The sequence below is a fragment of the Lepidochelys kempii genome, chromosome 8, assembly GCF_965140285.1.
Source record: "Lepidochelys kempii isolate rLepKem1 chromosome 8, rLepKem1.hap1, whole genome shotgun sequence".
NCBI lineage: Eukaryota > Metazoa > Chordata > Testudines > Cheloniidae > Lepidochelys > Lepidochelys kempii.
In genome coordinates, this window is record NC_136387.1 from 4,541,185 (window position 1) to 4,684,034 (window position 142,850).

General features: G+C 49.2%; 3 protein-coding genes and 1 long non-coding RNA gene across 18 annotated transcripts; 2 read left to right on the top strand and 2 right to left on the bottom strand.

Moving 5' to 3' along the window:
• Positions 1 to 690: 690 nt before the first annotated feature.
• CNOT8 (CCR4-NOT transcription complex subunit 8) lies at positions 691 to 11,736 on the bottom strand. Of its 11 annotated transcripts, none has more exons than XM_073355258.2 (8): positions 11,405 to 11,735; positions 10,503 to 10,604; positions 9,457 to 9,583; positions 6,156 to 6,349; positions 4,397 to 4,558; positions 3,379 to 3,523; positions 2,372 to 2,482; positions 692 to 2,065 (listed from the first exon to the last, which is right to left on the bottom strand). In XM_073355258.2, exons 3-8 carry the CDS (start codon positions 9,571 to 9,573, stop codon positions 1,916 to 1,918), a joined length of 879 nt encoding a protein of 292 aa, XP_073211359.1. In that variant the 5' UTR covers positions 9,574 to 9,583; positions 10,503 to 10,604; positions 11,405 to 11,735; the 3' UTR covers positions 692 to 1,915. The 11 variants fall into 11 exon arrangements, with proteins under 11 accessions (XP_073211361.1, XP_073211359.1, XP_073211358.1 ...); XM_073355257.2 differs by having other exon boundaries at positions 9,457 to 9,598; positions 10,441 to 10,604; XM_073355256.2 differs by having other exon boundaries at positions 693 to 2,065; positions 9,457 to 9,598.
• Positions 11,737 to 11,739: 3 nt separating this feature from the next.
• FAXDC2 (fatty acid hydroxylase domain containing 2) lies at positions 11,740 to 39,098 on the top strand. The gene is given in 12 exon segments (XM_073355239.1): positions 11,740 to 11,802; positions 11,804 to 11,849; positions 11,852 to 11,985; positions 26,368 to 26,433; positions 27,834 to 27,881; positions 29,319 to 29,410; positions 29,532 to 29,635; positions 31,258 to 31,379; positions 33,817 to 34,022; positions 34,841 to 34,946; positions 35,597 to 35,763; positions 37,178 to 39,098. Coding segments are annotated over 12 exon segments (1,311 nt in total). The 3' UTR covers positions 37,335 to 39,098.
• On the top strand, positions 14,945 to 21,536 carry LOC140915525 (uncharacterized). Its single transcript, XR_012160187.1, has 3 exons — positions 14,945 to 17,389; positions 18,145 to 18,367; positions 21,452 to 21,536. It is a non-coding gene; the product is annotated as an uncharacterized LOC140915525 (long non-coding RNA).
• Positions 39,099 to 40,611: 1,513 nt separating the features above from the next.
• Positions 40,612 to 118,433, bottom strand: LARP1 (La ribonucleoprotein 1, translational regulator). 5 transcript variants are annotated; one of them, XM_073355235.2, is made up of 19 exons: positions 117,753 to 118,433; positions 71,101 to 71,162; positions 67,139 to 67,204; positions 63,630 to 63,798; positions 61,691 to 61,822; positions 60,981 to 61,133; positions 58,654 to 58,816; positions 57,561 to 57,705; positions 57,012 to 57,186; positions 56,263 to 56,432; positions 55,411 to 55,764; positions 51,802 to 51,925; positions 50,106 to 50,311; positions 49,827 to 49,933; positions 49,014 to 49,165; positions 47,932 to 48,076; positions 47,466 to 47,575; positions 46,536 to 46,663; positions 40,612 to 44,857 (listed from the first exon to the last, which is right to left on the bottom strand). In XM_073355235.2, the coding sequence occupies exons 1-19, from the start codon at positions 118,237 to 118,239 to the stop codon at positions 44,636 to 44,638; spliced, it is 3,270 nt and encodes a 1,089-aa protein (XP_073211336.1). In that variant the 5' UTR covers positions 118,240 to 118,433; the 3' UTR covers positions 40,612 to 44,635. The 5 variants fall into 5 exon arrangements, with proteins under 5 accessions (XP_073211336.1, XP_073211335.1, XP_073211339.1 ...); XM_073355234.2 differs by having other exon boundaries at positions 63,630 to 63,801; XM_073355238.2 differs by lacking the exons at positions 67,139 to 67,204; positions 71,101 to 71,162; positions 117,753 to 118,433 and adding an exon at positions 66,690 to 67,124.
• Positions 118,434 to 142,850: the final 24,417 nt, after the last annotated feature.

Here is a 142,850-nt window from a genome sequence, read left to right on the forward strand (position 1 = left end):
AGGTAGTCTACGGAGAAGTGGGTAACCCAAGAATCATGGTGCTTGTGTGCAAGGCAAGATACCTAGAAACCAGAAGAGGGTGCTGTTGCTCCATAAGGAAGTCCCTTCACCCTCTGCCAAGGCAGGCATAGCCATACCATGGAGGAAGCTGCTGCCATCACCATGAGACATGATATAAAAGGGAAACAGTCACCTTCCACTGCAAACCGGCCTTACATGCTGGCAAAGCTCCAAGAGAACACAGCATAAGAAAACTGTTTTGTTTTTCACCTCAACAGACCTGGGAGCCAACAGCCAAACTACTTCAGCTGCAATTAACAACCAGGCTCTTGCTTAAGTATTTAGGGGTACAGCTACCCTCTAATCATGTATTCATTCCCTTTTCTGAACCGTAGAATCCTCCCAACATAATCGGTCCTAAGATACAAACTAGCCGTCTGGAGTTGGTTAATGGGTATCCCAGAACTGGCAATGTGCAGCACATGAAGATCCATTAATTGTTGGATGAAGCACAGTTGCATTATTAGTCTGTCTGGTCAGTGCTGCCATGCTCTCATCCTGCTGCATTTACCTGTAGAGAATTTAGGAAGAGATTAAGGTAGAACTGTGAGGTGCTGCTGCAAGTTTAGTAATTTCAGTAAGTGTTAGAATGAGGTAGAAAAACCGAAACTTATAACTGGTTAAAAAAAAATCTTTATTTTACAAAATTAAAAACATCAATAGTATTTACATGCATTTTAAATACCAGCTTATAACATTTTAATCATTGCAAAAAATCAAGAATTTTTATAAGCTTGTTAAAATGCAAGACTCAGAAATAGTTTTAATTTGCTCTAGGCAAAAGTTTTGGGGGTTTTTTTTAAACATATTTCCAAGCTGTTCAAAAATATAGGTGTGTACTTTTAGACTATCTAATTTTAAAAAAAGTCAGAATTGTGAACCTCCCACCCCGGGGATATTATCTCTATAAAAGGGAAATCCAATTGCTTTGCCAGGCTGTTAAATCACTAAAATATAAAACTAGAGCCACTTTTTACACATTTATGCACCTACTAATCTTGCTCATGCTGAAATGAAAAGGGTAAAATCTTTCATGTTATCAGGTAATACCAAGTGGCTGAAGTCAGCATCAATTTTGGTCCAAACTTTTACAAATCTCTTCTAGAAAAGGCAAACTTCTAGGCCATTTTAAACTATTGCAGAACAGTTTATTGTATTAATATCTATGAGAAGATAGATTAGTCTTACAGGTGGGACACACCTCTCTGGCACAACCGTCCTAAAGAAAGTGGGAAATTGTACAAAGTTAGGAGCTATGAAGGTGGTCAACTCAGCTCCAAATACACCATGTCTGACTGTTACCAAGACACAACTATTTGAATGTTTTAGCTCCAGGGAAAGTCTCTTACATTATCCTATCCAAAACTCTGCCATGAACGAGTGGGTCACTTCTACAGAATACCAAAGATAAAAACAAACAAAGGGTGAGGAGCAGATGTCAACCTTACAGCCAACAAAAAAATTTAAAATAAGCTTCTTAAAGCACAATCTGCAAATGCGTTTGTGTGTCTGATTTCACTGGCATTTCAGAACCTCAGTTCTGCTGAATGTTCTGGAGTAAAGTCTTCCTTGCAGATTCAGTACATTTTAAAAGGAAGAAAACAGAGGTATATACGTTAATTGTCTCTCTCCTGTCCTTGGTACTAAAAAGATGGCAAGTCATCAATGCTGGCATTGTTATAAACTCCCCTCTTCTAAGTTTGAATCAAAATGAAGAGCATCTTTTGTCTTCAGCAAACCTCTAGTCCTCATGCCAAATGCATACTGTTAGACGTCATTTGCATGAGAGAGACTGCTGGAAACAGATTAGGACTGCAGCTGCCGGGACCATATCTTGCTGAGTGGTACCCAGTTATCACTGCTGCAAGTTGTTGATAATAGCCAAGATGCTCATCTTCTCTTGGGCTGTGTCCACATCCTCATTCTGTTTCTGTGCCACTCCGGTGCCAAGGCCATATAACCGCCCACAGTACTTTGCATCATCAATCGTGTCCTCAAAGAACAACTGTAGGGGAAAAATAATATTTCTCCATTTCTTATAGTGCCTTTGACCCCAAAGTTCAGCTCTGTTAAATGCCACCCTCCACCCCAGAAGTGACTGCAATCAACATACCCACGAGGAGGGGATAGGTGGAGAAGAAATGTTTGCCAACACTACCAAGTCTCACGACTGCTAGTCTAAGGCCTAAAGGGCTGACAATAAGGATTCAAAAATGAAAGTGCCAGGGAGTGCATGCAGGGATGGAAAAGTCAGGCCATAAACCATGTTCCCCCTCATCTTGCTGTTGGAAGGAGAGGGAGCCAGGGATACCTCTTTCATTCGGAAGAATGCCATTCCTGTGAGCAGAGAGTCTGATCCTGCCTGATGCTGTCGTCCAATTCGTTGCAAATCCAGCTGGTCTGCAACTTCTTGAAGGCCTCCCTACAATGAGAGAAAAAACACTGATTTAATAACCTGGAATCTCTCCCCTCCCAGTGCTACCACATACCATGCTTCCTCTAGACGTGAAGGTTAATGGCTGCCTTTAGAGTTAATCACAGCTGATGTACCAATATTGATTAAAAAAACAAAAGAGCCTGAACTGAGTGACACATGCTAGGTCATCTGAGCACCGGAATGCCCGAGTTCTCAGTTCAACAGCATAGAAAGAGTAATATTTAGCAACTAAGGGGCTATTTATCTTCCAAGCACTTTGCAAACACTAATACAACCTCAATGCAGCTGGGAAGTAGGTACATGTTCTTCCCATTTTGAAGACAAGGGAAGGAGGCAGAGAGAGGTTAAATATTTGCCTAAAGCCACATTGTCAGAGTTAGGGTGAGAACTTGGGCATGCCAGTGCTCAGATGACATACCACAGGAAACAACAACTCAGCTCTGGAGAAGGGAAAAACTCGGACTGTAATCCAAACAATGCTTGGAAGTTGATGAACAGATTTCAGCATTTAGCAGTTATCCAAGTCATGCAATAATTAATTTAAAAGGAAAATGCTGATCCACATCTTTTCAAAGACAGGAGAAGTATGCCCAGTCTAAGCAGGCTTCAGAAATAAGTACCCTATGAATCCTGTGAACTGTTCCCTAATTGATTAGTCAAAAGAGCAGAGGAGGTAGAACAAACCTTTCTGTCGTATGTACATAGTGCCATTACATGGCTACAGCCAGAGGAATTATCCCTCACCACTAAATTTTAAAATACTGTACATCTGCAACCAACCCCTGTTTTGGCTTATTACACACTTATGTATAGAATGTTATAAACAAGGCAAATTCCAATACGTTCTAAGCTCAGCACAGTTACTGACAGGAACTAAATACCTTAAGGTTTTTGCAGCTCTTCATTAGGTATTTGACATCATAGATGGATGGGAAGAAAAGGTTCAAGATATGGAAGAACTCGTGTTCCTCCTCTGGAAGCCTGGAGTCCGTTAGCAGTTTCACCATGTAGCCAAAGTCATAGCCACTGAGAGAGAATTGTGCAAAATCTGGTAAGTGAGCAGCAGCCACAACCAAAAGCAATATCCCCCTCCTCACAGTGATGGCTCTCTATGGCATATCATTCAGACCCTAACATCTCAGCTGCTTATAAAACTTCACTAACTTCCCCACATGGAAGCATAGGGCTCACCTCAACCACCAACGATAAGGTAGGACCCCCTACCACTTGCCTTGTCTACACTAGGATTGTACAATGAGAGAAACACACAAAAAAGCTATATTGTTAGAAGAAAAACACCCTTTTTCCTAGTGTAAACTTGGCCTCAGTGGCTGGAGCAACGTGCAATAGGTAAGAAGAGAAGGCATAAAGCCTAGGGTCCCATGCCTTGCATCCTCACTTCCAGGAGGGATACTTGGGTGAGTGACAGATCAGAAAGTGGCTATGCAGTTAAGTAGTTCAAGAGGCCAATTACAAGAGGGGCAATTCAGCTACACAGACCTCTTCCCCTGTCCAGTAAACATACATACTAATGATACTCATAAGAGAGAGAAAGCAGTACTGTGGTAGGGTCAGAGAAAACAAAACCTTTAGTTTACAATGCACATGAGTTTGGAGTTTAATAAACAGTTCCTTATTCTTTTATTTCAGTTTTCTGTTAATAACTCCTGCTTTCAAAGGGGAAAGTTTTAGAAGTACAGAGTTTGCCAGCACTGGCTACAATCAGGTTTACCTAGCTGAAAAACTGAAACTAGAGTGTGTTAGTTATAAATTCATCTCCTTAAAATCTGTGTTTTATTCATTAAGATCAAAGGTGGGAGTAAATCTGACAAGATTATTCATTTTGCTGCTTCAATATTCTCTGATAAGCAACGCACTTTCAATTCCTCTTGCACCAACCTGTGAAATGAGAGCCATTTCACATTCTCGCAGAGGACCACCCCTGAAGTCATGAGCAACTCTGCAAAGTGCAAGGTATCAATTCCTTCATCCTCATGCTTCTGGAACTGCAGCCCAGAGTTTGCAAGGAGGTCTATGGAATCCTGTGAGTACATGTCCTCCCTAAAAGAGAGAGGCAGCTTTGCATTAGATGTGCTGATCTGGCAGGCTCACAGCTACAGAGAAGGATTCTCCAAATACTTCAGTTCAAAACACTGACAATGGCAACACTGGACTGTTTTTTATGTCTCAGGGAACTTCGTATCAATTCAGATTACAGGTAAAAATGTTCTCTAAACTGCTGGTGCAACTGCAACCGCCACCTACGATCTTTCTGGCTTGTGCAGCCCCAACAATAAGCGATTCTGCAATTGTAACTTTGTTATTAATTCCACTGCTGATGTCCAAGCCAGAAGAACCCACTTTTACTGTGTCGGCTGACAGTTTCTGAGCATTGTTGCCTCTGCAGCTAGCAGAAGCAAAAAACAGATTTTTGTCTCAGAAGTGCGCAGATGTGGCTCAAATACAGTCAGCAGAGTTGTTATAGTAAAGGCCATTACACATCTCTGCATGTATTACTTTCCTTAATCTCCAATGCCATTTGAGAAATCAAATTGTATTTTTTTCACTCCCAATTATTGCCTATTCTGTGGCCTCTCAAACAGGACCAGGAAGGGGGAGAAGGGATGTATCACACAGAGCTCGGCAGGAACAGGATCTTCTGTTTCACAAGTTAATTTTTTTCCCCCCTTCTGAAACAGAACGAGAACAAAGTTTTTGAAGTTTCCCACAAAATGAAATCTCAAAACAAATTTGTTTTGAGTCAATCAAAATGTTTCATTCATACGGACATTTTTAATTTTAAAAAATGTTAATATTAAAGAAATATCAAAACAAAAAGCAGTTTAAAAAAAAAAATACTAAAACATTCCATTCCAAAAGTGACAAACCAGAACATTTTGACATTACTGAAAGGCTTTTTCTGTTTTGTTCAAAATTAAATTTTGTTGGAATTGATGCCATTTAGCTTTTGACAAATTGCCATTTTCTGACAGAAAAACATTCTGTCACAAAATTTCCAGCCAGTTCGACTATCGTGCACACCCACCCTTTCTTTATGGCTAGATGTGAAAGGGTCCTGAAACTTATTTCAGCTGTTACATGGAGTCATGATATGGAGAAGATTGAGAACCACTGCCCTGTTCCATTTGACAAGATCAGTGCTGCTGGATAGCTAATGGAGTTTGGTTAATATTTCTTGGCTTAGGTCACATCTAATACTCCAGCACAGCTCTGGGAAAAGGTATAGATTTTAAGTGTTGCAGAACCAGAAGAGAGAGCAGATCTGTTATTTCTGGACAATGGAGATGGAGTTTAAAGAAAATCATAACCTGGAAGAGTCCTTCAGGTTCCAAAAAGCAAATGTAACGTACCTCAAGGTCTGGACCTAAATTATCTAGTGGTACCATCAAGCAAACAACATGTTACAAAGCTCGGTTCAAGAGCAACATTTTAACAAGACTTGTAATACTCCTGAAAGTCAAATATCTTCCATGGTGTCAGAAAGGCTCACAACTTAGTCCTTTTATGCTGAGATCTGAATTTTCCTGGTGCAGCCTCAATTGCTGGCAATGGACACGCTGAAACATGCTGTCGCCTGGTCAAAGTATAATGGGAAGAGCGGGGAGTAGTGGATTGTTCTCTGACTCAGAAGACTTACGTAAGGTTGAATTTGAAGTTAAACTGCCAGGTGTTGATCCCAGAAGGATATTCCCCCTTCTCATTCGTGAAAGTTAGGCCCAGCTGGATGATTTTCAGGAGATCAACATTACACCGAAGAAGTTGATACTGATAATCTATGGAGCTGCGGAATTCACCAATTGGCCTAACTACGACTCCTGGAAACTCTGTGTCCTAGGAAAGGAGCATGAAAAGTTAAACCTTGCTATAGTAGTAAGTTGCACATTCAGTCTGACATTAGCAGCTCTCATTACTAAACTTCCCATCCTTTATTTATTTATTTAATTAATATATAATTACAGTATTTGCTTTGCCAGCTTTTTCTCAGTGCTGTTTGCTACACAACCTTAAACCTCTATACAGAAACCATGAAATCCATACTTGGCCCCCTTAGCAATACAGATGCAGTACAGTGAGCAGGAAGGAATACTAATACAGAAGATCTTACAATATTTAGAACCAAAATGTAAACTCAGACAGGATGAGAGAGTAAGGTAAAGAAAACTTCCCCATAATTCAGCCATCCTGAACCTAGAACGATAGCTCCACGTAAGAAATTTTGCCTAGCCTTAAGACATACCTGCTTTTACAAATTAGTAAGTGTTAATGATTCCTCACATTAAACAAAGGTTAAACGTTTGTATGAGGGAGGTAAAGAATACTTGAGCTGAACAGCTTTTACAGCACACTTTGGAAATTCTAGGGGAGAAGTGTGCACACACAACCCCATCAACACAAACATACATACACAGACCAAAGAACAGGGCCCTTAATCTATTCTGGGTACACATACTCAAAGTGATATTATACATCACATGATTCAAGTATTCCCATGGGATATACAAAAATGGGATATTTTTCATTGACTGTATACACCCATATTAAAATTTGGGGGATGGATGATGTAGCTGATAAATCACAGGATGCCCACAGCTGAATTGTTCATGTCTACTGCAAGCATTTCATCTCAGAATTTTACAGGCATTCCCGTCCATAACAAAACTTTCGGTATGGAATGGTAACACTCGGGCCAACGTGTACAATACACTGACAATGCAACAATCACTCCGTATTTCTGTTTCTAATCTGTCTCTTCATTAATAAGCAAAAATCACTTTTTTTTTTTTTTTTTTTTTGGTTTGGAAGTCAGGAAGCTGGGAGATAAATTCAGGAAAAACACACTCAATAGGTTTACACTCATTTCCTAATGAAGAATTTTTCTTTTCTTTGTTATGTTTTTGAAACCAGCACCACACACCACATACACTACACTGCTACTGATTTAAACACTTGTAAAGGGAAAGTACAAAAAATTAAATACCCCTCCCTGAATGGTTTTGGTGCTTCTTAGGGAGAGCTGCCATTTTACTTTTACTTCCCAGCCAGAAGGCTAGTCTGCTCACAGTTTTAAAGTCAAATCCCCCAATTATATCTAACAACTAGAACACCTGATGGACAATTTATACCCTTTGAACAACTAGAATAAAACTGGATTAAGTGAACAAAAAGTTTAGAGAATGCTAAGAGAAACTGCAATTTTAGACAATTTCTATTTCATTCACAGGCCTCCGTTAAAAAATAATCTTTCTGTGGTGATACAGTTTGTTAGCTCCTGATACTATTCACTTATCAATGGTGCCCTTTCTTTCAGTTTATAATGTTGCTGCATATATCTTGAGACTTTTTTCCCCCTCCTGGAATAAATCCTTTATCTCCCCAATATTTGCTAAAACCTATTTTATATCGGCGGACTGCGTATTGTCCTCAAAACACTTTAAAAATCAGCACAGTGGTTATTTGTTGTGTGATCTCCCATGCTGTGGCCGATAATGATTGCTTTTGAGAGACACTACTAGACAACACCCCAGGTGCCCTAAACTGATAAGAAACTTCTGTATGAACAAAATGTAAAGAAAAAGGGACATTAATAATGGAGAAAATATATATGAAAAACAGTTTATCTGGCCAGTAATGTTTTTGTGTTCTCTACTATTATTTCAGATTTGTGGGGTAAATTCCACCCACAGATACGCTCATGAATCTTCTAGAGTCTAATTTAATGGGAAACGCAAGTGTATACAAGAGAAGAATTCAACCTTATGTATTTGACAGTCTCTTCCACAGCCAAACATCTCCCTTCTGCCTGATTCTACAATGGCAATCATGCAGAGGAGACACCAGTGTGGCCATGGAATTGTCATGTAACAAACTTCAACTTAAACTTCAACTTTGAAAGCTCAAAAAGGAAGAGGTTATAGATGGGAAAGGAGGAAGCTCCTGCTTCAGCACCTTTACGATCCATCCAGACGTGTGTGCATTTCAGTGGTGATGGAACTGATTCATATTTACACACTTGCATAGTGAGGGTCATTAAAAATTGTCTCTTTTCTGTACCACCCCATATATGGAGCTCTCTACCTTCAAAAGGCAAATATGGCTACTGATGGTAATTATCCCATTTCTAAGTGGCTACTACTGTACTCAGAATTGAAGTGTGCATTCCTAAAGGAATTTGGATACCTTGGGTTTTAGAGACACTAAGTGAAGATAAGGGTTTTTTTTGTAAACACTGTAACTATGACATATGTCATGAAGTAAAACTTACAGCTGGGGGAGGAGGAAGGGGGGGGTTTAAGGGTCTGAAAGTTCCCCCTACAAAACGCCCCTCCTGAAACTGTTTCTCCACAAGATTCTTGGGCCTTTTTAAACAAATTTATCTGAACAAAAAACAACAACATGAAATTCAAGCCCAAATCATTTCCTTTCCTATAAGGCAGCAGTGCCTGGCCATTATAAAAGGTGACCAATCCTATTAGCTAACAAGTTGTGACTTGTGTGCCTATTGCCATATACCAGCATGAAGCCAATATGAACTAGCCATTCAAAAGAAAAATATGCTAGCTACATTAAACAGCTTATAACTAACTAAGCATCTTAATTATTTTTAAACTCTATAAAATGAACAAAATACCACATTCCTACTTGTTAAGCATTAACGGATCTCAGCTGCTCAACATGGCTTCAAGCCTCACTGTATACTTATGTGATTTCACAGAGAATCTACATAAATGCTAAGCAAGATATTGAAGAAAGACCATTTATTAAAAAAAAAACAAGTAAAATTTTAAATGCCAAGCAGCTTTCCAACTGTTCCTCCACTTACTACTTAGCTTAAATTGACATTAGAATACACTTATATTTATATACGAGCAATCAAGTTACCCGCATTGAAATTCCTCAGTTTAGTCAGGTAGGTGATCACTGAAGTACAGCATATTTACCATTGCGATGTAGCTGTAGCTGAGAACTATTTCTCTAATTTTCCTCATTTCTTCTTCCAGATTGTTTGCCCATACTTCACAGATCACCTGACTGTTCTCCACAATTGCTGCTGGCATCTTGCAGGAACTGGAGTAGAAACACCTGATGTCAAAGTTGGATGGTAAGTAGGGTAGTGTAGAACTGCAAGCTGTGTAACCTAATCAGCACAGTGCAGTAAGCACACACAAACATTACTTTATATTAATACATCTCGACAAATCAGATCACAACAACAAAGTTAGAATGGCATGTTCTTAGTTTGGGGTATCAGCTTCAGGTGGCATATTTGAGTTATTAAACTAAATTCTTTCCTGATTTTAGAATATTCTTGCAATACGCAGTAAGAGAAAGAAGCAAAACCTGTTTTAAATTGGCAGAAGGTATCTAGGACTACTAAGTCCAATTGATACAAGCGAGTGTCTCTCCTTTTTTAGGTCTGCACTCCAAGTGTAAGGCCTATTTCTACAAGCCTAAAAGGAACTAATACCTTAATTCTGTACAGCTTTTGCAACAGTGTTGTTCTGTTAGGGCTAGAAAGTAAGAGTAAATAGCTCCCTACTGCAGTGTTATTGAAAGATGTGTGCTGCTCTGTTTTAATTCCCCAAGGCCTGTTCTACAAAGATTTTGTAGAAGTTTAACTATTCCGGTAAGGAGTGAGCTTTTATGTGGATATAGTTACATAAGTACAACCTCTAGTGCGGACAGTTATAACAGTAAAGATTATTCTGATACATTTATGGGGCTAAACACGTGGGTATAACTGCACTCACATTAGGGGATTGTGCTGATAGTTAAAGCAGTATGAAAACCACGTGTAGACAAGCACCAAGATTATAGCAAGTTACAACATGAAAGGCATCTAGAGTTATTTACAGAAGCTGCAGTGAAACTAAACAGGCCACCAAAAACTTTATGAAAGCACGTGCTGATTAATATTGTTTTACCTGCCAAGGAATTAAACTTTTGTTAAGTTTAATATCATCAATGTAGGCCTTTTGGTTCTTACCAACTCTAGTTTTTCCAGAATGTCCTTACTGCCATGACAGATAGAAGAGGAAACACACCACCCTTGAGATTATGCTGTTACCATCTTTGGCTTTTTGGCAGCCTATAAGAGATGAGATACCATCTGTGCCTCGTTTAGGGTGCCCAGATAGCAAGAATGAAAAATCGGGACGGAGTGTGGGGGATCATAGGCACCTATATAAGAAAAAGCCCTCAATATTGGGACTGCCCTTTTAAATCAGGACATATGGACACCTTAGCCTCACTATTAGTGGGCAGGTCTCCACGTAAATGGCAAACCTATTGGCAGCCTCAGCCTCATTATTAGTGGGCAGCTCAGGAACGGGGTACACAGCCGAAGGGGAAGTTTGCACCTACTGCTTCCAGTACAATCTGCCACCAGTCAGAAACACTGTGTTTACTGTTCCCGAGAAGAGGGCAGGCCCCCTTGTGCTCTGGGACGAGGCCTCCACCAAACGACCTAGCAGCACGCAGGAGACGCTCTTCGCCTGGGACTGTCTCGTGGAGGGGCATGTAAATCCCCTTTAAGAAGGGAGGGGAGGGGGCTAAATCAGGCCACGGGAGGGCAGCGAAATAGCCCCCCGTAACCTCCCACGTTCCTTCCAAGAGAGGAGGTTACACTTCTCACAGCGGAAATAAAAAGGCACAAAAATAATCCAGAGGCTCCCGTCACCCCCCCCCCCGCGACAGCACCCATCGCTAGCCACGGGGGGCAACGGGTGGGGGGGCTCTGCTCCCCACCCAACCCCTTTCACCCTGGCAGCCCCCCCCCCCAACCTCTTCCCCAGCCCCGCCTCTTCTTCCCCCTCCCCCTCCCCCTCCGTGCCTCTCCCCGCTCAGCTCCCCTCAGGGAGCGTCTAACGGGGCCGCCCCGCACGGCACCTGCTCTCTCCGCCAGGGCCGTCTCCTCACAGGCGCGCGGGCAGGGAGCGAGCGCGGGCCGGGGAAGGGAAGCTGGGCCCTGAGCCGCCACTTCCCGCCGGCCGCTCTAGCCGCTCACTCGGCCGTGGCTTGTCTGCTCCTTCCCCTCCCTTCCCCCCGCCGCGTCCCGAGGCGGGCTGGCGGGCGGCCGGACCTCGCCAGGCCGCGTCAAAATTTCTCGCGAGAGTTGAGGCTCTGTCCGGGAGGGGAAGGGGGCACGCCGCCCAACCGCCCGCGCGCGCAGCTCGGTCCAACCGCGGCGCGAGCGACTGGTAGGGCGGCAATCGGCTGCCCGAATGCGCGTGCGCAAGGGCGTGGCGGGGAGCGGAGCGTCTTGTTCGGAGGGCGCATGCGCGACGGTGGGGGAAAAGGGCCACTGCAGCTTCCGGTCGCTGCTTTCCTCAGTGGCTCCGGCTCAGCGCTCGGGGTGGGGCAGAGCAGGGTGGCGCCTACAGCCAAACGCTTGGGGGACGCGCGCTGCTGCCGTCGCCACAGCGAGTGGGCGGCCCGGCCTGGAGGGAGGCTAGGGGGCCGGATCCCAGGTAGGTGGACCCCTGGGGGGGGCCCACTCCCCGCAGCTTCCAGCCGGGGTCCTGGGGACCCCATGCCCTGTGAAGAACATAGGAACAGCCCTGCGGGGTCACACCAAGGGGCCATCGAGCCCAGTGTCCTGTCTGCCGACAGGGGCCAGTGCCAGGAGCCCCAGAGAGAAGGAACCGAGCAGGGCATCACCCAGCGATCCGTCCCCTGTCGCCCAGTCCCAGCTTCTGGCAAACAGAGTCTAGGGACACCCTCCCTGCTCATCCTGGCTAACAGCCACGGGTGGACTTGTCCTCCATGAACTTATCTGGTTCTTTTTTGAGCCCTGTTATAGTCTTGGCCTTCACAACATCCTCTGGCAAGGAGTTCCACAGGTTGACTGTGCACTGTGTGAATAAATACTTCCTTTTCTTTGTTTTAAACCTGCTGCCTATTAATTTCATTTAGTGACCCCTTAGTTCTTATTTCAGAGTAACAGCCGTGTTAGTCTGTATTCGCAAAAAGAAAAGGAGGACTTGTGGCACCTTAGAGACTAACCAATTTATTAGAGCATAAGCTTTCGTGAGCTACAGCTCACTTCATCAGATGCATATTGTGGAAACTGCAGCAGGCTTTATATATACACAGAGAATATGAAACAATACCTCCTCCCACCCCACTGTCCTGCTGGTAATAGCTTATCTAAAGTGATCATCAGGTGGGCCATTTCCAGCACAAATCCAGGTTTTCTCACCCTCCACCCCCCCACACAAATTCACTCTCCTGCTGGTGATAGCCCATCCAAAGTGACAACTCTTTACACAATGTGCATGACAATCAAGTTGGGCTATTTCCTGCACAAATCCAGGTTTTCTCACATCCCCCCCACCCCCATACACACACAAACTCACTCTCCTGCTGGTAATAGCTCATCCAAACTGACCACTCTTCAAGTTTAAATCCAAGTTAAACCAGAACATCTGGGGGGGGGTAGGAAAAAACAAGAGGAAACAGGCTACCTTGCATAATGACTTAGCCACTCCCAGTCTCTATTTAAGCCTAAATTAATAGTATCCAATTTGCAAATGAATTCCAATTCAGCAGTTTCTCGCTGGAGTCTGGATTTGAAGTTTTTTTGTTTTAAGATAGCGACCTTCATGTCTGTGATTGCGTGACCAGAGAGATTGAAGTGTTCTCCGACTGGTTTATGAATGTTATAATTCTTGACATCTGATTTGTGTCCATTTATTAGGAGAGTGAGTTTGTGTGTGTATGGGGGTGGGGGGATGTGAGAAAACCTGGATTTGTGCAGGAAATAGCCCAACTTGATTGTCATGCACATTGTGTAAAGAGTTGTCACTTTGGATAGGCTATCACCAGCAGGAGAGTGAATTTGTGTGGGGGGGTGGAGGGTGAGAAAACCTGGATTTGTGCTGGAAATGGCCCACCTGATGATCACTTTAGATAAGCTATTACCAGCAGGACAGTGGGGTGGGAGTAGGTATTGTTTCATATTCTCTGTGTATATATAAAGCCTGCTGCAGTTTCCACGATATGCATCTGAGGAAGTGAGCTGTAGCTCACGAAAGCTTATGCTCTAATAAATTGGTTAGTCTCTAAGGTGCCACAAGTACTCCTTTTCTTAGTTCTTATGTTATGAGGAGTAAATAAGGCTTCCTTATTTACTTTCTCTACACAGGTCGTGATTTTATAGACCTCTGTCATATCCCCCTGAGTCATCTCTTCTCCAAGCTGAAAAGTCCCAGTCTTATTAGTTTCTCCTCATACGGAAGCCATTCCATACCCCTCATCATTTTTGTTGCCCTTTTCCAATTCCAGTATATCTTTTTTGAGATGAGGTGACCACATTTGCACACGGTATTCAAGGTATGGGTGTACCATGGATTTATATAGAGGCAATATGATATTTTCTGTCTTATCTATCCCTTTCTTAAAGACTCTCAACATTGTTAGCTCCCAGCTGGGGCTCTGGGGGTGACAGGACCCAGTTCTCCCCTTCCTCTGGATGTTAGCTGGGGCCCTTGGGGCAGTGGCAGCACATGAGGGTATCCACGCTATGCTCCCAGCTCGCAGCCATCACCTCTCTTGGGCACAGACCCGCGTCGCTCTCCGTCCTGACGGGTGTCCAGGCTGCGCAGTGCCCTGTCTACGCTCAATTCCTAAGCAAGCCAGGGGATGTCTGTACAGGAAAAAACCCTCATGGGTAGCGAGTCTCAAGAGCCAAGGTCAGCTCACCTGGGCTTATGCCAAAACGTCTATGTAGATGTTCCTCTAAGGAAGTACATTTATTCCTAAGGTGAAAAGTATCATGCTGAAAACATACTGAAATAAGAATATACACACATAAGCAGCTTACCAGAGAGCACCTGTAAGGGCTCTCGCAGGTGATCCGTCTTTCAAAACTTGCCACGGGGATTTTCTGTGGTCACAAGTTTTTAACTCAGAACAAACACCCCCGTGAATCTCTGAATAACTCCTTTATACAGTTTAGGCCTCTGATCTTGTTCTCATGAAACAGGTGAGCAGCAGACAAAAGTCCCCTCCAGATCCAGCTGCCAAAGCATAATTCCTGTCCGAGAGGACTGTGCTCTCCATTTTGCTTCTGGTTTTGCTGGTCTAAACTGGATTACGCTTGAGTCTGTCTCCAAAGCAGATACCTGCCTCTCTGCGTCTGGCTTTACTGAAGGAGCAGAGGCCCTTGAATGACAGGATCGATGGGTCCCACAGTTGTTACAAAACATGACAGCAGTTGCTGTTCTCTTCCCACAATTCAGGGTTAGGTGGCTTCTTTTCTCCCACTGAATCTCCGATCAGTGCCTTACTTGGACAAAAAGAAAAGGAGGACGTGTGGCACCTTAAAGACTAACAAATTTATTTGAGCATAAGCTTTCGTGAACTACACTGTGAGCTGTAGCTAACGAAAGCTTATGCTCAAATAAATTTGTTAGTCTCTAAGGTGCCACAAGTCCTCCTTTTCTTTTTGCGGATACAGACTAACACGGCTGCTACTCTGTTACTTGGACAAGTTTCTGGAATTTGTTTCCTTTCATGTCAGTTTTATTTCAATATCCCAGTCCTAACGTTGACCCCTTCATACAGATATCTCTTCAAGCATTATGAAAGTAATTTATTTAACTATCCCCTTCCAGCAAGCGACCTCTTCCATGTCACCATATTCTCATGGTGTCTATCTCTTGCAAAGAAATGGAGTTTTTCTAACTCAGTGTTTATTGAACTTGATCTTTGAGGTTGTTAGGGATTCAAACCTTATCTTCCAGATTAGTTGTTTTTCGTTCCCTTTTTGCTTTCTCAGCTGCAGCATATAGCCTTTGAATTGCATGAGTTATACATTACATGCACTATGTACTCCTGGGGGAATTCTGTGTCAAAAAAGTAAGAATTCTGCACATGATATTTTAAAATTCTGTATATTTTATTTGTCAAAATAACATAGTATGATCACACCAGTTTCAATTATTTTGGTAATTTATTTCAAAATACCTGTCAGCGAGTATGTCTGTAACAATACAGACCAAAAAAAAAAAAGATTCAGAAAATGTTTTTTGACAAATAGATTCCTTATTAGGCATATTAATACAGAACTTTGAGTAATAATTCATTTGAACTACAATACAGAACTTTATATCCTTCACCCCTCAGAAGCCGTGCAAAGGCTTGGGGGAGTCAGGGGTACTGAAGGAGAGGGAAGTAATTGCTGGGAAGGAGCCTGGGTGTGGGTGGGAAAAGTCTGGCACAGGTTTTTTTTGGGGTGGGGGGATTGTTAGGGAGTTGGAGAGCCTCTCCCATGCAGACCCTGGCTGACTCCTAGCCTCTCCTGTTCAATCTGAGACATCTGCCCCTGTCCCCATGTGTCCCTGTATCCCCCCGTCCCCATGTGTCCCTACACCCCTACTTAGCCACCCCCCCAGTCCCCAAGTGGCACTGCATCCCCACTCCCATTCAGCCATCATCCCAGTGTGTCCCCCACTAGCTCTTTTGAACCCCAGTCTATGTGACCCCCTCCCAGCAGCCCTGTGTGCCCTGTTCTGTCTATTCTCCCCCACACCCCATATCCTGTGCCTCCTCCCCTGGCCCCATGGGCAAGGTGCTGTGAAGAACACACTGTCCTCCCTATCCATGGTTGGCTGCTCTGGCCTGTGAGCTGGCTGCCTTCTGTGTTCTGGCACCACAGCAGTCCCTGGTGGGTGAAAGGCATAATTGCAGCACCTCTCCAGTAGAATGTATTTTCTGCAGAGAAAAAAAATCTGCAGGGCACATGAATTCTGTGTGTACGCAATGGCACAGAATTCCCGCAGGAATTGGCCCTGCCAAAACAGAACCGTCACAACAGTACTGAGTGTATGTAAGGCTGTATGAAACCATTGCGAGGACATAAAACAGCCAATCTTTTCATGCAAATAGTTTCCTACATGGGTCCAAAGTTTGTCAGTAGCAATGGCAGTTTTTTGTGATTTGGATACCTGTCCACTGGGAACCAAACTAATTTCAGATGGGACACTGAATAGCTAAGAAATAGGAGATGCTTTTGGTTATTGTCAGCCTGGATTGGATTCAAACTAGCAACTTAGAAAGTGAAAAGTCTTTATCTAGCCCATTACCAACCCCCTGTACTATCCAGTCCTCTGTTGGGAGAGTGATTCATTCAAAAACAATTTCTTCTTTAAGTGACAGTTAAAGGAAAACACCAGAGTCTGGAATTTGGTGAGATTCCAATGGCCTTTCACCTACTTTTTCATGCATGCAGGATAACCATCCCACTACAAGAACCAGTCATAATGAAGCTCAGCTCAGCGACTCTGTTCTCACTCAGGCTGTGTATTTCCATTCTCTGTGCTGTGCTTCTGCTTGTGAAATGCAGCATCACTTCTCCTTGAGTCTACGAGGCTACAGAAAACAACAAAAAGGAAAGAGCCCTGTCCCACCATGGAGAAGTTAGTGTCAGTCAGTCGAAAATGTTTTTGAAATGTTACAGCAGTTTAGCGCTGAAATAAAGTCACAGCAAGTGACTGAGGTACCAAGTGGCCCTCTAGGGGGAATGGAGTTTGAAGAGGTGTTATGCCCCCTCTCACCCCCCCGAACATGGCTTGGTGAAAAGTTCTGTGCGGTTATGAGCACCAGGTATTAGCCACAGACTATGGGACATTTGTGATTCTCATACTTGTGGATCTCTCTGAGCTCTAGCCATCATTAACCGAGAGGCTGTTTACTTCCTTGCAGACCTGGCAGGGCTAAGTGGACGTGTGTTGTGGTGTGTCTGTTTCTTCCTCATATAGTAAAGCCAGAAAGTGGTGATGGATAACAGCACCTCTCCTAGAGCTTGGATCAGCTGCCACACTATCTACTGGAATAAGTCGCATTTTCTGGGACCACACCTGCATACTAAAAGTGAGGGCTGCCACAAGTGACTTCTTACCAGACCTGCAGTACCCGGTGCTCTCATGTACACTACAGACTTCACTATGTGTAAATACTATTGTTAAGAACGAGGGAATGCCAATTTAATCTGTTCTACATAGATAAGACTGATATCATGCTATAACCCTTTTAAGTCATTGTTTTCTAGTCCCACTTATGCAATGTGAGCGAACAGTCATAAGAACATAAAAACAGCCATACTGGGTCAGACCAAAGGTCCATCTAGCCCGGTGTCCTGTCTTCTGACAGTGGCCAATGCCAGGTGCCCCAGAGGGAATGAACAGAACAGGTAATCATTAACTGATCCATCCTTGTCACTCATTCCCAGCTTCTGGCAAACAGAGGCTAGGGATGCCATCCCTGCCCTACAAGTCAGACTTGGGGGCCAAGACAGAGGGCCAAGGACTTAAGCAGCGTTGCCCAATAACTCTCCCTGGTCTCAATAAATACACTTTTGACCTCTTGAATTGCACTGGTTTTAAATATTTGTGCTTAGGGCACTGGGTGAGGGCAATATGCATAATCTGCAAACTTATTTATGTGTAACTAATGAAAACAAAAGTGAAAAGATTTTTAATGATGTTGCTAAATTACTTTTATAGCAAAAATAAACTCCTTGAAGAATGTGCTCCTCTCAATCACACACATACAGTCTTTCTCTCTCTCTCTTTCGGTCATACGCACACACTGTTTCTCTCTTTCTCTTTAAACTGTCTGACCAAAAGGGTGTAACAGTTGCCAGCACCAGTAATGACCTAATGCTGGCTTCACATGACGTGCCTGGGAGGAGACAATCAGCTGCTCACTTATAGACACACCTCCCTCTTCCGTTGCCTGAGGATGTGATAAAGGGACCGACAGCAGTGGTGAAGGGCAGAGAGAACTGAGTTGTGGATTGGGCTCTGGCCAGCGACCCAGGGCCCCCTTCTAGGCTGCAGCCAGCAGGAGGTGAGCAAAGAGGGAGCAACCAGCACCTTGGGGCACAGTGGTTTAAAGGTACTTGATGGACACTCTAGGGATGGCAACTCCATTAAGAGACTTACAGCCAGTTGTTAGTTCTATGAATGCATTTATTTAAAAAAATATATTTTAGGCTTTTCAGAGTGGGGACTGTGTCTGTCATTCTGTTTGGACAGTGCCTGGCACATAGCAGCACCAGAAGCACGTTAGCTAGCTCTGTGTCTACCCTTAGAGAGAGGGTGTCTACTAAGCACCTTTTAAGGTATGTGGTTCCCCAAGGTGGCCAGTGTATAGCTGCATCCTGTGGTGTCACAGATAGTCATCGTCTTTTCGCAGGTGAGATTGTTCCAGCAGCTGACTCTCAGCCTGTGTTGATGCCAGAGGGATCAGGAGAGGAGGGCTAAGGGAAAGGAGGTGTGTTACGGAGTGAATCCATTGCCACAGACATGCCCAATTATTCAGCTCCTGCACCTGCCAGCAGCAGCTGGGTCTCCAGTTGGTGTCTGCAAAGAGGGCTGAATTGCAGGCTCAGTGTAATTAGAAGAGGGCAGCTGTTCAACCTCAGGTTGGAACCTAGGTTGGTAACAGTAAGTTGGGGTGGAGGGGCGGGGATCAAACTGATAAAATAAGTTTTTAAAAAAGCATCACTGATGCTATAGCTTTTAAAAGTTTTGCTGGCCGGTGTCACTGAGCCTGTGTCTGGCCTGCCACAGCTTCCTGGCTGCCCAGCTCTTCCCCACCTGGGGAAGTGAGCATCACTCTGGCGCCAGCTGGCAACCCCAAGAGGAAACAGCAATTTTAGAGCTAGCACAGCAAGGCTAAGTGCCAGGGGGAGCATGATCCAGATGCACTGTGTGAAGAAAATCATCTAGTATTTCCTTGTGATCTTCTGGATGGAATCAGGGATCTCCGTGATGGACAATCTTGCAGCTTGTCTGCAGAGCTATACCCTGACTGCCCAGCTCGCTGAGATCATGGGGTACATGAAGGGCAAGCTGGGGAACAAGCTGATGCATCACAACACCCACCTGATGGAGGCCCTCAAACCACCACATAAATACATACCAGAGATCGTCCTTGCTGGGAAAGACATGGACTCTCTCCAGGGCTGAGCATAGGTCACTGTGTTCAAGATGGTTTGACAGATGTACAGGGAAGAAAAGCCAACTGTCTGCGAAGATAAGGGGCTGAGTCCAGCTGTCATGAGTGTCTGCCTGAATTAATCAGTGGTTGAGGGCTACTCCCTGTACACCAGAACTTGGCATTGCAGTTGGGGTGACCAGACATCCAGAGCCAGATGGGCATCTCTTTTTGCCTGGCGTGATTTCAGTGTTGGGTCTATGCCCAGAGACTAGGCAAGAGTAACATAGTCTGCAGTTAGGGGCAGTGCTGTTGTGAATGTGGGTGGGTATGATGGGAGAAAAGGCACAAGCCGGTTTGAATCTGGAGATGGGAATGCCAAGAATCCACTCCTGAAGGGTGTCCTGGGGAGAGCAGCAGCGCGTGCCCTGCCGATGGGAGGGAGCCTCAACAACTGGAGAGTTGGCTATTGGGTTAAGAGAGCCAGTTCTGCTGGATAGAGACATCTGGTCTCCCTGGCTGAGCCATCGGTGTCACTGGCTGGGAGGGGAGTCTGATCCTTTAGCCCAGCATGTAAGAGTATTAAATGCACAGCATTGACTTTCCAGGAGCGCCTTTCCACATCAAGGCAGTTCCCAGGCTGCCCTTGGTGCACTGCCACCTGGGCTCTGCAAAGCTTCTGCTAAATGAAATAAGGATGATACATTCTGTCTTGGGCTCCCTGGGAGCTGCCCTTTCCCTGGGCTGGCACCTGTATGTCTGCCTGATAGTCCAAAAGAGGGATGGGACCCCCACCCCCTCTTCTTTGCCATGGCCGCCTCCAGCTGCAGGAGTGGCTGCAGCTCTGCGAGCCCAGGCCCCAGCTTTTTCCTTATGCTGCGCAGACATGACACAGGGGGGCTGTGCCCGGGAGGGAATGAGGCTCAGATGCAGCGGGCGGGGCAGGATATGTTTAGTGAAGAACACATGCCCCGTTGCCCATAACTGATGCCGTATGCACACTAGCTCCTCCAGCCCCTCCAAGCACTGACTTCTCTGTCCCCAGCCCACCTACCCTGCCATCCGATGGATGTAAGTTGCACACAGAGATGAGGAGAGCTGATCCTGTTTTGCTCGACCCGATGCCTCTCTGCTTCGCTTTCCACCCAAACAGACTGGTCCCGCTGTCTCCCCAACCTGATGTGCGCTCACTTTTGTATTGGTGTCGCAAATCCAGCCTCATGGGACTTAGGAGCTAGGAATGTCCTGCCTAATGAATCTCATGGAATTACTTCCTGGCCTACTTATTTCTTGTCTTGGGTCTCACCTGAGTCTAGCCCCCGAGAGCAGGTGGGAGGAGCTGTGATATGCGAGGCTGGTGTGGGGACATTGGTACCTGCCTCTGGCAATATCTGCACTGGGGAAATTTACTAAAGAATTTCCCTCTGGCGCAGCTGCTGTCACTTCCACAACGGTCTCCTTGCTAACACTTATCACGAACATGGGGATTAGCTTTCAACTAAAGAGTGTCTCATGGAAGCGCCCCCGCCCCCCGGAGATGCTTTTTGCTATGGCAGTGCCAGCCAGTGGCGTATGAAGACTGGACCAAAACTGTGTGTATGGCGTGAGACGAAAGCTAGCCAGCTCTGGAGGGGCTAGGAGCTGTCTCCGTGCACTCTGTTGAGCTCAGGAAATGTGCAGTGTATTTAAGTCTTGGCTTCAGCTTACTGTGGGTTTCACTGCAGTGGGTTTGGATTTGGCTAACCAGCCTTGCAGTATCTGCTGAGCTCAGCTGACTAATAGCAGCTGCCCTTTGCCTTCTGTGGTGTTCTTTGCAAGGTCTTGCAAAATGAAGTTAAGCTGCTGATCAGGGCTGGGCCCTTGAACTGCAAATCTGAGTCTGGCTGACCCTTAGAGGACTATCATTTGGGGGCGTGGCTGTCCCTTCTCATTCCCCCGCCCCATTGAGAGGGACCCACTTTTCTCTCTTTGTTTGTTTGCTTCCTTCCACAGCCAGTGCAAGAGGAGTGGAAGCGAGATGTGTTCCAAAATGGTTGTGAGCAGAGACTTAGGGGGCTGCTGTGGGCAAGCAGGTGCTCAGATGCCCCAGAGGTGGTGCAGTATGAGAATCGAAAGCACAGACTAGAGGGCAAAGCCAAGCACGTCATTCTGCTGCCAAAAGAGCTGCTGCAATTCCAGGCCAGGAAATTCTCCTGGGTGTCCATGTGCCTGCAAAGAATCACACCCTAGTATCACCTTTAATACATAAATTGGATGCATGGGCCTCTTTCAATGGCTGGAATGGTAAATTCTGTGAATATGGACTTGTTGGTCCATAAATGGCTGTTGTAGAAATCCAGTCCCACTTTGCAGGAATAATTATTCAGATTATTGAACGTTTTATAGACTGGTTTTTTTTTAAGTTTGACATGTGATCATTAGACATGCCTGTGGCTTAAATTCTCATAGTATATTTCCCAGAGGGCCTCCCCCTGCATGCTCTGCCTAAAAGCCTGTGTGGGCGGGAGCTCAGGGCTTCTGCCCCATGGCAGGATGGTGGGGCTGGCGGCATCTGCTGCAGGGAGCGGGTCTTGAGCTTTAGCCCCATGGGGAGGGGGCATGATGGCTTCTGCTCTGCATGTCTGAAAATATTTACTGGAGCTCTGCTCCAGACAGCTGTAGCTGAATTTCAGCCCTGGCTGTGCCAGTATTTTACTTCAGGGGTTGAGGACTTGGTGCTGCTGGCTGGGATTGGCTTGGTTTTAATAACGGTCTCAAATGCTTTGTAAAAATTACTTTAAAAGGCGGATTTAAAAAAATAAACCAGCGGCAGTTCTGGTGTCTCATTTCACGTCAGACTCTGCTATGACTGCAGCCCGTTGAGAGGGCTAATGTTTGTTTGATTGACTACTGCCTGGTTTATATGCTAGTGCAAATTCAGCGGCCGGTGGCGTCATTATTTCTCTGTTTAGTGGAATAGCCCCAGCTCAGTGGCATATGTCACTGTTTAGTAGGTGCGTCCTGGGCCATCTCAGCAAAAATACTGTGTTGTATGGTGCTGGAGCAGAACAGGATCTCGCTAAATTTGGCTTTTGCCTTTAAATGTAATACTGGATCTCACAGTACCCTTAAGTCAAAGAGGAATGCTGCACTTTGATTACAGGGCAGGAGGGGACCCGGCCGTGAGGCATACCAGTGGTTCTTTTAACAGTTCCCCCAAAGCTCAAGAGATGAAATGATGTTGGGCAATCCTGCTGCCTCCTCTTAAGGACTCAAAGCCAACTTGCAATCTTCCTGGCCTTCCGACTTGTTGGAGACACAGTTTCGAGGGCATTTGAGCCACTGGATCAATATAGAAGACATGTTCTCAAGCACCAGCTACCAAGCAGGCTGTTGTGTGTCAGGTCAGAGCAGTGAGGCTCTCCCTTTTATACACCTAGCTATCTAGGACCTTATAACATTGCCCATCCCTGTAGCATCTGAGCAATCCTCAGGAAAGACTTTACTCAGTCACAAAAGGCCATTGGGCTAATACTATACTGTCCTAGTAAAACGGTTTAAGTTAATATGTTCTTCATGGAGCATCCATTTCGAAAGGGTTTGGGTTTTGACCATTTTCCTGTATGAACAGCATTGAGATGAAGTGAAGTGTCAGAAAGAAATTGCTTTTTAAGCATAAGCTATTTATTGTACAAGCTGTTTCACTAAGGCCAGTACGTGCAGCTGTACAGATAGATAACATCACAGAGATAATGGGGTTGTATTTAGATGGTGCATAACAGCACAACGTGGCTTGATAAGTACATTACAGAGGGCAAAAGGCGTTTTGCAAAATAAGATAATTTGATCGTGCGACAAAGATATTTACACTTGTTATTCTCAAGACAGCAGGATCATAGAATCATAGAATATCAGGATTGGAAGGGACCTCAGGAGGTCATCTAGTCCAACCCCCTGCTCAAAGCAGGACCGATCCCCAACTAAATCATCCCAGCCAGGGCTTTGTCAAGCCTGACCTTAAAAACTTCTAAGGAAGGAGATTCCACCACCTCCCTAGGTAACGCATTCCAATGTTTCACCACCCTCCTAGTGAAAAAGTTTTTCCTTCTGCTTGATAGTCTAAAATACCAACCATTTAGTGTGTTGATCAGAACCATTAGAATCAAAAGTCATTTCCTTTTTTCAGAAGAGCCCTAGCTAGCAAACTAGGCTGCCAGGTTGGAAACAAACAGCATGTCGAAGATTTGGAGAGCTGGCTGTATTTCAAGGAATCCCTGTTGAGGTTACAGGGACAAACCATCCCGATGAGTCGAAAGAATAGTAAATATGGCAGAGGACCAGCTTGGCTTAATGGTGAAATCCTAGCAGATCTTAAACATAAAAAAGAAGCTTACAAGAAGTGGAAGGTTGGACATATGACCAGGGAAGAGTATAAAAATATTGCTCGGGCATGTAGGAATGTTATCAGGAGGGCCAAATCGCACCTGGAGCTGCAGCTAGCCAGAGATGTCAAGAGTAACAAGAAGGGTTTCTTCAGGTATGTTGGCAACAAGAAGAAAGCCAAGGAATGTGTGGGCCCCTTACTGAATGAGGGAGGCAACCTAGTGACAGAGGATGTGGAAAAAGCTAATGTACTCAATGCTTTTTTTGCCTCTGTTTTCACTAACAAGGTCAGCTCCCAGACTGCTGCGCTGGGCATCACAAAATGCGGAAGAGATGGCCAGCCCTCTGTGGAGATAGAGGCGGTTAGGGACTATTTAGAAAAGCTGGACGTGCACAAGTCCATGGGGCCGGACGAGTTGCATCCGAGAGTGCTGAAGGAATTGGCGGCTGTGATTGCAGAGCCACTGGCCATTATCTTTGAAAACTCGTGGCGAACCGGGGAAGTCCCGGATGACTGGAAAAAGGCTAATGTAGTGCCAATCTTTAAAAAAGGGAAGAAGGAAGATCCTGGGAACTACAGGCCAGTCAGCCTCACCTCAGTCCCTGGAAAAATCATGGAGCAGGTCCTCAAAGAATCAATCCTGAAGCACTTGCATGAGAGGAAAGTGATCAGGAACAGCCAGCATGGATTCACCAAGGGAAGGTCATGCCTGACTAATCTAATCGCCTTTTATGATGAGATTACTGGTTCTGTGGATGAAGGGAAAGCAGTGGATGTATTGTTTCTTGACTTTAGCAAAGCTTTTGACACGGTCTCCCATAGTATTCTTGTCAGCAAGTTAAGGAAGTATGGGCTGGATGAATGCACTATAAGGTGGGTAGAAAGCTGGCTAGATTGTCGGGCTCAACGGGTAGTGATCAATGGCTCCATGTCTAGTTGGCAGCCGGTATCAAGTGGAGTGCCCCAAGGGTCGGTCCTGGGGCCGGTTTTATTCAATATCTTCATAAATGATCTGGAGGATGGTGTGGATTGCACTCTCGGCAAATTTGCGGATGATACTAAACTGGGAGGAGTGGTAGATACGCTGGAGGGGAGGGATAGGATACAGAAGGACCTAGACCAATTGGAAGATTGGGCCAAAAGGAATCTGATGAGGTTCAATAAGGATAAGTGCAGGGTCCTGCACTTAGGACGGAAGAACCCAATGCACAGCTACAGACTAGGGACCGAATGGCTAGGCAGCAGTTCTGCAGAAAAGGACCTAGGGGTGACAGTGGACGAGAAGCTGGATATGAGTCAGCAGTGTGCCCTTGTTGCCAAGAAGGCCAATGGCATTTTGGGATGTATAAGTAGGGGCATAGCGAGCAGATCGAGGGACGTGATCGTTCCCCTCTATTCGACATTGGTGAGGCCTCATCTGGAGTACTGTGTCCAGTTTTGGGCCCCACACTTCAAGAAGGATGTGGATAAATTGGAGAGAGTCCAGCGAAGGGCAACAAAAATGATTAGGGGACTGGAACACATGAGTTATGAGGAGAGGCTGAGGGAGCTGGGATTGTTTAGCCTGCAGAAGAGAAGAATGAGGGGGGATTTGATAGCTGCTTTCAACTACCTGAAAGGGGGTTCCAAAGAGGATGGCTCTAGACTGTTCTCAATGGTAGCAGATGACAGAACGAGGAGTAATGGTCTCAAGTTGCAGTGGGGGAGGTTTAGATTGGATATTAGGAAAAACTTTTTCACTAAGAGGGTGGTGAAACACTGGAATGCGTTACCTAGGGAGGTGGTAGAATCTCCTTCCTTAGAGGTTTTTAAGGTCAGGCTTGACAAAGCCCTGGCTGGGATGATTTAACTGGGAATTGGTCCTGCTTCGAGCAGGGGGTTGGACTAGATGACCTTCTGGGGTCCCTTCCAACCCTGATATTCTATGATTCTATGATTTTACAGATTGGAAAGAATAGCGTCCCATGGCCCAGGAGGGAGTGGGGAGTTTGAATTCAGGAGGAAGAGGCTAGCAAACGGGATGAAGACACTAGTTTAAAATCTAAACAGCTTCCTCTTATGATGCATCTTTCAATAGCTCTTTTGGGTCAGCGCGTCAGAGCTAGCTCGATCCATTTGCAATTCTGAGTTTAGAAAAGGCTGGTTCCCCACGGTTAACACTGAGCACAGCTAGCTCATGCCCTTGTGCTCCAGCTAAGAGGCGGAGAGGTAGAATTGCTGGATTCTCGTCCCACCCCCACCACAGTCACTGGGCAAGTCATTTAGGGCCGGATTTCAGTGCTGCTGAGTGCCTGTAGCTGCCGCTGAAGTCATTAGGAGCTGTGGGCTTGCAGGAGCTCTGAGAAATCAGACCTTCCCTTTTTAACCTGTCGGTAAATAACACCCCAGACAGAGAAGTGGGTCTGATTTTGGACTATAAACCTTCAGAGCTGAAACACTAACAAGCTTTAAGGGGGAGCAAAAAAAAAGGGCATTAAAGTTTTACAATTTCAAAACAGAAATGTTGTCTCCAAGCTAACTGGTTGATTTTTGTGCTTGTTGGCAGTGTGGTCCTTTGCCAGGAAACTCTACAAAAGCAGCTCCCACCAGAGGGAATATTAGCATCATAAAGGTAATGCACCATCACCTTCTGAATTATTTATTTTGTCAGCACTTTGTGCTCTGTGTAATATAGCCTGTTTGCTCCTACCATAAAGGAGTCAGCGTGTTACAGACCATTCCAGTTGCACTCCCCTCTTAAGAGCTCTCCTTGCGGATCTCGGGGGTGTGGGCATTTCTCCAGCTTATGCTAATGGACCTTGGATGGCCAGATCCAGGAACAACAGCATTGAGCTGAGGAGCTCTACAGAACCCTCTGTACTAAACCAGTGACTTCAGCTGGGCCCTGAACGCAGACTAACCCTTGCGTTGCATCTTTTACTGATGCACTGGCTGTTCTTGCCTCATAAACAGACAAAGCTATGCTGTTCTTTCTTTGTTAGTGGCTTCTGTTGGTATTCTGGAGAATGCAGTTTAGAGAGTTTACTGTGCACTCAGACCCTAATCTTGCAGGTCCAGCAAAACTCCCATGGACTTGGCTGCAGTGGGGTTCTACCACAGTAAAGAATGGAGGGTACACTAGAAGACCTAGTAAAAAATAAGGCCTTTTTCTTGGCTACATTGCTTTAGTTCTAAAAGCACAAGGAGCTCAAATTCTGCCCTTTGTTCCAGCCATGCAATCCCATTAATATCCCTGGGATGGCCAGGGTTTAACCAAGGGCAGAATCTGGCTCATGGCGTCTATGTACCGGGTGTTATATTGTCTTTTATTTGAACATTGAAGAAGATTCAGTGAAGCTGAGGTGAGATTAATCATAAGGACTATTTTGTTAAGCAAATTTGTTGCTGGGAAAGGTTGGCCATCTAGGAAATGAAAACTCCCCAGCTTAGCCCTGCTGTAGACACTGCACGTGCACCAAAAGTACAAGGTTCCTCCCGCTAGCACCTGACCTCTAGGAGTGCAAGGTAGTTCAGGCTCTCTCTCTTGATTCAATCCTTGGCTTCTCTGCTGAGCCTGTCAGCAAGGGGGCTGGTTAGAGCCATGGGCCAGGCTGGTTATGATGCTGACACCTGCCCAGCTTGTATTTGAAGAGCCAGCAGATAGTAATGATTTTCAGTCATTGCCCCCTGGGCTGGATCTGAAGCAGTGACCTAAAGGTGAAAATCTCCCTTATCATGTTACCAGTGTTTGGTGCACATGTCCTTAGGGGCTGTAATGTAAGAGCACAGGGTGATCTATCATTTTAATCCCTCGCCCCCCTGACTTACTCTGCTGTACCAGATTGTTTTGTCCCGAAGGCCTGGGACAGCCATTGAACACAGCACATTCCAGACCAGTCAGGCCACCAGGAGACAGCTGTATCCTAACATGTGAAAACTTCCTTAGGGGCTGCTTTCCCATCCTCTTTTCCTCCCCCTCCCCTTTTTCTTTTCAGCTCCCCATTCACTCACTTGCATCATTTATTATTGTAGATGAAGGGAGATGCTGCACGTTCCACGGGGGGCTCACGGCAGAAGCAGGTAAAGACTCAAAGCTGTTGTTGTCTCAACTGAAATGTTATATGGTGGCCAAGTGCCAGGGAGCTTCCTGATTGGCTCTTGGTGATGCTAAGTGAATAGTCTCTGCCCTGGCAGATGCCCTGTGGCTTCTGTCACTTACCCCTGGACAGGGCAAAGCACTAGAGAACTTAGAGGAAGGAATAACCTGGCGCGGAGATGGATTAGATGAACAAAGAAATCTTTCCCACAACAGCAGCTTCATAGATTCCGTAGCTGACGCCGCTCTACGCTTGTACTGTGGAGTGGTTCTGTTAAATTTAATTGATGTCTCCTTTGATATGCGTGAGAAAGGGACAGCCATTAAACAAGGCCCTTTCTAGTCAAAGGGCCTCTTAATACAGATATAGAATCATAGAATATCAGTGTTGGAAGGAACCTCAGGAATACACAAATTGCTGAATCTCTGTGACTGAAGCCCAGGACTAGGAGTTATACACGAAAGGTTACGTTTGTGGATCAGTCCCGTGCTTGCAGTATAACCTGGGCAAATCACACACTTTCTATGCCTCAGCTCTAAACTGGACAGTTATTGGAGGGGGTGTTGTTCCGAGCAAATAAACAAGATTGTGTCAAAGAAAATACCAGGTGCAATCATCAATTTCTACTCCCAGCCGCAACCACCTACAAGGCCTCAAACTTTGACTAGCCCCTTGGACCGAAAAGGGCTAACACCACTTCACTTGGGAGTCTTCAGTGCAAATGACCTAAATTCTATCCAGTTCCAGATAATCATTTCCTAAGCATCCTGGAGCAGGAGCATTAGAGAGGCTGATGTTGTCTATTTCTGTTGGAGCGACAGCCAGGCGCATTGCACTGAAGGCTGCTGAGGAAGGGGGACTCGGGGTTGTTACCTTACACCACATATCTGCATTGATCCTGTTGTAAGGGATTAAACTTCTCTTGTTGTTGCCTGTCTCTTAGCAATGCCACAGGACCAGATGAGTAGGGAAACTAATGTTATTTAATTATGCAAGCCCAATGAATGAAGTGGGCCATAGCTCACAAAAGCTTATGCTCAGATAAATTTGTTAGTCTCTAAGGTGCCACAAGTTCTCCTTTTCTTTTTGCTGTTTTGAGCTATTTTATCTGTTCATCATAATGACCTGTTACACAAGAGAAGGGAGGAAGTCACAGACTGATTGCTATCTGGATCCAGTTTAAACATGTATTTCTTTTACCATACAGATATAGACTGTAACATATATTCAGAAAGTCTCATCCTGACCCACCTAGCATCTGTGGACAGGGTGGATAACAACTTGTCTCTACTCACTTCTGTAGAGTGCTGGTGACAGAAAACAAGGGATCCTAGGACTGGATCATCCCTTGATCTCCTGTGATTTAAAACACAGGCTACTCCATGACATAGGTGTAATCACTTCTGTTTCCTGCTCTCAGGCGGGGAAGCTCTGGGACTCTATGAAGATAACTGGCTTCATACTGGGCACTGGCCTGCTGCTGTTTGCTGCCTTCAGGAACTCTGTCACCTGGTAAGACCACTCACCTGATAGCTTGAGAAGCAACATTTCAGTGGGTGGGGAGATAAGACAGATGTAATTTTTGCAATGAAAAGCTAAACGCTGCGTGTAATTCTTGGGCCCTTCTCCCCAGGCACTTACAGAAGTTCTGGGGGGCTTCGGGCAATTTCTGGCAGGCACAATGGGAGAAAGTTCTCCACCTGCTTGGAGGAAACCAGTGGGCAATTTTCCTTCTAGGTGAGTTGTTTTGAATGCCAAAGCTCGGCTGCAGGAAAGCCAGATTCCAGCTCTCCCAGAGCTCTGTGTATCAATGGCGTGCATTGCCGCCAAATCCATGCCATGCCTCCCCAATGGTCAGGGTCCAGCTAACATTTTGGGACCACCCTTTCCACTGCAAGTATTTGTAACTGCCAAACCATCCAGGACCAATGTAAGGTTCCCACCTCCCTCATTAGGCTAAAGTGAAATTACACCCCAGGTCTCACTGGAGTAGTTATTACCAAAAGGATAGAACTGGCTTTATTGTAAAGCTAGACACCTTAGTAATATTCTAGCTGGGTGGCACCCGTATTACGACAGGAGGAAACCTGGCTGCAGTGTCGACAGCCTGGCGATAACGACTTGGTGGTAGGGGGCAAGGTGCCTTGTCCCTAGCGCAGGCCTGTATTATTCTAATCTCATCCCCACTCTACCCTTTTATCCCATTCAGGAGCTGTGTCTTTGCTCTGAAAACCTTATGCCCGGAGACACTCATTTCTGGACAGTGCCTAGCCCCCCAGGGCCCTGGTCTCTGTTTGTGTCCTCCAGGCACCACTGCAATATCAATAATTTCTGATGGACAAAGGCTCCCCTTTTTTCAGCGGTATCAGAACCATAGGGGTAGCCTAAATTCTTCCTTACCTGTAAGGGGTTAAGAAGCTCAAGTAACCTGATTGGCACCTGACCAAAGGAACCAATGGGGACAAAAGACACTTTCAAATCTGGAAAAAGAAAAGGAGTACTTGTGGCACCTTAGAGACTAACCAATTTATTTGAGCATGAGCTTTCGTGAGCTCAAATAAATTGGTTAGTCTCTAAGGTGCCACAAGTACTCCTTTTCTTTTTGCGAATACAGACTAACACGGCTGTTCCTCTGAAACCTTTCAAATCTGGGTGGGGAGAGGTTTTGTTTTGGGTGCTTTGTTTGTGTGGCCTGTTCGCTCTTGGGACAAAGAGGGACCGGACATCAATCCATATTCTCCAAATCTTTCTGAACAAGTCTCTCATTTCAAACTTGTAAGTAACAGCCAGGCAAGGCATATTAGTTTATCTTTGTTTTCTCAACTTGTGAATTTTCCCTTTGCTAGAAGGAGATTTATCCCTGTTTTGTTGTAACTTTGAAACTAAGGCTAGAGGGGGTTCCTCTGTGCTCTTTGAATTTTCTGCTACTCTGGAAGGTTAACTACCAGCCTAAGTTTACAGAGGTGATTCTTTTACCCTTTTCTCTTTAAATAAAATCCTTCTTTTTAAGAACCTGACTGATTTTTCCATTGTTCTAAGACCCAGGGGTTTGGGTCTGTAGTCCCTTTGTAACCAATTGGTGAGGATATATGTTCAAACCTTCCCCAGGAAAGGGGGTGTAGGTTTGGGGGAATAGGACGCCAAGTGGTCCTTTCCCTGATTGATTGTTAAATCACTTGGTGACAGCAGCCATCCCAAGGCAAGAAAGGAATCTGGGCTTTGGGGAAGTTTTAACCTAAGCTGGTAAGAATAAACTTAAGGGGTCTTTCATGCGGGTCCCCACATCTGTACCCCAGAGTTCAGAGTGGGGAAGGAATCCTGACAAGCCATCTCTGCCCATCTCTCTCCTTCTACCACAGGCACGGCCTTAGTTCCAAGCCTTGTTTACTGGTGCTTCAATGGACTCCTGATGGTGGCAGATGCGACCGGAAAGCCCAATTTCATCACCCGGTACCGAATTCAGTTGGGCAAAAACGACCCTGTAGGTATTTCTCGCCGTGCCTGCCGAGCTGGACGAATACCACCTGCATTTTCTTAGAGGAAGAAGGGAGGATAGGGGGAGGTAGAGCTGTCAGTCTCCTTCACCCCACCCTCCCAAAACCTCATGCTCTTCCACACTGGGGGCTGGCGGAATAGAATCAAGGCAAGAATTCTACATGGCATGCAAATGTACAGGGGACGGATGGTTCTGTGGTTAGGGCAAGGCTTAGGATGCAGGCCAGCTGCGGTCAGTTCCCAGCCCTGGCACAGATGCCCTTCGGCAAATGTTTTAGGCCTCAGTGCCCCCCAAGCAGTTAGATGTCACACTAGCTATGTGCCGAGAAAACTCACTACGATGTCCCAAGTCTGAGTTAGGCACCTTAGTCTGTGATCCACAAAAGCTAGCTGGGGTTGGGGGAAAGGGGGCTTCCTAAGCTAGCCAAGGGGAGATGCCAGGTAGAAGCACGGCTGTATGAGCTGTAGCAGATATGCTTCCTCCAGCGACGGGAGGGGTTTTCCGGTTGATGTAGGTAATCCACGTCCCTGAGTAGCAGTACCTAGGTAGACAGAAGCACTCTTCCATTAACCTAGCTGCATGGACAGCAGGGGTTGGGGCCACATAGCTACAGTACTCAGGGGTGTGAAGTCAAGTCAACATAGCTGCAGTCAGGAGTGTGAAAAACCCAACCCCTGACAGACATCACTATGGTGACCTAGTCCCCACTGTCAACATAGCTGGGGTAACAGCAGAATGCTTCTGTCCATGTAACTTAATGTCTCTTGGCAAGGCTGTGTTCCTACCCCATTAGAAACACCCCTTGCCAGCAGTATAGGCTACAGTGACACCACGGGGCTATACTGGTGTTGCTACGCCAGCATATAGTCTCCATAGAGTAGAGACAACCTAAGCCTGTGTCTACACTACAGAGCCCACAGCAGCATAGCTCTGTTGGCAGCCTGCACTAGGTCACCGAAAGCCATGAGCGAAGGCACCAGAAGCTATGTCTACACTAGGGGTTTTGTCCACATTGCTAGGGTATGTTTCCCCCCATACACACACCTCTAACTTATGCAGTTGTGATATTAAGCATAGACCATGGCTAACTCCTCCTTTCCCCCTGCCTTTGACAGTAAGCAATCAGTTGCCCCAACGCCCCAGTATTTTTCACTACACGCAAAAAAGGCAAGCACCTATGCCAGCGTGAGTTGATTGCTAAACTGAACAGCGGTTAATAAGCGTATGTTGTCAGACTTCAGTGTTAACGCCCCAGTTTGGTAAATGGGAAAAGTTTCATACCTCGGGGCACTGCCAGGTTCAGGCAGACAGCAGCTGGCTGCAATTCATATCACATTTGGAAGGTTTCTTCATAACTGTGTGGGCTAAAGAGTTCTTTCAATGTCATTTCAAATGCTGGACTGTAGTTAGGTAGCATTTTAAAGCAATTCACAGTCACGCTGCTGCATAACTGCACTGCGCACACAGCCCTGGCCACAGTGATCAACAGGACATGGGGAACTAAGTCAGAGAAATCACCACCCGATGCAGGGAAGGGTTCTACCCCTTTCCTAGAGCCGTGGGGCTGCAGGTTAAAGCATGTTACAGCTTTTGTGCAGGTGAGCTGAGACATATTCCTGTAACACCAGACTCAGACCCCTAGCCCTGGCAGATGACCTCAAATTGTACACTAAGGTCTTTAATTAAGATTATAGAAAGGAAAATTGCAGCCACAGCCATTCAGCTGTTTGTCCATGGAGAGCAAGCAGGATCAGGAAGTCATGGGGAAAGCTGGAGGGAGACCATTCAATCGGGGACCCATCAACCCTGAGAAGGGCACTTGGCTTTTTTTATTGCTCCTCCTTGAAGCAAGGTGGAGCAATGCACCCCGGGGGCTGTGGTTGGAGACAAGAGTCGGTATCTGCCACTGCCAAAAGATGTCTTTACAGAGAGAGCGCCCTGACTCACTATAACACACCCACCTTTTTTGCATTGAAGACAAAGCCTTGAAATAATAGTGGTGTCTTACATCAGCGTGGCCATGCTGAGCCATCAACACCAGAGATGTGCTCACTTAATTCCAGCCTTGGAGCTGCTCAGGCTGGCGTAGGGAAGTATCCTGCTTAGACAGCAAAGGCTGATCAGCTGCTGGGTACCGAAAGCGTGTTTGTCAATCCTACCTCTCGCCCCTCTCTTTCAGTTCTGTGCTTTGCCAACATCAGAGCCAGGCACTCGGCTGCCAGCGACACAAAGAATGAGGGCGCTGAACTTTAGGCAGATCAGTTTCTTGGTTATTTGCCTACTTGTGAAACTTGGTCCAAAAAACCCAAAACAAACTAACTTACCAACATCCAAGGCCTGAGTCCTGGAAAGGTTCCCTCTCCCCAGAGCCCAGAGCTGTATGGCTCCATGGCTAGCATTAGCAGAGTCTCCTCTCTTGCAGGTGGATCCAGCGAAGCTGCGGCAGGCTGTTCACACAGTGCTGTTTAATCAGGTTTTCATCTCTCTCCCAATGATGATGCTCATGCTCCCCATCATGAAGTGGCGGGGACAGCCCTGCAGTGAGGAACTACCCACCTTTCACTGGTTCCTCCTGGAGTTGTCCATTTTTACCCTGATGGAAGAAATTCTCTTCTACTATTCACACCGGTGAGTTGGGCAAGAGAACTAGTCTGTCCTGCAGCTGCTTCTTCCTCCTTTAAGCTCCCCAACAAATGGGGACCGCTCTGTCCTGAATTATGACCGTTCCCTCAACAAAACACCTCCATTAACCTTGGCCAGTCAGTGGCACCAGCCTTTCCTTTGGGAGCTCTTGGTGGTTTAACACTACCAGGGGCCGTGTTTAACCAGAGATTATGAAAGTAAGAGGATTGAGATGGACTAGCCCACAGGCTGAGGGATGGAAAAGGCAAGTTGATTTTATATGTAAGCTATAATCTAAAGCAGTCGAGTTGGAGGGAGGAGGCTGTAACTGTTGCTTATAGGAAGAACTATACACCAGCCAAAGAAAATCTAGAAAGAGTGTATTGTGTATATGTAGACCAAAGAGACTGAACTCCCTGTTCAAGGACCATGACCTCCTATACACGTGTACAGCGCCGGGCACGATGGGACCCAGCTCCCAACTCTCCAGATCTCCTGAGCACTATTATTACATACACACACACAAAGATGCAGAGTAAAATCAAAGAAAAAAAATACCTACCTCATAAAAAGAGAGAGGCAGTTCAACAGCAAACAAAGCAATTGCAGGAATATACACAGGCTGGGTGAATTGCCCATGGACACCTGGGTTCTATTTCGGGTTCTGCCTTGACTCATGAGTCCTGGCGGCTAGCCCTGGTCTTTAATTCACTTGGCTGCTCTAAAAACCTATAGATTAGAAAAGTACTGAGGATGCACCCGGAGTGACATTGGTCTCCGGGTTGACTGGACTTGAAGACTTTGTTCTGGTTCTCTCCATGCAGGCTTGTTCATCACCCGCTTCTGTACAAGCGCATACACAAGAAGCACCATGAATGGACCGCTCCCATTGGTGTAGTCTCCCTCTATGCTCATCCGGTCGAGCACCTGGTAAGCAGGTCCTCTTGGGGTCACTGCCCAGCAGCCTATCAAGTAAACCCAACCCGTTGCTGTGGGCTTTGCATTTCCACTGGGTGAGGATTTGTGGGAAGGGAGGAGAGTAGCTACACTTCAGACTCTTCCTGTTGGGAGATGAAGCTGGGATTTGTGGCATCTCCATAAAGCTGCTGTAGTAGAAGTGTCTTGTGGCTCCTTGCACTGGGACTACAAGCTCTTAGGGTAGAGCCAGGTACAACAGGGTCAATCTACTGTCAAGACAAACTTTTTGGGAGCCAGGGCCTCCGGCAGGTTGGGGCTTGATGGAATGGGGCCTCCTTGAGGCTGGTGGAAGATATTACTGCATAGACTGAGTTACAGTGGGAGTTGGCCTCTGTCACCTCCTTTATCCCAGTCTCTTAGGTGCATTGGCAGAACACTCCCAGGGACTCCCACAGCAGCACTAGCTAACTTGCAACACCTCCACAAGGCGCTCAACTCCCACTATTCCACTTCAACCAAGTTCAGCAACAGCAGCACCGGGCCGCACTAGGTTCTAGGTGCTCCCATAGCACAAGCAACAAGAGGAGACGCCGGTTGCGACCTTATGAACAGAAGGTTTGGGTGTGCATGTTAACGAGGCAGGGCTTGTGTCTGAATTCCAGTTTTCCAACATGTTGCCTTTGCTGGTGGGTCCGATAATCCTGGGATCCCATGTTGCTTCCATCATGGTGTGGCTCTGCCTTGCTATTCTGACTACATCCATCTCGCACTGCGGCTACCACCTGCCTTTCCTCCCCTCGCCAGAGTTCCACGACTTCCACCACCTCAAGTAAGGTCACTGGACACTATCCATATAGCTGCTCCTCCCCCCATGCTCTGTGGACTGGGTCAGCCCATCAGTGGTGGGGATGGGCCGTAGCCCATTTGTGAGGGCCAAACAGTCTGACATGACTGCTAGTCAATCTCTACTCTGGGACTCCATCTGCCCCACCTCAGTCTGGTTCCCCTGAAGGCAGCTTGAATGTATCCAGCCTCCTCACCCTTTGTAAACAGGAAGCACTGAGAGGTCAGAGCAGAGGACTGGGCCTTGGACAGTTCCTGCTTTCTTACCTCAGCTCAGCCACTGACCTACCGTGCAACCTTCAGACAAATCACTGACATTTTCCTTTCTGTTTCGCGGTCCGAGGAGCTGGAAAACTGGCTACGAAGCAGAAACCCAAATGCTGAACCTGAGCTCAGGTTTCTTGGGTGGATTAGACAGAGAAAATAATGTGTAGGGTCCAGAGAAGCAGGCATAGCCTGGTCTTCCCTAGCAGTGATCTAGGGCATCACAGACAATGCTCCGTGGAGCATCTTTCTGGCTGCTTAATTCCTTCTCTGTCCAAAGGCAGCAATGGAAAAGCCAGACAGACATTCTCACAGCTGAAAAGCCTGACACAGCAGGAACTTGGCTTCGCCTGGTCAAAGTACTGTGACACATAATTGTTAACTCCCACCCCCCAGGGGAGGTGACGTACGAGCACCTTTTTACAAAGGTAGCAGAGCAAAGCAGTGTCAGGCCTGCAGGTAGAGTCCCGAAGGAGGTCCTGGTTCCCAGGGCTGTGCTCAGGTCCCTGACCAGGCTCCTTGGCTAGCATCGCTTCCTGAGCACTGGTTTCCCTTTCCTGCAGGAATGGGGAGGACAGTTCAGTTCCAACCTAAGGATGGGGTGATACCTGATGTATCAACCAGTGCATATCACCCCATCTCTTCAGGACACTGATCATGCTGTATGCCAGGAGCACGGATCACTGGGGACATCAGACCCTATGGCTCATAGCCAGCTCATAGCTTCCTTGGCCATAGGTGCGTGTACAGGCAGTCTGGTCTTCCTGTGGCCACAGGAGCTCATGTAGCTTGGAGTTGTGGCTGTCTGGCAGAGTCCCACTCTCTCACTCCCTGGCTGGTGATGGCTGCAAAGGCAGCCCGCAGTGCCTGGGGATGGAGAACACCCCTGGCTCAACACCTTTCCTAGATGACTAGGTAGGGGAATGGGCAGGTTCTGGGCTAAACCCCATCCAGTCCTCCACAGGCTGCAGAGCAAAAGGCTGGGAGAGACAAAGAACGTAAAGCAGGATTGGCGGGGCTCTGATAGGGACACAGGCTATGGGAGGGGGTGAAAGGGAAGAGATCTGCATGGCCTACCTTGTTTCTTGACTGTAACCTGCAGTACCCTGCGTGGTCCCTTTGTGCTTGGCTGCCAGGTTCAATCAGTGCTACGGAGTCCTGGGGGTGCTGGACCGCCTGCATGGAACAGACACGCTCTTCAAGCAAACCAAGGCCTACGAGAGGCACGTCATCCTGCTGAGCCTCACCCCTCTCACGGAGAGCATTCCCGACTCACCCAAGAAAGCCAAGTGAACCCGCCTCCCCTGCGGCTTGCACGGGGGAATCATGAGAGCTAGGAACCATGATTATGCCAAGTAATTTTCTAATGAGAAGCAGGTTATTGTTCATCCTAAGTATCAAAGACAAAGCGGAACCGTAACCCGTTGCTGGTGACATTTGAACTCGCTTCCCTTCAGTCCCCCGCAGCCTGGAGTGCAGAGCTCAGCTCCAGGCAGCAGCCCTACAGCTGGGGAGCCTCCTGAAGTGAGCGTAGCGTTTTTTTAGTCCCTTGGATCAAGCTGCCCACAGACTGCCCCGTGCAGGTTTCCTTCCAGCCCCACAGAAATGGCTGCTGTTCAGATCTCCCATTTCCTGCTTGAGGCTTTTGGACCCAGGACGAAATCTCACCTGCATTGCATGGGGAGTCACAGGGGAATTCAAGAGCACTGCACTCCAGGCATTCAGCCTGCCCTGATCTCATCCCAGCACTCTGGGCCTGGGAGAATCAACCCGAAGACTACATGGAAACACGCTTGTTGGGGCAATGTGGCCCTTCGTAACCACTTCACCAGCACCATCAGCCGAGAGCTCAACATCCCACAGTACGGTTACTCCCCATACCTATGAGATAAGGGCTTCAAGCTTCAAACCATCACTGATCACCAGCAAGGGTCAGGCAGATGCTACCCCCACACAGCACAGTGCTACATTACTGGGAGCACGACACAGGTTTTATCGTTTTAACAATTAATACAGAGGATGAAACCAAAATGCAAGTCACAAAGGGAACTTTCTAGGACGGAGGTTCTGGGGCTGAAGTCTCATTAGCATAGCTAGTAGGGGCTGACTGCTCCATCCCACCAAGACTCACCTGAATTCCAACACAGCAAAGTAGGCAAAGGGAAACCCCTAGGATTGCATAAAGTTATACGTGATGGAAGAGCTCCCCGACATCACTGTTCTCCTGAGCTGTTTGGTAGGAAGAGCTGCAAATCCCTTAAACAAAATGGTCTCCCTGTCAGAAAACCTCTACACCATTAGGACACAACTGAAAGTATCACAGAGCAGCGAGTGCTGAAAATCAGGCCTCAGGTGTGTTGGCAGAGCAGCATGGGGGCTTGGGACAGGAACAAGCAAGGGAAGAGTGCACTGGATTGAGACTGAGCAGTCCTACAAGAGCTCTTCTGCGGAGACCTTGTATAGTGCCCAGCTGCAGTGTACGTCTCAGGTGCCATCAGCGTCTCACCTTCACAAGTATTCATCCCACATGAGACGTGTCTGATCTGTAGCTCAGACCCTTAAAGACCCCAGAGCAAGGAAGGTTGCGGGGACAGGAGAGTCCATACCACACGGTCTTTTGAGGTTTTTATTTTTATACATTTTTTTGTATTAAAAAGGAAAAAGCATAATTACCACAAATTACAAAGGACTAAAGCATTACTAGAATAATGAATCACATCAGCCTAGAAAGCAGATACTCCGAATAATATTAATATTATAATACAAGCTCTCATTCAAGTATTTTACATTTTTTTTTGTTGTGGTTGTTTTTCTTTTCCTTTTAAATGGGATGATGATCCTGGCACACACGTCAAGATTATGTACTCTTAACAGAAGATGGATCACAGAGTGGGTTGTATTAACAAGATTTTCCCCCCCAGTGATGAGTGGTCTGATAAGTCATTTTAAATGTGTCTCTACAATAAAACGCAGCTGAAGAAGGTTGCAAAAAACACTTTTTCCTCTTTTGCTTTTGGGGGTAGAGGGATGAGGTTGGGACAGAGACAGAGCCTGGTTGGAAAGGGCAGCCAGATCAAACTTATATCCCCTTTTGTTCTGGCTGAGTGATGAGCATCTAGACAAAAACACTGGGAAACCCACCCTGCCCCAACCACCACCAGTTAAACTCAGTGTCAATTTCCAAGTCGGAATCCATGGGCCGGGGTTCCAACCCCAATGGTAGTACATTCCACAGGGACCCCCCAAGGCTGGGGTTGGCAAGGGAAGAGAGTTCAGCCATCCTTTCCCACAGGCACACAACACTATGCCAGGAAGACTCCAATGGATGAAATGATACCAAGCCCCCGTCTCCCAGGGATATCATTGGTACAAGCCAACCTACTGTACAAGACTGATATTCTGGAGGTGATGAGAAGTGGGAATGTACCACTGAGGAATAAAGAGGAGGGGTTGGGGTGTTAGTTGAAATACATCTAACGTTTGACATGAAAAAGTGTCTATAAAAACCGAAATGGATAGGTTTAAGCCCATGCCCTTTCACGCTCAGAGAGCTTCCAACAATAGGGTGTGCTTGTCACAGATACGTCGGTCCTATGTTCAAGTGTCTTCAGAAACTGAAGATGTAAACGACTCTTTGAAACGTTACCCCTAGAATTTTTTTTAAGTCACTCCACCCAATCCACATCAGAGATGAAACTGTTTTCAAAAACAAAACAAAACAAAAAAAACCAACCCAAAACCCACACCCACTCTCCTCTATTATAGGAATTGGAAATTAAAACTAAAAAGTCAGTGAGGCATTTAACATCAAGTGTAGCAACCCTCTCCTTATTAAAAGCCTAACGTTGATTCCAAAAGAAAGCGAGCTGACAACCCAAGGTCTCGGAGAAGAGACACACAGAGGATATAGAGTGTTGCAAACAATCTGCTACATATACAGGTTTGTGTGTGTGTTTGATAAAACAAAGTATAGATCAGAAAGGCATTAACAGCTAAAAGGCTCCCCTCCGCATTGCCCTATTGTACATGTACAGAAGTATGGCAGAGTATTGAGGTTAATATGTCATTTGTTACAGTACAGTCAACCAATCAGAAGCAGAGTGAGTGAACCTGGACAGAACCCAACAATTACAGATAACCACCGGGAGGGGGAAACAAGCCACGAGGAGCAGACAGAGCAGCAGCACCCTATACACATTTTCCTTGAAAAAAAACAAAACCCCCAAACCACCCGACCTCTGTAAAAACCCTGAACCACAGTGCTTTGGATCCTGCCACAGCTGTCTGTAAGATGGACACCAACGTGCAGGGCCCGAGAGAGGAGATGCACATGATTTAACAGACATTTCTTCCACCTGGAATGGCAAGGCCAACTGCACCCCCACCTGGGGGCCGTGGGGCAGACTTGGCTCTGCATTAACAGCTGCCTCTGACTCCCTCTGCCGCAGACATGGCAACTGCAAGCTACAGAACCCATCAGCACATGCGAGAACCATTTTTTTTGTATTTGTTTTTTTAAAAGGAGGTGGGAGAGTCAAGATGGACCATCCCTGACTAGAAGGGAGTTAAAGTTCCTCTCGGGAAAGCCGTGGTGGGGGAAGGAAATCAGGCCAATGCAGAGGTCAGACCATCTGCTCTTCTCTAGAAGGGAAACCAATTTCAACAGCCGCCACCCCTCCTCGGAGGGGCGTTCAGACACATGCAATCCTCTAGCTGTAGATATATTCTACATAGCAGAGGTGGGTCTCACTTAGCTTTGGGAAGGTGCCTCCAGAGACTCACCCCGTGTGCACCATGAGGCATGGCAGACCTCTCTGGGGTCAATTTTAGCATTCAGTCACCCCTCAGTCCTGGTCCCCACTCGGCAGGCTGTGAGGCTCTGTGCCTGTGGACACAGGCTAGAACCCTATGGGGTCAGCCCTCATCTGAGCAATGCTGCCATAGACTCGTACTCCTGGTGCCAAATACTTCATTGTCTTCCCCCCTTTGGAAAGGGGTATACATTGTACACTGCAGGGAGTAAAGAGCAAAAGTCCCCTCTCCCTCTAGAGCATAGGGTGAAACAGGACCTTGCTGCCTTGATTTATTTCAGTCTTCAGGACCACATGCATGACGCAATGCAGCTGCCTCTCTCGGGTTCATTTCCACATCTCCTCTCCCTTCCCCGGGGATCTGGGCCTGCCTCACACAGCAACATGCAAACACAGCTCACACTTGACCCTATTGTAATCTGCTACAATTCAACAGCATGTCAATCCTGGGCTGTTGCACAACTGCTGGGATCTCTCCTCTGGGCAAGCTTCTCCTGCAGAGACGTCTTTCTAGGCAGGTCCCATTCACACGGACGACAAATGACAAACCACTGACTAAAATGGGAAACAAACTGCGCTGGGCTGAAATTTGAGAGGGTGTCGCACAAACAAAGACAGAACAGCAAATCAATCAGTTTGGATCTCTGAAGCTCTCTGGGACGTTCCTGGGCACTTCTGCCATCTTCAATGGCTCCTTTAGCCTGTTGGATTTCACAAGCAACCACTCCTCAAGGCGAGCCCATTTCTCCTAATTCCTGGTTTGAGTTGTTCAGATGCAAACAACTGGTAACAAAGAGACCATGCCCCCCGCCCCAACAACAGAGACAGCGGTGTCTCCGCAGTCATTCCTCAGTGTCCTCCAGGCTCTTCCCTACCACCCCCATCTAAATCCCAGCACACCTGCAAGAGTGAGGGTTTGGCTCCAGCTCACAAGACGAGGGAAATTCAAAGTCAAGGCTGACACGCAATAGCACTGCACCTGCATGTTGGGGCTCACATGGCCAACTGGGCACTCCGTGCTATCCCAGACACGGCAGAATAAGGCAAGGATACTGGGGCAGGCCTCTGTGTTTAAAGCATTAGCAGGCTTTAGTTGCGGAATATACCAGGATCTTGATTTGAGGGAACACAAAGTACCAGCCACTCAGTTCCCTTGGCTCGGCTCTAGCTAGCGACAGCAGCCTGGCTGTAGAGTCACCCAAAGCTGCTCTGAAACAACCAGCATCTCTGCCCCCGCTCCCCACAGCAGCCTGTTTTAAGCAGTATAACTCTGAGAAGCTGGTTGCTTTCGCTGGACAGGGCCCATTAGCAGCTCACGGACCTCTCATTACCTGCCTCTGGCGATGCCGATACCCAATGGTGACAAACTCCAGGTGATCCACCCAGCTTGCTGTACTGAGCTTTGCTCTGAACTGCTGCCCTCCAGCCCCCCTCCCCCAGCACCGCTGGGCTTCCTGTAGGTACAGGGCAGGGTTCCCAGCTACTAAGCAGCATGCAAGCCCTAGAGACACCCCCCCTTGCCAGGCATGGTGCCCTAGTATGTGACAGCCCTAAATCAGCGGGATGCTCAGAAGTGACATGCCATTGCACTAAAAGCTGATGGGGCGACAATGAGCTGGGGGGAAGGTTTCCCCCCCACTACCCAGACAGCAGCGGGCCAAGGCAGCAGCATCTGCAGACAGACATTGTTTTCAATATTTGTCGAGCAAGTTCCTCCCTGGCTTGCAAGGCCAGCACACGCAGGAGATGCAGCACAGAACCCAGCAAAGCACACGCAGAAACACATGGAGGCAGAGCATATTACCAGCAAGGGAAGTACCCCTTCCCCTCCCAGGGGATCCACCTCTGCCTTCAAGCCTGAATTCTGCACTGCCTCCTGGCTGGGATGCAGAACACCTGTGAGCCACAACTTCCTTCTGCGCCATCTCAGCCCCGTCTGCTCCCCACCCCGGCCAAACCCCACCAGGCTCAGCTTGTCTTCCGGAGAGTCCGAACGCACGTGCTGGGGGATGAGGCGCCCCCCAAAGCCGGCTCCTGTAGCGCACCGCTGAGTCTGATAAATGCCCCAGCGGTGCTGTGGTCGGGCGAACAAAACCCAGGGCTTCGTGACAGCTGGAGCATGGTGCCTGCCGTGCACCCTAACGGGGGGAAAGAGGAGGTTTGAATGCACCAGTCTGTAACAGGGAAACCCGCACTGAGACCGCATTTCGCAGGCAGCCTGCTGAATTGAGAGCAACCCCACCCAGCCAGCCCCTGGGGTCAGCACTCGTCCAAGATGGGTTCTCGGTATCCGCTTTCCTCAGCTGCCATGGCGTAGCACGAACGTGCTCCGGGACCGTCACCTTACTCTTGGCTCCACGTCTCCCCTCAGCAGTGAGAAATCCGGCCACTGGGGCTGTCCCCCTTCCCTGCTAGCCTCCTACCCTCCCAGCTGGCCAATAACCAACCTCTCCCACCCCACCCCCCAGCGCTCCCCCTGCTTGTTGGGCTGGCGGAGGAAGAAAGAAAATGACAGTGCACCTCTAAGTCTGAGTGAGGCAACAGCACGGACAGTTGCTGTAGCAGGAAGGACGCTACAAGAGTATATACATCACATCGGCTTCAACTACGTAGGCTAAGTCTTAGATTAAGCTGCGTCAGCACGGCGTCCTCTCCAGAGCGGGGCCTACAGCCCACCTCCAAGGGAAGGGGATCGTCCGGCGTGGTTCCTACAGCGTCCCTCTCGGCCGCAGGGAGCAGCTCCGGTGTCTGTGTCAATGCAACCGGGTCGCCCGGGAGATCGCCAGCCGTTCCCCGCAGGAATCCCACAGGGAGGCGGTTACGAAGGGGCTCTTGCCCCACGCAGACGCCACGCCCCGAGGCCACGTGAGGAAGTCCGGCGGGGCACAGAACTCCCACTCCACAATAAGGCAACAATTATTTTCAAGGAAGAAAGCCAAGGGAGAGCAGTCTGTGGAGAGGGTTTGGGTTTTTTTTTTGTTTGTTTTTTGTGGTTTTCAAAGGGGGAGGAAGAGAAAGCTCCTGCTTCTAGTGCAGTCAGCGTTCCTGCACGAGCCTGCAGATCCCGTCGTCGCACAGAAAGGTCGAATGAGCCCACTGCGATGTCTGGTCAAGGTCCTTTGGTTGACTTCCAATTGTCCATGATGGAAGGGCTAGTTGGGTGGAGGGAGAACCCACCCTGGGAAATGGAGCTGGCGGGAGGAGGGGCAAATACAATCAAGTCTTTCTGTATCGGTTGGGTTTTTGTTTTTAAAACGCATCCTTGTATCCGGAATGGGTGAAGTCAGCCGGGTCAGGAACGTCGGTGGTTCCGCAGGCCGACTCGACGCGGAGCTTCGTAGCTTTCCGAGCAGGCTGCATAGCTGACCCGAAGGGGTGCGTGTTGGGTCGGGGGGGGTGGGGAGCTGCGTAGCGCAGAGTGATTTTGGTAAATCCAGACGAACTTCTATCAATAATTTAAAACTTGATATATATATAATAAAAAAAATATCTCCCCCTTCCCAACCCACCCAGAAAGAAGCTAAGACATGAAAGTGGGGGCGGAGGGGGTCCGGCTTCAGTCAGTGACAGACAGCAAGCAAAGGATCCCTTTTGGATTGGGATCGTCTTGTTTTCCAGCCACAAGAGAGGTTGTGTGCGTTGAAGTTTCCCCCAGCAGCCTATTCTTGGACACCCACGTTCCAACTCCATTTCGGTCCCTCCCCACCGCACTTCTCCCCTCCCCCGGTCAAATTCCCCACCAACCCACCCCTTCCCCAATAGGAAGCAGAAGCTCCAGCTTCTCTACTTCCCCAGTGTTTGAGATTCCACAGCCGCTGTGGCAAGGGCATGGTGGCTCAGGTTTTTGGCATCCTCTCTCACAGGCTGGCTGGACGAGGCATGGGCTTGGCTGGATGGGGAGTGGCTGACCGGTTTGCTGGAAGACTGGGAGGGGTAGCGCTTCCTTCCGTCTCCTCCCAGCGTTGATGGGAATCTCTTGTGACCACCTTCCTCTCCCATGGGTGGCTGAAAGAGAAAGAACCCTGGCATCAGAGCAGCTATCTCAAAGCAAGTCACCCCCACGCACGCTGCCGCGGTCTTGCCTCCACCACCCCCTCGTATCCATATTCTGCACCTGTCACCTGGGAAGCCCCATCGACAGGTACAAGAGCCCTCCCTGGATCCCAGGGAACAAGGGGGACAGGGGAGTTAACCTTAGCTCAGCCTCTCCATCTGCTCACGCAGGTGCTCAGGGGGAGGGCTGCACTCTGGCTGCATTAGGGAGCCAGAGGGAAGAATTCTTGTGGGGCGAACTGGCTTCAGGCCTAGGCCAATCCTCGGCCTGGGACAGTTTTCGGCCTCCCTTTCTTGTTATAATCCCCAATTCCTCTCCCCAGGAGGCAGCAGCTCGAGCTGCTTTTGCTTCCTGCTGAGTCATGACAGCAGGCAAATCATTCGCACTTCCTGACACGAGGTCCCACTGGGATGCGGCCTGCTCTAAATACACCGATGGTGCCAACCCTCCACCGCCAGGATTCATCCCCTAACCGCGTGCAGGTACGGCATCGGGGCCTCCAGCGAAGCTCAGCTTCGCAGGTTCCCCCTCTTTGCCAAGCCTCTCTCAGCAGAGCAGTATGGTCCAGCAGTCCGGTGCAGGACGAGGAACCAGCTCTGACTACCAAACCTGGCTCCACCAAGCAAGCCAGCTAACTGGGTGCTGGGTTTTTCTCATGGACACAATAGGGAGGAGAAATACTTACCTGTCTCCCTGGGGACGGGGGGGTTAATAGGGTAAATGTTTGTACAAACAGGCTTAACCTGGCTCCCAATATGCAAACCCAGTGGCACCCTCATGAGTGCTGGGCACGGGGGAACGGGCTGGCAGGTACAGAGGAGTAACTGATCCGACGCAAAACAACTCCTATCGGAGAGGCCTGTGATAACCCCTGAGAGCTGAGCAACATGCCAGTGGGGCAGGGTTAGCTTTCCTGGCTCCACCATACCAGGCAGGCCCCTCTCTCTCTCCTTATCTAACACTGACTGTTCTTCTGTCCTGCCCCACCTCCAACACCCATACGCTATCTGTGCAGCAGCCTCCTGCCCAGCCCCCCGCTTTATTTCAAAGTTCATCTGAAATTCTCTCTCCTATCTCCTGCCCCTGACATTCGCACGCATGTGCTGCCGGCCCCTAGGCGCTGTCGAGCTGTACATCAGCTGCTCTGAAAGTCACTGACTCCTCCTCAGAGATCTCGGGAGAAAACGAACCTTAACCCCATTCACAATGTGGGGGGGAGCGTCCTCCGGCCTCCCACACGCACCGCCTGGCTACAAAAGAGCATGTGGGATCAAAGCAAGGCCCATGCTTCTCTCCAGCAGGGAAGCAATTCACAGCTGTCCAGAGCCGGGGAAGCAAAACAAAGCTAAATATTATTCCCATGGAGACCGAGTAGCCAAGGAACAGCCCTGTATTCAGGGGGCCCTTCGACACAGAAACAAGGGGCGTGTCTTTATTCCCCCACCCAGCTGCGATGACCTGAACACCACACTAGGGGTTGCTGCTGAGTTAAACCTGGCCCCAGTTCTGACTGAATTTCCACCCACCGCCCCTGCCCTGGGAGAAGTGGTCAGGGATAGGGATGGAGATTTGGGGGGGGGGGGGGGGGGGGGGGAGTAGGAAGAGCCATCAGCTGCAGCGCCTACTCACGTCCACTCGGAAGTCCTCGAGGCGCTTGAACTTGCTGAGGTATTCTTGCAGCTTGCGATCAATGTCCAGGTTTTTGGCTTTGGAATATTTTAAGTAGGCCCAAAACTTTTCCAGCCCATAGAGCTGCCCTGTTACGAGACACAAAGCTACAGTCATCAGAGCTGTCCACGAAGGGCTCCCGAGAGCCTAACAAGCACCCTCCACCCGAACACAGACACTGTGCGAAGGGGCCTCTCAGGCTCACTGCGATAGACTGGATCTCCGCCAAGGGCGCACGGGATTGCCTGTAACCACGTGGCACCCACCCATCGGGTGCAGAGACGCCTCAATAAACCCTTTGGGTCTGGCACAATGACCGCGTGGCACCAGGAGCGTATCCTGAGATGAAGTCGCAGAGGAGGGCCTGTCTGCTTTCCACACACGGAGACCATGTTGGCCTGTCGCTCCCTAGGCCAGCAGGGGCTGTGAGCACAGCACAGACGGCATGGCTGAACCATGGGAGAGGAGAGGACCCCTCTCACTACTGGGTCACCCACGCTGGGAGACAGTGACTAGCTCTGGGTGCAGGGGGTCCTGTTCAGTCGGAGGGTTGGGTCACTGCAAGCCCTCAGAGAAACCCTGGAGGACCTGGTCCCACAAAGGGTGAATCTGGAGAACATCGACTACAGCCTATTTCCATTAGCCTTCCCAGCGCCAGGCCCCCAGCCACCTCCGTGTCCCGAACAGCCAGATGTCCCTTTCAGCCCAGAGTCGCCGAGGGTTCCCATGTGCTCTACTCCACACAGCCCTTGGACGGTTACAGCCAGGGCTGCTCCCCGGTCTCCATTCCCACAGTAAACCTGGAGCACGGCTGGACTTCCCAGAGGAAGCCCGTCACAGAGAGCAGGGCTGGGTGACAAGCTTCAAGGATCGGCCGAAGGAACCACCTACCTGCTTCGTAATCCTTGATGGTTTCTTCTTGGAAATCCTTAAATATGTCCGGCCGGAATTTCTTCTCCAGCCCGTAGCTGTAGTATCTGAAAAGGCACTCCAGGCCGTACCTGCAGAACACAGCGGCAGCCACCGGCTCGTGAGCGCCACGTGCAGACACCAGCTCAGCGCAACTGTGTGAGAAGCCTAAGCTAGCCCCGGGCTCCTGGGCCCGGCCCCGGGTCAACAGGGAATGACGCCATCTCTCAGGGCTGGGAACACTCCTGAGGGACACACCGCAGCTGATACCCTGCTTCTGTGTGAGGTGGAGCTTGAGCCTCTCCCCTGTTCCTTCCCCAGGGTGGCACTCGCTCCCTCTGCTCTAAGACCCGCCAGCGTTTACTCCCCGCCCCACTCACGCGCTCTCATCCCGAAACCTGAATGCGGCCTCCCGTCCCAACTCACAGCACAGGTGACCATTCCCTACCTGTATCCCTCCTTGCCATCTTCCAATGCCAGCTGCTTGAATTCCTCGTACATTTTCTTGTTAAAATGATCTCGGAGGAAAAACGACCAGAAGCGGAAGAGCGTGTTCATCTCCTGGGACTGACCGATGCCCAGGCGTTTGCGCTCTGTTGGGGGGGAAGGAAAGCAGTGACTCTGGGTTCCAGGCAGACGGGTAGACTACCCCTGCCAGGAGCAGCGGCACAGGGATGAAGTGGGAAGATGCCCTGGAGAAGCTTACGAGGGCATCCAGCCCTAAATGTAACCCACCACTTAGGAATAGCCATAATGGGTCAGACCAACGGTTCATCTAGCCCAGTGTCCTGTCTTCCGACAGTGGCCAGTGCCAGGTGCCCCAGAGGGAAGGAACAGAACAGGGAATCATCAAGTGATCCAGCTCCTGTCACTCACTCCCAGCTTCTGGCAAACAGAGACTAGGGACACCATCCCTGCCCATCTTGGCTAATCATAGAATATCAGGGTTGGAAGGGACCTCAGGAGGTCATCTCGTCCAACCCCCTGCTCAAAGCAGGACCAATCCCCAATTTTTGCCCCAGATCCCTAAATGGCCCCCTCAAAGATTGAACTCACAACCCTGGGTTTAGCAGGCCAATGCTCAAACCACTGAGCTATCCCTCCCCCCACAGCCACTGATGGACCTCTCCTCCATGAATTTATCAAGTTCTTTTTTGAGCCCTGTTATAGTTTTGGACTTCACAATATCCCCTGGCAAGGAGTTCCACAGGTTGACTGTGCTGCCGGTTGGTGTAAGTTCCACAAAGTCAGTTCCCTCTGCGTGCACGGAGACGCGATGCTAGCTACCAGTAACCCGGTGCCCTCTTTAGTCTACAATGCAAGGTGAAGGAGGGTTAGGTTTGGTTTGTCCGTTCCATGTCCCTGCCCTGGTTTAGGCAGCAGCAGCAGCGTCTATTATGCCAGTGCAGAGATAGGTCACCCGTGCAGCTACGGTGTGTTGCTGCACAGGGGGTGCCCCCACCCTCTGCTAGGCAGAGCGAGAGCTCCAGCAGCCCTGGGGTGAGCTCAGCGGGGCCTCCCCCAACCCACCATTAAGGCAGCGCCGACGGTACTTGTGATACACATGTTGCGTGAAGCCGTTCTCCTTGAGCAGCTCGTGGGAAGGATGCTGGAACTTGGGCAGCGACTGGGGGGTGCAGCCGTAGCTCCCGACGGCAGGGGTTCCTTCCGAGGGGCTGGAGCTGAGCACAAGACACACCACTCAAACCACCTTTTCTTCTTTCAGGCACCAGCAGGTGCAAACCCGAGCCACAGCATCACTCGTGGGATGAGAGGCTGCAGCCCAGCGAGAGAGGGAGCACCCCGGGGCCGGACAGCACAGCAGGAGGAAAGCAAGGTTCACGTGGTTTGCACAGTGGCCTGCAGCATCCTGCTACCTGATCGTACGGGGGATGGCATGGAAAGGGGCTGGTACACGAACTCCTCAGGCCAGGGCCCTCCCTTGTCTTCGGTCTATAGCCTTGTACAACCACCCAGAACACTACAGAAATCAGACACTATTCGGAGCAGGCCCCTCTGACACGAGCGCACGTTGGTTTAGCTTCCCACATGCATTTAGCTGCTCTGATGTGTCCGTCACGCAGACGGGGGACAATTCTTTTCCTTCCCTTTAAATGGAGCCCCAACCCTGTCACCAACCGTCCTGCAAAGGCAGCTCCACTGGGTGAGCGTGCTACAGAGGGAAGAGCCCTTTAACCCCGCTGACCGCCATGCTTCTCGGGCCAGAGGGCGCTGGGGCTGCACCAGGGCCAGACAGCGCCTTCCCACCGCACTGCTCCTTGGTTGTCAGCTCTACAGGTCTCTCTCTGGCCCCTTCCCATCCTCCTCGGCCCTTCTGAATACCTGATGGAGGCAGTGCGAGGCCTGTGTTCCCGGGAATCCATCACCCAGCCAACATGGCATTCCATGGGGGGGTTTGAACTGTGCCTCGTCTTCCTCTTCCGGGGGGTCTGCAAGGGACAGCGGCGTAAGTGTCTTTTCTCCTGGGTTGACCCCTTTCCCCCCCTGCCTCCCCAACTCCTGTGGCCACCCCAGACAGGAAGCAGGAGTCCCAAACACCTCCCGGGTAGCTGAAAGCATCGTCACCTGCACATGCGGCCCGAACCCCCTGGGACATCTCACCTTGGCATCTATCGTCCTGCCCTCCTTCACCACGGGGTAGAACCGGGGCGTCTGCGTTGGGTCTTTCAGCTGAGGCGTGCGAGGGGTCCGGGGGGTCCTGGCGTTGCGATAGTTGGGTGATTCTGGCACAGTGGTTGGCAGAGATCGGGCGATGGTTGAAGGCTCCGGAACTCCAAATAGCTTATTGGCCAAAGCGTCGGTAGGAACTGCAGGAAGGAGAGGGGGATGGGAACAGCCCCCAAAAACCAGCTCACACCGAGCTCTGGCTGAGGGGAAGGGGCCCCACTGGTTGTACTTGGAACCGCACGGTGGAGCTCTCTCTCTCCAAAGCCTGTTCAGGAGATGGACCAGACATGCAATCTGCTGTCCCCTGCTCCTGGAGGAGCAGCCTGCAGCTCAGACCTTTCACCGAGCGCCTCCAGAAAGACAAACACCAAGCACCAGGGAGAAGGCTGCTACAACAAAGCGGCAGCTGCCTTGGGTGGAAAGCTGGGAAGAACCATGTGGGGCTAAGAAGAGTTATGGGACTAGGGCTCTGTGGTTCTGCCAGTCTCCTACTGCAGACCAGGGAGAAACCCCTTCCTAATGAGAACCCCATCCCCCACACACACGGTGGGGGGAGGGAGAGGAGACCCCATCTACCACTTCCCCGGCCAGACCACTGGACCCAGCTGCACCTTCAACCTGGTCCTACATGCAGATCCCTTCATTTCATTCATAGGAAAGATACAGCCAGTAAGTCCGACTGTGAAAGTCACCTCTCCCTCAGTGCAACAGAGGTCACCTGGCAGCATGACCCACAGGCGAGACCCGTTAAGACCCTACATTGCCTGGGAGACCCCTGAATTTGGGCTCCTTCTCCCGGGACCCTGAGTGCTCTGCTCTGTGTTTCATGGGGCAAGCGGCGTCACTAGACCGGGGAGGCGTGCTAGGCCACGCCTCTACGGGGAGATTCCTGGAAGGATTCTGCAGCACGCACCACCTCTGTCCCAGTGGAAACAGGGAGAGGGGAGCCGGAGGGGACAGGACACTTTGCTCCTGGTTGAGGGAGCAGCTCCAGCCTGAGGAGTTAGGCGGCTGGTGACCGTGGAGGGACCCATCTTGTACTGCAGATGTGACAGGTGGGATGCCCAGTGCAGGGCAGGGTCCCCCTCTGGTTCAGAGGCTCCTGGGCAGGATGGTTGGTGAGCAACCCCCCCACCCCAAGACACACACACACACACACCCCGGGGTCACCGGAGCACTACGCTATGCCCTTATCCCGATCCCCGGTTCAGCAGCATGCCAGCCCCAGCATGACTGAGGCCCCCGTTCAAGGTGCTCCAGCTGGCCGGCCAGCAGGGGATGGGTCCCAATGAGCACAGCTCGTTACCCACAGCACCAAGACACCCTGCCTCCCCTGCCCACTTCTCATCAGCTGCTATGGAGCCTGCGACTGCTCAGCGGAGTCACTCCAGGGACAGCTGCCAGGTCAAAGACACCAGGCTCTCCGCAGCAGATCAGGCTCCAGCTCTGGTAACGCTTCCCATCATTAAGGTGTATCCGGTAACGCACATTCGGCAAACGTGCTCACGGCGGCACAACGCCACCGGCGCCCTCTCTCCAGATTTCAGGACCTGGAGCAGGACCAACCAGCTTTGTTCCCTAGAGTTAGAAGTAAGTTACACAAATACATCCTTAATACCGCATCTCTTACCTTGCTGGAATCTGGGGGGTCCAGGCGGGACTTCCTGGTTTGGATCGACGGGGGGCTCTGGGGTCAGAGTATCAAACTGCTCCCGGCTGATCATATTCACCTTCTTGAAGTTCTCAACCTCTTGCTGCATTTAAAGATGAAGAGAATGGAGTAGCCAGCACAGCTGCCCTGCCCACGACAGGACGGTTCATCCCGATTCAGCTGAGAGCCTCCTCTGGGGTTCCGCGCTGGCCCTGAGCAGACACTTCATCTGTGGCTCATCCCAAATCTACCTGTTCCCTCCCGTTGCCAGCACAGCCTGGACATGCCCTCACCACTGCCCTCTCCCGGCAGGTAACTCTGGTGAGAGGTCAGTACTGCAGCGCCAGCCCATTTAGACTAGGAGGGGGAATCCAACTTAGCCTAGGACTTGCTTTTAAAGGGGGCCCCACCCCTTTGTCCTGGTGCCAGTCACGGAAGTGCCAGCTCCGAGCGCTGAGGGGCACGGCTCACCCCTCTATGCCATGGACAGGACGAGGGAACCCTTCCATTCCCTCCCTACAGGAGCGATTTGCGGTGCATGTGACACCCAAGTCCACGTGCACCCCCCGGGCTAGAGCAGCTCCCTGGCATCTCTCGCACTTCTGCTGTCCCAGCTATGCATTTCTGGAGACGGGAAAGGGAAACCCGCCCGTGACAATGTCCTGCAGGGATGGGGCCGTCACCTGCTCTCTGTCTCATTGCTCTTAGCCAGCCCAACTCTCAATCCAACCTGGAGGAGCTCTCCCAGAGCAGCGCCATGCTCATCTCTAGGAGCGACGGCCTGGTGCCAGGGCACAAGCCGAGGCCGCAGGAGATCCAGGTTCAATTCCCAGCTCCGGTCACTTCCTGGTGACCTTGGTCAAGGCACTGAAGCCTCTCTGTGCCTCAGTACAATGGGGACCGTAACAACGCTTCCCTACCCTCTTGGGGTTGCTGTGAGGATAAATATACGAAAGCGCTAGAAGACACGGGCATTACCACCCCCTTCCTGCTCCTTTCACACTCACCCACTTCAGTTACCTCTAGAATGTCTTACAGCTCCCCTGGGTTCCAAGGCCACTCAGGGACCAGCCTCCCCAAGGCCTCCAGCGCCTTCTTCACCCCCCAGCCCCTCTCCTCTCTTGGGGTACTAATACAGGCTCAGCATGCTCCCAGCAAGGGCCCAGGTGTCCCACTGGACTGCACGCACCACCCTCTTACTATGTGACTCTGCCCAGGGCTGCCCAAACAGCACCTCCCTTGGGCCCTCTGCTCCTCACCCCGACCACTTCCGCCTCCCCATTCTCAGCTTCAATTTGCTCCCCGTGGCACAGCTCTATTTCCCCTCATGGTGTAGTACCAAGCACGGCCCCGCGTATGCCCGGGGAAGCATCACTGAAGTCCATGGCAGTCATTTCTGTGAGCATTACTCAGTAAAACTGTTCTTCTGCAACACACTGCAGACTAAGGCCTTCTCGGGGGCGAGGGAAAGCGTGTTCTTATCCTGAGTGAGGTAACCTGGGTTAAAACAGCAGCGAAGACATGGTACCTTGGCTTCTAACTCCAAGTCAAGCCCACAGGGGAGTCTGGGTTGAACTTGAATGGCTATGGCCTGGTCTCCACTACAGAGTCAGGTCAACAGAAAGCAGCTTATATCAACCTATCAGTGACTACACTCCGCCGTTGCTCCCGCCGATGTAAGTCACCCACTACACCGACCTGGTAACTCCACCTACACGAGGGGTCCTGCTTAGGGTGATGTCGTTTGGGCGAGGCAGCGTCCGTGTAGACACGGTGTTGCTTACAATCGCCTGTTGGCTGTCAGCCCCAGGGCAGGGAGGCTCCAGCTGTCAGCACCCCACACAGTTAAGTCAGTGGAAGTGGTGTCATGCACCACCACCAGAGGGGGTGTAGTGTGGACATGAATCACCGCAGTGACTGTACGGAGACCTAACTTAAGTCAACTTAATTTTGTCGTCGAGACAAGGCCTGGCTTGAGTCAAAAGCCTGTTCTGGGTCTTCCCTGCTATTTTAATCCCCGTTAGCTAACCCGAGTGAGAAACATGCCCCCTTAGTGCAGTAGCAACCCACTGACGGCATGTGCTGGCCACCTGCTTTCGCTCCCTGAACGGTTGTGCTGCTCGCTGGGTTGAAGAGAAAGTCTTGGAATCGGCTGCCCACAACGTGGCTCTTCAGAGAGAACAGAGACCACCTATAAAATGCCAGAGTCTCCGGAGATACGACAGGTCCTTGTGGCAACGAAAACAGAGCAGGGGCTACGGGTCGGGGGGAGGGGTCACTGGAAAGAATTGTGACCAGGATTGTGTTACCAGAGACGCGGTAGGATACCAAAAATAAAAGCGACCACAACACACAGGCATAAAGGGGCGCTTTAAACTGGCACCTCCTGACTTCCGAACACTGCAGCCTCCACGCAGGAACGTTTTGGGGGGTGGAATGATCCTGACCTGGCTCCCGTGTGCATGGGGAGACGAGTGTGGGGTGGTCTCGGACAGCTAACGGTACTGCACCTGCTTTCCTGCAGAGGCGTCGGCTCCTCCGACTTCACAGAGGAGCAGAAGCACTTTGCAGCTTGCTCTCCTCAGTCCCTCCCTTCCCAGCATCTAGCTGCCTCTCCCTCAGCAATGTCACCCTGACTTCCGCAGCTACAGCCGGTACTGTCGCGTCAGCTTCCAATCTGGTTTCCCACAGCCCAGAGTTCCTGGGCACCGGGCCCCTAGCCACGTCTGGAGGGCAAGCCCTAGAAAGGCTTACATACCCCCAGAGATGATGTGATGCTCTACAAGGCCTGAAACAGACTCCAAGGTGCAGGCCACTGGAGCGTGAGGAGGAAGACAGAACGGGGGGATGGGAAAGAGTGAGTTTTAAGGAGCAATTCTCAAGTACAGAATGCAGCATGAACAGAGATGCACAAGCAGACAGTGGGAGCAGCCCAAAGGAGCGAGGCCAGGACACAGTGAGAACAGAGGTGAAGTGGGGAGGAAATGAGGCAGAGTCTTGGGGGAGATGGCCAGGAGCACAGATCTGCTGTAAGTCGAGAAAGGAAGGGGGAGATATGGTCCAAGTGGCAGGAAGGGACAAGGAACTGGTGTGGCTGGCTGGTTCCTGCCCAACTGCACCCATCCCTCTAACTAAAGCCATTTCCCCTCCCAGGTGCTGTGCTAGGGCGGGATGAAAGAGAGCCTGGGAGCCCTAAGGGAGGGCTCTCTAGGGCAAACTCGGGGCCGGGGGCAAAGCTAGCCATGCTGCTACCTGTGACCCTGTTCGGCGGGTAGGAGTCCCAAATCCAGCACTGTTGGCTGGACACCTTTCATGAGCACCATGCGATGCCCTCGCCCAACCCTGTCGCAGGGCTCATCTGTGATTTTCAACCAGCGCAAGACACAGTACAGTCGCGCCTGTTTCAGTCTGAACCAGGTTTATTTCGTTTCGCATGAGCTGGTTAGGAAGAGGTTTTAAGTCCAAGTGAAATAAGCCAGCTACTCAACCTGAAATGAGCGCGCCCCCCACGTATGGTTCACACTGGATTAACTAAGCCAGGGGTAGGGTCACCCAGACACATGCTGGGACACAGGTTCTAGCTCTCACCTTGATCTGCGAATATTCAGGCTCAAACTGCTCCGTCCACAGGTCCTGCTCATAGTAATACAGCCCGTCATTGATGACCTTGGCTAGCTCAGAGCTCATTTTCGCCCTGGAGGTGTGATTGCCTGTGCGATCCCCCCCGGGATGCCGGCGCAGGTAAGGGGGCGTCTGCGTCACAATCAGGATCTTGTTCACGTCCCTGTCGTCGATTTCGTAGTCAGAATCCTCATCTGACCAGTCGGTGAAGGTGTTCTTACGGCCGTCTATCTGCTCCATTTCCTCGTCAAACAGGAAGTCCAACTCCTCAGGCTCGTCTTGGTCCTTCTGTTTCTGCGGTGCTTTCGACTCCTCCACTTTCTAAAGGCAAACGGAGGAGAGGATGAGTTGGAGGCCCTGGGGGATGCAGCTAGGGCTCCGGCAGAACAGTCACCGCGAGGCCCGCTGGGTTTTCAGGTCAGGAGCCAGGGAGAACTGCACATTTCTGCCCTGGCGAGTTAATACTGCCTCAGCAAGACCCTGGTGCTGATTCAGCACAACACATGGAGTGACCCTGCCGTCCCAAAGGCTGCTGGTTCTGTGCTGCTGAAAGAACAGGGTCACCTTCAGCTCACTGCTTTTCCCCTCTAGGCCACACGAAGCTGACAGCCCACGTTCAATCAGGAAAGCCACCCACGGGAGTCATGCCCCAGAAGCCAGTCAAGTACTAAATCTGCTCCTGCCTCATTGCTAGAGCTGGCCAGACAACTGCCAGCAAAACCCAGCCATTTCCCAGACACTGCCCAGCGCTGTTCCCACCCCGTGGCGTTTCTCAGCTCAGCCTGCTACATGGGGAGAGCCACACACGCCGCACAGTACCTTGGGTCTGGCTGGGGAAGGCCTAGGCCTCTTCTTCACTTCAATCCACGTCTCCGAATCCAAGTCCGGTAAGCTGGCAGACAGGCCTTTGGGCATCGTCTTCAGGTTACTGACCTCCTCAGTCTTAGTCGGCACAGGGCTGGCAGAGCGGGGAGAGCCGGGGGCAGATTCTAGATACATTTCGGGACAGACAAGGGTTTTATACATGGCATGTAAGTGTTTGCACATCCACCCACGCAGGTAAGGACGGCCCCAGGGCAAGTGGCATGAGTCTGTGCACATTCAAGGGTCTTATTCTCAAAAACCTGGAAGGAAAGTCCCAGAGAAAGCTGCCTCCACAGCAGCAAACACCAAGTCCAGAGAAGGGAAAGGCCTTGCAGCAAGGAGAGGGCTGCTACGGGGAACCCTCTTGCCAAAATGCAGGATTGCTCCATGTGTCGTATTCTCCACAGTTTGCCATGTCTAGATTGAAAGGCTGAGATTTGCAAAGCCACTCAGGGGATCTGGACACCCACTGAGTTTACGCAGCCCTGAGAAGTGTCAGCCCAAAGGGTCTCGGGTGCTTGGGCCCCCCTCCATCCTCAGCAGGACCCTTCCTGGGAGAGTCAGGGTCGCTACAGGACAAACTGCCCCAAAAACACCATCCACCTGCTATTAATTACATGAATTCGTGACAGCACTAGATAGCTTCGCCTCCCACACTCTCCCCGGTTACACGCACCCACTCACCCCAACGCTCCCCCTCTTACCTGTCTCCTTTTGGAAGCTCTGCCGGGGGACGAACTCGGGGCAGTTGATGAGCTGAGAGAAGTCAGTCTGTGTGTAGTCTGCCATGGGGGGGCCGGGGAGAGGCCATTTTTCTGGCTGCTCCTTTCTCCTGATCTTCTGGTCCACAATCTCCACCACCTTGCTGTCCTTCAGAGCCTGGAGACCAAGCCCCCCGAGCGGTGTTAATTCAGAGACGCCCCTCAAGGGGCAGCTATGAACCCCAGCCTGGAGGCTGGGGCTGCCTTTGCAGGGAGGTGGAGACAGAACCCTGGCATCTGCACCGGGGAGGGAGCAACGTGCTCCCATTAGCTCACGTACCCTGGGGTTCCACCAGTGGGGCAAGGCAGGAAGTCCGACTTGCTTGGCCTCACCTTGGGCAAGTCCCCCAATGGCCGCAGCATCTTCCCGGAAGTCAGCGGGAAAGTCAGGTTTGAGAGAATCGGGGATTGGACAGGAGGGGAACGGCCCGAGCCGAGCTTTGCCCAGCAGCCCACCCTGTTCCCAGAGGTGACCCCGTCAGGAGCCCTCACCTTGACGATGAGGCCAACGTCCGTGGTCAGGGCCTGCACCCGGTGGAAGCTGGCGATCAAGGTGATGGGGAGGAAGCCTTCCGTGTCCATCTTGCGCCGCAGGAAGAAGTCCCGCTCCAGGTTGTCCACGCTGAAGTAGTACTCTCTGCACGGAGCACCGGCAGCGAAGGAAGGAGATACAGACTATCACCACCTTGCTCAGGCACCGCAGACCCCACGAGCCACCCCCACCCCCGCCGGGATCTCCAGCCTTTCCTGTGACAGCGGGCGCCCTGGGAGCTCAGGCCAGGCCCTGAAACCGCAGAGAGATGCTGGAAGCCAGCCCTGCACGGCTGCCACCTGCACGAGGAGCAGCTCGTTAGTGGCGCTGGGCAAAGAGGAGCTCAAGCGCAATCTCTGAAAGGGAAGTTACGCGACTCTCTGGTAGTGGCTCAGCTCTGAGGGGGCCTATCAGTTCATGCATCTCCCCAAAAGAGGGCTGGACGCCAGAAAAGGCACCACCCTTCTACTTCTCTGCCCCCTCGCCTCGATAGCCAGAGTCCTACACCTGTAAGCCAGCTGCTCACAGCCAGACTGTTAGCTCTTGCTTGTATCCCAGGGTACCTGAAGGCCCCAGCTCAGCCAGGGGTCCCGTCAGACTCAGTTCTCCGCACAGAGTCCCTGCCCCACAGAGTTTATCATCTAAACAAAGACCATGGGCGGGCAAGAGACCCAGTTTACAGGTGGGGAATTGAAGGGCAGAGAGTCAAGAGCCTTGTTCAAGGGAGTCTCTGGCAAAGCAGGGAACTGAGCCCAGGTCTGGAGTCAGTCCCATGGCCTAGCCACAAGCCCCTCCCCCCTTCTGGTTTCGGTAACTCCATGGCAGACAGAAGCATCGACTCCCAGGCTGCAGCCGCTCCCAAGGCTACGTCTGTTGAGTATCCCAGGTAAGTTGGGTGCCACATTTTGAGCTGAGTTCAGCCCCCAGTGCAGGCTCATGGAGCTTCGCTGCCCCATGTTACGCCACAGCACCACATCAAGAGGGGACAAATCCCAGTCCCTGGCTCTGCTGGCTAGGGATGCCCCCGGCCCCCAGGGAAGGGGCAGCACTTACATCTGCCGCTTGATGTAGTCCTTGAGCAGCTCCTGATCCACGCTGTACAGCTCCGTGCTGCTGACGTTATCGAAGTAGTAGGTGATGTTACTAGCGTATTTCTGGGTGCGTGAGCCGTCTGAGCTGTCAAATTTCCGGTAGCCATACTGGTAGTCAAAGTGTGCTGAGAGAGAGGAAGAAAGGCAGGCCTTTCAGGGGGCAAGTGACATCTACTGTCCCCGGGTCTTTGTGATCTTCCTGAGGGCGTGGCAAGGTGATACAACCCAGGCATTACCGCCATACAAACAGCAGCGCTCTACCAACAATCCCAGCTTAGGGCCCAGAACACAGCAGCAGTCAGGACAGTCACAAGAGAGAACTGCACAGGAACTATGAAGGGGGCCCCTCCAATACGGATTCCTGCCCCGAGGCAATTCCCTAACTCTGTAAATACCACGGCAAACAGAACAAGGGCTGATGGTAGGTGTCCAGACACTGCAGCAATTCCAGCAGAGACACCTCCAGCTTTGCAAAGCCCCTGCTGCTACCAGCCATCTCCTTAAAGAGCAAGGACAGGGACCCAGACAGCATGGGGAGCTTGAAACCCCCCCCCCCCGCTTTAGCCATCAGGAGAGCATTCTGATTCGGCTGGAATGCTGAGCCTTTCGGGTGAACAAAGCACTGGCCGTTGTCACAGCAAAGTCAGCTGGATTTTCGTGGCCCCAGCAAATGACAAATCACCACCACGTGAACTAACAGGCTCATGCAGCCCCATCCCCTGGGGCCTGTCCATTAACCAGGAGTCCTCTCTCCCCATGACAAACATAAGGAAGAGGACTGAGAAGCGAGGGCCAAGAACTCCTGCGCATCCCTGACCCCCGACCCCACCCCCCTCCATGCGGGGGGATACAAAGGAGGTGGGGCGAAATCAGGTGCAAACAGCGGATGTGGGGAAAAAAATACTAAATGTTCATATTAAGACAAGTGCAGCCAGGCATCCCCTGGGCTTAGGCTGCGTTCACACAGAGGAACCCCAAGGGGGTGTCTACGAAGTCTAGGAGCAGCTGCAGCTCTGGGCTGAAGCTCTCAACAGCACAACTCACGGCAGCTCTGTAATTAGGGGCACCTCGCCACGTTTTCCTTTCACACCCCGTCTTCTGCACTCCCTGGCCCAGCAGGCCTGCCGGGGGTTTGGAGCCTCTTGCTGGAATGGGCATGGCTGTCTCCTCCGGAGCAGCTGTCCCCTCCCCACCCCCCCAAGAGACCCCTCACTGGGAGCAGCTATTCCGTCATGCTCATTGCACAGATTGGCACCCAGCCAGGGGCTGGTGAGGAACTCATTTCTCTGAGTTGGGCAGTGCTCTGGCAGCCAGAAAGGCAGGGGATCACAGCAAGTTCACAGCGCTGTATCTCAGGGCCTGAGGACGCCGGGAGGAAAATTTAACCAAACTAGTGCTTAGGCTCATACTCAAAGCAGATCCAGCCATGCGCTGATGGAGGAGTTAGCCTCCTGCTGAGAGGAGACCAGTAATCCAATGCCGGCCTGGGTTTTGCCGGTACCGGGTTCAAGTCCCTGCTGTGCCAGGCTTCCTGTGTGACCTCGGGTAGGTCACAGTCTCCCTGGGCCTCAGCTCCACCCTTACAGAGGAGGATCACCTGGGCATTAGCATATGCATCCCCCTGATTGTGAGGTGCTCACGCGTTACCGCAATGGGCACCGTATAAACACTTCAGGAGGGCCAGTCCTTAACCAGCACTCGGGATGCTCATCCAGACGTGGCTTGTGGATCCCACGACACTTCTCAAAACACCAGGCAGCCCTGGTATCCTGGCCAACGTGCACTCCACATCCAAAGCCGCGTCCGAGGGGGAGAGTTACTTGTGACCCCGCCCCGGTGCTGCACTAACCGACAGTCCCTGAACTGCCAGGACCCAGGTCTGGCTGGAGAAACGCCGAGGTACCCAGAGCACAGACGATACTTTTCTCCGTCTGTGCATGATCCATTTCCGTGGCTGACCTGTACCAAACTAGGGCTGTTTATCAGCTGCCACATCTACCATTCCACGTGATGGAGTTACGGTATTTTCTAGCCTGTGGTGAACGCTTGCATCACAGGTGACATGAAGACACAGGGCTGCGAGGAATGCGATATGCCCGACTGTTCCCACAAGCACTCAACCACCATCACCCGCAAATACTTTCCCGAAGAACAAACCAGCTCCAAGCCCCACTCACTCCAGCAGCCAGTCAGTCACGGGCCCCTTACAAAAGGGCTCCGAGAATAAGATGCAGTCCACTGCTGACTGCATCTTGCCCAGTTAGACACCCAGAGCAGGGCTATACGTACAGCGAGTGCCTCCTCTTCCTCGGCTCCGGCCCCGGCCCCTGCCCCGGCCCCTGCCCCGGAAGGCTCCTCGCACTGCTCCTCCCTCGCTCTTGACACTGGAGGTTTCGTCGTGATCAGGCCAGTTCCGCTCGTGCTTGTTATCCGGGTGCCAGCCTGCGGGGGAGCAAGGGGGACACTAGAGGTGAGGTGAAAGCGCCCTCTGCTGGCTCCGATGTGCAATTAGGCCTGGGGATTGCGCCCCCATTGCCCTCTGTCCTTCGGCAGGTACCAGAGTGCCCTGGAAGGAGTCTAGCATCTAAAGCAATTACAGCCTCTTTGTAATGCTCCCTGAACAAGTGACACGGCTAAAGCCCTTCTCTGCGCCCAGATGAGCTCTTTACCTCGGGGGCAAATGCTTCAGAGTCCAGGCTTTCCCCGACCCTCTCCTGCGTTGGAGAAGAGTGGCTGGGAAAGGGCCCATCTGGCATTATCGTACCATGACCGACACGGTCCCGAGAGCTTCCCTTGGGACGTCGTCCGTAGCATGCCCTTGACCGCAGCGTCCAGGCGCCGCTCCCTGCAAGCGCTCAGATCCAGCGATGGCTGGTGGAAATGCCACGGGGGAACCCCAGGTAGGCTGGGAGTGCTGCAGCAGCCATGCCACCAGGTGCCGAGAGGGGGGGGGAGCTACCGCCTGCCCCTGCCCCCCACCCCCAGCCCAGCCCACCCACCTTTCAATTCGCTGCGGTTGTTGGAGGGGTGCCTGTGTTGCTCATTCTGCCGGTTGTTCCGAGAGGCCGTTTTGTCCCTGGGCGCCTCCGCCTTCATGTCTATTTGCAGAGGGACCCACTTGTGCTTGTTGCCTGAACGAGGGACAGGATTTGGGCATGACACAGCTTTAAAAGGAAGAACAAATCTTTGCTTCCACCTCCACCCTCCCCTTCTCCCTGCATGTTCAAGCAGGGACAAAAATCTAGGGTGCATCCAATTCCAGGCCAGAAGGCGCTTGGGCCTCTCACACAGATCCCCCCCTCTGTGCGGCTCCTGCTGGCCCGCTGCCCTGAAAACAGCCTCAGGGAGACTGCAGAACCATAGCACAGGAGGGCTGGGTGTGGCTCCCCTCTGGCTCACCAGTGCCGCTCCCTTCCCCACAGTCTCTGCCGCTCTGGGGAGCTCAGGGCCATGGGGCTGCTGCACTGGACTTCAAAGCTTTCTGCCCCATGCGTTCGGTGCTTGCACATGGCCCCAAAGTCACTCGCAGACCTCGGACCAGACCTGGTGAACTTCAAAGCACAAGGAGGAGACCGAGACGGTTCTTGCCATTGTGCGCACTCCGCTCATGGCCGGATTTCCTGTTGCGCCCTGGGATCGAAGCAGGCTTCCCCCTGGAAAGCCGTCTCCTGGGGTCGAGTGCAACAGATGTCTCCCCACGCACAGCCAGCCACCGCCCCAGGAAAGATGATGAATGGGGCCAGTCCGTCCATCCGAGAGGCAGGCTATGGTCTTCCCTGAACTCATCGAGGTCTGAAGAAAGCACTGAACCCAGGGGTCCCTGTACCCACGGGATGAGGGGCGCCACGGTCACGCTCCTGATGTTCTAGTTCTGATGCTTTTTGCAACCTGGGGAACTTACATGCGCATAGCTACATCTCGCAGGGCTGTGAAAAATCCACTCCCCCGAGACCCAGCTCTGGTGACCTAGTCCCCATGCAGAGAGTGCTAGGTCGACGGATTAATTCTCTCAGGGAGGTGCATTAACTGCGTCAATGGAAGAAGGGAGTCTCCACACTGAATGATGCAGCTGCGTCGCTGTAGCAGAGTAAGTGCAGACGTCCCCTGACTCTTTGCTACCCCAGCTACCCTGAGATGAACAGGAGAGACGCCAAGACTCCCGGAGGGCAGAGGTGGCCAATGCACAGATTCCAGGCCCAGCACCGGCTGCCGCCTCAGATCCAGGGACACAGCCTCACTCCCTTTCATGCCTATCCATTATCTCTTGTTTACAAGCAGCTACAACAGAGCCTAGACCAGGTTCCACGTGCCTCTAACGTCGCCCAGCAATAGACCCAGCTCGCCAGCTGATCCCCAACAGCAGTGATGAGCGAATGCCCTCTCCCCAGAGGCTGTAGAAAAGGAGAAACTTCCCCTGGAGATCAACCGAGCTGGACTATTTTGGATCAAGCAGAGTAGGGGAGCGAGTCCCAGAGCAGAGGGACCCTCATGGGAAATACCCCTGCAAACAACTGATGCAGATCCAGCACCCCACTCAGTAGCCGTGATTGCACTGGGGGGGGGAGAGGGAATCGGTGGGGGGAGAGGAGGAGGGGAGTCTCAGGTTGGCAGGTGCCAGGCCATTTAGGGCTTCATAGGCCAAAAGCAAATCAACAGTAATTCTATCCAGAAGGGCAGCCGGGGCGGATGGTGAAACAGCAGGACTCTCTGCTTAGCAGGCGCCACCCCTTGCTTCTGCACCAGCTTGTGAATGGATTTCAGATGCAGCCCGAGGGACGCAGGTTACAATCGCCCATCTGGAGGTGGCCAGAGAACTGGGACAGCCAGGGCAGCATGACATCAAAGGTCATGACATCATGGAAGCTGGCTCGGCCAGAACCAAATCCCCAATCTTCCAGCAGTCCCCTGGAATCTCACCCACCCCTCTCCCATTCTCACCTTTCTTCTTCTGGGCCAACTTCTGGTTGTCGTCGTCCCCGTTCTTCTCCTCCCCGGACTCGTCTGATTTGGTTTTCAGGTTCTCTTTGCCATCGCTCCCATCCCCTTTCTCCTGTTCTTTCATATCTTTCTTGAGGGGCAGCTTCCGGAGGGGCTGGGGTTTGGGTGGCTGCTGGAGACAAGAGCCAGGCAGGTGAGGCAAAGGATGGTGGGAGCGGGCTCAGGACAGACAACGAAGAGCTGGTCAGATCCACCTGCCAGAGCCACGCCCATCTAGCCCCGCAGAGGGGAAGCGGGAAGGACAGTTACTAGTCTGGGGATGGGATCCCAGCATCTCACCCTGGGGAGACGACAGGCCCCGGTAAAGAGCAGCTCAGCTAGCAAGGGCTTGAAGACAAGTCGGAGTGAGCTTTGCATGCTCTCTCGTCACCCCCAGTGCACACCTGGGCACGGTACCGACAAGAGTTCATCTGGAGGGGGAGCAACAGTGGGGAGAGGATTCCTAAAATCAGGGAGTAGACATAAGGGATGCTCACAGGTGTCTGTTGCATTAGGATGCTGGGTCTGGTAAAGATTCGCACCGCAGAAGGGAGAAGCTGGGTAGCAATGGGGCACCGACTGACAGCAGCTATTGCATGGCCAGGAAACTAAGGCTGAAAGGAAAGTGCCCAAAAATAGAACAGCTTTGACAGCTCCTGCATCTGGGCTGCAGCAGCACGGGGCCATGCCCCTCATGAGGGCCAGCGTTAGCAGGCACCAAGCCATGGGCCGTTCCGCTGCTCAGCCAGGAGCTCTCTGCTTTCACCTGGGTAACTCGACCCCTGCACCAGAGATCCAGCTTACTGAACTTCCCTGCCCAACTCACTGCGCCCAGGGTTCAGAACAGGATCCAGGCTCCCCGTCCCAGAATAGCACCGCTGAGCGAGGGAGCCCAACATGCAGGGAATCCCTAAAAGGAAATCCTCCGCACCCGGGGCCACAGCAAGCTATTCCTGGCTGCCTCCTGAGCCGATGCCCAGCACCCCAAAGAGTCGCTCAGCTGGAGCTTCCAGCGCTACAGCAGGAGGCAGTGCCCACAGGGCCATGACCTGAACTCCAGCTCTGACCCCCCCCCCCCCCACACACACAGAAAACACCGAGGAATGCTTTTGGCTGAGATTCCCCTGGGGCCTCCTGCCTCCGAGATGAGCAGTGCACAGAGGGGCTCTCCCCCATAACATACCGTCCAACACGCGCTAACACATGGAGAACATACGTGGTTTACAGCTAGGGAGCAACCTGGAGGGCGTGAGCCATCCTGGCACACTGGCAGCTCCAGTGGCTAGACACAAGCTTTGCGGGGAGCTCTGGTCAGGCCCTTCTCCCAGCAGAAGAAATATCTGTGCTGGTACACCGCCGAGGGGGCTGGTTAAGGCAATCATGAAAGTACAGTTTTAACCAGCATGGGGTCACCGGCTTCACAACCGGACCACATCCTTCTGGCCTGCAAAGGTCCCCATCTCTATCTGTTTCCGAGAGTAGTGGGCAGAGGGAACACAGGAAGAAAAAAAAAACAAACACACACTTTCAGCTCAAGGGTTAATTCTAGAGGACAACAGTGCAGAATTGGGGGGTCAGGGAGGAACTCCAGGCTGAAAGAGGAGCTGGGCTAGAGGAGAGATGCCACCTCAGCTCCACTTCAGGGAGCAGCATGTTGTGATACCAACTTCAGAACAGCCGCACAAGCTGAGGGCATCCGGCTTCATTCCTCCCTTGCTTGAGAAGGCTGCAGGAGCCTGGTACGTTGGAAGGTTGGGTTTATAAAGCAGCATCCATCCCCCCAGGCACAAAGGTCACTGTAATTGTGCTGAGTTAGGGTATTCTGAACAACCACGTGTCTTCTCAGTGGGTAGATGAAAGTGCTTCCAACTCTCACTTTGCACAGCATGTTCCTCACTGACTGCTCAACCTGCTACTTTAGCTTTTTATTAGTATTAAAGGGACAATCCATGGTTCAGATTTGAGGCTGGGCTTGTAAAAGCAATCTTTTACCCAACCTAAGCAACACACCCAGGCTCGTGTTTTGTTTGCAGTTCTGACGAACGGAGGTTTAAAACATCCATTCCCCTGCTCTTCCAACCCAAACACTGCAGCCTCCAGAACTGGAAGGCAAAACCACCTAGGAAAGTAAGTGAAACAAGAGCTGCATGATCTATGCTTTAGCTATTTATTTTTAAGAGGAGATTCTAGCTCTTATGGTTGCAGGGATCACCTTTAAACATCACTCTAGCATAAACCTGATGCAATGCCATCTTGGTGAGTCTGCCTGCAGCCTCAGCACCACCACTGCTGCTCAGAGCTTTGCTCAACAGCAGCAGCCTGAAATGAATAAGTGCTTGGGTCAATTTCATGGCAACAATTCAGAAACCAACCCCCCCCCCCCCCCCCCCAGGTTACAAGGAAAGGGCCAATAACGGCCAATTTCATGTTGCTGCTGGGAAAAGCAATGAGCAGCTGAGACATGTACCAGTGCTTTTTCCCTGGTACAAAGGTCTTTATAAGAAAGGAGGCTAAATTTAGCACACAACACCGCTCCTCTCCAGTAAGCAGAGGGGGCTTCAAACTCAGGAACCCACTAGCAGGAGACTACAAATGATAGACCATGCCCCAAGCAGGGTCCAGAGGCATCACCTTGGTGGGAAGCTAAGCAAGAGCTGGTGAGAGAGGTTGGGCTTGAAGGCTGCCTAAGGGCAGCTGGGCCTTTTAGTACATTTAGTTCTCTGGTTACTGGGAGGCTGCCAAATTTGTCAAGAACCAGAGGGAGTATAAGGGAGACAGAGGGGATCCATTAAAGGTGAGTGGAGTACACAGAGACTTAACGGGGGTGGAGATAGAAGGGAAGCAGAGCAGGAGCTGAAGGATTATGGGGCAGGTGGTAGAGAACAGTCTGAAGAAGAACCAGAGAGTGAGAGCGCAAAGAGGAAAACAGACACTGAAAACAGCACAGGGAAATATACATTGGCCTGTTGTGACAAAAGAAAAACGAAGGGAACAAAGAAAGCAACTCACACAAAAACTTACATTGTATAGGCATTAGAATCTGCCCAGAGGAGGACAGTTAAGAAAGATACACAAACAGTACACAGCTGTTTATTGCTTGCATTCCGGGGAGTAGCAGCCTAGCTCTGTCCACTGTGGCTAGCAGGACTAGTCCATCAACTAGCAGGTCTCAGGTAACTTTTCCAAACCCTGCTATAATAATCTGTGGTGTTATTGGTAAAATAGGCACTGAAATGTGATAAAGGAAGATTTCAGCTGACAGTGTCTATTTCAGCTGTTTTAGGGACAGAGAAGCCCTTAGGAGACCTCGCTTCCAAAGGAAAAGCCCACAGGACGTCTTGGTCTTGAGTGGTCAACTTTTCTAGAGTTCTCTGCCCCCAGAGAGAAGAGGGGACATCGCTTGTTCGCCAGGGAAAGCTCGGATGCTGCCGCGTGGTAGAGTGTTTTGTTTGCAGGGTCGTGCTTCTTACCTGGATGCTCTTGTGGGCTATTTCTCCAGGGGTCGGCCAGTTCGTGGCATCACCAAAGTCACCCACCTTTATTCAAAAAACAGAGAGATCTCGTTAGTACAGTGATCTCAAGCGCTGGTTCTGAAGGGCTGCTTCCTCGCATTCAATAGGCCAATATCCCTTCTCCCCCTTCCAGAGCACAGGGCCTGGGCTAGAGGATCGGACTGACAGCCTCTCACCCCATCCAACAGCATCCAGTACCAGATGCTTCAGAGAAAGAGACAAGAAACATCCTCGTGGACACCTATGGACTAACATGCCTAAAGGAGTGGTTGCTACCTACCTCAGGGGGATCCGAGGTTGGTTTATGCCCCGAAGCCTCAGGGTATATAGCCCTTAAAATCCACGCTTCTTAGACAGGATAATTATTATCCACATGAAGTGTCACCCTCTTTAAAATTCTGTTAAGTGCTTGATCTCAACGACCTGATGGGCAACAAGTTTCATGGGCGAGTTATACACAGCGTAAAACATTAATGCCCGGTGGTTTTAAATGTACTGCCTTGGATTTAGTTGAATATCCCCCTATTCTTAAGTGACGGATGACCGCACCCCAGACCCACTCTGGGCGGTTCACTGTAACCTTCCGACTGCTAGCTGGCCACAGACAGTTTGATGACCCTGCTTTTAGCTCTGGGTCTTTCAGCTCAGACAAAAGACGGTCACGTGTTCAGAGCCACAAGGGTCAGGTTCAAGCCCCGTGGCCAACAGCTCACCCAGATGAGCGGGGTAGTAAAAACAGAAATAGCAGCTGCTGACACCCCTCTTTATACGCCTCACTACTGCGTGGAACAATCATCTCTTCCCTAGGCTCTTTCCAGACCCCCAGGCAATTTCATTGTCAGTCTCTAAATCCCCTCTATTTCTACAATCAAATGTCTGGAGCTGAACTCCTACCTCCCGGGGGGAGGGATAGCTCAGTGGTTTGCGCATTGGCCTACTAAACCCAGGGTTGTGAGTTCAATCATTGAGGGGGGCCATTTAGGGATCTGGGGCAAAAATAAGGGATGGTACTTGGTAGGATGATTTAGTTGGGGATTGGTCCTGCAGGGGGTTGGACTAGATCTCCCGAGGTCCCTTCCAACCCTGATATTCTAGGATTCTATGATCCTGGTGCCGCCTGGTGAGATCAGACCACAACTGCAAGGCTCCGCGGGGTTTCAGCACAGCCCCGTTTCCCCCGAAAGAGGAGCAGAAAGAGCACCAGGGCCTTCAGTGCTGTTAATCCAGCTGGGATACCAAATTCACTTTCAAATTCATTCTAAAAGCTCATGCCACCTGGGGGCAGATGACTGCAGGGCTCACTCACATTAAACAGCACAACTGCAATCAAGTGCTGCCAGAGCTCTGTGCTCAGCTGACGGCAAGAACAGGCATCTGGTTTCCATTCAATCCACCCAGAGCAGCCTCCAAGGCCACTCACAACACACCATTCATGCGCCTTCCCTTGTGAGGCTGGAGCTTGCCGGTGAAGCGGTTTGGTTTGCAGGGCAGTTATAACACCATTTACTGGTGTCTCCACTTGATCTAGTTTTCAAACCTGATGCTTTGAGAACGAGAGGTGTTTCCAGGGGAAAAAAGGCAGAGCGTGGATGTCGCTTCCCAAACAAGCAGGGGAGGAACATTAATGCTCAAGAAAAAGGACCAGAAGATCATGCTCTGGGGAAAGCACAGTTGCCCTTTGGAGAGGAGCAGCCAGTGATGAGTGCAGGCCCCTGGCGTTCTCAGGGGGAGAGTCACACAAGACGTTATGCTATTCTGCTTGCAGGGCAATTTTCCATATTCTCACCCAACAGAGGATTTGTATTGGCTGGTTGGTTTAAAAGGAGAGTTGAGTGGCATGGTCCAGCTTCTCTGCCACCACACCGTTCACTTCAACAGCCCATTCCTGCATTCAGCAGATCCCAGCCCGCTCCTAGGCCAGGGGGATTTCAAACCTGCTACCCAAGGGCTGTGCCACCTTAGCTCAGCACCGGTAGCGTCAGGATCTCCTGCCCTGCCTGAAGGATCTCAGGCATCGACAGGACTTCGAGTTGACGGAGGCCCTCGTCACGGTCCATTGTGGCAAGCTTAGTTAGGGAGGGTCTCGACATGAGCTGGGGCCTGACTCCCTGACGGAGGTGTCGAGCTGCCCAGCACGGGTCCGGGCTCTCCTCCGGCCCTCTCCTTCCCCTTATGGGAAGTAGGAGATCTTCCCCTCGCAGACCTCTTGGGCTTCTTGGCCAGGGCCGGGGATCGGCGCCAACTCGTAGATGGCACAGGTGGGGCGCTCCGTACCAACACTGCGGTGCTTGGGGCCGACTCGGACTTCTGCTCCAGTGCCGGGGTCAACGCCAACTCCATCAGGAATGTTGTGAGATGGAGGACTCTCTTTTTTCATTCTGGGTTTGAACGACTTACAGATGTGACAGTTGTCACTTGTGTGTCCTTCTCCTAGACACCTTAAAACAACCGATGTGCGGGTCGCTGATGGGCATGGGCCGTTTACAACTATCGCATGGTTTAAAGCCAGATGATGGGGGGGGCATGCCCCATAGGGTGACCAGATGTCCCGATTTTAGAGAGAGAGTCCTGATTTTGGGGTCTTTTTCTTCTTATATAGGCCTCTATTACCCCCCACCCCCGTCCTGATTTTTCACACTTGCTGTCTGGTCACCCTAATGCCCCGTCCCTAGGCTGAGTCCCATCCAGGACCAACGAACAAGAACTAATACGAAGGGTGAATACTGAACTATACACAACTATTTTACAAAGAAACGCTCGTGAGACACACTGAACTAAGCAAAAGCTAGCCGAAGCAGCAGACATTCCCACACCGTCACTGACGGCAAGAAGGAACTGAGGGTGGGGGGGAGCCGGTGGCGCCCCGTATACCGTGCCAGGTGGGCGCCACTCCAGGGCCGGTCCCCTACAGATACTGGTGAGGGAAAACCTTCCAGCACCGGTGCATGCGGCGAGCACACACCCCTAATATGGAACGGACATGAGCAAGCTCTCGAAGAAGAAACAACGGTCTCCGACGGACAGCATGGAGCAGGTCCAAGCGGGTGGGCAACGGTGGTTGTTCTAGGCACCCACACGGCACTGTGCATCGTCCATCCACATCACCGACATCGACCCATCCGCACGTGCATGTGGGCTCTCACCCACCCCCGGGAGGCAGGCAGACATTGCACCCAACACACAGGTGGGCGGAGGGCACCTATTTAAGTTGTTCCCGTCACTGTGGCATCGAGGCACAAGATGGGCACGAATCCTGCCTCTCCGGGTGCTGAGAAGCTCCGCTGTGGGAGAGCCCTAGGAGATGCTCTGACGACAGGGGCTAGGCAGGTGCCGAGCAGGACTGACAACCCCAGCGCCGCAAGCTCTTGTAAACACAGCAGCTGGGAGAAAGGCAGCACTGCCACGGCCAGAGCTGGGCACTGCCACGGAAGCACCACACGCTGCGGGAGGCGCGCTAAAGTTTCCAGCGGCCACCCATAACCGGAGGCCGTGCACAGCTGCGGGGTGCGTGGGTGAGTGGAAATGCACGCTGCTCTGGAGTGGAAATGCACGCACCACTCAGAGAGCCGAGTTTGCTCCCCAGTGAGGTAACAAAAATACTGCCTCAAGTGGCATGGGAGGCAGCGTGGTCTAGGGGACAGAGCAGCGACCTGGGAGTCCACGAGACCTGGGGTCTAGCACCAGCTCTGCCACTGCGCTGTCAGGTGACCTTGGGCAAGTCACTTCCCCTCCAATGCTTTGCCTGTTGCGGCTATAAGCTCTTGGGGGCAGGGACCGCATCTCCTTATGTGTACATACAGCACCCAGCACACTGGGTTGAATCTCGGCTGGGCCTCTAGGTGCTGCTGCAATACAGAAGACAAGCAGCGAGAGCCAGGTAATACACCACCAGAAACAGGAAGATGTAGAGGCAGACATACCTTGCTTCCTTTCCGCTGCCTGGGGTTTGCAGCCCTCACCACTTTGGCTGGAGTCGTATGTTCTGTGAAAAATAGAACAGAGGCGTTAATACGCAACACCAAGGGTTGCTAGAGCGTTCTCTCCACTGTCCATTGAGGCTGGCAGGCCACATGCTGGCACTGGTTGAGTTCTCTCCCTACCTGGGCCAGAGTCCCTCTTAGATCTTCCCAATGACCCTTCTCTTCCCCACAGTGCATCCAGGTGAGCTACCCTTCCCCTCCTCCTCGCTAAGGGCTGGATGGGTATGTCCGCACTGGGCCCAAGTCCTACTTCCATCCACACATCAATCAACCCGACTCAGGTCAGCAAGCACTGGATCTTAGGACCCTGCTCCGGGGTGGGTCAGAGCCACTGTGATTTGGGTCGAAGCCCTGGCATTTTGCAATGTGGAAGCAGGGCCAGCTGCATCTGCACACTGCAGTATGGACACGTTAGCACAGCTGTGAGACCAGATCCAACCACTGTAAACCCAGGTTACCAATGCAGTGCAGACTGAAACTCACCACAGCCTTGGAAACACCGAGTCCCCAAGCCCAGGTCCCAGTGTCCTGGGCTTAGCACGGAGCACAGGCAAACCCTACGTGGCCACTTGTGGGAGAGGAGGAGGAGATCCCAGGAGGAAGTGTAATAAATGGGACAGGTTGGACTGATCTGCCCCAGAACGTGATTCTGAAAGGAGCGCGCCTGCTCTCTGCTGGATTGGCGGAGTGCAGCGTCTCTCTGACTATTCGATCCGGAGTCCACCCTTCTCCGCTTTGACCCAAATCACTCAAACGGAGAGTCCCCATTTCACCTCTGGGGGCCAAACCGCTGCAGATGTTGAGCCATAAAGACTTCAAAGACTTCACCTGCCACAGCCACAATCATGGAGGCTGCAGACCATGGTCCAATTCCCAGCACCACCTACCCTTCCCCAATCCACTCATCACCCAGCTCTGCAGGCAGGGAGAGTTACGCTCCGACTGACAGCCAGTGTTTCCTACAGGCCAACACACTGTTCTCCACCTCTACACTGCACACCCCACTTCAAGAGGGCTCCGTTTACAAGAGGGCTCCCTGCAACGCACGAATCAGGGTCAGTCTCACGAGTGCAGCTTTGCTCACTAACGGGGTGCCCAGTCCTGCCCCAGCCTGCTTAGCCCAAGCGAGAGGTGGGAAAGGAACCAGGGACACTAGCCCTTGGCCACCTGCACCCTGGTGTCTCACCTGAATTTGCAAGCAGAACAGGACAGCTGGGAATTGTGTGTGTGTGTGTGGGGGGGATATTTAATACAGGCATCTAGGAAGTGTGAGCACACAAACCAAAGACAGCGACATTACTGTATGGCGGTCAGTCAGGGCCCTTCACGTTAACATGGAGGGACAAAGGCCCAATGACACCCCCGGTTCCAAAAGGCTAGTAAATATGGACACGCCTGCAATGGATATTACTGAGAGAGCGAATGCCAGGACGGGAAACAAGGCAGAATTACACCCAGCACAGCAGGGCTGACAGGAACGATGACCAGGGAGCGAAGGAACACAATGGCAACTGAATTCAGAGGGCTTTATGGTACCAGCAAAGCGCTCCTAGTGTGAAGGAAGAGAAACCGGCTTTCTACCGGTGCAATAAACCTGCCTCACCTCCCAAATGAAACACCTATACCGGTATGAGTGCACGGTTTGTCAGTATAGCTGTATCCACGCTAGAGACATTTGCGGTCTCGTCTCTGCCGGTCACGGATCGCACCCCTGACCACATAGCTATGCCTATATTCCAATCTGCAGAGTTTGAAGCATCCACACAAGGGCCCACCTGAACAATGAAGCTAGGGGACCCTGTTAAACTATATGCAGGGATGTGCTACAGTCTCGTACAGTACAAACAGGATTCAGCCAGGTTCTGCCGTCCATCTGCAAACCCCATCACAACCTAGGCTACAGCTACAAAGCTTGTTCGCATGGTTAGCAGACACGACCACATGGTGGTTTGAGCTGATCTACGCTGCAGGACGGCACACCACTGGCTGTATTGCAGGCAGGGGGGATTATCCTGCTGCAATTAGCTTCTGCAGCAGGACTGGTTTCTGGGATGGAGACCAGCCAGGAGACCTGTCCTCAACACACAGCCCCTCCCACACTCAGCATGACTGCCAGCTTGCTCAACTTGGACGCGGCTCTTTGGAGGAGGGGCAGTTAAGTGCCACGCAAAACTTAAATCTGCTGCTTAAGCAGCAAAACAAGCGTGCCCTTGAGCAGCTGGGCACCAGCATGGCTTGATGAGCTTGGCTTTTCCCCAAGAGGGTGGTGGAGAGCTTTTAATGAGGGACACGTGGCTCTTGCTGCCCGGCATGTTGTATGTGCGCCCGGCTCCTTGCAACTGCTCTGATCTCGCACAGTCCCAGCAAAAGGCAGCAGCTGTGCGAGCGCCCTCTGCTAGGCAGCAACTGGAGAGACAGAGCTCCACAAGAAGGGAGCAGCTGAGTCTGCTCCTCCACCTGCCAGACAAACTGCTGTCTCCACCGGCCCTGCTTCCATCCCCTCCTCAAGCAGGTGGGCAGAGGGAATCAGCTGCCCCGGACTGGCCATGACCATTCGGATCGGGACTGCAGAGTTTCAAATAGCTGCCCCGCTGGGAGGGACTGCAGCACGGCTCTGTGGGGGATTCCTGGCACCACAGAAGCGGGTAATACCCCCTTCCACACTGCATGCATGGATCCATGGCGCAGCCGTGTGAAGACCAGCATACGAGCATGCAGATGCATCCGCTGCACACAGAAGCCGCAGTATTGCAATCACAGGACTCTTTTGGGGCTGGCCTGGAAAGGGAAGAGGTTCAGCCATAGCCTCTCTAAAGGCATGCCGGGTGAGCACTACCATGTGTCATGGTTGCCACCATTCATTTCACGGTGCCGGTAGGATAACTATGTCTCCATTCATTAAAAGGTCACAGAAGGACAGACCAGCATCCATGACCCACTGCACAGGTGAGGAAGGATGGGCTTGTGGATAAGGCACTTGATGGGGGCTCAGATCTGGGTTCAGCTCCTGCGTCTGCCACAGCCTGCCTGTGTGACCTTGGGCAAGTCACAATTTCTCTGTGCCTCAGTTCCCCATCGGACATCAATCATCAGCTGTAAAATGGTGACAATGCACCATGTGTGTTTCTATGTACAGAACCTAGCACAATCGGGTCCCGATTGTTTATGTTTCTCCCACGCTTTGTCTATTTTGAATACAAACTCTGAGGCAGGGACTGTCTCCCAGCACTGTGGGAGCCTGGCACCTCTGGGCACTAGCATAATGACAACAAATAACTGCACAGGAGCGAGCGAGGGAGGCAGAAGAGACTGTAGGGGGAATTAAATGCTTTTCTTCTCACCTACACTTGGCATTCCCCACTCCTCCCCCCCCCCCCCGGAGAAAACCCTGTCCCCCTCTAACATCCAGAAGATGCCCTGGAATGCCCTGCATTTTTATGACTTCTAGATGGTAGGACAGCACTGGGGAGGGGTTTTTCAGCTCCAGCTTCTCTGTGCCACTGATCCTGCAGCAGGTTTACTACAGCCATACCTGGGCTAAACTCCAGCTCCACCCCTCACCTTTCGCAGGTGCGGGTCCCAACATTTCACCCCTAGATGATTTTCACTCGCCAAGTCCATAGAGAACTATATCTGCACTTCCTCCCGGGCACTAGCTGTTCTGCCCAGAGGAAGGCTCATGACCCAGCACTTGAAGAATGTTTTTAAAACTGTTTGAAAACGATTCAACATCTCGGAGTAGAGCCTGGGCCAGGGGGAGCATAATGCCGCGGTTGTAACATCTGGCTGGAATTTCAGTTGTGAAATTGTTTTACAAGGTTTGATGCGAGCTGGTTCAGAGAAGATAGCTTTAAAAGCAGGGCGGGTCACATACGCGACCTCATTCATGCTTGCAACCATGTTATATTGTACGTTGATAGTCTCTCTAAACCTAAATATTTTTTTTTTTAAATGACTTAACTCCTGAAATTTTGAAGTGGTTTCCGTAGGGGGGTTATTTCCCTCCCCCCGCCTGCTCCCAATGGGTGTTGTGCTAAAAGTGGGATGGCTCATATGTGGCACATGTGTGCGCTTAACTACAAACGCACTTCAACTCTATGCACCCTGCTCCCTGCCAATACTTCTCCCCACCCCTCTGCCGCACACTCCCGGTACCACGCACTGCAGACAGCCAGGGATGAAAATGAAGGTAACCCCTTAATTCCGTTTTACCACCCTGCAAGCTCCATAGCAGCCTCCCAAGCAGGTAAGAGTTCACTCAGACCAGAATCAGTTCTGCAAATAGCAACCCTGCACATCCATGAGACAGCCAGCAGACACCCCCCCACCCCCAAATCCCCAGGAACCGTCCTCTGCCGAGTGAGGGGAAAGCGAAAGGTACTGTGCACTCGGCAACACCCATTCCGGAGATGAGCCCACGGGATGATGGCCACTGGTACCCCTGCAACACTGGCTCAGTGGCTTTATTTCAACACGGGGAAGGGCAGTAAGAGAGGGGGCTGGAGGAGCACGAATATCCCATTGGCAGCCCCAGGCGACTGCAGATTAGAAGTGGCCGGGGCCATGCCGCGGGAGCCGCGCTGCGTCACAGAACGCCCCGCCTGGTTACCTCTGGACGCTCACTGCTCCTTGGAGCCAGCCTGCGTTACATAGGCGTTCAAAGTGGTCCTTTTCAGGCCATAAAGCCCAAGAGCGGGGCCAGGACGCCGAGCTGTGCACATTGAAATGCCAATGAGCCAAAATAAGAAGCGGCAAAGCAGAGTTTGCCCTATCAATTCCCCCTTCAGAGGGTTCCCGAGTGGGATTTTGCATAGACAGCAGCATATTCCCTGGTTCTGGAATTCTCCTTGCTAGCTGGCGCTCATCCACCGCCCTCTCACAGATTGCGATGCCAGAAAGTGGAGCCTGCAGTATACGTACCCGCCCGGTGGAGCAATGCTCATCATTAGGCTTAGTGTAGGAAGCAGAACTCTTTCCAAACAGCCCTTGAATTCCCCACTCCACGCCCACAGATGTCACAGGCTAAATATAGCCTCTCTAGGTGCCTTTTGAAGCGACAGAAACCCAGGGCCTGCTTTTCAACAACATTTGGAGCTCTCCTTGACTTCAACAGTAGCGGCGAATGTTCAAGCCCTCTGAAAAAAATCAATCCGCTAACACATCCAATTAACTATAGGGCACAGTGTCTTCAATTTACACTGTTAGCGGGCGTGTCTGAGGGCCAGGGAGACCCCCTCCTCCCCATCCCCCTCCTGCTGCCATTGTAATAGATATAATCCATCCAGCCCTCCCCCAGACTTCAACTCTCCCCCCACGCTGCAATCCTGCACCTACAACTCAGTGAGACACCCCAAGACAAATCTGGTCCACCAATTTCATAGGTATGTCCCCAGGGACACTCAGCAGCACGGATGAGGACACTGTGAGGCAAGGCCCTCTTCCCCAACTAGCAGGAGAGGGAGGCATGGTCGAAAGGAATGAACACAGCACTGGGAGCCAGGAACTCAGCTATTCTGGCTGCCTTGAGAGCCATCATTTAAACTGTCATTTGCTCATCTGAAAGACGGGAATACTACCATATCATATGGAGGTGCTGAGAGGAACGATGTTTGTGGGGCCCTTGAAAAACAGAATGTGCCGAGCATGGTCTTGCCATGAGAGTTTTGAGCACTCTGTTCCGCTAAAATCCAAATGGAGAGAATACACAGGATGACAAGGAGGTAAATTGTTACCTCCGGACAAAGGGATCGAGCATGAGTTCCATTTGGCATAGGCAAGACCTGAGTGGATCGCACAGAGCCCCTTCCGACAAACGAGAACACAGAGCGAGCATGACCCAGCCAACTGTTGCATATCACAATTATCTACACACATATGCAGCAGCCGGGGAGCCTGCCGAGCCACTACCAGGATAAGCCAGTGCTGAGAGTATGAGCAGCTGCACACTTCACCATCCTCCGCTCGTTTAAATCAGCCCGGCGGATCCATGTGCCACCAGGAACAGGCGTTTGTGCCAGATATTTTACTCAGTCGCTTGTTGTGGCTGGTTTGCTCAGCTTACTGCAAAGGCTTCAGCAGAAAGTAATACTTCTTTTTAAACCAATGCATATGGAGAACTATGTACCATAAAGCTTTTTGGAGAAGACATTCCAGTGAGGTCTTTCCTGCCTGCACCCACGCATAGTAAAGAGCCCACGACACAGGCCTGACAGAGATCACCAGCCTGGATCACTATGAATATCCCCAGCTTATTCCTCGGCACATAAAGACTGCTGCACTTGTCTACGCAGTCCCTGAACCACCCGTAAGCAGCTCCTGATTTTGCAAATGGTATAAAGGGCCTGCTAACAGAGTCACTCGTGAATTCCAAATTAAACCCCGGCCTGAATCACTCCCTTTCACACGGCCCTTTCTGTGCCTTTATCATACGCCCAGGGAACGCTAGAACCCCCTAGGAACATTCGCGGCACTGTACTTTGTCCAGCTCCATTACGCTACAGCGTGCACAGGGAGAAAGAAAACCAGCACAGCAAAAATGCCGGAGAGTGGCAGACCCCACCCAAGCTGGCCCTGCAGAAACCTACCCAGCCCAAACTTGGTACACTGCAGGCATTGATAGGGCAGCTTGCATGCTGAGGAGGGGGTGGAGTGTGCAATCTTTAGGGAGGAAGATACCTCAGATAGAAGCCTTCACTAATTGCCTCATGGCTGGACTGGACACAGGTACCGGGGGACAGGGAGGAACCAAAGTAACGCGACTGCAAACCTGATTTAAGAAGTCAGGAGACTTTAGCAACAAGATGACAGCTCCCTGGTGAGGGTGGAGCAGAAATGCAGCTTCCTGGGAGCCCTATCATTTGCACCAAATGGACTTGGCTGAAGCTGCACTAGACTCAATTATTGCATGTGACCTCAAAGCCACAATTCCTTTCCAAGTGTATGTGGGCAATGCCTGCTTGGATTACCATGTGCCTGCTTAGTATTAGCTTATTACTGGTGTTCCCAGAACTAGAGGCCAGAATAGAGCTACGACCCCATTGTGTTAGGTGCTGTACAAAACACTTACTTGAGAGAGTCCCCACCTGGAAGAGTTTACAGATCAAATAGACAAGACAAAGGATGGGAAGGGAAGCTGAGGGCCAGAGACGTTGCTCAAGGCCACAGAACAAGTCAGTGGCAGAGTGAGGAATAGAACTCAGGCCTCAAGCCGCAGCCCACGTGCTATCTACTCCCCCCCACGGTCTCGCTCCTGGGGAATTTCAGATCCCAGTACAGCCTCACCATTTCTGGGTCTTGCTGTTTTGCAAGCTGGTCATTTCAGTGGGCTGGGTGGGGGAGAATGACACAAAACTGGTTTGGCTTCCCTAAATGGTTTGAGGAGAAAGTAGCATTGTCACAGGCAGACGCCACAAGAGGGGAAGTCCACCCAGGCTTGCGGGCTAATGAACACCTTTCAACTGTACGTGCCAAGACCACCACTGGAACCGGTACCGAGCACAACGCAGCGGCACAGCTCAACTCAGGCTCACCGGCGTTTGCAACACGCTTTGAAGATGAGCCGCGCGACGGAATGGCGAAGCATTACGCTCAGGCTAGGAGACAGGCTGGCTTATTACCTGCTTGGGGAAATCAAAAACAGAGCTTCAGCCAGCCTGGCTTCTTCGACAAGCAGCTCACAACGGCTTCCTAAGGGGTCGAATCGATCCGCGAGGCCCAGCTGGGGCCAGAGCACAGGCCGCCCAGCTAGATCACGGCCCTTTGCCACGCAGTTCCTGGCAAACTATTCCGACAGCGCGGAAAAGGGCCACCACCACCCAGGTATCTGCTGGGACTGGGCATTTCAAAAAGGAGCCTAAGACAGACAGGTGTTCTTCGCCCACTGAATGCCAACAGGAGTTGGGCACCTTGCATACCTAACTCCCTTAGGCTCCTTTGAAGAGACCAGCACTTTAGATGCTTAACAAGATTTCTAAAATCCAGACATTTAAATGGACAGAGACCATCCCATCACCACGACTGCCCAGGGCTTCAGGGAGCGCTTACTCCACACAGTATCCCCAGGGCGGGGGCACTCATGTGTACATGAGCCACCAGTATAGAGCCCGGGGGGGGGGGCTACAGGGCTCAGCTCCCTCCCCCAAAAAGCCCAGCTGCCCTGGCGTCCCCAGTGCAGTAATGTGCTGCCGTCAGCCCAGCCCGAGGAGGTCAGGGATTCTGGCAGTCTGCCACGGCTGTCCTAAGGAAGGAAATGGTGATTTTTAACAGTTCATCTCTCGGCCAAATCTGAGCAGAATTTAACTGGAGAAAGAAGAGGCACTTCTCTAGCCCAAGGAGCCTTCCCGCCGTGAATACCGCAAGCCTGCTGCGAACAGTGGAGGTGCAAGAGCTTCTTGAAGAATCCTTTACAACGGAAAGTGTTAGACAACCTAACCCTAGGTCAAATCAGCTCTCCCCTATAATACAATACACAAATCCTCAGGGGTCAGGGCACAGGAAAGCAACCAACAGGGGGAGAGGGGAAGGAGACGCTCTCTATGGACAGCTTATTCCTTAACTCTCTATTCAGAGGAGGATGCAAGAATCCCTGAAAGCAGCTACCAGATGCAGGACAGTGGACTCGAGGCAACACTGGATATTCCGGTTAGACAAGTACTGGGCTTTGCACTGACTTGACACCCACCCTTGCCAGGCAATTCATGCAGCAGCTGCAAGCACCAACGCTGGGTGGAGTGTGGGGGGCGTGGAACTTGCCCTTTTTTGGTGCGCGAGCTTTTTTAGGTGGATTAAGAATCAGCCTGTTTATTGCTGGTGGTTTTGTTTGTGGCACTGTCTACTTTACTTCAACAACCAAGGAACACTTTGGAGAAAGGACATCTTGGTTAAAAGTGAGGAGAGGCTTCCCTCCCACCCTCCATCTCTGCAATCCACGTAATGCCGGCAAGACTCCTGCACATGCAAGGAAGAACCGATCCCACACTGGGGATATTTCTAAAAGATAAATTTTTTTTTTTTCCCCAGAGTCTTAGGTCAGCTTTATACATTTTAAAAACAAAATACAGTCAGAGCCCCAAGGTTCAAAAATTCTTTAAGCACAAAGTCAAAACTGAAACCTTCTTTAAACTGCCAATTTGCCCCAGTTACAGTCATCAGTGCAAACCCTTAGGACAGACAGGCAAAGTTGCAGTTATTTGCTCAAGTGCAACGTAGCTTAGTTTCATGGGAGCGGCAAACTGCACCAGCACAAACTGTGGCCTGGCCCATCTACACTAGCAAATTGCACCAGTGCAGCCACTCCGCTGTCAGAAATCCCCAGTAAATGAGGTGCGACAGTCCTAGAGAATGAAGCTGCCTATTCATTCGCACAACAGATACTGCACAACTACAGAACTAGCTAACTATTGTCTAAATCAGCCTCTGTATCAGATGACTGGAGGACAGGTAACGTAATGCTAATTTTTTAAAAAGCCTCCCGAGGTGATCCTGGCAATTACAGGCTAGTAGGCCTAACTTCAGTACCCAGGCAGATTGGCTGAAACTATTGTAAAGAACAGAATTATCAGACACACTGACAAACACGATTTGCTGGGGCGAGCCGGGGGAAGTCAACATGGTTTTTGTAAAGGGAAATCATGTCTCACCAAGCTATTAGAATTCTTTGAAGGGGGACAAACAAACATGTGGACAAGGGTGAGCCAGTGGACACAGCGTACTTGGAGTTTCAGAAAGCCTCTGACAAAGTCATTCACCAAAGGCTCTTAAGCGAAGTGGACAGCCATGGAATAAGAGGGCAGGTCCTCTCATAGGATCAGTAACCGGTTAAAAGATAGGAACCAAAGGGTTGGAATCAACAGTCAGCTTTCAGAACGGAGAGAGGGGTAAATAGTAGGGTCTCCCAAGGTCAGCACTGGTCCCAGTGCTTTTCAACATGCACAGAAGTGATCTGGAAAAGGGGTAAACAGTGAGGTGGCCAAGTTTGCAGATGAAAATTATCTTGAGGTTTTCGTAAGACCAAAGCCGACTGTGAAAAATTACAAAGGGATCTCACAAAACTGGGTGACTGGGCAACAAGACGGCAAATGGAATTCAGTGCTGATAAACACAATGTAATGCACACTGGAAAACATAATCCCAACTATACCAACAAAATGATAGGAAGTAAATTAGCGGTTACCACTCAAGAAAGATCTTGGTTTCACAGGATAGTTCTCTGACAACATCTGCTCAATTTGCAGCAGCCGTCAAAGAGAGATAACACTGTTAGGAATCACGAGGAAATGGACAGACGAGACAGAAAATATACTGCCACTGTATAAATCCATGGTACACGCATACCTTGAATACTGCACACAGTTCTGGTCACCCCACTTCAAAAAAAAAAAGTTTAGAATTGGAAGTAGTATAGAAAAGGGCAACACAAATGATTTGACATATGGAACTTGAGAAGAGATTTCTAAACTGAATAATCCCGAGTCTTTTTAAAGAGATGACTCAAGGAGGATATGATGGAGGTCTATAAAATCATGACTAGTGTGGGGAAAACACATAAGGCATTATTATTTACCCCTTCACATAACAGAAGAACCTGGGATCACTCAATGAAGTTAATAGGCAGCAGGTTTAAAACAAACAAAAGGAAGCCTCTCTTCACACAACACACAGTCAACCTGTGGAACTCACAGCCAGGGCATGTTGTGAAGGACAAAAAGTACAACGGGGGGTTTGAAAAAGAACTCGATAAGTTCCTGGAGGAGGATAGGCCCATCAATGGCTATTAGCCAAAACGCTCAGAGACAACCCCATGCTCTGGGTGTCCCTAAACCTGACTGCCAGGCGGTGGGACTGGACGACAGGGGATGGATCACTCGCAATTGCCCTGTTCTGTTCATTCCCCCGAAGCACCTGGCACCGGCCACAGTCAGAAGCCAGGATACTGGGCTAGATGGACCATTGGTCTGACCCACTGTGGTGGTGCAGGCCGCCCTACTACCTACCTCCAGAGGGGAGGGACCCGTCGTCACCTCTCTTTTGTGACCACCAACCAGCTTGGTCACTCGTTAGTGCCAGATACAGCGGTGGCGAATGCTCACACTGGGCTGTAGAAAGTCCAGTAAGCCTAACGGACCAGAGAGAACCTCATTCTCACCAGCCTGTGATTTGGCTGGAAGTCTGGCTCTGTGCTGAGGAAGGGGATTGTGGGGCGGGGCAGAAAGACAAGTGCCAGCTCCCACCAGGCTTGGTTTCCTGGCTGCCTGCTCTCAAATAGCACTCAGTGCCTCCAGCCAAGGTTTGCAAGTTAACACCTCACGCGGGTGTGGAGGGTGCCCTTGTTTGGCTGCAAACAGACCCTGCTCAGCAGTGGGAAGGCTCTCTTCCCAATCGCAAAAAAAAAAAAAAAATAGTAAAAAAACCCCACCCATTTTCATTCAAAGAAAAAAAGCAGCAATGTGCCAGGAGACCTTACGATGCCAATGCCACTGTCTCCCAATGATACTGATCCAAAGGGGAAACAGAAGGCCTACAAAGCTTGGGAGTCACATATGGCTTAGAAGAACATCTCCAGTTACACTCCTAGAATTAAAAAAATAAATAAATAAAAGCAAGGCATATATAGCCTTCCGATTCAACGCATACATCAACAGTGGACACAGGCTCCCTTCCCTACAGGCAGGTTAGTCCAGAACGATCCCTTACAGAACTTCCTGCACCACCCTCTGAAGCTTCAGGAGGCGGTCACTGTCAGGGGCAGGATAGTGGACATGATGCACACCTGGTCTGATCCAGTCTGGCAACTGCTATGTAACTTTAAAGGAGAGTCTAATGTAAAGAAGCAGACACAGGAATATTAACAGGAGAGCCACTGGGAGACATCTGCAGGGAGCATGGGTGCCGCCCCCCCCGATTATACAAGAGCTTTCTGAATCCCAAAAGCACCTGTGTCTCAGTGATCAACGCTCCTGTGGGAAGCCGATCATTTGGGCCAATTTCCAAAGGCTAAGTGCTGCATTGTGGGATGCAGTCCGGTGCCATCTGCAATGCTTGTGGCTTCCTGTCCATGCAACACACAAACCTCTGTGTGTCAGACCCAAGTAAAAGGCTTTGCCCTAAGCACCAGAGTGGAACAGCGCAATCAAGGCTTGTAGAACACCTGTTAAGCAGCAGCAAGCAAGAAATGCTGCAGGCGCTGGAAGCTCACAGCATTAAAACCGATTTGCCGCAACTCCGAGGGTAGACGGATCCCTCTCACAAGTCCTACTGTAACAGCAAAATAAGCCAGGAGCTGCCTGCACCTCTCTACAATGTAGAATTTAAATTATGCAACTGCTGCAAGGATCACCTTCTAAAAATAACTTCAGAAAGGGTATCGGACAGACACGCAGGGAGCATGGGGGAGGTCTCCTATCTCAGCGCCCTGGAGCTCAGAGATCTCAAGCGCCATGACAACACGGTGGAATCGAAGTTCCGAATACAGTGCAACGATCAGACCCGGGGGGTGGGAGCAGGCCACAGCAGTTCTATCCTCAGCTCTGCAACAGACTCTCTGTATGGTCTTGGGGAAGGTGCCTGACTGCACCCCTTTCTTGCTGGGCAGGCTAAGCAAGGGCTTGCCTACACTGCCGGCCCTGTAGCGCCATAGCGTAGACCAAGGGTGGCCAAACCATGGCTTGCAGTCAAAATGCAGCTCACAGAGGCCCCCCCAGGCCCTCAAGCTCCACCTACCAGATGTGGGGGGGGAGGGGGGGCGGCTTGGGGCTTCTGCCCTACGGCAGGGTGGTGGGGCTGGGGGCTGCTGCCAGGTACAGCTGGTGCCTGCTGAGAGTGGGGGGCACAATTTAAAGGTTCAGCCGTCCCAACAGCTTGAGTCATGCCCTCCGCCCCCAGGCATGTCCCTCCCTTACCCTCGGCAGCCCCACCTTGCAGCTCCCAGGTGACCCTACATGTACCCTGGCCCCCCATCACCTCTGGTTCTGCCCAGCAGGGAGGGGAGGTCTCAGAGCTTCAGCTCCACGGGGCATGCCTGCCGGGACACAGCTCTCGAACTTCTGGAAGCATGGCCTACATTCCTTGTTCCTAAAGTACACGTTTACATTTAGCCGTATTAAAATGCCTATTGTTTGCTTGAGTCCAGCTTACGAAGTGATCCAGATTGCTGTGTCCATGATCTGTCCACTTCATTATTGATCAGTCCCGCAATTTGTGTGTCATCTGCAAACTATGATTTTACATTTTCTTCCAAACCATTAAATAAAAAATGTTTAAAAGGCGTAGGGCCAAGAATCAATCCTTGCAGGACCTCGCTCAAAACGTACCCATTGATTGGGTGATTCTCTGCTTAGAATTACATTTTGAGACCTAACAGTAAGCCAATTTTTAAATCCATTTAACGTGTGTCATGTTAATTTTATATCTTTCTAGGGGTTTTTTTGGGGGGGGAGGGGGGTGTCAAAATGTCATGCAATACCAAGTCAAATGCCTTACAGAAATCTAAGTATATTACATCAACACGATTACCGTCATAAACCAATCTTGCAATAGCAAAAAAAAAGATCCTGTCAAATTAATTTGACAGAATCTATTTTCCACAAACCCATGTTGATTGGCACTAATTACATTACCCTTCTTCAATTCTTTGTCAAGTCCCCATATCAGCTGCTCCATTAGCTTGCCCAGGATCGAAGTCAGACTGACAGGCCTATAATTACCCAGGTTATCCCATTTACCCTTTTTAAATAATCGGCACAACAGTAGATTTCTTCCAGTCTTCTGGGACTTCCCCAGTATTACAAGACTTATTGAAAATTAACACTGATGGCTTAGCAAGTTCCTAGGCCAAGTCTTTTAAAGCTCTTGGATGCGAGTTATCAGGACTTGCTGATTTAAAAAACGACAATCCCCCCTCCCCCCAAAAAAAATAGAACAGAAATGTATTGAACACGTCTGCCTTTTCTGCATTATTAATTCTACCATTTCCATCCAGTAATGGACCAACACCAACATTAGCATTCTTTTTATTCAAAATATATTTAAAACACGCCTCCTTTCTGTCCTTAGCTCCTCTGATCATAGATTTCTCCTTGATTAAGACTCCTTGTTCATTCCCACCTCTGCACACATTCCTGGTGCCCCTCTCAGAGCAAGCGATAGACATGGCATAGCTAACAGAAAGGCTGTGTGTGTGCATACACATACATGCAGTATTTGACCTCGCTTAATCACAGGCCCCAACCTGCACTGAAGCAACAGCAGAGGTATCAGGTAAACCAGCGGAGGCAGGAAACTAACCAGGATCTGCAATTCCACCTTTAACTTATTTACTCTGCAGAGACCCATCCATGTATTCTGATAACTTTAAGGTGCATTAAATAATTCCGTAAGTAGGTACTTCTCAAATCAACAACGTACTGGCCCCAAAGAGATATTAACTGTATCAACAGCTATTTTAACACACTAGTAAAGAGAATCCCCTACCTAATATCTGTTCATCCTATGGGTAATTCACAAGGATCATATGGACAAGATTTCAAAATGCATTGGGGGGGGGAGGGGGGGAGGAATGACAGGGGAAAAGGAGGACACAAAAGAGTCACATGCACACATAATATGCTCATTTGTTTCCTAGTAGTACCCCCATACCCCAGTCAGGACTGGGGGCCCATTGTACTAGGCACTGGCATTGTACAACACACGCATAAACACAGCGTCTGCCTCAAAGTGCTTACACACAGAGTTTTTAAAATGCAAGTAACTTAACTACTGCAGCACAACTTTACACACACACACACACAGGCCTGATCTCACATTATGAGCCAAAAACCTGCCCAAATGCCATTAAGAATCAAATGCCTTGTGAGCCAGTGCATAATTACTGTTTTTTCTGCTTTCTGGTGGGGAGCAGAGGCGCAGGGAAGATGACCTCAATTGTACTGAAGACACATTTAAAAAAAATAATCAAGTTATCTCCAACTCAGGACAGAATCCGATGAAGTTACAGGCACATTATAAACCCTAAATATGTGGGCTAAGAATAAGAAATGCAGACAGGTTCCCATAGCTGCTGTGCTACCGAAAGCGTGGCTAAGAATTAGTCTGTGCACATGTAGGAGGGGGAAGGGGACAAGAATTATTTTTTCACTGCAGCAATCTGGAAAAAACCTTAAATTCCCCCTTCCTCTACCACCCCATTCTACAACTAAGCTCTTCACCAACCAGGATTTCTATGAATCTTTACCCATAAAGGTGCACACAGCACGTGCCCGCCACTGTGTCCCTCCTGCGCCAATCCCCGCGGCACTGCCATCACCCGGGGTGAGATGTGTCAGAGAAACTCCGGCTCCTGGAAGAAGTCCCCCCGTCCCCCCCGCCAGTTTAAATAAATCAATGTTTTTCCAGGAAAGCTCACATCAGCTGCAGTGTGTGGTCCCCAGCAAGTTTCCCGCTGGGTGAGACAGAAGAGACAATGCTGTCGCTGACTTTCCCACGGTTATTCAGAAAGTCAATGGCTCAGCACAGGCTCCATCGGAACTGGGGACCCACGCTGCACCCCAATCACTCTGAACCGACACACCACAGTAACTGCTTTGGGAAGGGGACCGGGTGGCCCTTGTGGGACGAGTCTGAGTGGGCAACTCGATCACGCGAAGGACAGAACGTCCAGCAGCAGTCAATGGCGGCCTGGACTTTACGAACGTAGATGAATCTCTGGTCAGCAAGTTGTGCAACCGGCAGGGTCCTCTGCTGCCACGACAGGCAAGGGATCGAGACACACCAGCGCCCATGGCCTGATGCCTTGGAAGGTACCTGGAAAAGCTCTCCTGCCAAATGAAGAGTTAATGAAAGTGGGGGGTAGGGGGAGAAGTTGGATGGTTCTTTTCACCCCTGGAAGAGGACTGTGCTCCCGACTGAATGCCACATTAGCCCTCCCACCTGTGGCCATCCATCAGGTGGTGTGCTGGGGCTGCGGGACAGCTCCTGGGAAAAGCCAAGTGTTTTTTCAGCCGTCACTCAGGGAGCTGAGGAACCGGGAGGACACAGCCACAGCATAACTCAAGACAGCGATTGTGTGGGTGGGAGGGAATTCCTTGAGATGATCCTACCCAGAAAAGAGGAAACCCCCATCCCAGGGGTGTTCTCCCCTCAGCACTCCGCAAGGCTCAGGGAGGGAGCTCAGAGACAGAGGCTGTACAGAGGGCAAAGTCACTGGAAAGTCTAATGGTCAAATCTTCCTCCTAGCTAACAGTTCACAACCCAAGTGAGCAGCATGAGCCAGCAAAACCCCAGCCAAGGGCAGGACATGCACACAAGACCACACTACTCCAGGCCTCCCTGCCACACGGAGAACACCCAATTTACAAAGGTTTTAAATTTAAAAAAAAAAAGGGGGGGGGGTTTGGGAGAGGGGGGAAGAAGGGGATATGACCAAACAGACTCGGCCTCCACACTCTGGGGGAGGCGAGGGGAGACAGTCTCCTCCACTCTTGCCTACCTCTGCAGAAGCCCACACCGCTGGTGTCTGCCAAACTCTAATGCAAAGCTAGTTAACAGTTAATTATTACCCATTCAGATACCCGATCCCAGCGCGGACTGACGCCCAGGAGAGGATAAACAGTCACGTGACTTGAAAATCCTCGCCTTATGTCAACTATATTTAGTTCTAAAAACCATGACCTGACAGGACCACCCCCGAGTGAAGAGAGTCAAGCTACTGTCTCATCAAGATCCTGCCACTCCATGTGCAAAGTTAAATCAGCCCGAGTAGAGTTAGGTGCAGAGAATGGCAGACTTGTTACATGACTGACAACAGCCAGGGTGTGGTTTCTGCGACACAAGGCTACGCCATTCCACTGCCCAGAACGTGGAAATGGGAAGGGAGACTGAAAGTGGGCTGTGGCAAGGAATCGTGCAGCAGATTCTAAGCAGGGGAGACTAAGGCGCATAACAGATGGTACTTAAATTATGAGCCCAACCCAAGCTCCCGGGCCTCGGCTACTGTGACCCACTCTCCCCTCTGTGACCTGCTGCAGCAGCTGTATTCAAAGATGCTTTGGTTTCTGGGCCCCAGCATGCAGGGGGCTTGCAGTGACAAAGCACTCAGTACTGGGGTATTCACTCCTGCCAGAGACCAGGCTGTGCCCACCCTCTGGCTCAGAGTCTTCGCTTTGTGCGGGCATTTGCCAATCTTGTACCCACTCAGCGCAGACCCTAGTACAGAAAGGTGGCAGCTCTGAGAAAGGAGGGAAAGTCCAAGGAGCTGTGCAGAGGTCATTTGTGCACCACAGAATTACCTAAAGGGTGCCCAAGGTGCGTAACAATAAAAGCTAATTCTCCTGCAGCCAAAGGGACTATCGTAATTTCCCCCCCAGGAGCACGCTTCCAAGAAATAAAGACTCCGACCCGGATATTATTAATCTCTTGACACCACAAGATGGGTATTCTCAGCCCGCATTCCTCTGCAGCTGATGGGACACAGCACAGCCATCAGTGCCCAGAAGCTACGTGTCAAGAGGTCACCATATCACACAGCCAAGCCTGGAGCGCGACACAAATTCAATCCCTTTAATGGCCGTCAGACCTTCTTGGAACCTTCGATTCTGCAGCTCTAGACTTTTCTGAATTAGACGGTGCGACTTGGACATTTATTCCATCACCAGCCAGAAAAAGAAAGCACAAGGTGTAAAGAAGCGGGATCCTCCCCAGAAAAGGCATTTCTAAAGAAGGGCTTCAACTCTACCCCCTTCAGTAAGTGCCCCTACTTTTCCAGCACTAATACTTAAACAAGCACAGAAAAGGAGGCCACTTTCTGAAAGTCATGCCCCAGATCTTCTACATTCACGATTCAGCTGCACAATCACAGGTTACTAGTAGATATATTTGTTTCACTAATTTAAGACAAAACTGGATTGTGCGGTAAGCATATACTTACACAAAAATAGCGCATGCTCTCATATCTGGGACTGAATAATTTTACACCCATCCAACACCCAGCACTTGACTCTTGTCCAGAAATAAATATAGCTAGACCAAGGGGCCAGTGATCATTTTAAAAAGGTCCAAGACCATTATCAGCCAAGCTATGAACATATGACTGCCTCCCCTTAACTCCTGCCCTTTTTAAGGCAGATCCCAAAGCACTGATTTCTAACTCGGGGGCATGAAGTAACTCATGTTACTCATGAAAAGTCATGTTTAAATTGAAGTGGGAAAGAACTATCTGCCCACCTCCCCCCATCTAGACAGAATTTCTAGAGAACCTGCTCTCTTTTGTGTCCCCCTGTGTATTTTGGGGGGAGGGGGTTACTCTAAGAGTGATTTATGAGCTTGTCACACAAAAAACCTGCACCAAAAATCATTTAAAAATAGAATTAAACCAGTGCAGACTCCTTCATGAACTCTCAAACAGATATAAACCTGGTTTAACAGCATTCACAAAGGCCCTTTTCACTGCTTTTATGAAAGCTGTATGGCTACACCAATTTAGTTAAACTGGTGCTAACTCCTGAGTGAAGACAGGCTTACAGAAGCTTGGGAGCAGACTTGTGTAATTGTAGTCATACTTCATTAATATTCTGTCTCTGTTCTAGTGGCTTCCTTGGCACTCTAGTGCAACTAAAAATCCTCTTTTGGAAAAAAGATTATGAAAGAGTCCTAATGAAATTTCTGTACAGGCTGTGACATAAACTGAAGTCCTGGCTGCCTCATGATAGGTTGCTGGACGATGTGACGCTTCAAAATCAGTTTCATGGAGCACAATGGCATCAACATGCAACACCACACTGTATCATTCAAGGCGGCGTGTCTCGCTGCTGAAGCGAGTCTAGATCCCCATAGGGGCAGGAGCTTCAGTTATTTGTTCTTCAGCCGTTAATCTATTGGGACATTGTTATGCAACTTCCTAGCTCTGGGGAGCAGAATTTTCTGACACAGGCATTACCAGACACCCTAAAAATATAGCTGGAACATTTTCTCTGCAGCTTCTCTAACCGACTGGCAGCTTTGGTTTTCCAGCTTCTCGAAAATCCTGTTTGGGGACAGAAGCGGCTTGAGGGGGAAGAGAGGGAGGAGCATGGGAAATGCAAAGTTACTACACAATGTGTTAACTCACATGCAGGAAAGGATGTGCTGTCCAACCATCATTTATTTGCCACTTAGTCCTTCCTGCAGATAGTCATCAGTCACTTTCCAGCAAGGAAGTGGAATAGGTACAGCTCTGAGCTGGGAGCAACTGGCAGGCAGACAAGGACCACAGAGTTTGCCGGGGGGGGGGAAATTTGTAAGTTATTGTAAAGATAAAAATAAAGATTCTTGTTAAAAAGCTGGTGGGAGGGAAGGGAATTGATTATTAAATAAATGCACCATGAGGAACAATCCTGCAAGGACAGGGAGAGAGATTATCTAGTCTAACAGGCCTTTAAACTTCCATGGTTCGAAGGCCTTTAAACTTCCACTACTCATCTCTCAGATTGCTTTACAGAGAACGTAGCAATAGCCTATTTCCCATTGGCAGCTGAAATGGAGAAGCTACTTTACGGCTCTTTTTAAAAGAAAAAGCTTTCAAAAACTGTTCCAGGTTTTTATTATCACTGCTAAGAATCACCCGCAGCCCCAAAATTGGTCTGGATTCTTTAACCACTGTGAGCTGCCTCCACAGCGTGCAGACTTGGCAGAATTAGATTTTTTTTTTTTTTAATAATTTCCACTGATAGAAAGAATAACCATTAGCATGTTCAATTTAAACTTTCACTGCTGTGGGAAATTATAGGGGGTCAGACAATAACTCCTAACAACAGAAGATGCTGAGATTCAAAACGTTAAAGCTCTCTGAAGGCTGCATCATCATCATCTGCAGCTCCAGGTTTGTGACAGCCGGAACCAGCTGTTTTAGCAGAGCTGTAAATATGTGCTTTATGCTGTACTCATTGCAACTTGTTTTCTACACATTAAAGGTGGGTCTCTAATAAGTTCTGAAGAAGCATTTTTCTTACTTTGATTACAATCAAATATTCTTCCATTTGTCTCCACGCATACAGTGGAATTGATCTTTACCGACACTTGTCCCTAAAAATCTAACCTTTTCAACCCTATACATCTTGCAGCAAGAGTTCCGAGGCCATGGACACCTGTAGCTAAGTCACAGCCACGCTAGTAACCATAGCGGCAAAGGAAGTGCTTGTTTTCGGACACAGCTTGCACTCAGGAAGAGATGGTTCAGGATTTCTGAAACTGCAAGATCAAGATGGTCATAGTGAGCCGGACAAATGATATAGACCAGCAATGCAGTAGGTAGGAGGGATCTATACTGCACTTCAGGTCACTCAAACCATGTTAAAATTTACTTCACTGTACATAGTCCTGCACCCAAATCCCACCTTCATTCCCTTTTGCATTTCCAGCCTAAAATGCAAGGTCTCTCTTAGGTATGGCCTCCCAGACCAGACAGTTCAGATCCTCTGCCTTCTTCTTCCTCTTACCCAAAGTCTTTGTTCCTTCAAAGGAAATGCCAGCATGCAGCCTCTGAACAAAAGTTTCCTCTTATCCTTAGCAGGTTAAGCTACTGAATTTGCCTGGAGACACAGAGGGGTCAAAAGTAACACCCACCACTGACCCCAGGGTCAGCAACACCTAATGCGATTCAGTGCATTTGGGGTGAGCACAAGAGAGGGAAGGACGGGGAAGGGTTAACGTCTGACTCACCTACAAAACCTGCTGGAAGTTTACAGAGTAACAGCCGTGTTAGTCTGTATTCGCAAAAAGAAAAGGAGGACTTGTGGCACCTTAGAGACTAACCAATTTATTAGAGCATATGCATCTGAGGAAGTGAGCTGTAGCTCACGAAAGCTTATGCTCTAATAAATTGGTTAGTCTCTAAGGTGCCACAAGTCCTCCTTTTCTTTTTGCTGGAAGTTTAGTACATCTCCCTGAACTAGGCCACCTAGGTAAACAAGGTGCTCTTCCCAAAAATGGGATAAAAACACTCATCTTTAGGCCAGTAATTGCAGGATTTAACAGGAAGTAGCACTAGGACTTTCTCCTGCCGGTGAATACAGAAGCATGTCTTGTGAGAGACTCAGTCAGTGTTGCACCTGGGAGCTGTTCCACCCTTTTGCAGTCTAAGCAACGACAGGGAAATTTAAGGATTTTTTAAAAGAAAAGAATACGCTTATACAGCAACATCCCCTCAGGGTAGGCGCTCCCCTGGGTTTCACTGCCATCAAGTATACTCTCAAACCCCTCATGTCAACAAACCCCAAGAATGTAGGTGCATCTCTTGCAAACACACACCAGAAGCCATTGCCAGAATTACAGGAATTTAAAGAGGGGGAGAACAGACAGTTTAAATAAAGACAGATCTTTACAAAAAATGAAGAACATGCTAATCCTTTCTTGCAAGGCGGCCACCACCCACATGTCCACACACAGAAAAGTCTTCAACTAACTCCAGAGCACGAAGCTAACAGGAGTTACTCACTGCAATATCATCAATATGTTAGTAAAGGGAAAATCCCAGCCCTCCTGTTCTGGCAGACTAATGCAGTAGTGCGCAAACTTTTCCAGTCGTGCCCTGCCTCACCATTAACCAAATCTGTCCGTGCCCATTACTACACAGCCAAGGCTTCCTCACAACGGAGCTTGGGCTAAAGATGAGCTGGGGATGGGCTGGGGCAGAGAGGCAATGAGGCCATAGTGGGGCTGGGGGCAAAGCGGGGCACTCCCACCCCGCCCTCCATGGGTGCTGGCAAGGGCCCCTCCTGAACATCCCCATCGGTGGGTGCAGAGGAATGTGCCCCACAGTTTGGGGACCACAGAACTAATGCTCAAGTAGCACGTACCCTCAGTGTGCTGTGCTATGTCTAAATTGCTACAAAAGACCCGCAGCATGGCCGCAGCTGGCCCAGGTCAGCTGGCTCCGACTCATGAAGCTATAAAGCTGCAGTGTAGATGTTTGAGCTCAGGCTGGAGCCTGGGTTCTGATATCCTGTAAGGGGGGTGGGTTTCAAAGCATGGGCTCGGGCCAAATGTCTACATTGCTATTTTTTGCCCCACAAGCCTAAGTCAGCTGACCTCAGCTCCCAGACTTGGTGCCACGGAGTATTTAAATTGCAGTGCAGACATACCCCCAGAGTACCAAAAACTGAACCCAAACCTACCAGGTTTACATTTCAGGAGGGGCCATTTCAACTCAAAGATTCCACCCACCTCAGACATCAACAGCAGTGGCTATGGGAAAGGCTCTATCCACAGAAGAAAAAGCTAGAGATATGGCACAAAATGGAATAAAGTGGGAGGAAAAATACTCCACCAGCCCATGAAGCGTTTCCCCTGGAACTTTAGAGCAGTTTTATTTCCAAGCACTATTATTAAACAACCAGGATATGGGCACCACCACCCACCCACCTCTATTGTGCTTGTGACACTAGGTACAGGGCAGAACGTCTCCAGAACCCATATATTATCAAGCACACACACGGGAACATAGTATGTTGTTGTGCCTATAAAATGGCTATTTTAATATTTTGGCTCAAGTTCCAAACCCATGTGGATTATGGGTCTTGATTATAAGAGTTCAGAATTCTTGTCAGCCAAATCAGACGGGCTCCTCAGCCTAAACCAGAGTGCGAATGCCAGATAGCGAGGAACTCCTGGACATGGAATTATCCTTGAAGATGGGTACCAATATATTTCAAAGAGACATTTAGTGCCATGGTATCATGGCTAGTGGCCTTTATGGAGTTAATCCCCTGGACTAACCTCAACAATGCTAGTTTGGCTCAGACTGTCCCGGTTAGTCTAACACCCATGTCCCCATTCCACCCACCCACCCACAACACACAAAATAAAAATTCCACCAGTGTTAGGCTGGTACACATTAAGCAAGTTCCAAGGAGACCCTTTCCCCACAGCCAGAGGTTCTCCTTTTGAACTTGCTGCATTTACAGTTCTGGGAGTTTGAAGATAGCAGGGTTTCAAGATAAGCTTAACACACAGAGAAAGTATAGCTGCTGTCTTCAAGGACTTTCTGAACGATGGCTTTGTGTAGGTCCCCGACTGGCTGCCCAGAGAGTGAAAGACACGGCCAGACACAAAAGTAGCAATGTTTTAGGGCTGGCAGATCAACCTTTTCCCTATTCATGGTTTTTAACAAAAGTGAGTGAGTGTGTAAAACCCAAAAATTTAAACCGCAGGTTGCATTTTAGGCAACGCTACTTTGTCAGATTAGTTCCATTTACGGAGAAGCACATATTACTACTATTTACTGCAAATATGTACTTCTGCCCCCCACCCCACCTCACCCCCTACAGGGTCTCTGATACATTCTGTTGCAGGCTACTAGAGCAGAAAGAATGAAATGTCTAGCAAAGCAGCTCTGCTAATCTGTGCACCCTCGATGATTTGCACTAGCACCAGTCCAATAAATCAACTGAGGTCTTGATCATGCCCTAGAGAAGAATCCTATGGAAATCATGTCCTTCTAATGTTGTCAGATGCATTATTATTTACGTAGTGGTAGCACCCAACATCCCAAATCTGGACCAGTGATCAAAAGTGCTAAACACACAAGACAACATGACCACCACCTCCAGCAGCGCAGTCTACAAAGTTCTCAGTCTCCAGCACATTCTGAAAGCGAAGGAAAATGGGTTGGGGGAAAAAAACCTGCAAAGCCGAGGTTTACATCCCAGTGCCAAGACCAGGATCCGTGATACCCTGCAGCAACTTATCCTCGCTGGAGCACTGCAGAAGAGAAAAAACAATTTCTCATTTTCTTTTCTTTTGATGAAGCCAACAATAAATTTGCCCCAAATGTTAGTGATACAGACCTCAAAAAAAAATAAACTTGGGTTACTTCACTAAAAATCACTTATTTTTTAATACACTGAGGTCTATCCAGTACTTATATAGCCCTCATCACTGTAACAGAGACCTTCACAATCATTAATGGATTTTATCCACACACTCCCGGTGAGATAGAGAAGTGCTATTATCCCCATTTTACAGATGAAGACTAAAGGCATAGGACAGATTAAGTGACTAGTTCAAAATCACACAGGGACTTGGTGGCTAAACTGGGAACTGACCGCAGGTCTCCTGTGTCCTATTCCTTAACCACAAGGCCACCCTAATGTCAGCCTCTCGCCAACGTCCAGATTTCAGTGGCTGTATTTGGTATTTCTAGCAGAAGACCAGTCTTTGCTCGCCAGAGACACCACGATGAAGCAAAGGCAATTGTGAAGATGCAAGAATTAAGACGCATCTTTTAAAAAAAAAAAAGTACTCTCTCTTGCCCTGATGATTACAGCCTCTCACTTCCAAGAGTGGAATGCGCCCTCACACTTCCTCAAACTTGCTTTCTTGCCAAAGCCTGTCTACACTGCTCTCCTCACTACTTACTAAGAAATCCTCACAGCTCTCTCTAGCCTCAGTCACATTTGTCGAGTTATACTGTGTATGTTCTTTGGGCCAGGTGAGCTTCGCTTTCATGTGTTCTGTCAAGTGATGTGCACGGCAAGGCAAATACCCATGCCATTATTAATATATGTACATTGGAAATAGCAAGCTTTTATTGCAAACAAATCAGTTAAAAACTTAAATTGAGTGGACAAGGAATTTCACTTTTTTTTTTTTTTAAAGGAACTAGGAGATCAAATATACAGATTCATGTACCTAGAGATCTAATAATGTTTGTGTTGGACAAGTGAAAAACAACTGCATAGTATAAAATTCTCTGAGCTACATTTTTATGTTTAAACTTTAAAGTAATGTGTTGAATTATCTTCAAAATAATAATAATAAAAAAAACTCACTACACACCCAAAATTGTTACATTGGAAAGCTTCTTTCAACCTGGATCCTAAAATTTGCCATGGTGCGGTGATTCCAAGGGAGGCAGCCTGGCCTTTATTAGGATTATACAGAGGTGTTTGAACATGTCAATAATATATACAGAGTGTGTATTAAAGGGGAGAGAGAGTCAGAAATCGGAGCTTTTCTTTTTCTCCTTTTTAAAAAGCCACCCACAAATGCTGATGTAGTGGAAGCGTAAATGTTTTTGCTGAGTCAGCCTTCAACTGTAATCAACCTTTAGAAGTGTAGTTTTAGGGTGGTGACCCCCTCCCCCACAACAGTGCAGCGGGTCTAGTGTACACACACCAGAATGAGCAGCAGCTAGGAGAGGTACTTGTGAAAAAGGAATCTACGAAACAGCTGGGGTTTGAATTATATTTAGAAGGTTTTGGATTTATTTGGGTTTTCTTAAAACTAAAACAGAGGAAGTCCTTTCTTCGCACTGCCAAGTGGAAATTGAGGTCAGTGTGTCACTGGCTAGAACCCGTCATCAGTTCAATCACTTTTCATATGAAAGCAGGATTGTTGGGGTATTTTTTGGGGGGAGCAAAAATAACTGAAGAAAGGGAATTAACAACACACAAGCCTGTACTGGTTGGACACCGTCGTCATTTCTTACTTTTTAAACTGGCTTCTACAAGCACAGGTTGTGGGGACAAGTCCTTTTTGTACCAGCAGACAGCGGGAAGAGAAAAATACACTTGCAATTTCTCTCCCTCTGTGCAGGGAGCAGGTGGAGGGAGCCTATTCAGACCTGCCAAACACTACAAGTCCTATTAAACTGAAATCTGCCCTGAAAGTTTGAGAGACCGTTCTAACTCCACCCGAGCTTGGTTCCCTTGGTTATGTATGGGATGACATGGAGGGACTTGAGGAAACCAAAACAAAAAGAAACTTGCATTTTCCAGTGTCCCTCCATCTGCAGAGACACTGGGGTCAGCAAGAGCCAGGCCCAGCCCCAACAGCAACGTAGCATGGGCACCTGGAAAACCGGCCGACGGCAACACGAACAACCTGCTAATGGAAGGCAGCATCCAACGTGTACCACACCACATCCGACTGACGCCCTGGTACGCCTTGCCGAGCCCTGGAGGGGGAGCAGTCCCTTTCCCAGTCCAAGAAAGGGACAGAAAGCAGCCTCTTTGCAGGGTCCTTCCAACTGAGCTACTGAAGTCTTCAGAGCCTGCTAGGCCACTCAGACAACCGGGTCACCCAATCCCTTCTTCCCCTCCTCCCATGAATACCCAGGCTCCTTTCAGCCACAGGCAAAAAGCCCTCTTCACACAACACATGAAGACCCTGAATGACTTTGAAGGGCAGGACAGAAAAAAAAAAAAAGTTTCCTGAGGTACAGTGGAAAGGAACAGGTAAATCATTAATTCCTCCCTAAGAGAGGAGGCATGGGTCCCTGTCTGAAAAAGCTGGAGGCTCTGGCTAAACACACAGCTACCAAAAAAGGCATTTTGAAAGGTAGGGGCCCTTTCAAACTCTCCTGAGGTACTTCAAAATAAAACAGGTGGGAGCACATCAAGCCAAGGTTCTCCCGGGATGGATACACACACCCCGACTTCAGCTGGAAAGCCACCAGAGTGCTGCAGCTGGGTTATTATCCCTTAAAAGAGCCCACACACTGGCTTGTCCCCAGCCCATCTGAAAGACGGCAAGAATGTACCAAACAGGTTTTAGTTTTCTATCCTTGAAGCACGCCCTGAAGGCGCCCCAGATTCAAGCACAAGGAAGAGGTGCCCCCCGAACTGCACACAGCAGGAGGAAGTCACCCTCATGCCAGAATCCCCCCCTGCCTTTACATGGGGTAGGGTCACAGGAAGGGTTGATTCAGTGAGAGCAGCATCTCTGGAAATGAACAGCCTCCTGGGCCGGTCTGCACCCACACACAGCTTGGGGGAGAATCTGCGATCCTCTGCAGGTCTTTGCGATCACCAGGGTTAAGGAAGTGAAGAGACTTGCTAAGGATTTATTTAAGGTCTTCTATAGCTCATCTTGCTGCAACGTCTAAGCACAAAGGTCAGGCTCCCACAGGTGAGCAAAAGCACCCATTACCTGGGTAACAGGTTCCAGTTGAGAGAAGAACGCTCCACTTCTTTGCTTGGCTGAGGCCATTAGGCCCATCTGGGGCAGTTTAATAAACCCCCCTTACGGTAGGTCAGGGGAATGTTGGCCCAGCCAGTCTGCACTGGAGTGCAGAACCCAGGCCATTTAGATGCTTGCAATTAATTCTTTCACACACCAGCTGGGGACTCCAGGCCTTGGCAACCATAGCTGCTGCTGGATCACTGGCACATGCCACACTAGTGGCAAAGCCTGCATGGGATCTCAGGGGATTGCCCTTCGGGTTCCTCATCCAAGTGGCCAGCTGCATGCTGGTCAATCAGCTGAGTTCTCACTGCTCAATGAGGTAGAGCCAAAGGAGATTCCTGGTGGAAGCACTTGTAATCCCAGAGAGTGGGCAGGAGGGAACTTCAGCACTGGGGATAAGGATGGGGCAGGGAACCACTGGCTCCAAATCTTCAGTTTCTAGAACCATAGAATATCAGGGTTGGAAGGGACCTCAGGAGGTCATCTAGTTCAACCCCCTGCTCAAAGCAGGACCGATCCCCAACTAAATCATCCCAGCCAGGGCTTTGTCAAGCCTGACCTTAAAAACTTCTAAGGAAGGAGATTCCACCACCTCTCTAGGTAACACATTCCAGTGTTTCACCACCCTCCTAGAGAAAAAGTTTTTCCTAATATCCAACCTAAATCTCCCCCACTGCAACTTGAAGGTGGTGTGCATGAAAATGCATTCATGGCAGTAGACCAAGACATGCCCTCAAAGCCCAGAGTGTGTAGAAACCCGCAGGCTGCCACCTTTGTTCAAGCAGCAATTTGCCTCTTCAGTTGTAGGCTCAGTGTCTTTAAATACGGTGCTCTCCCAGCCCACGGTAGACTGAAACCCTTGACAGAGAAAGGGACAGGACAGACTGACCCACTAAGTAGAACAACAAAACCATTTAAGCAGCACCATTCATTCCTCTTTGTAAGTACCACCTAGAGCAGCAGAAAGCCCTGCTTGGTGTTACTATTTGTGTATGGTTTTTGGTTGTCCTTCATGAACACATTACTGTACACTGACAAATCCAGGATCAAGGGAGGCACCTTGTCCTTTCTCTACCAGAAGGCACCTGGGGGACAGTTTTAAAACCACGGAAGTGCAAAATATACATCAAATTTGCATGCACAATTACTAACAGTGAACTGAGATTATAAAGGGACCAGAACTGTCCATGTGCTCAATTACCCATCTGCAATCCTATGAGGTGCACAGCTGAACGCTTAAGTTACCTGTAAACCTGATTTCTGAACTAGATGTTGGAGGACTGAACAGACTGGAACCAACAAGAAACTAGGTAAGCCACCACTGCCATAGTCACCACTGTTCAGAGGATGTGAAAAGTCGTGCTTATTTTGTAGTGATTCCCCCCCCATAGTCCCACTTCTGCACTTGGAAGGAAGTTAGGTAGTCCTGCTAGAAATCTGCCATATTGGTCACTGTTTAGGCCATTCAATTTTAAATCCGATCTGCTGTATGGCTGGCTGAGCAGGTGGGTGGCAGGAACTGCCCAACAATTTATGCCCCTTCAGAATAAGGGCTCTTTGAAGAATAATGGCCAGAATAATGGCAAAAGGCAGATGTCGCTCACATTTGCCCTGGCACAACTCTGCCAAAGAAATGGCATCTTTGCTGCAGCACTTCCTCATTTTCCAGTTCTCAGTACCCCTTGATTTGCAGCCATTCATCTGTAGGGAAGCTGAGAACACCAAACTCATTTCACCTGTGACTAAACTTCCCAGAACGAAGAGCCAGACTTTGAACACAAACAGCATCTTCCTCCTGCCCACGGTAGAGAACAGCCACAGAACTATTAGTCAACTGCACTTGTTTATTTGCAAAGCTGAATAGCAACCTGCTTGGAGGACATCTGCAATCCTGAGGCATGGGAAGCCAAAGGCTGCCTGACAGGATATCCCTCTGGGATGCACCTTCCCCAGCTCCTTCCTTCAAGCACAACTGACAAGATTAGAAATTAGCCTGCCAATTAGGAACAGCACCTCATGCACCCAGAAGAGTCTAAATCAGGCAACACTTTCTTTTTCCACACCTGTCACAAGGGGAGGCAAGCACAAACGCAGGTGGCTGCTAGGTCAAAGATGAAGACAGAGGCTGCTCTCTGAGGAGCATGCTTAGCAGATTTCCAAACCGAGGTTTCTGGGAGAGTCAGACTTCCCCTTGCCAGCCCACCTCCCAACACACACAAGGTAGATTAAAAACACGAAGCACAAAAATACAGAGACATCTCCAGGTTTTCACATCCATCTGAAACGGCAAGGGCCTTACCAAGATGTTTGACCCAGACAGGCTTCCTAGCCATCATTTTTTTCCTTGATACAATTAGATGTCTGCAATCCTGATCAACACGCTTGTGCCACACCACATCACGCCAGGACAAATAATCAGCAAGTAGTGGGTGGACAACATCCTGACGCCTGCGAAGTGAGGAAGCACCAGGAAATTTAGGCCTCACATTTCCTTCCCCTTCCTCTGCACCTGCACCGGATTTTTCAGCTAGGGGCCACAACAGCCCAAGTGCCGGCTTTCAAAAAGAATTACATCATTGCAGGCACCAAGGATGCCTTTTTAGTAGCAACAGCCATGCCAAAGTGGGCATTCAAAGATGCCAAGCAAACTAATATCCTACCCTATTCAGGGTCTTATACTGCACCAACCAATGCAGTTATCTATGTGCTTGCCTCTATGATAGGAGTGTAGGATAACTAATCCCTAGTTTATGAGCTATCAATGATGGAAAGCCAGCACTGTAACTAGCAAGAGCTTAGGAAGGGCACTCCACATCACTTACAAGACTGATGTATAAATGTATGGACATGCATATACACATGCATCTTGTATCTGTTAATGTTTGTACACAGCACCAAAACTGGCCACACCTCCAGTGGCCAGCACCAGAGACCTGGGGCTGATGGGAGTGCTATAAAATTTAAGCAATCTAGGAAGATCTTTACTTTTTAGCGTGTGGTGGGGGAAGGGGAGGGCACTGATTCCCAATTGTTGTCTGCAGGTTTTGGTTTTTGCCTTTTTTTTTTTAAAATATAAATAGAAAGAGCTTGTATGAGACCTGGGGCAATAGGGCATTGAAAACAAAACAAATGGAGTCAAAAAGGCCCTTCGCCAGTGCTGCTCTCTGGCCTCCAGAAGAAGCTGACAAGTCCAGGAGGACACCCAATCTGCAAACGTGCATTACAAAAGGCAGGCATATTCTGTGTGTTACTCCCCTCCTTACTGCAGAAGCAAGCTGCCCATCAGGCTTGTTCAGAACAGTCACTATGCTCCGTTGGCACCCTGGTGCCAAATTCAGACACCCTTGTTTGGTGTCTGCTTTCCACTCACTTTAGCTGAAAGGTAAGAGCTATAGCACAATGGGCCTGAATCACCTGGTGTCTGTCCTCCTCCTTCCCTTCTGCCTGGAATCCAGAGAAGTGGGATCCATTTGAAAGAGAACATGAAGAAGAAACTGGGGGATGGGAGTGGCTGAAGAGAAGCTCATTAGGCCTGATGCAAGAGGAACACACCGACTCGTTATTACTGCAATCCATGATTGTAACCGTCAACCTGGTCAACATTGCCACAAACTACGCTACGGGAAGAGACAGGCTAGTTCTGTACACTACACAGGCTCCCAGACTTGCCGTTACCTTTCCACCCCATAGGGCAGAAAATCTTAACACACCTTATCTCACCTGGGTGTCCCCGCTAGAAGGCACACGCACCTGGTGGTACCTGGGGCCTGCCATAACATCAGCATAGCAACACCTCATGCAGGTGGCACGGCTATAAGGTCCCTGCATCATACAAGAGTGCGACAGAGACCCACACACATTCCAAGTGTCAGCTGCCATAAGGATGAGAGTAAGTATTTCGCATTTACACACTTTACATCGTCACACCACCTAATTTGTCCTCGCTATATGCCTGGTTGGTAACTAAACCCACATTTTGCAGAAGAAGGAAGACACAGAAAAGCACCTCTCTTGGACTGCACTGCCTTGCTGGGACAGGGACTTGGAAGTAAAATCCCATGGAGTGGTGGGAAGCACCCTTGCAAAGGTGGTGACCAGGACCATTATTTTCTGCAGAATAGATTGCATTTAAATTTGATTTCGTTCCTACTCCTTATGGCTGTGAAGACAACCTTTAACAATGCAGTTACAGAGAAGCTTCAAGTTACAAACAAACTCTCCCTCTACAAATAGGCAGTGAGCGTCAGTATTTTTTCAGGGTACCACCTCAGCTTGGATAAATACCACTTTGCTTCTCCTAGAGAGCCAGGAACAGATAATCATCATCTGCTAGGGATGTAAAATATTAAACGGTTAACCGATAAGTATTAATCTTACTGTTAATATATTGCAGTTAACATTTAAAACAGATTGGCAGCAGCCCCCGACCCCAAACCCTGACTGCAGCCCCTGACCCCGACCCCCGTCGTGTTAACGATTAAATAGTTAACAGATATAATTTTAATTGTTTTTAAAAGTACCTGTTTAAACTACATTTACATCCCTAATTACTTCAGCAGCATGGTTTGTGCCTGCATGTTACAAACCTCTTCAGAACAGTGCCCAATCGACAGGGGGGCAGGGCCTGGCAGAGGGCAAAGCCCGAAACCCAAACCCTAAAGGTTAGCGTAACCGACTCATTTCCTTTTGGATTCCCTGTCAGTTTCCCACTCCCCTCCATCATGTCAGAGACTCGCCTGCCATGCAGTCTTGGGCAGGGTCGATTTAAGGCACAGAAGCGCAAGGTTCCATCCAATTCATCCCTAATTTTGAAGAGTCTTGTGGGTGGGGGGAGGAGGGGGGGAAGAGGACCATCACAAAGTATTTTAAAATTTTCAGAGGATGTTAAACACAGTACATTTGACCCTTAGCTGACAGTTGAAATTCAGATTATTGCCCTGAGGTGAAAAGCAGCCTGAATAAAGAGCCTCAGCCCTCTGTTCAGTCATGGTAGGGCCACCATCTTGGCCTGGACACCAAGACTGAAACAGTGAAGGCAGTGTCCGCACTCGAGTTAAAACCACACAAACCTCCCAGCTGCTCCCAAATCTCTCCCCTTTCCTTCCTCATTGTCTGTCAGAACTTGCAGGGGACTGCTGGATCCCCCACTTATTTCCTGGCCTTCTCGAAAGGAGGATTAATTCTCACACATGCAAATTCTCAAGTTGTCAGCCCCATGTTCAAAGCCAACGTGGTCATTCATACCATTAGAAGAGTCTATACCAGCGCACAGGTTTCCAATTACCTATTGGAAAACGTTACCAATTTCCTATTGACAATGCAGGAGTAGGAGAGAAAAAGGATCAAATCTATTGGACATGTTTTTAATCTAGAAAGGACTTTGTGGTGTCATTCCTGCATTCCTCAGCAACTACCTCTTTCCTTGAGTCCACCTCCCGAGAGCCAAGAACAGCTGAGGTACTCAAACCAAAGTCAGACATTTAAATAGGAGTATATGCCTACGCAGGGGAGGTCTCACCTCTGAAACGGAGGGGTTATCTACACATGCCGTTATTCAGGAACAGCTATTCTGGAACAACTCTACCTGTGGACACTCTTATTCCAAAATCCTGTTTAGCTTAGCCCACTGGGATTCCAGAATGAGAGTCCACATATGGAATGACAAGAATAGCTATTGTGCTTTAAACTCACCCTCCACCTTAATCTGAATCAACTTTTAAACAGAGATAAGCCCTTACTAGGGTGACCAGATGTCCCAATTTTATAGGGACAGTCCCTATTTTGGGATTTTTCTTATATAGGCTCCTATTACCCCCCCACCCTGTCCCAATTTCTCCACACTTGCTGTCTGTTCACCTTAGCTCTTACTGCCCCTGCTGGTGATCTTCTCAAAGCCACTCCAGGAGGGAAACCACTGTGCAGGGGTGGATGTTTACTTAGGACCATTTGCTAATGGAGGCTAGTTGCAATTCTGGCAAGCAGTATAAAAGGTGTTCACCCACAGTGCACTATGCACCCCAAGCTTCGGAGAAGTGAATTATAAAAGCCTTGATGAGGAAAAGGCAAAGCAAAGACAAAGGTTTTTCCACTGCATTCTAGGGGCTGCACTGATTCCATTAAGGTGTCTCCAAACAGATAACCCTGTAATCCCAGCACATGCCCAAGAGAAAGTAACCGTACCGTCACGGCTGCTTTTTCTCCCAGCCATTTATCAGTTCTTGTACTGGAGTGTACCGACACTGGATGTTCCCAGAGTTAACCCCTCCCCCAGTCCAGGGCCGATAAGACCTGGCAAACTGGATAAGCAGTAAAACCCTGCTGCCCATGCCACAGAGACAGAGTGCCCCTCTATCAAGACAGGAGCTGAAAAGCTGCAGGGAAAGTATAAGGCAGCTTAGAGGGAAGAGCAAGAGAAAAGGAATGTCCGATTACCACTGCCATGAAGCAGCTGGTGGCCCGGCTCCCTGCCTCAGTCCTTTAATCACCCATAAGCCTGAAGTGATACCCTTTGAAACATGCAGCCATCCAGCTGGTCAGCAGAAGGCGGTCCCTGTAGGGAAGCTGGGGAGAGGGATGCCTAAGGGGGAATAACACTGCCTTAAAAAGAACAAACAAAAGTGCCACACTGGTCGTACTACTGCATATTAAAAAGGAAACAAAATTATGAGGCCGCCACGGCTATTCCCAATAAAAAGGGACAATTTAGGACCAATCCAGTGGTTTTCAGGGCCTCAGTGGCGGGTAAACTCTGGAGATTTATCCCACCCCTCTGATGCCAAAAGGAAGGCTTGCCAAGGAGACAGCTAGAAAGGGCTAGGGGGAGAAAAAACAGGGCTGAATGGAAGGGAATCTTCCAATCTCAAATATAATCGCGTGGCTAGGGGGCAGTAGCCGCTCCCCCCCCCCCCCACAGCATTTCGGCATCGGGTCCTTCACTCGCTCCGGGTCTTCAGCAGCACTTCGGCGGGGGGAGGCGTCCTTCAGTGCCACCGAAGACCAGAGCGAGCGAAGGACCCAACGCCGAAGCGCTGCCGAAGCCCCGGAGAGCCGCCAGGCGAGTACAACCGGATGGTGCTTTTTTTTTTTTTTTAAACCCATCTCCAGTCCCCCTGTTTTCTCCACCTGGCTACATCACTGCTCAAATCCCTGTGGCTAATTTCCAGCATCCAAATAGAGTTAAGATCTGTTCATAAGCACAGCCAATTACCCAAAACCAAAGTACCATGGTCATCTCATGGCCTAGGACGGTCTGTGAGACCCACTGGTACGGCTGGCATCAGACCATGTTTCCAAACATCCCTAGTAGACAGTTAGTATTCTGCCAGTGACCTGCCCAGGAGCCGAAAAGGGCAGAGCTCATTGCACGACCCGTGAAAAGACCACCTTCTCAAAACATAACTGGGGGGTGGGAAAGCCAACGGGACTTTCAGGCAGGCAAGGCAACCAAGTAACCTTCATCTACAACCACCACTTGTGCTTCTCTTTACCGATACCCCAAAGTGCTACAACGCCACTGTAGCATTGGAGACACTTGCTACAGCAACAGAAGGTGCTTTTCCATTGCTGTAGTAAATCTCACCCACCCCCCCCCCCGAGAGGTGAGAAATCTTCTGTTGGCCTAGCAAGCATCTATAACCAGGGCTTGGGTCAGCTCAACGCTGTCTCTCAGGGGCGTGAAGCCATGCAGCAAGGTCTACCTAAGTTTCAGGTCGAGACAAGGACTCAGATAACCCTCCCTCTTGTGTGTGATTTCTGGTTCGGCTTTAAACCAAGTTCTGTAGTATCTCTGAATTATTTCTCCATTTTGTCCTTGTGTGGTTCCAGTTCTATTGTTGTTAATTAGTTCAAGCCAGATTTCCACTGAGACTTCAACTGCAGGGTTATCAGCCTATAATCTGTCAAGTCCCTCTGAAATCTCCTTCAAATTGCTTTTGTAAATTTAGGCCCTTGCTTAAAATATGGGCCACATTTGTATCAAGTTCCTTCTCACCATCAGTGCAAATGTCAACACAAGTATTGTACTATGATGCATATGAAAAACACACACAATCTTCCCATGCACGATTGCAAAGGTTGTTGGGAAGCCGACGCAATAATCCTCTTTTCACACAACCAACTGTAAGGCCAACGGTGGAATTTCTGAACTTCCACAACATGGTTTAAGAACTTTGATGTATTATTTCTCTGTCAAGGTTTAGACAGCATGCAGGGCACCCACACCTAAGCAGTTCAGAGTGATGATTGCACCTGTGAAAAGTTACAGGGTTTTTATTTTCGTTGTCCGTGCAAATGACAAAGAAATCCCTGATCTAATTTTTCTCTGCCTTTCTAGCAAAGAAAGTGACTTGTGCACAATATTCTGCCATTTCCTTTTCAGGTAAAAAGGAACAGCTTTAAGTAGGAATGTGTTTCCCTCCCGTATTGATGGTGGCCACGACCAAGTCATTTCTCATGTTCAACTAACTATCTTCCATTAACGTCATCCTCTATGCTTTTGGTTCTTTGCTTTAATTTTTCTGCCATTTCTTCATTTGCAGTAACTTGAACACAACTTGAGTGTTCCTTGGACATACTGCTCCAGACAGGTTCAAAGTGCTTCAGTCACGTCTTAAAACTTCATCTTGTGCTACACGGATGGCAACGTTATCACAGAAGAAGAAAGTTGCAACTTTCTGATCAAGTTCAAGTCTTTACTTTTCAGTAGCTTTTATGATACTTTATCTTTTTCCTGTTGGGGGATTCAAAGACGAGCAGACATCGCTTCTGAATTAAGCTAATTTTTATGAGAAGCTGGAAGGCCTAGAACAGGGACTTGAAGATACCATCATGGCTTCCTTTCTAGCATGGTGGTATAAAAAGTGTCTGGCTTGCAGGAACAAATTCGAAGTTCCTGTTCTTCCAATTCCATAGCTGATGTTCCACTTGACCATGAAGAATCTGAAGCAGCTCATTTTGGAGATGAGCACAAATCCCTTCATCTCATTACTTAACATCTTGAATTTTACTTAAAACTATAAATCAGTTTTCGTTACTTCACTCCACTGAATCACTTGTTTGTTTCAACTTCTTCACCTTCAGGCATAGTGAGCCAGATTAGTGTAACATTTAGGTTTGGTAATCACTAATTACCGTTTTGCAGTATTGACCAGCAGGTTTCACGTTTACTACAGTTGGAATAAGAACCCCCCCATGTGCTGAATTCACAACACTGTGAAGACTTCGAGGGGGTGGGGGGGGAAATCAATAATGAACTAGCCAGTTTTGTATAGAATCACATCATCATATGTCCTACTCACATTCCCATAGCTTTAGTTTAGCAAACTTTGCCCCTCTTACAGCACGCAACTCCACCTAGTCGCTATCACCAACAACCTGACCCACTCCTCTTCTCCTCTAGGTTTCTGGAAATTCTGTAACTTTGTCTCCTAACATACTTTACGGACACAGTAAGAACCTTGATGTTCTCCACACTCGCCTTTTAACCTTTTAGAATAGCTCCAAGTTTTAATTAACAGAATTAAATTACAGCGTAATGCATCTAGTATTAAAAAACATGTTACGTTCATACAGGTACTAGACAGCGAGTTCAAAAAAACCTCTACTACTACTGGGAAGGTGGTGGGCAGGGAGGACAGAAGAGAATCTGCTGGGTCTTTTCACCAACTTGGGAAGGAGAAGGGCTTCCACAACTGTTTATTAGTCAATAAACTATTCTGTTGCACAGGTCCGCTGCCAGTGCACCAAGGACTGTGAAGTGACTCTGTAAGAGAGGGGCACACATCACTGCTCAGCTGGAAAAAATGTGCTCCAAATGTACCCTTGACCCAGACCTAGTCTTTCCCCAACCCTCCAAAAGTTAAGACTGATGCTTTAACCCCAAGATACCCAGCTGGCAAACCAAAGAGCAGAAGATAAGAGTCTACAATTGGCATGAAGGTCAACCTCTTCCCAGCACTTTCTACAGATGCCATTAGAGTTCAAATTTCTCTTTGCGTACAGCCCCAAACCCATACCGAGCAGTCAGCATCCTGCCCATCCTACACCAGACTCTTTTCAGATCCAGCCAACACCACTGTATTTGACTGGAAGGGTAACTGTTGAGCAACAGATCAAACATTCCCCCTCCATGACCTTCACCCCAGGGGAGCGGGAAACTGACAATAACCCAAGTTTCCCCACACAGAAAGTCTCCCGCCTCTACCGATTACCAATACTCCACCACCGCAGGACAGGAAGCTAGGAATGTAAGTAGGCACACATGGCTAGGGAGAGTAATCACACCAGCTACACCTTTTTAAAGCACTGCACCATCCACCACAATTCAGATACTATGATGTGCAAATCAGGGACTTGACTGTGCATACCCAAAAGCACATGCAAAGTTCACAATGCTGGCATTCAACACACATACAGCATACCTACTCAAAGGCTGAAAAAAAGAAAAACAGACCCTATGTTTCTAAATCAATGGAACTAGTCTAACTGCGGCAACTGCTGACATTGCCAGCATCAGCTCATGCTCCCCATGGTAAATCCCAGGGCACAGGAACTACTGCATTAAACGGGTCTTTTCCATTTCTAACTGATTTGATTCTATCAGATCACCCAGTCCAAAAGTGTCCAAAGCCATAGGGAGGTCTTGCAGTGGCAGCTGCTCTTCATCATTTCCAAGTGGAGATCAAAAAGGATCAGAAAAGAGATGACAGAAAATCATCTGCATTTTAAGTTTTAAAGTACACTCAGCTGCCAGCCATGTTGTTGTCCGACAGCACCCCAAATGCAAGAAAGCTTTGGGGAAATTCCCACTGCAGTGAACTTCTGGAACAAAGCCGTATTAATCAGCTACCAATCTGGAGGTAAGGTACAGGTCTGAGACCAAGGTCACTAATTCTCAGCCGCCCTCCCTCTCCTTGCGTAACAGAATACCCCTAGCCAGGATTCCACTAGTTTTTCCCCCACACATGTGCAGAAAGAATTTTGTCATGTGCACCAATATGGACACGGTATGTGACATCACCTCCATACTGGTGCACATAACAAAACTCATGTGGCGGGGCTGGGGTTGAGGGGTTCGGAGCCTGGCAGGGGGCTCAGAGCCGGAGCAGACGAGTGGAGCCTGGGATGAGGGGCTCAGGCAGAGGGTTGGGGGTGGGTGGGCTCTGGGGTGGGGGCTGGAGACGAGGGGTTTGGGGTGCAGGCTTCCCCGGGGCTACGGCAGGGAGAGAGGATTCCCCCCAGCTCTCACCCCATGGCAGCACCTGGGCTGGGGTAGGGTGTGGGGGGATGAGGGGAGCACCTCTCCCCGCCACAGCAGCTCCAGGGCTGGGGCTAGACACCTCTCTCCTGGCTGCGGCAGGTCCGAGCCAGGACTGGGTTGGGGCCAGGGCTGGGAGAAGGGCGCCTCTCCCCTAGCCGCGGCAGGTCCGGGGCTGGGGCTGGCGGGGAAAGGCATCTCTCCGTGTCGTAGTCTGAGTGCCCGTGCAGCACTTAATAGGCTGGTGCGTGGCCACACAGTTTAGAGGGAACCGAGTTCCTAATCCAGTCAGCGTTGCTTTGGCACTGCATGCAGAGTTCCTACCCCACGTGACAGGGACTAATCAAAATACAATGAAGGGCTGGGTGGCGAAGAACAGACCCCTTTAGTTTTTATACATTATAACCCTCAACAGCTCAGAGCTGTCTTGGAACTGGCATGCTGCAGCCTTCCAGCCCCCAGAGCAGACATTCGCCTGCTTGGGAAGGGGCCCGTGCAGGCATCGGTCCACACTAGTCCTCCACAAGCCATCCCATCACAGTGCAAACGATGTGCTCTTTGCAAATTAAGAGGAAACCCCAGCTACGATTTCAGAAAAACACGGCAGTGACATTTTCTGAAAACTTGCAATTAAAGGATGGACCATGTGTTTAGAAACATGTTGACACTGAATATGGCCACAAACCAGCCTCCACAACCATACCTACCAAGCCAGGCATAGGAAGCCATACACCCTGCAGTGTCTCAGTACAGCCACCAGTAGACCCAGTTTTCCAACAGGCTAATCCCAATTTTCACTCTAGGTTGGGACAGCTTTTCAACCTAGCAGCCATTCTGACACACACAGACACCTTCCATGAGCCAAAACTCCCTCTGCAAAGAACCCTGCTACCCAGCTTATTCGACAGCCACATTCAGCTCCCATTTGTTCTGACCAGAGACGTTCAAACACGCAAACAGCTGTTTTAAATAAGCTCTTGCTGTGTCACATTAACTTGTTACAGACCTCTCATCTGCACTCTCCCCCTCGCTTACCTGCTAAGCGGTCATGAGACTATCACTGGCTACCGGATTTTACTTCAGCTACTTCAGTAGCTTCCCCAGATTTACGGTTGGGAATACGCTCACCAGGTACAAAGCTCTGCATAGTTTTTCAGTAGAATTTTAACCCTTGGATTCAGAGAACACAAAGTTGGGACCAAAACACCGATCTGAAGTGAAGCACACAGCAAAAGCAGATGGAAACACGAAGAAGTGGAAGATCACACATTTGCACAAGGCATCCACACCTCTACTTTAGGCCAGGTAACAGCACAGGAGATGTCTGCGGATGTTGGAGTCTTCATGCTACCAGCATAACAATGAGATATCCTAGCACATCAACGACAGAAGATTTCAGCTCTACAGTAACTGCTCAGCCTGCCCAGGGGATTCACGAACATGGTTTTACAGCACACCTTCCATACCCAAGAGAGCCTCAGTTGCATACCAAAGTCGGAATTAGAGCTGCAGAGAGTGAAACCAACATATAGGTGAGCAAATATGGCAACCATTAAGCACTCAGCAGCTGGTCATACAGCCTTGGGCATGAGAGCCTGTAATATTAAAACGGGGGAGGGGGGGGAAGCAGGAGTGTCCCCCATGGCCACAACAGAAGTGTATGTCAGAGCTAGGAATGGATTAGAACCCAAGTATCCGGATTCATTGAGGTCTTGAGGTTTAAAAAGAGCACAGAATTGGGAGACCTTGTTCTCTTCCTAGTTCTCCTAGAGGTTAAATGCATGGCCCTCAGCAAGACAACATCCATGCCTCAGTTTACCTGTCAGTAAAATGGGGGCAATACTTATCCCACAGGAATATTATGAGGCTTAAGTTTCTGTTTATAAAGCCTACCAAGATCCTCTAGTGTCTGGAGTTAGGCAAGTACTAGGTTTAATTTTTCACTAAGGTTCAGAACTTCCTAAAAAAAGTCACCCTATTGACAGATGCAGGCATTATCCGCAGCTGGAAATATGGTGGCTGTGCCCTTTAAAAAAAATTTACAGTAAAGTGAAAACACCTGATCTGCCCTTATAACAAGTTCTGGTGGAGTTGGAGAAGGGAGGTAGACTTGGAACGTTTAACAAAAATGATTGAAAAAAGGCAGCCCTGTATTTCAGCCACTTAGCTCTGTCACTGCACCCTGTCTAGGGTGGTATGTGGTGTGTCCCAAATACAATTTCACATTACTTACTGGAATGCCAAAGGATATGGGATCATAATAGGGAAAGGGTGACAGAACCCTGCAACCCATTGCCCTTGTTGCCCATTTAGTGTTGCAGACATGTCTGTGCTCAATTCATTTGTGTGTGTGGATATCAGAAATATTACTGGGTAGGATTTTCAAATGGGCCTAAAGGAGTTCGGTGTCCAAGGCTAATCTCAGCCTGAATGATCACTAGTTTCACAATCTGCACATACCACAGATGCAATGCCAAAAAAAGCTGGAAGGGTTTAAAGCAAAGATTGATAAGAATCACCTGAATTAATTCCTTAGTACTGGACATCTAGAGCTTAGCATCGTATCAGGGAATTCTCGACTCCCAGCAACAAGGGGTTATGAATCAGCTCACTGAATACACTGCATTCCCCAACCTTCCCTGAAACAAACAGTGCCGAACAGAGCAAAGGTCCAGAATAAAGCTGAAGGGCACAGGTGTGTGGGGGAGGAGAAAAAGCCCTTTAATCTTTCAGGGCAGGAAGTTCCAGTCCCCTCACACAAAAAGTTACTCAAACCTGAGTTGTGGGATCAGGACTAAAGGCTATTTCAGAAGAAATGAAATCAAGGGGAACAGAGCTCTTGCTGTGACGTTAGGTCTTTGTTGCAACAAAGCCAACAGCACTACACAGCTACATGCCGTAACAGAATAAGAGTTGCCCAACACCTTGGAGATCAGCGCGTGCTGGATTACCAAGCATTGGCTACTCGGCACAATAGCAGTGACTAACTTTCTAGAGTCTAATGAAGAGTTACCTAGATGAAAGTGTGCCAACGGCAAAGCAATCTTCTCACTTGTGTCTCGTCTCGCTGGTGGGAGCTGGTTCCAAGTGCTTCTCCCCACACCTTTGTGGGACGCATCCCCACGGACAGTCAAGGAAGGATGAAAGGGAGCGTAATTGCAGTGTAGGGTTATGCTACCTCTTCCCGCACCTCTCATGTGGCGAGTGAGCCTCAGCTGTGCTTACCCACACATTATTTTATGCCCTTTCCAAACAAGCGTCAGCGGACATTGATGCTTGCTACAAGGAGCTAAGAGGTGTCTTTTGGAAAGCTTTACTTGGCCATCAAGATCAGCTAGGAAGAGAGCATACACCAGACAGTGAGCTAGAAACTGCATTAAAAAAGAAACAAAAAAAAAAGACCACTACATGCTATGTCTACACTAGAAAATGCCGTACAGATTTTCCAGCAACAGTGCACTTGCACCAGTGCAAGTAATAGCATTAAGAGTTAATGTAGACAGAACTCAGCCATTTTTGGCACTGTCATGAAAACCCAGCGGGTCTTGGTTCCAACAGAGGCTGTAAAATATAGTAGTGCTTAAGGAGCAATAAGTGCCTTGATACAATGTTTCTTTAAGCAAGTGCAGCAGTTTTTCCACAACTGGGTGCTAGGAACACATGAACCCTGTCCACACGAGCGCATACATCGTTGCAAACACCGATGCAGCTGCACAATTGGGGGAAGATTTACACAAAATATTTTTGGAGGAGATTTGTTAAAGGTTTCTCCTCGGGTCATATTCCTTTTCTCCAAAAAATTACCTAGAGATAAATAAAATCTCGATACATTGTTTTTGAAATTTATATATTAAAACTGGTGTAGAGCCACCTCTGGAAATAAAATCACTACCCTTTTCCTTTGCAAGATATTTTTCCTTTCTTCTGTATACACTCTATTATTATAGGGTCGTCTAGGCGAGATAAGCTACTGACTTTCTTTATTTAGACTATAACAGTGAACACATAGTAAGTTGTTTACCAAGGGGCTACAATTACCTGGATCTTGTTACAAGACCGTAATAAGGAGAAAAAGGAAAGAAACCATTACCAGTATCCATGTAAGTTATGAGACCATTCAGATACAAGTCTTCCTGCATTTGACAAACATTACCATTGTGCTAATCTTTAAGAGCCCAACTAAATATTTCCCCGGCTTCCTTATACCTCTGAGTCACTCCCCGAATACATAACTAAACTAGTCAAAATTCTAGGCAGAGAGACTTTGAGCATACAATACTAATGGAATCTCAGCAAATTCACTGCAACTTCTTCTATGCCATCTCAGCAGGTGCAGTAGCCCTTCACCTTTGGAGATCCTGCTGTAAGTCCTGCTTTACAGTATCCTGCCAGAGTCCCAGTACACATACCTCTCAAAGCCACTATACAACACGGGAAAATTACCAACTGTGTGTGGGGAATGCCCAGAACTGGAATTGTAGGGGTATTGCAAGTCTGAATTCAAATACCATCAGCACAGAACAGTGTCGAAAAGCTCAGATTCTGAGCAGAGACCTTTGCCTAAAGAGCATCTTTAGTCACTTAATTCTGTTCTACTGGCTTATAGCATATGCATGATGGAGTTTAATTTTTTTTTTTTAAACTATTTAAGGCCCCAAGTCTGCAAAGGCAATTATGTGGAGGGAACCTTGTACCTCTGCTGATGTCCACAGGTTTCCACAAGGGCTCACACAAGCAGACTAGCTGGCAGGGATCAGGTCTAGGATACTTTACACTTCTAGAACTTAAATGCAGCTTTGAAAGCAGTTCTACAGTAAGTTCTTAGTCATTCTGGGTATTTTGAAAAATAACTTTAAACTGCCTCAAATATTTGAGCTTTAGAACGCCACCATTAAACATGTGCAAAAATCAATTTGCTTGGAAGACCTTTAAAGACTGTTCTAACATGCAACTTAAAACTTTACCTAACCAACATGTATCTGTGAAATGGGCATACAAGCGTTGTAACTTTCCAGGAGCTTTTGGTGAGTGTAAGAAACCCTCTACCTCAAGTAGTTAAAGAACTTTTCTTGCTGTGACTGAAACCTACAAATGAAGGAAATATATTCAAGATGGAGCCCATCAGGCAGCTCAGCCATGAATCTGTCCATTTGGGTAGTTTATGACAACCATGTTTGTAAAATAAACACCTTTTTTCCTCCTGTTAATTAATAGGCAGCAAAAAAAAAAAAACCCCCAAACAATGCCCCAAGAGCAAAAGAGCAAAATAATATTGACAAGGCCTGTATTGTGTGAACTATAGACAAGGCTGCCAAGCTCCAGAAAATGCCCTACTAGTCAATTTCACTGTTTAACACCTTAAGGAATACTCTGACTGAGTGGAACAGAATTCAGGTTGTTACAATATTATTTCCTTTCAACAACTAATTTTCCCCACAAGAATAAGTTGTGGAGTTTCTCTCCCCCCCGCCCCCTCCAGAAAAGCCTAGTAGTGTTGCAATTCAAGTGCTGAACACTGGTTGTATCTTTCTTGAAGTACATTATTTTTTCTTTGAAAAAACAAAGATTTTCCCATCCTGATAACAGGACCAGTTCCAAAACATGCTGTCTTTTGTCCTTTAAAACCTGAAATATTAATGCATAAGAGATGAAGGCAAGTCAAAAGACTTTTATTGCAGACCTTGGGTATACTTTTAATCCATTCTCACCGCAAGTCTGTAGTCCTATAGCTTTGGAGTTTAGGATAAATATTGTAATTCACAAAGCTCTACACAGAGGATATGCGCAGAAAGTAACAGATGAAGTCTTTTCTGCTTACATCACAACCAACTGGATCAGCCTCCTGAATCACAAAAAGTTTGTACTGCACTTTGAAAATGCTAGAAGTGCTAAAAACTCTATAGAGAATGGCTATTTCAGAATGCGGCCCAACAAAGCAGCATTAGGAATCCTCACCGCTGCACGAAGGTGTGAGGAGATCAACTTTAGGTCATACAACAAGTAGTAAACTGAGGCAGCAAAACAGTCAGAACTTTGTTAAGACAAGACATTCTTATATCATTCCATGGTTTCACAGACTAGAGCAGTTTGCCTCCATGGAGATTTTTGCTGTGCACCATTAAGTTATCTCCTATATGCTCTTTCCCACTAAAAAAAGTATTCCAAGCAGATACTGCAGAGTTGTCCATCTTTCAAAGATCAATAACTATGATGATTCATCATGTTAGATGGTACCAGCTTTTGCAAAATGATGGCACACGCACTGATGAGAAACCAGATGTCATAGCTGGGAATGTAATTTAAAGTTTGCAAGGGAAGGCTGAAAAATTAAAAAGCCCTCATAAATGAGAGATCAATTTAAAATTCTCGGTATTTTCTCCTGGCAGGGGTTCCCTTCATGCTAAAACAGTTTATTTCTCCTGATGGAGGAAATATCTATTACAACGTGCAAGGAAATGCAAAGCATTCAGCATTTCCAATCTTGGCCTAAAAAGAATGGTGGAAGGAAGAATGCACAATGTAAAAGGCAGTTGTTACTAAACTACAACTGAACCACCCCTCCCTCCCCCCAGTAACTTTTGGGGGAAGAGGGGCTGAAGTTACACCACAGAATCAGCATTGCAACATGCACGATTACCAGAAAGCTACTCTGAATTTCCTTTGGGCCAAGGATTTATTCCAAAGGAGGGGGTGGGGAGAGAGAGTGTTGTTTGTCCAGCATATTCACCCTCCCTTTCCCATCCTCCACACAGATTCAATGCTGGGAAGGGAGGGTTACGCACTCCGGCTATGGAACTGCACAGAAATGAAGGATTGAGGCCTACATGTCACCGTGCCAGCAAAGCAAGGGAGACAGGAGTCAAGGGCCCAGCCGCATTAAGCTACAGAGGAATACGCACACGTGGGGAGGAGGAGGAAGAGAACTCCGTTTCCCCACACACCGCAGGGCCGCTGTGAGAATGGAGAACACGTGGGGTTCAAGGGGAATCCCCCCCCCAAAAAAAGACATAGCGTGCTCCGATCAATGGTGCACTGGATCAGACACAGGAGAGGCCGGATAGGGAGTGGGGGATGGGCGAGGGCTGGCAGATCCCCTCCCCCTCGCCCCCCCCCAGCACAGCTTGTCTGTCACCCTCTAAAGCTTTGCAGATTCTTGCTGGGGCGCAAATCGGCGGGAGAGGGGGCGATCCGTGCCGGGAAAGGGGGAGAAGAGGAGAAGGCCCCGCGGCGAGCCGGGGGCGGGGGGGGGGGGTAGAGAGAATCACATGCTCGCAGCAGAAGAAACCACGTTGTCTTTACTGCTGCAGTGGAATGCCGGGAAGGGGAGGAAGCGCCGAGCGCAGCCACCCAGCCCCACACGCGCGCTGCCCGGATCGAACGCTCAGTCCGCCGCCGTGGAACGTCCGCACCGCGGCCTGGAACGTTGCAACAGCGCCGTGGAACCCTGGGCACGAAAGCAGCCGCCCTCCCCTCCCCCCTCCACCACCTCCCGGGCCCCAGAGCCGCATGGCCCGGCCGGGCCGCTCCGCCTGGGCTAGGCGCCGCTCCCCCTCCCCCGCGCACACATGCTTCTCCGCCCTCATGGCTCCCACAGGCTGCAAGCCTCCTCTTTTCCCAGAGAGCCGGGGCTGCTACAGAAATCATAAATCCACGTTCCCCAGATGACCCCCGCCGCCCCCCCGGGCACCCCCCCCCCAAAAAACGTGCGCCCGGCGAGGATGAAGGCCGAGCGTGGCGGCGTGCGATCGGCTCCCCCTCCACGCTCCAAGGCCACATGACACGTTTCGTTCTCCCCACGCCGGGTCGCCGTCAGCGCGTCCCGATATTCGTAGCACCCGGGCAAACTTTGGCACGCGAATCCAGGCAGCCCGCGAGGGCACGGAGGGCGCTTTCTGTTTCTGGCCCGTGCCAAATAGACTCATTAAGCATTCACAACGTGGGAAACACGGCAACGCTAAACGGGGGGGGGGGGTGATCTATGATCTATTCCGAACAAGCCTCCCCCCCCTCCATACACACACACACACACGGGGGGGGGGGCCCTTCTCAGCATTTGTGTTACGGCCCCGGGTGGGGGGGGGGGAGCCTTTCATAAAAAAGGCAGCTCCCGTGTGCCCTGGACGAGCGTGTGTGTGAGCCCGAGGCCTTCGCGACCACGCTTTCCTCCGGCCGCCCCCCGCCCCCCACCCGAGCTCACTCCCCCAGCCCGTGCGCGGGGGCTGAGCGGGGACAGGAGCCCCAGGCAGGGGGTAGATGAAACAGCGGCGGAGCCAAGCAGGGTGGGGTTGGAGGACCAAAAAAAAAAAAAAAAAAAAACCCAGAGTCACCGTACTGCAGACCAGAGATCCCGCCCCCCCCCCCAACCCAACCGCGCCGCACCCCGCCCCGGGGTCGCCCCCGGACCCACCTGGGGGGGACTGTCCGTTGACTGTGACCACGGCCACCGGGGCGTTTTTAGTCCAAGGGTTCACCTTGGGCGGGGGGGCCTCGATGAATTCCTTGCGCCCGCCTCCTCCCGGCTCGCCGCCCTCCTCGCCGCCGCTGCTGCCCCCCGCCTCGCCCAGCAGCCGGTTCTCGCCCCCTCCGCGCTGCTGCAGCAGGTTCTCCTTCTCCTGGTTGTTGCTCTCCTCCTTCTGCTGCTTGATGCTGGGGGGCTTGGGCGCCGCGCTCCGCCGGGGCTGCTCCCCCGCCGGGCCGCCGCCGCCGCCGCCCCCCTTGGGGCCGCCGTCCGGGGCGCCCCCGCTGCCCTCCTCGGCGGTGGCCTTCTCCCCGTGGGGCATGAGGGGCTCGCCCTTCTCCCGGGCCCCTTCCTGGGGCTTCTTGATGAGCAGCCCGTGCTCCTCGGCGGGCAGCAGGCGGTTGCCGGGCAGGAGAGCCTCCACCTGGGTCGCCATCTGGGCTGCGCCGCGCCCCCCCGGCTGCTGCTCCAGGCGCTCCCCCCGCCGGGCGGGGCCCTGCTCAGCCGCACGCCGCCCGGAGCAAGTGGGGGGGCTCCCTGCACCAGCTCCCCCGCCCGCGGCGCCCCTCCAGCCGCAGCAATATGGAGAAGCACGGAGACCACGCGACTGGCACGGGAGCGCGCCGGCGGGCGCGCGCGCGCGCACCCCCCCCCTCCCTCGCTGCCCGCCGCCGCCGCGCGCGCACGCAGCAGCGCCAGCTCCGCCTTGGCAAGGGGTGGGGGGGGAGCGCGCACGCCGAAGGGGGACGGCCCGGGCCGGCGGCGCGCACGCGCCTGATGCAATTCGCGGCGGTGGGAGGAGCCCCTTAAAGGGGCAGCGCCTGCGGGGGGGGGGAGCCCCGGGGGTGCGGGGCAGCCTGCGTCTGCGGGGGGCCTGGCTGCTGGGCTGGGCTGGGCTGCTCCGGCCTGGGTGCTTGCTCTTCTCCTCCTCCTCCCCCCCAGCTCTGCACCTGCACCCCAGCTCCCCTCTGTGCAGGCCCCTGGCTGCTCCCCAGGACCCCCCCCCCACCCCCAGTCCCGATTTTATAGGGACAGTCCCGATTGTGGGGCCTTTTTCTTATATAGGCTCCTATTACCCCCACCCCCTGTTCCGATTTTTCCACACTTGCTGGCTGGCTGGTCACCCTCCCTCCCGCCCCAAAGCTCCTGGGCCCTGCACTCCCCAGCCCGTAGCTGTCTCCCTATTCCCAGCACGCCCTTGGCATGGCCCCTGGGGACACTTTTAGGGGCAGGAGTGGGAAATACAGCATGGGATTTGAATAGCTTGTCATCCTACTTTAGTATTCTCCCTTGTATACAGGTACATACGTTTGAGGCGGTTCTGCCAATTATCAACTAAGCTGCAGTATTTTCCATACCAGACATTTCAAACCACTGTATAATTTACCTGTTATTGGTGGTTGTCACCATGATCCTCCCAAACTCACATTGTTTCCATCCGATTTAATGTAGTTCACGGGGGGGGGGGGGGGGAGTAGGACTTCAAACCAAAGAACCCCTAAGAAAAAGGATGGCGTGGGGGGCTGTCTCCTTTTTATTGCCACAGCCGACAAGACCGGTCTAATACTGCAGTGATTCTCAGTCAAGGCATCCTATATTCACGACAAGCCTCGTGCGATCCCATATTCTATATTTAATAGCTAAGGGAATGCTTTACTTCTCTCCAGCACTACCTTCCATCTAGAAGAACTGGTATTTAATGTATAATAGGAGCTGCGCTCACAGAGTCGAGACACCCCTAGGAATATTGAAAGCACGACAAGCTGCAGCTTCAAGGTAGTGGTGCATGGGAAAAAGGGAAGAGGGGGGTTTTAAAGTTAGCTGTTAGGAAGAAAAGGGAAAATGAAAGAAAAGTCATGAAACAAAAACAGGAAAGAAAAGACATTAGACAAAGTCTTGGATGAAGAGATGAACTTTGCACTTTTTTATGAAGGACAATAGGGGTTAAAGTTCTAACAGACCCCCAGCCGGAGTTTCAAATAGCCAAGACCCCTCCACGGAGAATGTTTTGCCTCCGGCCGTCAACAGTACTTGTAACTCGTTGGTCATTATGTCCCCTTTTGTGCCCGACCCACAGAGCATGCAAGTCCATTGCAGCCTCCAGTTCAGAACCTGGCTCTTAGCTCAAGCTGTAGAGACCTGTGCTTTCCACTATGCAGGTCTCCAATTCAATTCCACATGTGGCGTTTGTCAAAGAGAGACAATTAGGTACTGTTGTCAGGAGCAGTTCAGATATCATGGTGGCCCATGGGGCAAGAGAACAGTCCTAGGGGTTCCTCTAATCTACCTTAGCTGGCAATTGAGTGCACTGTGGTCCCACCATCCTAGAGCTGGATGTGGGAATGGTGTGGGACCCAGCTATGCTGGCTCTGGGCCAGCTGATATGTCGTGTCCCCCTTCCCCCCCCCACATTGGGATAATTTGCAGCTGGCCAAATCTAGATGATTTCTGACCCCTCTGTGCTGCCAAAGAGGCACAAAAGAATCCGAACCCAGGGGAGAGTCTGGTTTGTGGTCTCTAAGACAAATAGGGCATTATAGATTAAAACCAACAACTTCAATAGTGTTTAAAACCAAACCGGAAGCCATGCAGTGTGTGGAGCACAGGGATAACATGCTCATGTGGATCAGCTGCATTTTCCCCGCTAGCTAAAGGTTCCCAGTTATCTCAAGGGTCAGCCCTAAGTAAAGTTCACTGTAGCAGTACAACCTAGCGGTGCCCAAGTTGTGCATGACTGAGGTGAGGTCCACATCAGTAAGAAAAGGTGGCAACCTCCCAGCTAGCTGCAAATGGAAAAGAATGTGGGACCAACACTGTTGCCATCTAGGAATCCAAGACCACGCGGGTGGTTGGACAAGCAAGAGGCACAGAAGTGCCCCAAGATCATCTTTGAGCATCTTTGGCGCAGAGCGGGCAAACTCCAGCAAGAGATGGAGTCATTACAAGGCCCTGTCAATTTCTTTGCTTTTCCTTCCCCAACCCCCCATTTGATCATCATCATCTCTCTCTTATGTGGATGAAGTCTCAGCCAGTTCATTCTTATTGAAGTCCTTGGCCAAGCACTGGAAAAGCAAGGAAACGGCCAAGTCTGGTTCTGATGAAAAGGACACAGATGTGAGTGTCACCAGCACTGAAAATTTCTCAGTCTGCTCTAGCAGCTTCAAACAAACAATAAACAGGAGGGGGATGACAAGATGCGACCATATGGGGTCCCACATGAGAAAGCCATTGGGGCTGGGGGAGAAGGGAAATGAATCCTTACCCACCACCATCCTCAAGAACCCGACAAGTGACGCCTTCCTGATGAGGCCACATATAGAGAGCTCACGTGTAAAAACCTGCCTGTCTATGTGACTGTCCAGGTAGAAGCATCAGTCAAATTATAGCTACAAAATTGCAAGGAATACCTACAGTCACTGCAACTGGTCCTATTTACCCTTCCTTAATTCCAGCCACATTGTAGTCCCCTGTGAAATATTTGTCCTGTCCATGCCACACCTAAGCTTGTCACGGTAACAATCTGTCTGCTCTGCACTGTACAGTCATTCAAACCCACCCGCGGGGAGAGGGTGCCATTCGGATGTGACTATTTCCAGGGCGCGGTGCAAGTGACAGATAGGCATCTGCTGCTGCTACTACCCCCTCGTTTCTGCTTCTGTCATACTTACCTGTCAGTGTTTTTGGGGCACAGCTGTTTCTATATTTAGTCTGCAAAACTGACGCCTGGATACCAAAAGATGATATGTTTATGATTCCGCTTTCAGGCCCAGAAAAGAAGGAGCATGTAGACACACGTGCTGGGGTCCTTGCCCATACCTAGGGCTGTGGGCACTACAGTAATAACGAATAATAAATATAGGACAGACACACTCAAACATACATTATGCCCAAAAACAGTATACAGAAACACACAACTAAGTCTGCACTGGCATGCACACACCCACGAGGATGCACAATACTTGCACACATTTTATTTCAGTCTCTTCCTCCTTTAGCAGGATGTTCAGAAGATGGGAGGTTACCACCCAAGCAGCACCTCTATATTGTAAGCTGTCATTTCCATTGCAAACTTTGGTTTTCAGCGGGTTAGTTATTCAGCAGGTTTTTTTTAATTTGGACCAACATGGCTGGGTTTTCGCTTTATGGAGTTTCTATGGTAAGAGTATAAAAATCTGAAAACATTTCACCCTGTACAACCTGTGTCTATTTACAGAGAGTATATTATTTACAGAGCACCTTCTGTGTCTCTGTTATTGGCACTTAGGTCTTTTACCTGCCTGTTCTAGTGCTTACGTTAATAGGAGGAGACGGTCTATGATAAATTGTATTGCTCTAACCCATGTGGACCAGCCAAACAGCTGCTCTCGTCTTCATGGTTCTGCGAGTGATCACCTCTGAGTCCCTGTAAAGCAGCATTATGAGACTGCTCCAAGAAAAACTTAAATAAGGTTTGTTAAATTAAATCTTAGTGAGGCTTTGTAAGGACAAGCGGAATGGCGGGGGGAGAGAGAGCGGCTAACATCTTAATGCTCAACAGCGATTGCTGAGATGGGGAACGTACCATCAATACCACTGAAATGCACTGGACTCACCACGTGGAGTGGAAAGATGAAGTTTAAAGAACTAGAAGCTGTGCTTTCTTTGCTGTATTTCAGCACAGAATGCACACAGAATGGCAGCATTCCCTCGGAAGTGCCGGGCTTTAGAGAGTTTATCTGCCGATTTCACTGATATTTTTAGGGCCAAATTTGCAAACAGTGGTGCTCAAGTGGTACATTCAGAATCCGTAATAGTGCTCTCAGTTACCTGTTATCATGTGTGAGTTAATGCAATTTTGGCACCAATCTTTCAGAATCTGGCCTTAAGGATGAACTGTAAAGCAATGAAAAACGAAGGCTAGATTTAAGTACTAAATGACTCCATTAACCAGGCTGTGTGGGCCATTCAGCACACAGGCATGTTTTACCTAACTCTTTAAAATCATTTTTTCCCCTCTCTGAGATTCTCTTGGTCCTTCTTGAGTCCCTGAGGGTTTCCCAGATCTGTGAGGTCACAGTATGATGCAGCCTCGAGGATTGCAATGAGACTTCTGATAGTATGTGTCACATTCTGGGATAGTTTTAAGAAACCAGGAAGTAAATCACGAAAGTTAGTTACAACTAGATAGACAGGCCCAGGCAAATGTCAGAGTATCTAATCTGAGCTTCTCCCAAGGTTCAAGGATGTTCATATATGGGATTTGGTTTGCCCCATTTCTGGCTAAAAAAACCCACAATTCTCATTTTTGCTGTGCAGGGCATCTGAATTCTTGAAAGCCTAGTCTGGCATGCTATGCAATTCCTATTGGTTTTAATTGGCAACATCGCTAAACACCCATGTGATGCTTTGAAAATGTATCTCAATATAGTTCAGCAGGTGTTGTGTGTGTGTGTGAGAGAGAGAGAGAGAGAGAGAGAACATTCTTCCTTGGGAGCCACTTTTACATATCTATGAAGTTGATACATGGCCTTGGTCCAATTACTGTGCTTTGCTGGTCTTCTCTCAAGCATCACTGTTCTTTAAGGGAGGAATGTTCTGAGCCCATTGGTTGAGGAGAGTTCCTTCTACCTCTCTGCAGGTGAGCTGTGTTCAGAGCAGGCAAAGACTAAGTTTAGTGTAAACAGACTCCTAGCAACCTGCCCATACTCCAGTTCTATCTCTATTTCCTCAGCTCGCAGATGCTAGTTGAGTTCTTCTCCTCCATCCCCCACTACCCAGCAGGGAAGACTGACTGTGCTACAATGGAACCGAACTAGGCTCAGTCCGTTAGCAAACCCAGTAGGGCTGGGGCATATGCCAGGAGCCCGCCTCCCCACAGCAGCACTGTGGCAAGGTGTATGGAATGGCCACAATAATACTATTCCTTCGGCCTGAGCGGCCAGCCAATATTTGGAGCTCTGCCAGGTTGTTTCCCATAAGAGGAGAAAGTGATGTTCCAATGAGTCAGGTACTTCTTTGGTACAATCCTGTTTCATTACAAAGAATGCACACAAAGCCCAGTTTCCCTGAGCACAGGAGAGACAGACCACAGCAGGCAGTTTCCTTGCTCATGATTTTCAAGCCACTCCTGTTGCCCCAAGGAACTCCTGTCTGCGCTCCCTCTCAGGGCCATGTTCACAACTGCTTCTCTCACTGTCTGCTGGCTTTTTGCCTTTCTTTCTGCCTCTGACACACAGAGACCAAGGCTGAGCCACTGTATTTGCAATCAGTTGCCAGCCTTGCATGTGGCCTACTGCCTTGGATGGTGGTTTCCATTGTCTTCAGATATCTTAGTCCATATAGGAGCTTACTTTGGTAAGTTACTAAATGAAGCTGTACTAGGGTAAATCCCCATTTGCCCTGGTCCAGCACAGCTGCATTAGGGAGAGCAGTGTTGCCATCTCACAATTTTATTGGGAGTCTCATGAGATGCAGTGTTTTTCTTAAAATACCCCAACTAACATGTTTTAATTAAACAGGATTTAAAAACACGTTATCACTTTAGGCCTTGTTTAGAGTTAAAAAAAAAAAAGGTATTTTTTTTAAATCAAGTTAGCTAAGATGACTTGAAACACCCCTGGATGCCCAGTGTAGACACAATTTAAACACCTTTACAATCATGTTAGTTGGTGGTGGTGTAGCCTAGCCCAGTCCCTCTCCTCTCAGAGTCGATCATTAACACAGGTTTTTTTAAGGAATTAAATGGTGTCTCCACTAGGTGCTATCTGGTGTTCTAAATTGTTAGATAATTGCATTAAAAAATCCCCAAAACCCTGTTTTTTCCTAGTCTAGAGTCTAGACAACACCTAGATTCTAGGGTTGACCATGACATCTGTTAAATGTTGTCTACATTAGATACTAACACCTTTTTAAAACACCACTTGGCTACCAAGTTTTAATTAACACTAGTGTTGTTTTTAAAAGTGTTCTCATCTTGGGTGGACAGTGTTTAACACTTGTCAGCTGGTCATGGTCAACCTTAGGGCCTTGACTAGACTAGGGAACAAAGTAACAACGTGTCTGGTGGTTTCTTTTTTTCCCCCTCCAAATTTTGCCAAAAATTTTCAATTTTCTCTCTGGAAAATCTAAACAAAAATATTTCCCTTTGGCTCAGGAAGACCCAAATCAAAACATTTTGAGTGTTGAACCACACTGAACCTTTCATTTTGAGTTAGTTTGATGTTCAACTGCCAAGCTGCAATGGTGCATGATGGAAGATGTATTTCAGTTGTCTCATATGCCTCATTCTTCCCTATGAGCCAGGCTCTCTGGCTGGACTACATCTCCCATGATGCACTGCAGCTCTCCTCTGGCTGGAATGACGCAGGGTGATGTAGTCTAGCAGGAGAGAATAGGGACGTGAGCCCACGGCTCAGATGCAGATTAATATTGAACTGGCCCAAAATGAAAGGTTTTGCCAACTCCAAATAGAAAAATTTCACAGTATTTTGTTCCAGAAAACATTTTGATATTTCAAATTTGTGTCCCAAATCAGGATGAAGACACAATGCCAAAATATCAGAATTTCCTGTAGGACAGAAATTCCAAATTTTTTATCAGCTCTAAAAAACACAAGCAGGTGCAAGCAGATGTCAACCTCAGACACTGTGCCATGCTGCAGGGAGCTGCGCCAGGCGTTGTGAAATAGGTGAAACAATCCATGGGCCCCATAATGCTACCAGGGAGCGCCAAGTGTGGCTGCAATGCACTGTGGCCACCGAAATCAGGATGGCTAATGTTTCTGCAGCAGCACTGTGCTTTCATTTGTGCAGTTCCATCAGTTAGTTTCCCACCAGTTCATGTCTCCAGTCCAGACGCAGCCGTGCACAAAAGCAAAATCAGCAGCCAAGCATGCACACAAGTTCTATTCTGCATTTTAACACCAACGCACAACAGGCAGATTATAACTGGCACTCCCATAAAATTCTTTACCTGCAGCCATGTGATTCTCAGAAAGGTGTAAAATTCTTCCCTATCAGATGAATAACATTGCTTCCATGTAGATCCTTATAACTCAAAACCCCTCTGATCACCTTGAAGGGCAACCGTATCCAGACCAATAAATGGCTTTGGGAGAATAATTTTTGATCCATGGAATAAGAGGATCACTGCAAATGAATCCTGTTGTATTCCCATAGGCGGGCTTTTGCTGAGGGGGACACCATGGGCCAGGTTCTCAGCTTCGCAGTCTGAGTCTTCCAGGCCAATATCTAGATGTGTTGCACATGCACTATTCAAGAGACCCGCTCACACTTCCCCTCGCTCAACAAGTGCACACATGGCCACAGTTCAACAGGCCATTTACACGCAGCTAGAAACAAGTGTTGTAAACAACCTCCTTCCCTAGGGAGAGCAAGTCGGGAGGATCCACTGCAGCTTGCAAATGTTTTCCCTGCCACTAAGAACGAGTCACCAGGACAGCAGTCAGCGAGCATCCCAGGCGTTGTGTATTGGAAAGCTGCTGTGTAATCTTTGCCATTATTTTGCTGTAACTGGACTGGGGAACACGGGACAGGAAGGGCCCTCCTGGGTCATCAAGTCCAGTCCTCTGCTATCGCAGGCAACCCCCTAATATCATCCTGTTAATAAATTTACCAAGTTCCATCTGAAAACTAGTTTGGTTCCCCCCCTCACCAGTAGTCCCACTGGAAATACTGTTCCAGAACCTCCCTCCTCTACTTTCCAATTTCCAGTCTAAATGTATTCCTGCTCAGTTTATACCTGGGGTTGGGGGGAAGCGTGATATAGGTTTACACTAGGATGTTGGCCACAAGGTAGCTGTGTCAGTGCAAACCCATAATAAAGGTGCAGTTTAATCCATCAGTTTGGCACCAGATGATGCTATATCCCTCTCTGAGCCCTGAATGATTAGGGGTGGTGGGTGCGAACTGGTTACCCTACACTTAGGGAGCCGAAGGATGCACTGGATGAGCCTGGGGACTTGTGGAAAAGTAGCATGTGATCATGTCATCAAAGACGGTATCAGGTGTATGCCAAGGGGGCTGAATTAAGTTGGCACAGGTAACCTGAAGACTGTTATTAACTTTTGAATGCTGGCTTTGCAACCACAACGTTCTTTTAGTGTAGGCTTTTTAAGTGTTATATGGATGGAGGATGCAGTTCAGGAAGCTCCTGGAGCTCTGATGCGTGGATGGGGTTTTTATTCACTGTACACCGGTATTCTCTCGTCCCTGCTCCAGAGGTGCTGCGCTAGGCTCAGTTTTCCAGCTTTTTCTTATCACAGACCTCTGGGGCCGCACACTCAGGAGCTGGACTGAGGAGGACATGTGGGGGAGAAGGGAAAGGGACACTCCCACTTCAGCTAGCTTTCCCCCCCGCACTGAAATATCACTGAGTCATCGCTGCGTGCTCTCCTTCACTCTCTCTGGCCTGAACATGCAGCATCTCCGTGCTCCCTGTTTAGCTGCTAGGGCTATTTCAATAAGAAAGCAGGGGAAAGGAGATCAGACGCAGCCCTCAAAACACATCAAGCCACTCTGGCTTTTTGGGCTCTAAATGGAAGTGTCCTGCAGTGGGTTCGGCTGGAGGGATCAGGGAGGTTTGGGTGGGAGATGAGCTACCTCAGCCTCACAGGCAATTCATTTGCTTCCCCAGACATTAAGCTCCTGCATCATCAAAGCCACCAGATCACTGAAGTGTGAGCTGATCCACGCCCCCCTCCCCCCCTCCGTGAAATTGAAGATCCACTAAGCTAAGTGTCCCCCCCTCTGACCCTTATGACACTGTGGCATGCCCAGCTAAACAACTCCAGCCTTGCAATAACACCCTGTCAGCAACTGGTCAGTGAATCAGAGGTAAAAGGGTTTCAGTAATGAAGTAAAGTGCAGTGCCAGCAACAGGCCATGGGCTACTATTGTACAATCACAGGCTATGGTACACAGAGCAGGGATTAAGAGATCTATGTCGACAGCGTGCCTGTATACATAAACATTGCAGTGGAAAGGGTTTGCGTTGGTGCATTATCCCCAATGAAGTCATCTGTGATAAAAATTGAGCTCGGAGCAGGTTGGCACACAGTGAGTAACTCCATTTTAGCCCCACCCACTGCCCCACAGGATGGCAAGAAGCCTGGCCTGGCGTGGGGGGAGGGGCTCATTGGGGAGGCGCATCCATCCAGGGGGAAGCCAGCACACAGGTACAGTGTAAGCCAACTTGTCCACCCTGCACCAAAAACTTCCCCCTCCAAAGAATAAGCCCCAGTAGGCCAGATTTTGCCCGGCCCCACACCCATGCAACCCCTCTGAAGGAGTCAGTGGTGCTGCCTGGGATCAAACAGAGCAGAATTTGGCCCTGTGTACTTAACTGGGGTCATGGTCTCAGAAACGTACAAAACCAAATTCTGCCACCTTCAGTTGCACTCTGGCAGCCCCCTTTAATAAACTGCACAGAGGTAGCAGGCTTTGCTTTGCTGACTTGGCTTGGAGGCCTAATCCAGCACTCTGCATTGCCATGCAGAAGAACCTCTGAGGAGCGACTAGACTGAATAGCTCCGACAACAAGCCCTGCCCAGTCAACCTCTGTTGGGAAGCTGAAAGCTATAACACAACTGGAATGGAGAAGAGGAAAGAGACCCTAACACCCGGACCTGCCTTCCTCCCTGGGAATGCACTGAACAGTGTGTGTCCCCTATGAAATGTTTAGCTCATCCCATTTTAGGCCATGCTAGCTAATGTGATATACATTCATTCCATAATTTCAGGGTCCCATTGTTCATGTCTATCACAGCATGAACATTTAGTAGGAGAAGATTCCAGCCATGGACTCTGGGTTTAGAACAATGACACAGCACCTGAAAAAATGTAAGCAATGTCCTGGCTGTACACGGATACTTAAAGAGCTCCAGAATCCAGCCTGTCTGCAGAGGAAAGCAGTTATTTAGTGAATGCGTTTAAGCGCTGCTGTAGCCATCTGAAAATTGTCCCTGCATCAGAGAAACGCCAAGCACAGTAGCCACAAAAGCACAAACCAGGGTATTTGTAATTAAAACCTCAATGTTGTGTGCAAACTTCTAGAGCTTCGAGAGGCAAACAAGTTTAGAGCACACTAACTAGCATACAGCGGCAAACCCACTGGATACAACTCTGACTCAGCTTTCATACAGAACTGGCATCAGGATGGTGAAGGAAAAGGCTTTTCTGCGCATGCAGAGGCCCTGTTTATGTTGTTGTTATTGTTATCGGAGATGTACCAAGGGTTAACGCAACTGAAGATGACTTTGTCACCCCTCTGCCTCCACACTTCCCCAACCCCTGGGACCTGACAGCAAAACGAGGAATGGTCATATCTTTGAGAATAAACCACTGCGGGGGACTTCCTCTGGTTCAGAGTTGTGTCGGTGGAAATTAACATGGTCACAGGATGGCATTCCCCAGCAGCTGACTAAATACCCAGCCAAAGCCGAGAAGGCTATTTTCAATGCTGGAAAAAGCGATGCTGGGACTGTAGTCTAGTGCAAGCAGTTTATTTTTAGTAACGCATGTTAAATAACGGACACAGTCAGCTCTGCAGCCATGAGTTACTGTACCATTATTCAGTAGCTGCATTCTGATTGGGGCTTGTGCGCTCCAGCCAATCAGCGAACACTTCATCCCGACAAAGCACAGTTTTGGACCCAAAGTTTACTCTCAGTTTCTCATGGGCTAACCGTAGTTTGGGGAAAAGTTTCTGCACAACACTAGGCAAGCCACTGCTATGATGCTAAAAGAGTTATGGATGGTGCTGATACATATGGTAATGGAGAAGTACTAGAAAAGATTCTGGGGGAGATAAAAACAAGGCATCGGGAATATGATGCTACAGACAACGCTTGTTCACTGGAGGGGTAACTAATAATGACACACTTGAGACCACTGCCTGCCATGCTGACCAGTATGATCTCATTGTTTTCTTGTACTCCCCCTTGGTTTGTCTGTATCCATCTGTTGTCTCTTGTCTTACTGGTACATTGCAAGCTCCTTCGGGCAGGGACTGTATTTTTGTTGTGTTTGTACAGCGCCTAGCACAATGGTGTCCTGCTCCATGGCTGCAGCACCTAGGCACTACTGTGAAATGAAATGAAATAAAATAATAATGGGCTCTATGCCCACTGCAGGATGACCTAGTGGCTAGAGCACTGGCCTAGGACTCAGAAGACCTAGGTTCTATTCCTGGCTCAACCACGGTTCTGCTAGTGACCTTTGTAAAGTGCTGTGAGATCCACAGATGAAGCGAAGGGTAGGTACTGTTACCCATCACCACACCCAAGATGGGTGTCTTCTTTCAAAAACACAATACTCCCCATGGGTTTTTCTTTTCAATCTCCTTCCTCTGAAACTGCAACACAGATGTGCTGCTGGACCCGAAGGCAGGATGCCATCAGTGCAGCATTTGTTTGTTTTGGGTTGGTCTACTAGGAAGGTACCAGGAGAGCAGGAGAAAGGGATCATTATCCCACACTATGCGGGGAAAGGCTCACGCAATGAGTGCAGTAGCTGTAGGCCAACAACACTTGCTCTCTGTTCCTGGACAAATCCTCACACTGGTCTTCACTCCGCTCCACCCTCTCCTTGTGAAATGTCCTCTCCCAGAGCAAGCAGGGTGATCTACAATAGATGCTACACTTGCTCTCTGTCTGTTATCTGAGATCCATTGTGAAGTCAACTGGCCTTTGACACCAGCACACGTAGACGTAAAGGTAAACCTGCATTCAGTCAATAGGGCTGTCTTGTGGAAGGCCCTACAAGGCACCAGTGTTCCCAACATCCTCCTGAGGCTAATTCAAGACCTACAAAGTGGCCCAGGGATATGGGTTCAGTGGGGCACCTATAGGCCTGTCAAGTTTCACACTAGTTCCAAGGTGAAGCAGGACGTGTTCTGGCCTCAGCCCTGCTCCGTCGTGCAGTGGACTGGCTCCTTGAATATCTCCACAAATATCAGTATAGCGGTCAGTTCCACTTCTGTCACCAACCTGGATCATGCAGATGATGTTGTCCTCTGAAGGCAGGATGCAAACGATCTCAGAGGCACACTAGAGAGCTTCCAGCACGAGACAGTGGCTCTGGGGCTAGGGATTTCTTGGGCAAAAACAAACATCCAGCGTGTCAATGCAAAAGTTGTGATACAAGACATCTGTGCTGCTGGACAAACCATGGAAGTAGTGGATGACTTTATCTGCCTAGGAAGTAAATGGTCATCAAATGGACGCACCCTGCCAGACATCCTAAGGAGAATGAGGTTAGCAGCCTCAGCCATGAAGGACCTGCATAGGGTCAGGAGCCAAAAGAAGGTGAAGCTATATACACAAATACACATTTATCAAACCGGTGTACTTCTGATCCTCTTATATGGCTCTGAAACATGGACTTTGCTTAGACAACACATCAGGTGGCTGGAGGCATTTCAGATGCGTTGCCAGCGCCGACTACTAGGTATAAGATGGTTTGACTTTATTAGTAACAGGGATGTATCATTGAGAACTGGCCTTGAGAGGACTGCAGTCATCACCGACCGCTGCCAGCTGCGCGTTTTCACTCATGTTGCCCACCCTGGAGACAAAGTCCCCACACATCAAGCCCTGCAGATCAGACTTTGAGATCAGAAGGGGTCAGTCACTGCTCAGCCACAGACTGGCGGCAGTCATGCGGTTGCCTGTGATTAACTTGGCTGCGCCAGATCAGTATTAATCCTGTGGAACTCGTAGACACCTGGAATAAAGCCACACATTGTGATCTCTGACACTCCGTGCTATGGACCTCCACTGTCTTAGCATATTATTGTTGTTTCTCTGAAGCATCAGGAATGGGCCCAACTAGAGATGAGCGATGGATAGGGTGGGCCAGGTCACCACGCATTCTCTCTCTCAGGGGCTTGGCTGGCTGGTTCTTGCCCACATGCTCAGGGTCTAACTTGTCGTCATATGTGGGGTCAGGAAGGAATTTTACCCCAGCTTGGATGGGCAGTGACCTCAGGGGCTTTCCTCTTCCGCTGTAGCATGTGGACATGGGTTGCTTGCCAGGGTATCGCTCACTTAATCATTTTGCTGCTATTGTAGGAGCTTCGGGCAGAAAAGCTGCATTTTGATGCTGGAATAATCAAAGCCAGGGCAGAAGGTTCTGGCTTGTCCCGTCTCTAGCTCTAAAACCCCATGGCAAGGATTTCCATAATGCAGTGCAGTCAGACCTGAAAAAGTAGTGCCTAGCTAACAGGCTTGTGTAATCTACAGCCTTATATCCCAGTCTGAGAGAGAGATAAATGCAAATTGAGCCATTAAGCATCTCCTGTAGCCATCTCTGCTTGTCTCTGTAAAGCCACAGAGAGGCCCAGGAGAAAGCAGTCACTTCTCCCACTCCTTGAGGTAGCACCTCCCAGACATACACAACTCCCCCTGCAGATGCACTGTTTTCCAGCACACCTATTTCCCTGGAAGGTATTTTTGGCTGTTTCTTTTCCTAGTATCAATTTTATATTAGGGTAGGAATCAAATTAAGAAAAATGAAGACGTGGGGACCTACCCGTGGGCTAGGTGCGTGCGACTCTTTTTATTCTCTTCTCCGCTGGCCATCTGTTTCATCGCCTCTCTACTTGGGGACACTCTCTCTCCTGCTACAGGATTATCGATGCTGTACAGAACAGGGCCCCTTTGGGCAGAGATCTTGTGTTTCAGCTTTCCTGTAGAGCACCATGTACACTTACTGCATATCACCGTATAAAGAAGCAGTTTAAAGAGGACTCGTGAAAGACTTTTTGTGCAATTTTGATGCCTGAAGCAGCATTGTTTATGCCAGTGGTGCCCAGCCTTATTACAGAAGAGGGCCACGTAAACCTAAGCACAACCGTGGGTGGGCCAAACAGAGTCTACGTATTTTAATAAGATTTAAAGTCACCTGTATTGATTTAGATTTTAGTTCAGCTCGTTTCGTATGTATGTAGATAGGTTGTTTCTATGTACAGTATTGACTATTTACACACTTGTGTAAACTAAAATGATATAAACACACCGACAATACACTAATGAATTGGCTGTTAGTATGTTGTGTTGAAGCAGGCCGTTGGCTTTATGAAACGCTCTGGTGGGCCGTGTGCGGCCCATGGGCTGTAGGTTGAGCACGCCCAGCTTATACAAGAGTGGTGCAGGTTGTTTGCGTGTGTGTTTTTCTACTTCCTTTTTAACCTTAGAAATCTCATGATTTGAAGGCTGCTCTTCCCTGGTTTTGCTGCAGGACTTCTTGGGGTCTGATGTGTGGACTGGGAGAGTCCTTTTAATTGAAGCGCGAGGGGGGACTGTCTCTTTAACAAAGAGCTCCTTCCTCCAAATTGGTTGAGACTTTTAAGGTAAATCAAAATGAAGCGAACGCAAAGGTCTATACAGTCCGATGAAAATCTCCATTCCTCAGCTTCCCATTTCTTGAGATGTCATAACCCCACTAGTCCTCCAGACCCCAGAGTGGTCCCAGGCAGCTAAAGCCACAACATAAAAACCAGCAGACCAGACCAGCAGCTTTCAGGCCTTCCTTATGCACCAGAGAAAAGGAGAAAAAGGCGCAAACCTATTTCCACTGCAGGCTTTGTAGGTTACTTTCACATTCTTTACATAGCCAATTAGTATTGATTGTTTAGATTACAGTAACAACCAGACTATGGTAGGGGCTTTCCAAACACAGTCCCTGTCCTAAAGCGTTGACACATTAAACCAAAAAATGAAGTGTTCTCCCATGAACTGAGGGGAAGGGGCCACCTTCCTCACAGCCTGCAGGTCTTGTGAGAGTCCCTGAGATATTTGTGAGAGTCCCTGTCCCTGGAGAACAGGTGGGAAGCACCACTGCTTTTCAAGAGTGGGTTTATTGTCTTTTTTTCTTCCCTCTCCTGCACATGCACCAAAGCCTTGATCACACTGTTACATCCCTGGGTCTTTTGAGCTCAGAAGAGCCATGCACCCTGCAGGGAAGCCCCAGAGAACTGAAATGAACCGGCCAAAAGGGCTGAAGGGGAAAGGAAAGTCTTTTAGAGGGAAGACCCAAGTACAGCTGGCATTAACTTAAAGCTGGGGACAGAAATCTGTGCTGTAGACAGTGAATGTTCATAGCGCTACGCACTTGGAATACACAGTGTCTGAAGCAGTGACTCTCAACTTTTCCAGATGACCGTCCCCCTCTCAGGAGCCTGATTTGTCCTGCGCACCTCCAAGTTTCACCTCACTTAAACACTACTTGCTTTACAAAATCAGACATAAAAATACAGAAGTGTCCCAGCACATCGTTACTGAAATATGGCTTCCTTTCTCCTCGTTACCATACCATTATACAATAAATCAATTGGAATATAAATACTGTACTTACATTTCAGTGTATAGTCTATAGAGCAGTATAAACAAGTGAGTATCTGTACGGAATTTAGTCTGTACTGGCTTCCCTAGTGCTTTTTATGTAGCCTGTTGTAAAACTAGGCAAATACCTAGATGAGATGATGTACCCCCTGGAAGACGTCTGTGAAACCCAGGGGTACACGTACCTCTGATTGAGAACCACTGGTCTGAACTTAAGGAAGTAGAAGACTCTGTGAGGTGCCTGCTAAGTGAACAGTCTTGTGAGCTGGCTTCTAATTTAAAAGCCCTGCTGGCCAGGTTGCAACAGGCGCTGTGTGTGTTTTATACTTGTGGGGGTGGGGAGCGTCTATAGAGGAGCCTGGGCTCAGCGCACAAGTGGAGGAAGATTGGCCTGCGGGGCTGGGACTCCTGGGCTCATTCAGCACCTTTGCCATGGGCTTCCTGGGAGAGGCAGTATTGCCAATCCCATGCATGAGTCAGGTTGGGGGGAGGAACCACACAAGAGAAGGGGCAGGGATGGGGAGTGTTGTGGTGTGGCGAGGGCCCTGCGGTGCCTTAATCCAGCCCTGCATGCACAGAGATCGGTCCAGGATTTACCTACCTCCGAGGGTCAAAGGTTTGTAATAGGACCGAGGCTCTTGGAGGGAAGGGGCGACAGAAGTGCCATGTTATCCTTAAAGCTGCAAAATGCTAGTGTTATTTGTGTTATAGGCGAATGGTTATTGGAACACCTCTGTGTCACCCTGAACTCTCCAGGGCCTCCTCACACGTCCCCCGGAGTTTAATTAAGCTGGAGTACTGACTTTTACTCAGTGGCTAGCACAGCTGGCTTGCCCCGGGCTGTGGCTATTCCTTCTTGGCTGTGGACAGGGAGCTTGTTGGTCTGCACTGGGTCATCGAACCGGCCTGCGACCCCAGACCACCGTGCTTCCTTCGCAGTAGGGTCTGACAGCATCATCCTGGCCTCTCACAACCAGTGCACCAAAGCTGGGAAGAGTAAACCATCTTCTCCTTTCTTTGCTTATAGTAAAAGCAGGTGTGCCCTTACCAGTTCCCCAGCATACCTCACACTGCTCCAGGGCTCCGACATGATCAAAGCATGCCACGTTCATTGGGCTGTTCTGAACAGCTGCAATATCTGGGAAGCATGGAAGACTGATGCTCTAAGAATCGTACATCTGTGCTAGCAAACGCTTCAAACACATGCAGGCATGTGCATCACATGGCAACTCTCCTTGTGTTTTTTTCTGCTCCTCTTATGGTCACTGTCCACTCCAGAGCATATATTGCATTGGGCATGGCTAATTATGATGTCTCACTAACCGTCTGCACAGCCTTGCTCCTGGGAAGAATGTCTCTCTCACACACATACACACACACTATGTATATTGAACCCTCACAAGCCCAGTAGATCATCAAGTCTCTGGTGTCAGAGTAACAGCCGTGTTAGTCTGTATTCACAAAAAGAAAAGGAGGACTTGTGGCACCTTAGAGACTAACCAATTTATTTGAGCATAAGCTTTCATGAGCTACAGCTCACTTCATCGGATGCATACTGTGGAAAGTGTAGAAGATCTTTTTATATACACACAAAGCATGAAAAAATACCTCCTCCCACCCCACTCTCCTGCTGGTAATAGCTTATCTAAAGTGATCACTCTCCTTACAATGACAGGTTTCAGAGTAACAGCCGTGTTAGTCTGTATTCGCAAAAAGAAAAGAAAAGGAGTACTTGTGGCACCTTAGAGACTAACCAATTTATTAGAGCATAAGCTTTCGTGAGCTACAGCTCACTTCCTCAGATGCACATCTGAGCTGTAGCTCACGAAAGCTTATGCTCTAATAAATTGGTTAGTCTCTAAGGTGCCACAAGTCCTCCTTTTCTTTTCTTTCTCCTTACAATGTGTATGATAATCAGGTTGGGCCATTTCCGGCACAAATCCAGGTTTTCTCACCCTCCCCCCCCAACACACACACAAACCCACTCTCCTGCTGGTAATAGCTTATCTAAAGTGACCACTCTTCTTACAATGTGTATGATAATCAAGGTGGGCCATTTCCAGCACAAATCCAGGGTTTAACAAGAACGTCTCGGGGGCGGGGTAGGAAAAAACAAGGGGAAATAGGTTACCTTGCCTCTGGTGGAGTCTCTGTAACTTGATGTCTTTAACTCATGATTTGAGGACTTCAGTAATTCCGTTCTGTGGCCTGCGACATGCAGGTCAGACTTGATGATCATGATGGTCCCTTCTGCCCTTAAAGTCCCTGAGTTTATGATTCTTATTGCAGTGGGTTTGAAGGCTTTTGTTAGGCAAGTTCCCCTGAGGATACATAAATAGTCCTCTGCAGTAGTGTGATTAGTGTTCCAGCCCTGGTCATCCATTGGGCTTTATTGCCTTAATTTTAAATTTAATAATTTAGTTTATTAGGCCTTGTTAAGGCATCCAGATGCCTTTGTGCATGTGGTGACAAACATTTTTGTCATCAATAATCTCAGAGGTTCCCAGCGCAGTAATGGCGCACAGGCTGACAAAGTGGTGTCTGGCAGCATCTTTGGGTCAATCTCCAAAAGACCATGGACTCAGCTTCCCAAGAAGCTTTAGCCAGAGATTCCCTCCACTGGGCGTTACTCCTCTGGCTCACCCACTACACAACCCTTCCAGGCCAAATTCATCCCTGGTGTAACTCTCTGGGCTCCACCAGAACCCAGCCTCATTACTCAGCCTTCCCCACTTTACTGTTTGCCTCTGTTGTTCCACTGTTTATCTCAGTGATTGTTCAAGGCTGGCTAGTCAATACTCGCCCCCTCCCTTCGTTCCCAGATTGTAGGTTGAGAGGTTTTGCGCTGGCTGGCTGAATCCCTCTCCCCCAGAAAGAAATTTTCGGAGCATTTTGGCAAATTGAAAAGTTAAAAAAAAATATTAACTTCAGGTCCAACAAAATGTTTCATTTCAACCCCAAATGAAGCCTTTTGTGTAGATGTCGAGCATTTTTTAATTATTTTAATTTCTTAAAAATAAAACTAAAGGAAATTTTGAAACAAAACGTCATTTCAAATCGAAAAATCGAAACACGCTTCATTCTGGATGTGTTGAAACAAAACGCTAGGATTTTTTCAGAATTTTTGTTTGTTTTAATTTTAGCTTCAACTGAAACAATTCAACAAAATTGACACACAGTCACAAAATGTTTCCTTGGCACCAAATCCCCATTTTTCACCCCCCAAAACGTTCCATTTGAAAATTTTCTCCCAGCTGTAATAATTACACCGCTTTCAAAGTGACATAAGCAAAACCAGAAAACAGCAAACCAGAAAACAGCACTCAGATTCCTGAATCGGTGCATCCACGTGGGGAGCCGTACTGGATGGCTTAGGCAGTGGTGCTATAAGGAGGGCTTTGGGATATATGGCCACTGGGAGGCATTCATGGACAGAGGACAGTTCTCTCGGGATGGACTTCATCTGAGTAGGGAAGGAAATAGACTTCTAGCATGGAGGCTGGCACAACTGATTAAGAGAGCTTTAAACTAGGGATTTGGGGGAGATGGTTGGGAGATCTCCAGGTAATCTCCACGCCAGATTTTAGCATTGAGAGGGAAGAAAACGAAGTAAGAAAGGGTACAGCCGTGGGTAGGAGAATGGACATAAGGAGGAAGGGCAGTGTGGATACCAGTCTAACAGGTCGTACTGGCTGTAGAATGACCGTGCCTAATAGGGTACAGAATGTGAGCGAGGCCAAACAGCAAAAATGAAGATGTTTGTACACCAATGCGAGGAGCCGAGGTAACAAAATGGAGGAACTAGAGCTACTGGTGCAGGACGTGAAACCAGATATTACAGGGAGAACAGAAACAGGGTGGAATAGTCGTCATGACTGGACCACAGGGATTGAAGGGTCTGTGCTGTTTAGGAAAGACCGAAATGAAGGTAGAGGTGGTGGAGTAGCACTGTCTATCAATGATGAGGTAGAATGTAAAGAAATAAGAAGTGATGGAATGGATAAGACAGAGTCCGTCTGGGCAAAAATCACATTGGGGAAGAAAACTATTAGAGCCTCCCCTGGGATAGTGCTTGGGGTGGGCTATAGACCGCCGGGATCTCATTTGGATATGGATAGAGCCCTCTTTAATGTTTTTAATGAAATAAATACTAATGGAAACAGCGTGATCATGGGAGACTTTAACTTCCCAGATATAGACTGGAGGACGAGTGCTAGTAACAATAATAGATTTTCCTAGATGAGATAGTTGATGGATTCCTTCATCAACTAGTTGCTGAACCGACTAGAGGGGATGCCATTTTAGATTTGGTTTTGGTGAGTAGTGAGGACCGCATAGAAGAAATGGTTGTAGGAGACAATCTTGGTTCAAGTGATCATGAGCTAATTCAGTTCAAACTGAATGGAAGGATAAACAAAAATAAATCTGTGACTAGGGTTTTTGATTTCAAAAGGGCTGACTTTCAAAAATTAAGGAAATTAGTTAGGGAAGTGGATTGGACTGAAGAACTTGTGGATCTAAAGGCAGAGGATGCCTTTAAATCAAAGCTGCAGAAGCTATCGGAAGCCTGCATCCCAAGAAAGGGGAAAAAGCTCATAGGCAGGAGTTGTAGAACAAGCTGGATGAGCAAGCATCTCAGAGAGGTGATTAAAAAAAAGCAGAAAGCCTACAGGGAGTGGAAGATGGGAGGGATCAGCCAGGAAAGCTACCTTATTGCGGTCAGAACATGTAGGGATAAAGTGAGACAGGCTAAAAGTCAAGTAGAGTTGGACCCTGCAAAGGGAATTAAAAGCAATAGTAAAAGGTTCTATAGCCATATAAATAAGAAGAAAACAAAGATAGAAGAAGTGGGACCGCTAAACACTGAGGATGGAGTGGAGGTCAAGGATAATCTAGGCATGGCCCAATATCTAAACAAATACTTTGCCTCAGTCTTTAATAAGGCTAATGAGGATCTTAGGGATAATGGTAGCATGACAAGTGGTAATGAGGATATGGAGGTAGATATTACCATATCTGAGGTAGAAGTGAAACTCGAACAGCTTAATGGGACTAAATCGGTGGGCCCAGATAATCTTCATCCAAGAATATTAAAGGAATTGGCACATGAAATTGCAAGCCCATTAGCAAGAATTTTCAATGGATCTGTAAACTCAGGGGTTGTACCATATGATTGGAGAATTGCTAACATAGTTCCTATTTTTAAGAAAGAAAAAAAAAGTGATCCGGGTAACTACAGGCCTGTTAGTTTGACATCTGTCGTATGCAAGGTCTTGGAAAAAATTTTGAAGGAAAAAGTAGTTAAGGACCTTGAGGTCAATGGTAAATGGGACAAAATACAACATGGTTTTACAAAAGGTAGATTGTGCCAAACCAACCTGATCTCCTTCTTTGAGAAAGTAACAGATTTTTTAGACAAAGGAAACGCAGTGGATCTAATTTACCTAGATTTCAGTAAGGCGTTTGATACTGTGCCACATGGGGAATTATTAGTTAAATTGGAAAAGATGGGGATCAATATGAAAATTGAAAGGTGGATAAGGAAGTGATTAATTGGGTAGGGGGCGGATAGCTCAGTGGTTTGAGCATTGGCCTGCTAAACCCAGGGTTGTGAGTTCAATCCTTGAGGGAGCCATTTAGGGATCTGGGGCAAAAACTGGGGATTGGCCCTGCTTTGAGCAGGGGGTTGGACTAAATGATCTCCTGAGGTCCCTTCCAACCTTGATATTCTATGATTCCATGAACAGGGAGACTACAGCAGGTCATACTGAAAGGTGAACTGTCAGGCTGGAGGGAGATTACCAGTGGAGTTCCTCAGGGATCGGTTTTGGGACCAATCTTATTTAATCTTTTTTTACTGACTTTGGCACAAAAAGTGGGAGTGTACTAATAAAGTTTGCGGATGACACAGAGCTGAGAGGTATTGCCAATTTAGAGAGAGACCAGGATATCCTACAGGAAGATCTGGATGACCTTGTAAACTGGAGTAATAGTAATAGGATGAAATTTAATAATGAGAAGTGTAAGGTTATGCATTTAGGGATTAATAACAAGAATTTTAGTTATAAGCTGTGGACGCCTCAATTAGAAGTAATGGAGTAGGAGGAGGACCTTGGAGTATTGGTTGATTACAGGATGACTATGAATCGCCAATGCGATATGGCTGTGAAAAAAGCTAACGCGGTCTTGGGATGCATTAGGCGAGGTATTTCCAGTAGGGATAAGGATGTTTTAGTACCATTATACAAGGCCCCTGGTGAGACCTCACCTGGAATACTGTGTGCAGTTCTGGTCTCCCATGTTTAAGAAGGATGAATTCAAACTGGAACAGGTACAGAGAAGGGCTACTAGGATGATCCGAGGAATGGAAAACCTGTCTTATGAAAGGAGACTCAAGGAGATTGGCTTGTTTAGCCTAATCAAAAAAAGGTTGAGGGGAGATATGATTGAGCTCAATAAATATATAAGAGAGATAAATATCGGAGAAGGAGAGGAATTATTTAAGCTCAGTACCAATGTGAACACAAGAACAAATGGATATAAACTGGTCATCGGGAAGTTTAGACTTGAAATTAGACAAAGGTTTCTAACCATCAGAGGAGTGAAGTTTTGGAATAGCCTTCCAAGGGAAGCAGTGGGGGCAAAAGACCTATCTGGCTTTAAGATTAAACTCGATAAGTTTATGGAGGAGATGATATGATGGGATAATATGATTTTGGCAATTAATTGATCTTTAAATATTCATGGTAAATAGGCCCAATGGCCTGTGATGGGATGTTAGATGGGGTGGGATTTGAGTTACCCAGGAAAGAATTTTCTGTAGTATCTGGCTGGTGAATCTTGCCCATATGCTCAGGGTTTAGCTGATCACCATATTTGGGGTCGGGAAGGATTTTCCTCCAGGGCAGATTGGAAGAGGCCCTGGAGGTTTTTCGCCTTCCTCCGTAGCATGCGGCATGGGTCACTTGCTGGAGGATTCTCTACTCCTTGAAGTCTTTAAACCACGATTTGAGGACTTCAATAGCTCAGACATAGGTGAGAGGTTTATCGCAGGAGTAGGTGGGTGAGATTCTGTGGCCTGCATTGTGCACTAGGTCAGACTAGATGATTATAATGGTCCCTTCTGACCTTAAAATCTATTAATCTGTGAGTAACTATAGTAGTGTAAAAAGAAAAGGAGGACTTGTGGCACCTTAGAGACTAACCAATTTATTTGAGCATAAGCTTTCATGAGCTACAGCTCACTTTATCGCATGCATGCAGTGGAATATACAGTAGGGGGATTTTATATACACAAAGAACATGAAACAATGGGTGTTACCATACACACTGTAACAAGAGTGATCAGGTAATGTGAGCTATTATCAGCAGGAAGGGGAGGGGGAACAAACAAAAAAAAAACCCCTTTTGTAGTGATAATCAAGGTGGGCCATTTCCAGCAGTTGACAAGAACATGTGAGAAACAGTAGGGGGGAAAAATAAACATGGGGAAATAGTTTTACTTTGTGTAATGACACATCCACTCCACTGTAGTTCTGCCAGTAAATTTCCCTTGTAGACAAGCCCTTAGGTGCTTTTGAAAATCCTGCCCACTACTGCTGCAGTTGGACTCTGCAGATTGCCCAACTCTCTTGAGGTTGGTAGCTGTGTCCTGCTGTCCTCCTTGGTGATGTCCTAGGCTGGAGAGGCCAATTCCCCAGGGAATGGGACCAGATGCCACCAGCCAAGCTGGCAGAGTCCAAACTGAATTACAGCAAGCACTGGTTTATGGAGGGCTGCCCCTTTAATATCTCCAGTCTCGGGCCTGACCCGCATGAGGGCAATACACGCAGAGGCAGCTTCTCGGGTTTGGCTTCTCAGGGACAAGCCAGGGGAACAGAGCCAGGTTTGTGCTTGGCTTTTTGGTTAGGCTCTGCTGTCTCACTCAGTCCAACCATGTGAAGCTCTGCCACTTTCCCACTGAAAAGCACCATACAGCTAAATGTGTCTCCTGGGCGCCATTCAAGCTCTCCATCTTGCCCCCCAGATTGCGGCCCATCCACCTTGAAACGAGGCACCTCCCTGCCTTGCCTGCTCAGCCATCCACCTCGCTCTTCCCTCCTGCAGCTGGCTGGATCAGACAATGCTCAGCTTAGCTGAAATGACTGAGATTCAAGTTTAACCCTGCTATCGCTGCCAAGGGCTAGGGCCCCGAAGGGACACAAAACCGGGGCAAAGTCACAGCTCCCAGCCCTCCCAAATGTGCTGACTCACCGTGAGGATAGCAGCCTTGGAAATCCCTGAGGTAGAGCTGAGAGATCAGGGCAGGAGATAACGATCCTGTACTGACAGCTGCCCTGTATTTTAATAATGAATAAAACAGTGTGAGGCACCTTTCATGCAGGGAGATCAGTGCATTTTATACACATTCATTCATTCATGCTTGTAAGACCCCTCGTGGAATTGGTATTAATAGCCCCATTTTATAGATGGGTAAACTGAGTCACAGAATCACCATGTCAGAGCTGGGAATAGACCGCAGGGACCTGATCACTGCATTCCATTCCATGCATGTGCACAAGTCCCAAAAAAGTCAAATCCTTTGCCAAGGTCTCCCCACTCCCAGTCGTTGCCCTGTAACTTTTATGCAACGTCCCCTGCATTTGTGAGTTGATGCTTCTGAATCTGGCCCTTATTTTTCATCTTCTCTTTCTTCTTGGACTCACCCT

Excerpts from the sequence above, each read along its gene's own strand:
- CNOT8 (XM_073355260.2), bottom strand. The coding sequence starts at position 9,573 with ATGCCAGCAGCAATTGTGGAGAACAGTCAGGTGATCTGTGAAGTATGG. Across the intron at positions 2,483-3,378 it reads AGAGCTGCAAAAACCTTAAG|GGAGGCCTTCAAGAAGTTGC; the intron begins GTATTTAGTTCC and ends CTCTCATTGTAG. Across the intron at positions 2,066-2,371 it reads CATTCTTCCGAATGAAAGAG|TTGTTCTTTGAGGACACGAT; the intron begins GTATCCCTGGCT and ends TTTCCCCTACAG.
- LARP1 (XM_073355234.2), bottom strand. The coding sequence starts at position 118,239 with ATGGCGACCCAGGTGGAGGCTCTCCTGCCCGGCAACCGCCTGCTGCCC. Across the intron at positions 56,433-57,011 it reads GAGCTTCCAAAAGGAGACAG|AATCTGCCCCCGGCTCTCCC; the intron begins GTAAGAGGGGGA and ends AAATGTATCTAG. Across the intron at positions 48,077-49,013 it reads CCGTCGGCGCTGCCTTAATG|AGCGCAAACGCCTGGGCATC; the intron begins GTGGGTTGGGGG and ends CCCCCCCAACAG.